At 40.9% G+C, this 114,629-nt stretch overlaps 6 protein-coding genes, 1 long non-coding RNA gene and 1 other non-coding gene across 23 annotated transcripts in view; 6 read left to right on the top strand and 2 right to left on the bottom strand.

Moving 5' to 3' along the window:
• styxl2 (serine/threonine/tyrosine interacting like 2) overlaps positions 1-7,045 on the top strand; it is a 7,832-nt gene extending 787 nt beyond the window's left edge. The window contains exons 3-5 of the mRNA XM_078243820.1: positions 1,931-2,162; positions 2,989-3,206; positions 4,024-7,045. Coding sequence (XP_078099946.1) covers positions 1,931-2,162; positions 2,989-3,206; positions 4,024-6,803 — 3,230 coding nt within the window. The 3' untranslated portion in view covers positions 6,804-7,045. The remainder of the gene's footprint in view (positions 1-1,930; positions 2,163-2,988; positions 3,207-4,023) is intronic.
• Positions 7,046-17,772: 10,727 nt separating this feature from the next.
• On the top strand, positions 17,773-25,606 carry LOC144512609 (zinc finger protein 513-like). 2 transcript variants are annotated; one of them, XM_078243420.1, is made up of 7 exons: positions 17,773-17,818; positions 18,184-18,435; positions 21,021-21,143; positions 22,092-22,226; positions 22,461-22,958; positions 24,085-24,278; positions 24,945-25,606. In XM_078243420.1, the coding sequence occupies exons 2-7, from the start codon at positions 18,396-18,398 to the stop codon at positions 25,557-25,559; spliced, it is 1,605 nt and encodes a 534-aa protein (XP_078099546.1). In that variant the 5' UTR covers positions 17,773-17,818; positions 18,184-18,395; the 3' UTR covers positions 25,560-25,606. The 2 variants fall into 2 exon arrangements, with proteins under 2 accessions (XP_078099546.1, XP_078099545.1); XM_078243419.1 differs by having other exon boundaries at positions 17,781-17,906.
• Positions 25,607-27,617: 2,011 nt separating this feature from the next.
• On the top strand, positions 27,618-31,173 carry plaat1l (phospholipase A and acyltransferase 1-like). Its single transcript, XM_078243418.1, has 5 exons — positions 27,618-27,977; positions 28,779-28,908; positions 29,544-29,632; positions 29,722-29,886; positions 30,764-31,173. Exons 1-5 carry the CDS (start codon positions 27,969-27,971, stop codon positions 30,827-30,829), a joined length of 459 nt encoding a protein of 152 aa, XP_078099544.1. The 5' UTR covers positions 27,618-27,968; the 3' UTR covers positions 30,830-31,173.
• A 9-nt stretch (positions 31,174-31,182) lies between these two features.
• LOC144512608 (uncharacterized) lies at positions 31,183-33,556 on the top strand. Its single transcript, XR_013501022.1, has 2 exons — positions 31,183-32,275; positions 32,633-33,556. It is a non-coding gene; the product is annotated as an uncharacterized LOC144512608 (long non-coding RNA).
• A 2,951-nt stretch (positions 33,557-36,507) lies between these two features.
• On the top strand, positions 36,508-47,277 carry clcn4 (chloride channel, voltage-sensitive 4). Its single transcript, XM_078243555.1, has 12 exons — positions 36,508-36,688; positions 37,810-37,964; positions 38,816-38,915; positions 39,528-39,715; positions 40,229-40,351; positions 41,805-42,011; positions 42,686-42,766; positions 43,353-43,898; positions 44,585-44,771; positions 45,096-45,494; positions 45,872-46,088; positions 46,289-47,277. The coding sequence occupies exons 1-12, from the start codon at positions 36,673-36,675 to the stop codon at positions 46,377-46,379; spliced, it is 2,310 nt and encodes a 769-aa protein (XP_078099681.1). The 5' UTR covers positions 36,508-36,672; the 3' UTR covers positions 46,380-47,277.
• Positions 47,278-50,161: 2,884 nt separating this feature from the next.
• LOC144513072 (high affinity cGMP-specific 3',5'-cyclic phosphodiesterase 9A-like) lies at positions 50,162-56,355 on the bottom strand. The gene is made up of 14 exons (XM_078244144.1): positions 56,268-56,355; positions 55,578-55,727; positions 55,133-55,172; positions 54,950-55,052; positions 54,674-54,816; positions 54,421-54,480; positions 54,137-54,314; positions 53,171-53,293; positions 52,988-53,080; positions 52,043-52,110; positions 51,856-51,958; positions 51,322-51,426; positions 50,846-50,992; positions 50,162-50,254 (listed from the first exon to the last, which is right to left on the bottom strand). Exons 1-14 carry the CDS (start codon positions 56,353-56,355, stop codon positions 50,162-50,164), a joined length of 1,494 nt encoding a protein of 497 aa, XP_078100270.1.
• Positions 56,356-57,109: 754 nt separating this feature from the next.
• LOC144512534 (CLIP-associating protein 1-B-like) lies at positions 57,110-102,429 on the top strand. 15 transcript variants are annotated; one of them, XM_078243266.1, is made up of 40 exons: positions 57,110-57,335; positions 57,969-58,393; positions 62,416-62,494; positions 63,181-63,284; positions 63,398-63,489; positions 64,348-64,423; positions 65,455-65,552; positions 66,346-66,416; positions 76,237-76,368; positions 76,846-76,922; positions 77,044-77,136; positions 77,231-77,376; positions 77,643-77,778; positions 77,864-77,934; positions 78,580-78,639; positions 79,477-79,554; positions 79,697-79,864; positions 81,495-81,541; positions 81,900-82,100; positions 83,413-83,508; positions 84,151-84,339; positions 85,253-85,357; positions 86,051-86,107; positions 86,898-86,995; positions 87,828-87,851; positions 88,634-88,881; positions 89,623-89,686; positions 90,390-90,553; positions 91,309-91,531; positions 91,697-91,792; positions 92,913-93,065; positions 93,302-93,408; positions 96,173-96,320; positions 97,697-97,922; positions 98,029-98,082; positions 98,421-98,623; positions 98,703-98,831; positions 99,560-99,766; positions 99,855-99,971; positions 100,793-102,429. In XM_078243266.1, the coding sequence occupies exons 2-40, from the start codon at positions 58,193-58,195 to the stop codon at positions 100,874-100,876; spliced, it is 4,722 nt and encodes a 1,573-aa protein (XP_078099392.1). In that variant the 5' UTR covers positions 57,110-57,335; positions 57,969-58,192; the 3' UTR covers positions 100,877-102,429. The 15 variants fall into 15 exon arrangements, with proteins under 15 accessions (XP_078099392.1, XP_078099393.1, XP_078099395.1 ...); XM_078243267.1 differs by having other exon boundaries at positions 57,110-57,396; XM_078243269.1 differs by lacking the exon at positions 86,051-86,107.
• Positions 61,254-61,382, bottom strand: LOC144513090 (U4atac minor spliceosomal RNA). The gene has a single exon (XR_013501082.1). It is a non-coding gene; the product is annotated as a U4atac minor spliceosomal RNA (small nuclear RNA).
• Positions 102,430-114,629: the final 12,200 nt, after the last annotated feature.

The raw sequence follows: 114,629 nt of genomic DNA, 5'->3' as shown, positions 1-114,629 counted from the left end.
GAGACTGAATTCTGGAGTGCATTTATTTAGTTTATTAGTTTTCATTCATCAGTTGTGAAGTCTATAAAATGTAGTTTATATCCTTCGTTCCACTTCTGGGATTGCTCCAGTGCTGCAGGAAATTCCACCGGATGCATATATTTTCCGTTTCCTTCCGCTTTCTTTGTGTTGGAATTTTAAATCCGGTGGATTTGTGAGGACTATGGTTAACTGCTCCTCAGATCTCTGCAGGGTAAATCCAGACAGCTAGCTAGACTATCTGTCCAATCTGAGTTTTCTCTCGCACGACTATTTTGCAGCGGCTCTGTGCAGAGTTTAGCACCGCCCATGGCGATTCTGATTGGTTTAAAGAAATGCCATTAAGTGGCCGGGTTAGCTCAGTTGGTAGAGCAGGCGCACATATATAGAGGTGTATGCCTCGACACAGAAGGTCCAGGGTTCGACTGCGACCTGTGACAATTTCATGCATGTCTTCCCTCTTTCTCCCCTTTCACATCTAGCTGTCCTTTCCATTAAAGGCTGAAATGCCCAAAACAAATCTTTAAAAAAAAAGAAAAAAAATGCCATTAAACCAGAGCACGTTTTCCTCCCATACCCGAATGATATGTGGAGTAGCCAGACCCTCCTTCAGCGCGCTTTGGAGGAGGGTCTGGCAAAGTGAGATTAATAAAGTATTACATGATGTCTTAAGACTGCTGATCTACAGTCAACGTTTGATTAGTTTATAAGTCACTAGACTCACAGAATAATGCTAATTTAATTGATTATTTGAACTGAAGTATCAAATAACTAGGGCTTCTTTTCATTGTCGATTAATCTTTAAAATGAAAATTATTTTCTGGATGAATCAATTTGTTGTGTGGTCTCTAAAAAGTCAGAAAATGAAAAATGTGGATCAGTGTTTCCCAAAGCCCAAGATGACATCCTCAAATGTCTCGTTTGGGCCACAAGCTATTCAGTTTACTGTCACAGAGGAGAGAAGGAACTCGCAGGTCCTGCAATATAACTTTATGTTATGGCCCTGTTTTATAGAGCTTCACTGTCTCAAAATCTAATTCAAAGACTTTTTATTTCAGTTTGTTTTGTGCTCATGTGTTTTTATCTTTCTACATGAAGCGGTTTAAATCACACATACAGGTCTTTGTGTGAGAAAATGTGCAGGAGAGGGGAGGCATTCATGATTTCTGAGTCCACATTCAACGACTCTAATTTGGTCAAGCACTCTTCAATTACAGTGAATCCACTTTACATCCCCTCTACTCATTACCGAGAAGGAGGAGCGGGAGTCGCTCTGATTGAGGAAATTAGCTCATATGACACATCTCAGAGCAGCTGCGTTACTGTAGTGGCGGCTTTAATGGAGGATGCATGTTTCATCTGCAGGGAGGATGCTGATGCTTTAATGAGGATTTTGTTTTTCTGTGTAGCTTTACAGCATTCAGAGAGATCATATCATATATAGACCATATCCTATGTCCTGTAGGATGACAGTGAGAGTGCAGCACATGATGGGGTTCTTTCCCCGGCCACAGGGAGCTGAACGTCAACATCTTTATAAAGTATTCACGCATAGGGAACAGAAACATGTTTCAGTTCAGTTAATAGCTCGGTGCATGGTTGCTATGAGGGGTGTCTCTCCCTCAGCAGGAGTTTACTCAGTTGTTTCCAGTTTTCTGAGCAGGTTTAAGAGGGTTTTGTCATTAAAAAAACACAAAAGTGAAGTTCTAAAGCTGCTCAGAAAAGTGTCAATCAACTGTTTTCATGTTTAAGAATTTGCAAGTGAATATTAAGTCTTCTAGGGCTCAACAATCAGTTGAGCACCTGGTTCTTATTGTATTTTTATTCCTGCATTTTAACCCTTTATTTATTTGATACCATAGCAACACATACATTCTTCACCGTTGATCTTGTGCGTGTCTTTCCTCCTCAGAGTTGCCGCCTCGCAGCGTGCGGGCCGAGTCCGTCTCAGAGTCCATGCTGGAATCCGCTGAGCAGCTGATGGTGGAAGACCTCTACAACCGGGTAAAGGACATGATAGACGACCGCAGCCCCTACAACACCCCATGTGTGCTGGACATCCAGAGGGCCATGGTGCAGGACCGCCTGGAGGCCGCCAGCAACCCCGTGGACGAGGTGTGGCCCAACATCTTCATAGCCGAGAAGTGAGTCCAACAGATGTTCAGACGAAGCAAACAGCATCATCCTTATAACAACTAAATGTCCACTTACTGGCTTGTTCTGCAGCTTTCAGCCATCAGGGGTGTCAAACTCAACTTCACTAAGGGCCACACTGGAAAATAAGAATCACATCAAGGGCCAGAAATATCTTTGACTGTCTTATTGCATGTGTCATATAGTCTTCTCACTTACAGTTAGACCGACATAAAGTCATAAAGAAGTCAGGAAAAAGTTCCTCACCCATCATAGAAAAAAGCGAAACGTCGGAAAAAGTGACAAAAACGTCGGAAAAAGTGGCCAAAACGTTGGAAAATGTTACAAATCGTCAAAAGAAATGACGTGTGACAAAAACTATGCGGGCCAAAATGTATTGTGAACGTAAATTGATATGCATTTGGCCCGTGGGCCTTGAGTTTGACACATGTGCATCAGTGGATGGGGTTTGCTCACTTGTTTTGCTCTCTTGAAAGACGTAAAATGGAAAGTTTGGACGTCTACACTTCCACACAACGCAGCAAACTCTATTAGCTGATGAAGACCATGTTTTTGGTTTGAAAGCTTCAGAACAAGCTAGTTAAGTGGACCTCAACTACTGTGTGCATGCTCAAAAAGGAACATCCATGCTTTTTCACATTTGATTCCTTCTAATATCATTTTTATGCAGGAAAAACATCAACAAGAGCCAGAGCAACATGGTCTTAACATTTTTGATTGTAATTTAATTCTGTGAAGTTGTTTTTTATTCATTCATTATTACGTTTTGATGTGTAATTCATATCTAATAAGACAGGACTGGATTGTTTTTTTCAGATCCGTTGCGGTCAACAAGGCTCGTCTGAAGCGACTGGGCATCACCCACATCCTCAACGCGGCCCACGGCACGGGGGTCTACACGGGCGAGACTTTCTACGCCGGCATGAACATCCAGTACATGGGCATCGAGGTGGACGACTTCCCCGACGCCGACATCTCGCTGCACTTCAGGCCCACCGCCGAGTTCTTGGACGATGCTCTGCTGACACACAAGGGTGAGACAAAAATTTCTACTAAGAAATGTCTTCGTCTCCAGATTTCAGGTTGTTGTTGACTTCAGAATAGGGTGCAGAATAAAGAAGACTCTGTTGACTTCACTGCTGTGGAGTTTCTGCGGGGCAGTTCACATGGGTTTTTATTCATTGATTTATTTTACTGTATCTCAACAGGGTCAAAACACAACACATTCCTTTCAGCAGATAGAGCCAAAAGCAAATTTCTTAAAAGATCCCTAACAGATAATCCGGAACGTCTTGACAGCATCAGTGTTTCTGAGAAGAGTTTTCAGGAGCACACAGAGAACATCTGTGACTCTGTGAAGGGGATCATGTAACAGTCACAGTGTTGAATGTCTGTTATTCATGGCCGCTGCAGCTCATTCAGCAAGTGTTGCCTGAAGACGTTTCCCTGTGGAATGAAATTCTTTGAACACGCCACAACTTTGACTTTTACAGAAGATCCTCATATTTAATTCATTCCTACATGTATGCACTGACGATATGATCAAATTTAAATCATATATTATATTTTCAACTTCTGTTGAGTTTTGCTTTTCACAATAAGAGTCTGAATAAATCCGTATTTAAGCCTATTTTAGTGTAGTTTCTATTTTAGTTAGTATAAGTTATGTTTAAACATTTAATACATGTTATGCTAAAGTTCTTTGTTATAAGCACACTTTTGTTGTTTAAAAAAAACTCTATTAATAACTGTGTGCTCTGACTTCTTCGTGCTAAATATCTGCGTATGTGTTCATTTAAAACTCAAATATAAATTTGTCAGGTTGTAATCAACAGTTTTGTGTTCTTGCAGGAAAGGTTCTGGTGGTCTCCATGATGGGCGTTAGCCGCGCCGCTGTCCTGGTGGCGTCATACCTGATGATCTTCCAGCACATGACCATAATGGAGGCGCTGACATCCATGAGGAAGAAGCGCGCCATCAACCCCAACGAAGGCTTCCTGAAGCAGCTGAGAAATCTCAACGAGAACCTGATGGAGGAGCGCGACGATGACGACGAAACGCTCAGCCAGTGCTCCGTCATTGATGCACACGCACGCGCTCGCATCTTCGGCGAGGACGCGTGCGGCGAGGATGACGATACTGATACAGAGGAAGAGCAGAGTATGATCGAGGTGAAAGCGCACTCCATCATGATGGAGGAGGAGGAGGACGGAGAAAGCGTGATGAGCAGCGTCGCCTCCTCTGCAGCGGCTGCGGCACTCCGGAGCGGATTGACGGGAGTGCAGAATGGGCCAGACAGCCAGGGACCGAGCCGCATTCAGGAAGAGATTGTACTACCTGAGCAGGAGGGCAGAGAGGACAGCGAGGAAGAGGACGGCCTCGACAGCATGATCCGCGAGTGGCAGAGGAGGAACGAGAAATACCAAAACGACGACTGGTGGGAGGCGCAGCTGAACAGTGACGGCGAGGATGAGGAATCTCTTGCAGAGGGCCGAGCAAAGCAGACCAAGGAAGGTGTAGACGCAGACGTGGAGAGCGTCACCAGCGAGGACGTACGAGCTGTGAAAGAGCGGTTGAAGCGTCGAATCAGACGTCCACAGTCAGACGCAATGTCCACCTCCAGCTGCACAAGTTACTCCGATCTCTGGAAGCAGCGGCTGAGGGAAATCGAGGAACAAGCCGCCGCTCGCTACCGCAAGAAGGACGACGACGTAGGCAGCGAGAGCACTGCCACCGAAGGCGGGAAGAAGAAGATCGATGACGAGGTGGAGAGCATCCTCTCCGACACCAGCTCCATGTACAACTTCTGCCAGAAGAACAAGGAGAAGATGACAGCTCTGGAGCGCTGGCGCGTCAAGAGGATCCACTTTGGCTGGAACAAGAAAGATCGAGAGGATGGTGAGAAGAGTTCCGTAGGAGATGGAGATAAAGGGGACGGCGAGGGAGAAGCCAAGACGCCGTCCTTCCAAGATGTCAACCTGACAGCGTACCAGGCGTGGAAGCTGAGGCAGCAGAAGCGCCTCGGCGAGGAGAACACAGATGAAATCTTGGAGATGAGTCGGGGTGAGGACTCTGCGACGGTCAAGAGGAGGCAAAGACGCGAGGAGATCCTGGAGCGCTCGAAGAAGAACTTAGAAGAGAGTCAGTCCATATGTGGCTGGGAGAACGAGAGCTGCGTCAGTGGTGGTACGATCCCTCTCTCTGCCTTCTGGGCTGGCGCCGGCGTCACAGGCCCGCCAAGTGTCGCCAATGATGACAACATGTCCATGCTGAGCGGCAGGTCGTCTGTTATATCCTCAGTTTCTCAGGCTCGCAGCTTGAGATCAGCACAGTGTGTGAATCCCATGACACTGGTTCCTCCGATCCTCCCAGTTCCTCCTGTGCAAGGCCCCGGAGGTGAACCCATGGTCAATCTGGCCAGCATTCAAAACTGGATCGCTAATGTCGTCTCTGAAACCATCAAGCAGAAGCAAAGCGAGATGAGCCTGCCTCCTCCATCACGCGCTGGATCGGAGCTTAGCTTTGGCGGTGCGACGAGCCTGGTGTCAGGCCGAGGCCTGGACGATGACAAAGCGTCCTTGTTGAGCGGTGCTTCCTATTCCAGCGCTCTGTCACAGGGGCGAGGCAGGGCAGCGTCAGTCCTCTCAGCTGGCAGGTCGAGCAGCGCCTCTGGTCTCACTGGAAGAAGCTCTGCTCTGGGATCCACGCTCAGCTCCACTCTGGGCTCCAAGAAAAACAAGATCACCACCACCAGCGTGCCTCTGTTCAGCCTCTTCCAGGACCAGGTGGACATGGGAAAACTGGACGCCATGGACAAGGAGATGAAGTCCGAGATGAGGGGCAAGATGGCCTCCTACGAAAAGAAGAAGATCCTGGAGGACAACAAGCGCAGCACACTCTACAAGAAAAAGAAACCAAAGGAGGACGAAGACGAGGAGGAGGAGAGGAAGAAGAAGGAGGAGGAGTTTCTTGAGGAAACAAAGAAAAAGCCGAAACCTGCGAGGACTTTCGGCCTCTCTGGGTGCCTGAATCTCAACCCTGCGCTGGAGAAAGATAAGAACACCAGCATCGACGACTGGCTGACAAGCGTCCGGCCTCCCCCGAGGAAGCCGGCCTCGGCAGCCGACGCCGGCCCATCGGAGGATCCTTACGACGACCTCGATGCCTCCGCTTCCGAATTTGACTTCTCGAGCCGCAGGGCGTCCTATGCTGTCGATGACGAAGAGGAGGAAACTTATGGCGTCGCCTCCAGATACAGGTCAAGGTTACACGAGGATGTGTCAAGTGACGACACATGCAACGGTTTCCCGCAATCTCACAGCTACAGCCGGGCGGGGCAGGCGTACGGCGCTTCCGCAGAGAGCGCTGAGGGGACGGAGAGCTACCACGACCTCAACACAAAGAGGAAGTTCGCTCACCGCTCGCGATATGAAAGCAGCGAGACGGAAGTGACGAGGAGTAGGAGGGAGGAAGCCAACAACGAGGAGGAGGAGGACGACATCGCCACCTTCATCGCCCAGACCAGGCAGAGGGCCAGAGCTCGGGCCGCCGCCGAGGCTGAAGACGACGAGGTGCTCGCCGCTTGGAGGGTGCAGCAGGAAGCCAAATCACAGAGCAGAGGTGAACCTTAGAGGAAACTACTGATGCAGTTTTAGGAAATAAGAGTTAAGTGTGCTGCTAGTTCAAACTCATCGTGGACTTTAAATCTGAAGAATTTAGGTTGAAACATTTATCTTGCAAAACACCTCAAATCTATTGAAAACAAGTGCACTACTGTTCTAGAGAAAATGAGCACTTTTGCTTTCTCATCATGCATCAACACTTTATAAGGATGAATATTTAGAGCCTAATAAAACTAGTTAACTCCAGAATTAAGGTTTTGGTTGCACCACCGTTGAATGTAAAACTGATATTTTCATTGAAGATGATGTGAAACTCCTGAAAAACAAATCAAATCCTGTTTGTACTGTTATGTTATTTTATTATTGCAATAAATGTTTAGACAAATGATGACTCGTGATTTTTATACATTTGATTTATTAGGATCCACATTACCAAACAACTCACCGTGATAACACTAAATCACAGCGTACAAAAACTAAAAAAACTGAGGATGATATCTATATTAGATGGTAGGATAAGGACGTAGATGAAATGCTGCTTATGGAGAAAGTTTAGATATTTTTCATTGTTTTCTGCAGCAAATGTACTAGTGGTATTCTTACTTTTTAATAAACTGTAAAATATTTCTACATTCAACAAACGGCTCTGTAGGGAAGACTTTTATATTTGTGTCCTTTTTGGACAATTTGACTCAAATTGCTTGGTTTCTTTTTCTTTCTTTCTTTCTTTCTTTCTTTCTTTCTTTCTTTCTTGCCTTCTTTCTTTCTTGCATTCTTTCTTTCTTTATTTTCTGCCTTCTTTCTTTCCTGCCTTCTTTTTTCTTGCCTTCCTTCTTTCTTTCTTGCCTTCTTGCTTAAAAAAAACAGGTGGATCATTTGCTGGAAAGATGACTCCTAATTCTGCTAACTTTTGGTTATTATGAAAGATATTTGTGGGCCTGCTGAACATGACTCTGCATGGTGCTGAAATCTAATCTACGAGCTGTAATAAATGTTAGACCACCATCTACGGGACTTTTGGGGAAGTGCTTTTAATATCTTAAGGTGATTGACTGATATTTATTAACTAAATAACGCTTTATCATTTAGAGGAATATTCAAATGATTAAGGTTTTTGTAAACCTTTTCTTTTTCTTTTCTTTTTCTTTCTGGAAAATGTGTTTATATGAGAATGTAACACTCATTACAGATTATTGTGAAGCTTTACATGCCACAGTCGGATAAATCACTGGGAATGTTGATCTTTTATTCTTTTCTTTTTATATACCTGTACTTTTGCTCAAATTCAAATGCAGGACTTTCAGTTGCAACTGAGTACTTAACATTGTGATGTTGGTGCTTTTACTTTAAATAAGTATTTCTTCCACCAGTACAATATGAAATGTTTGCATGGTGGTTATTTTAAGAAGTAAAGCAGCAAGAGAGCGAGAGATCATACCTTAAAGATTAAAGTATTACAAACCTAATACGTGGCCTTCACGTCACCAGATTGAGAAATTATGGGTTTCTGCCATTCAGCATTAATGAAATCCTTTGTGAGTGTAAATGCTTTCATAACAAGTGCTGTGGGACAAATGCAGGTTTATTTCTCTCACTCTGTTTCCTCAAACTGAGCAGCTGGTTTCCCTGCTGTCCTGCATCATGGGGAGCTGGTGGACGTCTGCAGACAGTCTGGACCTGGAGGAAAACTCATTAGTGTCTCGGCTCATTCAGGCAGTCGGCCTGTTTGGAGATATTCTGTCTTTGGAGGACACGATGCTGTCTGAAGACAACAGAGAGGAGGACAACACTGACGGGACTGCTTCAGGAGAGGAGGAGGGTGCTCGACAAGTTGGAGACAGAAAGGTAGAGGATGAAGTGACGATGGAGGAAGACAAAGAGGAGAAGGTGAAGGATGGAGGAGAGCAACAGGTTGAAGACCGGAGAGATACAAATGAGAGCAAAGAGGAAGATTTTCAACAAGGAGAAAAAGAGAAAGAAGGTGCCAAAGATGATGGAAATGTTGAAGTAAAGAAAGAAAAGCAGGTAGAAGTAAGAGAAGAGGAGGATGAAGGGATAGAAAAGGTGGAGGAGGAAGTGGGGGAAGTAAAAGAGGTACTTGGAGGAGGTGTAGAGCAAGATATTGAGACTGAAAAGAAGAAAGGAGAGGTTTGTGAGAGAGAAAACGAAGATGAAATGACGGAGAAAGGAAAGGAGGTAGAGGACGAGAAAGGGGAGGAAAATGTAGAGAAGCAAGAAGAAAAGATAGATGGAAGAGGGGAAGAGCATGTGTTACAAAAAGAGATAGAGGATGAGCAAGAAGAGGCAAAGATAGAAAATGTGGAGGAAAAGGATGAAGCAAAGACTCAAAGAGAGCAAGAGGAAGAAAGAAGGGAGGAGGAGGAGGATAAAGAGACAGAAAGACAGGATGAAGAAGAGGATAAAAATGTAGTGGGAGAAGAAGAAAATGAGCTTATAAAAGAAGGAGAAGAGAAAGAAAAGGAGGAAGAAGAGGTAGACGAAGAAAGACAAGAACAAGAAGAAGAGGAGGAAGCAAAAGAAAAAGAAGATAAGAAGGTTAGAGAGGAGGGAAGAGAGGATGAACGAGCAGAGAAAGAAGAGATAGAGGATAAAAGAAAAGAACAAAGGGATATAAAGGTAGAAGAGGAGTATGGGGAAGCAAAAGATGGAGAGAAAGAGTTAAAGATGAAGGAAGAAGAAAAATTGGTTATGAAGGATGGAAGTAGGGATGGAAGAGCAGAAAAAGAGAGGGATGAAGACGTGGTTGAAGAACAGAGGGAAGAAGAGATGGAGGGAAAAGAAGTAAAGGAGGTTACAGAGGAGGGAAGAGAGGATGACCGAGCAGAGAAAGAGAGGGAGAAAGAAGAGGTAGAGAAAGAAAGAAAAGAACAAGACAGCGTGACAGAGATAAAAGGACATGAAGAACAAGATGCCGAAAAAGAAGAAGAGATGGAGGATACAGGAGAAAAGGAGGAAGAGAAAGTAGAAGAGATGGAGGATACAGGAGAAAAGGAGGAAGAGAAAGTAGAAGAGATGGAGGATACAGGAGAAAAGGAGGGAGAGAAAGAAGAAGAGATGGAGGTTACAGGAGAAAAGGAGGAGAGAGAAACGTAGAAGAGATGGAGGATACAGGAGAAAAGGAGGGAGAGAAAGAAGAAGAGAAGGAGGATACAGGAGAAAAAGGAGGAAGAGAAAGTAGAAGAGATGGAGGATACAGGAGAAAAGGAGGAAGAGAAAGTAGAAGAGATGGAGGATACAGGAGAAAAGGAGGAAGAGAAAGTAGAAGAGATGGAGGATACAGGAGAAAAGGAGGAAGAGAAAGTAGAAGAGATGGAGGATACAGGAGAAAAGGAGGGAGAGAAAGAAGAAGAGATGGTTGATGGAAAAAAAGAGGAGATGGAGGAAAAAGAAGAGAGAGAACAGATTGTTGGAAAAGAAGAAAAGATAGAGGAAAACGGAGAGAGAGAAGTAGAGAAAGTAGAAAAAGAACAACTGATTATTGGAAAAGAAAAAGAGATGGAGGGAGAAGGCGAGAATGAGGTAGAGCCAGCCAACCAGCTCGATGGATCAGATTCCTATAAACCATTTACTCCATTTACTCCATCAGCTCCATCAGCTCCATCAGCTCCATTTACTCCATCAGCTCCATCAGCTCCATCAGCTCCATCAGCTCCATCAGCTCTATCAGCTCCATTTACTCCATCAGCTCCATCAGCTCCATTTACTCCATCAGCTCTATCAGCTCCATCAGCTGCATTAGCTCCATTTACTCTATCAGCTCCATCATCTCCAACAGCTCTATCAGCTCCATTTACTCCATCAGCTCCATCATCTCCATCAAGCTCCATCATCTCCATCAGCGCTATCAGCTCCATTTATTCCATCAGCTCTATCAGCTCCATCAGCTCCATCATCTCCATCAGCTCTATCAGCTCCATTTACTCCATCAGCTCCATCAGCTCCATCAGCTCCATCAGCTCCATCAGCTCTATCAGCTCCATTTACTCCATCAGCTCCATCATCTCCATCAGCTCTATCAGCTCCATTTACTCCATCAGCTCTATCAGCTCCATCAGCTCCATTTACTCCATCAGCTCCATCATCTCCATCAGCTCCATTTACTCCATCAGCTCCATTTACTCCATCGGCTCATCATCGCATCAAAACTCCATCGTCTATCCGCTCCATTGCTCATCAACTCGCGTCAACTCCATCAGCTCGATCGCTCCAGTTTTGCTCCGTCGGCTCCATCACTCGTCGACTCGTCGGCTCTGTCGGCTCCGTTTTGCTCCGTCGACTCTAGTCGGCCGTCAGTCAGCTCTGATCAGCTCCATATTTACATCGAATAAACATCCATCATCTCCATCCGCTCCATCGCGGCTCTATCAGCTCCATCTACTCCATCAGCATCCGTAGCTCCGTTTTACTCCGTCAGCTCGTCGAGCTCCCATACTCCAGTCAGCTGTCAGTCGGAATCACAATCAGCTCCATTGCTACAAACAGCTGCATCATCGTCGAATATCAGCGTCGTCAGAACTCTCGTCAGCGTCAGCTCGTACAGTGCATCATGCTCCATACAGCTCGCATAAAACTGCATCCAGCTCCATCAGCTCCATGTACTCCATCAGCTCAGTCACAGCTCGGATCGCTCCGTCGACTCCAGTCGGACCCGTCGTCGTCGGTCTGTCGAATCAGTTTACTCGTCAGAACCGTCGAGTCTCGTCGACAAATAGAATGTCCGATCGAAATAAAGAAATCGGCTCTGTCGACCGTCAGACTACAAATCGGCTCCGTCGTGCGAATCGGCTCTGTCGAGCTCGTTTGTCGTCGACAAAGTCAGAATAAGTCGTGTCGACCGTGTTTGAACGTCGATCTGTCGACAACGTCAGAATAAGTTTCAATAAGTCGAATAATCGAATAAGTCAGAACGTTGAATAGTTTTATCCGTCACGATCGTCGAATAAAGTCATTGTGTTTTGTCGTCGATCTGTCGATCAAGTCGAATAAAGTCGAACTCCGTTTATCGTCGAATAAAATGCGTATCGACGAACTCTGTCGAACCGTTTGTCGTGATCTGTCGAATAAAATAGAATAAAAATAGAGTCTTAATCGAGTCGTTTTATCCGTCGATCATATCGATAAAGTCGAATAAAATCCGATCCGTTTATCGTCGAGCATCGATAAAATCGAACTCGTTTTATCGTCGATCTGTCGTGGGCTCCGTTTTATCGTGACCGAATCGTCTCCGTCGGCTCTGTCGAGAATAAATCGTCTCATCCGGGTGGCTATCGAGCTCCGTTTGTTCCATCCGGCTCTATCGATAAATCGATAAAATCAGTCTGTCGACCGTTTATCCGTCAGCTCCGTCGTCTCCATCAGCTCTATCAGCTCCATTTACTCCATCAGCTCCATCAGCTCCATCAGCTCCATCCACTCCATCATCTCCAGTCCATCGTCTATCAGCTCCATTTTGCTCCATCAGCTCTATCAGCTCCATCAGCTCCATCAGCTCCATTTACTCCATCAGCTCCATCATCTCCATCAGCTTCATCATCTCTATCAGCTCCATTTACTCCATCAGCTCCATCAGCTCCATCAGCTCCATCAGCTCCATCAGCTCTATCAGCTCCATTTACTCCATCAGCTCCATCAGCTCCATCAGCTCTATCAGCTTCATTTACTCCATCAGCTCCATCAGCTCCATCAGCTCCATTTACTCCATCAGCTCCATCAGCTCCATCTTCTCCATCAGCTCTATCAGCTCCATTTACTCCATCAGCTCCATCAGCTCCATCAGCTCCATTTACTCCATCAGCTCCATCAGCTCCATCAGCTCCATTTACTCCATCAGCTCCATCAGCTCCATCAGCTCCACCAGCTCCATCTTCAGCTCCATCAGCTCCATCAGCTCCATCAGCTCCATTTACTCCATCAGCTCCATCAGCTCCATCATCGCCATCAGCTCCATCAGCTCCATCAGCTCCATCATCTCCATCAGCTCATCAGCTCCATCAGCTCCATCAGTCTATCAGCTCCATCAGCTCCATCAGCTCCATCAGCTCCATCAGCTCAATCAACTCCATCAGCTCCATCAGCTCCATCAGCTCTATCAGCTCCATTATACTCCATCAGCTCTATCAGCTCCATCAGTTCTATCAGCTCTAATCAGCTCCATCAGCTCCATCAGCTCCATCAGCTCCATCAGCTCCATCAGCTCCATCATCTCCATCAGCTCTATCAGCTCCATTTACTCCATCAGCTCCATCAGCTCCATCAGCTCTATCATCTCCATCAGCTCTATCAGCTCCATCATCTCCATCATCTCCATCAGCTCCATCTACTCCATCAGCTCCATCAGCTCCATCAGCTCCATCAGCTCCATCATCTCCATCAGCTCTATCAGCTCAATTTACTCCATCAGTTCCATCATCTCCATCAGCTCCATCAGCTCCATCAGCTCTATCAGCTCCATTTACTCCATCAGCGTCATCATCTCCATCAGCTCCATCAGCTACATCAGCTCCATTTACTCCATCAGCTCCATCATCTCAATCAGCTCCATCATCTCCATCAGCTCTATCAGCTCCATCATCTCCATCAGCTCCATTTACTCCATCAGCTCCATCATCTCCATCAGCTCCATCTGCTCCATTTACTCAATTTACTCCATCAGCTCCATCAGCTCCATTTACTCCATCAGCTCCATCAGCTCCATCATCTCCATCAGCTCTATCAGCTCCATCATCTCCATCAGCTCCATCATCTCCATCAGCTCTATCAGCTCCATTTACTCCATCAGCTCCATCATCTCCATCAGCTCCATCAGCTCCATCAGCTCCATCAGCTCCATTTACTCCATCAGCGCCATCATCTCCATCAGCTCCATCAACTCCATTTCCTCCATCAGCTCCATCATCTCCATCAGCTCCATCAGGTCTATCAGCTCCATTTACTCCATCAGCGCCATCATCTCCATCAGCTCCATTTACTCCATTTACTCCATCAGCTCCATCATCTCCATCATCTCCATCAGCTCCATTTATGCCATCAGCTCCATCATCTCCATCAGCTCTATCAGCTCCATTTACTCCATCAGCTCCATCATCTCCATCAGCTCCATCAGCTCCATCAGCTCCATCATCTCCACCTTCTCCATCAGCTCCATTTACTCCATTTACTCCATCAGCTCCATCAGCTCTATCAGCTCTATCAGCTCCATCAGCTCCATCAACTCCATTTACTATCAGCTCTATCAGCTCCATCAGCTCCATCAACTCCATTTACTCCATCAGCTCTATCAGCTCTATCAGCTCCATCATCTCCATCAGCTCCATCATCTCCATCATCACTATCAGCTCTATCAGCTCCATCAGCTCCATCAGCTCCATTTACTCCATCAGCTCTATCAGCTCCATCAGCTCCATCAGCTCTATCAACTCCATCAGCTCCATCAGCTACATCATCTCCATCAGCTCTATCAGCTCCATCAGCTCCATCAGCTCCATCAGCTCTACAATGTGCTGAAACGCTGAGTCGTGCTGGTGCAGAAACAGGAAATGAAGCTCCCAGAGACCTGACAGAAGAAGAGAAAGGCTCGGGCGCTGCCAACAAACACAACTGGGACATTTATCCCACATGGCCGAGCCACGACAAAGAGGTGGAGACGGAGGCTGCTTCTCTGACACAAACTGCTCCTGTGACAGACTCGATTCTGCACACTTGTTTCGACGCTCATCTGAATCTGAGCAAGTTGGAAATACAGAGTTTGGAGGTGCAAGAGCGACTTGAAACGCCGTCGCTGACATCCTCTTCTGGAGGACATCGAGCTGAAACAGCAGCTGACGACGACAGCCGAGATATTACACCTGAACTACGGACAGGTAATCTAGACTCTCAGAGTAGTGATCCGTAAGACTTGGATGGAGTTTGGTTTCATAAAAATCTTAGCTTAGGGTTTTAGTTTTAAATTGTTTCAACAGGCTGCCTTAATATTTTGATTAAGCTTAACTTATGAATATAAATGAGAGAAAATTAAGTTGATCTGAATTGAAACTGACAAACTATTTAAATTGAGTTATTGAGAAAGATGAGTTGATTCAAATACATTTAAATGATCTGTGAAAAATATCATTTTTAGATCAGTTTTTTTGGTTGAAAAGTACAAGATGAAACCAAATTAAGTGTATAAAAGGCAACGCAAATAGGCAGAATAGCCAACAAAAGTAATTTAAATGCACAAGAGCAATAACACTATTTCCCCCTCTGCTTTCACTTGTTTTTAACTCCTAAACGTTAAGTAATTAGTGGCTGTAAGTGTTTAAATATCTAGCTGAAAAGTTTTGAATTTTGAGTTAGAGTTTGCGGTATACAAAGAGTCTTACATAACTGCAGCTATGATTGGCTGGAAACACAATTATTCACAGTGGAGATTCAGGTCAGACAGTTAATTCATTCATTAAAATCCAATTAAAATTCCACAAAGATGACACTCACTCTATTGCCAAAAGCAAATGATAATGAAAAAAGCTCCACAGAGCCAATTAAATCACTTCATATCATGCGTTAACCTTTAGAGTATTTTAATTAAACAAAATAGACAGATAATATTTTCCACTGTATCAGGTTGCAGGTTGGAGCAGAAAGAAATGTCGTTGATGGATGCAGCTGCTGAGTCATCGTCAACAGCTGGACGAAAAAGCAAAGAGCTCAGTCCGACCCCAAACTCATCCAGCACAGGAAGCCCTGCGATGGACGTGAAGGAGGACAAAGGAGACAAAGAGGAAGAAGGTAAAAACAATGTGAACGGCGAGGCGGACGCAGCGGACGACAAGAAGAACGGTAGCCGCAAGACATTGTACAAAACTGTGTCCTACAGAAGGATCCGTAGAGGAAACACCCGGCAGAGGATTGATGAGTTTGAGGCCATGATGGACTCATGATCAAACCAACCCTAAATATTGTCAAAGGGTTTAGTTCTGATGGCTTTTTGTGTTCTTGTGCTTGAGGATGACGACACCTAGTGGTAACCAACGCGTTCTCATGAACTATTGTATATTGTATGAAAAGTTATGTACAAGACTTCACGTGACGACCAGTCACAGTAAGGTTAAGTTCAGCAGGCGGTCTTCACAGTTACATTTAGCCGAGAAAAGGTTACTGGGAGCCAGGTATCGTTTCAGGACCCGATGCAGTTGAGTTTAGTTGACAAGAAGTGACTTTAAGCCGGGTAGAGAGCACCATGAGCTGTTGGTCATTACAGGGCCGTGGCAGTTGAGTTTAGCCCACAAAAAGTGAGCATTATGCAGCGACGACAGTTAAGTTTAGGAAAAAGATTGTGTTTAGTAGTAATCCTGGGACATGCACACGTGTTTCATGGGTGAAAGTGTTTTCTGCAGGACATGTCCGCTCCCCGGGTTGTTTTATTACCCACCCATCCTCCCCAACATCCTCACTCACTCACAAGTCACTGTGGTGCTGACGGCAATAAAAATGTGGAATACATAGGAATTACAGTGCATTACCTTTTGGTAGCGATATGTACGAATGGTTCATGAGAACAGCTTGTGGTAACACAAAGAGAAAAGTAGTGGGCTCAGGATAGAGCCGTGTGGCACGCCATATTGAAATGTAACTTTTCCAATTTTGTGAGAGAAAGGCGCTAAATACATCTTATTTGTTTTGTAGCACCTAAAGGCCACAGGTTTGAGCTCTCAGTTAACGAAAATGTGTGTCATCAAAGTGTCGTCCAGCAGAATTAAATCACTTCTATTTTTGTAGCTGTAGCTTGTTCACAGCACACCACATTTTGGGTACATCATTTTCCAGAGCAAGTGGCATTTTTACAGAGGTAAGTCTACCAGGCAGACCATATTTGAGGATGTGATACCGGGCAATAACATTTTTTAAAACTGATCTCAAATCAATTTTATGTTTTATTATTTTTCACTGGTGGTATTTCATTAACAGACATCGAACCAGACACATCTGATGATACGTAGATGATATGATTCTGTATACATTTAGAAAGAATCATAACAGAGATCATTTAATTAAAGAGGAAAAATATTAAAACTTCATATATCTGTTAAGTCCTAGAAAATGAACAAAGTGATACTCTTAGGAACATATTTTGGGGAAGAAACTGATAAATGTATAGTTGACTGATCTGTTTTATAGTTAATGTAAACTTCACAGTGTAATAATCACTATTGTATTATATTTATTATGGATTTTAATGATATTAAATGAATTTAATCCTCATACAGATTTTGGTTTTGTGTATATTTTGCACACTAATACGAGTTAAAAGATGTTGGTCTGTGTTCATGACGAGATGTTTAGAGAAAGATATTAAGATTGAAAAGAAGAAGGAAGAAGAGGTTTGTGAGAGAGAAAATGAAGATTAAGGTAGTAATTAATTAGGAGGATTAGGGCAGAAATGACGGAGAAAGGAAAGGAGGTAAAGGACGAGAAAGTGAAGGGAAATGTAGAGAAGTTAAGAGAAAAGATGATAGAAGAGGGGAAGAGCAGGTGTTAGAAAAAGAGGTCGATAAAAAGCAAGAAAAGAGGCAAAGATAGAAAAAGAAAATGTGGAGGAAAAGGATGAAGCAAAGACTCAAAGAGAGCAAGAGGAAGAAGGAGGTAGAGGGGAAAGTGGTGAAAGGTAGTGTTTTCTTTTCATGCCACCTCTACTCCACTACATTTATCTGACATCTTTAGTTACTTTACAAATTAAGATTTTTGCACACAAAACATACGAAGAGTTTATCAAATGTAATGTTTTGTTATAAATTAAAATCCCCAACAGTTTATACACATACAGTGACATTCATTATACGCATTTTACATTAAATAAACAAAGCTGATTGCAAAAGGTATTTTTACTCAAATCGCTCCAGAAGCAGTATAGGCCATGTCTTGTTATTGACAAGAGACTCAATTTAAGGACTACAAAACCCACAATCCTCTGCTCCTTTCGCTGACGTCACCTGGAGCCCGGACCCGGCGTATGTCAGCAGTGGCGTGTGCGTTTGTTTGGCAACAAAAGACACATTTTTTTAACCAGTTAGCGACATTTTGTCGACGACAGTATATTTGCGGACTTTATCACAGGTGTGTTTATCAGCGCAGTGATATTTACAAGTGTAATTTGTATTCTAAGTTTGTAGTTTAAACGGTTTTATTTTTAATAGCTAGCTAGGTGGCTAACAAAATGGCTCCGTCTATTTACTGCACAACAATAACAAATACTGACTCACAATGTTAGGTTTGAAGTGACAGACTTGTGTTTAATGTTACTTTAGCATTACATTACAGCAGGGAATACATGTATTTTGAAATGTATTGGATTTAAGAAGCCGTTTTCTAATCGGTGCTGGTGTCGTTTCAGGCAGTAACGTTAGTTGGTAGTGATGACACCGCCGCTGCTAACGTTACTGTCCGTTGGAGGAAGAGGAAGAGGAAGGAGGTGATGATGATGATGATGACATGCAGTTAGTTAGTTAGCTGGCTGCTTGGCTGGCGGACGGACGGACTTGAGCCCACTGTGTGTGTGGTGTCGCCCCACAACCAGAGCAGGATCCGGGACAACAAGAGGCGAAGATGCCGCGGAGAAAACAATCCAACCCCCAGCCGGTGAAGTGTGAGTTTTAACTGCTGTCCTCCAGCTGTTTGAGTCTCCTGTCTAATGAGCTGCCTTTCTCTATATAACCAACCACATTTTAAGGAAGTGGTTCTTTGGTGTTCTTTGTCCATGTAAAATCAGCTTTTATACACCTATGTTTTTTGTTCTTCAAAGTTTAGAGTCAAAGTGTAGCCCAGGAAAGCGTAAACGTTACCTAACTGGTGATTGACAGAGAGGAAGACTGTTAAAAAGATGTCCTTTTATTCTATATATTTTTTATCTATTCAATTTTCTTTCAACATCATTAAAGTGGCATAAAAAACATGCATTTATAATTATTTGGCAGATTCTATACACATCTATGGTGAGGTAGCTGTAAAGCAAGGATCAGGGTCGGAAACGAGCACAAACCAAGAGATCACAACCAAAGAGAGAGAAATAAGAACAAATAGGGCTGCTTGATTATGATGAAAGTCATAATCACAATTATTTTGGTCAGTATTGAAATCACGATTATTTAACACGATCACCCATGACTTTTGGAAAGATGTTGCATTTATTGAACTTAAGAAACAGTGAAACAGTTGAACAAATCAACAATGAAAACACCTTGAACTGTGAAAATCCCCTTAATACTTTTCCCCTTAAAATCAATAACACAAAATATATATTCAAATGTTCGCTGAGTGAGTTTAGCATTCGGGAGGGGCGAAAGTGCACATGTCTTTACTTTGAGTTTACTTTTAAATGTGAAGAATATTTTTTTTTCGATTACATTGTTTTTGTGATCGTTTGGAGCTGAAATCACGATCAAAATACAATCCTGCGTTCTTGACTCAAAGCTTCTCCAGGTGGGAGGATCTCCCACAGCTCAAGCCCAAGTGTTTTTGCCAGTACGGTATATACGGTGGTGGACTCCAGATGCCCACAAGAGGGTCCGGCTCCCATTTGTCCTTTTTTTGAGTAGATGTGTTTGTGTGTGTTATCTCATCCTGAATGTTTTGGCTCAGTTGGACTTCCTCTCTTCCTCCTCTCTGCTTCCTGTCTCCACTTCCTCTTCGCAGGCTCGTACCTGACCTCTCTGTTCTCCCTCCTCTCCCTTTCTTTCTTTCTTTCTTTCTTTCTTTCTTTCAGCACTTCCTGTTTGACTTCTCTCTATCATTCCCTTCTTTTTTTACATGTGCACCCCCACATCACCTGGTTGCTACTCTGGCTGGGATAATCTTGTTTTTCTCTTTGAATTTGGTCTCCATTGTCTGAGCTCAGGGTTTGATGTCATGGTGTCTCAGCAACGCCTTTCCCATAAATCACCTGTGTGTTAACATGCACTTAACTAACCAGCTCAGGCAGAGCATATGTTAGAACACATCAGGTATATGAAAATCAGAGATGAGGATTAGAGAAACTTGCTTTCCTCAGTTATTTTTTACTTGACCATGTATACGTCTAACCAGGCTTGTAAATAAAAAAGACTTCAGACAGTGACAGTAGTTTTATTCAAAGTCTGGCTAAAACTAATACTAAGTAGCGTTGTCAGGATACGTAAAGTTTTCACAGTTAAACACTGGACTATATCAATAGTTTGGACACAAAACAACAGTTGAAATGAGTAAATGTTGGCCTTGAAACAAACAAAACAAAGTATTATTTTTCACTGCCATCATGGAGAAGAGGGAGACATAATGAATCATATAAATGGGGATAACAATGCAGTCTTTTTTCAAACGCAGTCGTGGTGTTGCAAGAGTTTATACATGCAGAAAGTGACAGAAGTAGTTGTGCACAGAATGGAAAACGAGCGCATGAGAGAGAGATGACATTTGCCCCTCTAAACACCTGACCAATCACTCCATAAAGTGGGCATGATGGACTTCAGAAAGTTACAAACTTTGTCAGATGCAGCCCCAAGGTTGGAGGGTTTTTTAGACCCCTGCTTTAGCCATGTTTGTTGTTGATGTTTTCATCACTACAATATCACTAGATATCAACAAAACTAATTGGCAAAAAGTGTCTAAACCATGAACTGTATACAATATTTAAGTGTATGAAAACGCCATGGATCATCATTGCTTTGTTCTGTCTCTTATCCCTTCTTCCTCTTCCTTTTCCTGGCTCCCTCTGCCTCATTCCTCACCCTCCAACTCTTCCTCCTCAGCATTTATCTCATCCTCACTGATTTCCTCTACTTGTCTGTTGTTTTCTCCCCACTTTACTCTCTCGCTTCCTCTCTCTCTTCTACTCTTGTCCATCTTCTTCTTTTCACATCTTTTCACATTTTTTCTTTTTTTTTTTTTTCTAACCCTAACCCTAGCCCTCCTTCCCTTTCCCTAAGTGGCTATGCCACTTGTCAGGCCATCATTGTAAAAAAGAACCTTAATTTAATGACTTGCCTGTAAGAATAAAGGTGAAATAAAAATTTATCCGGTGCTAATATAAACAATTTCAACAAAAACTGTGATTAAATATGTTTTAGGGCGTTAAATGGTAAAGCAGACACCAAAACCTCTCAACCTGCTTGATGTTTGTATTTACTGCTTAGTTAAAGTGTTAGGAAGTATGTTTTAAACGAGTAATCATGAGAATTATTTGTGTTTTGTGTTCAGTGGAGTCAGAGGACGGGGCGGTGGTGTGTGAGCCAGGCTGCCTGGTTCTGGAGAGCGACTTCCTGCTGAGCGGAGAGCTGGAGTTTGGAGACTCCGAGATCATGGGGCTGGATAGAGAGTCCGGTCAGTCACACACACATTGGATCATACATTAGGTAGCAGATCTCCTCCAAAGAGCACTGGAGGAGGGTCTGGCTAGTCCACACAGCATTCAGGGATGGGAGGAAAACGTACTTATTGGCATTTCTTTAAACCAATCACAATCGTCTTGGGTGGGGCTAAGCGCCGGACGGAGCCACGGTGCCTCTGCTAAATAGCCTCGAGAAGGAACTTGTTTTGGTGGAACATGTGCACGTTCAAAAGTAGTTTTAGTCGTGCAACAGAAAACTGAGATTGGACAGATAGTCTAGCTAGCTGTCTGGATTTACCCTGCAGAGATCTGAGGAGCAGTTAACCATAGTCCTCACAAATCCACCGGCGTTTAAAATGCCAACACAAAGAAAGCCCAAGGCAAGGGATATCCGGCCTAAATGACTGAAATCCAACGATTTTCCGGCGACAGTGGAGCAATTCTGAAAGTGGAACGTCAAGGATATAGACTAGGTAGATAACAAATACTGGAACGTTTTGAGACATTTTGGCAGTGTTTGCCTGCTGGAAATGTCAATATAAAAGCTTGGTGTAATGGGTTGAAAGATACTTTTCTGTATGGCTGTAAGACTTAACTAAAATCACCTGACTTTAAAAGAATAGTTAGATAACAATGTTCCTCCAAGTCATTGTGAATTCCAGCTGTAGGCGTGAGCAAACTGTAGAGAGTCTTGCCAAAGCTGACATGTCTTGTTAAACAAATAAAGAGGAGCAAACTGTTCATATCCCTCCCAGGCTTCTGTCAGACCTGCTCTATAAGAGTTTTATTTGAAATGTTAACCATGTTTGTCTTCAATTTTCATACGTCTACATTAGCAATATGTTTTGTCAGTTTTGATGAGAAAAATCGCTGAATCTGTGTCAGCAAAGCGCCTTTATTTCCATATATGAACAACGTTTTTTATTTCTTGTGTTCTTCAGGTATGACGGTCTTCTCTCTGAGTGTGGAGGACGACCCTTCAGCACCAACAGACTCCACCTTCCCAGCTTTCCTCTCCTGTAAAGGATGTGGTCAACTTCTGGGAGACTCTCCTCTGGGAGCAGGTTTAGATCTAGGTAACTCACTTTGTTTTTCTTTAGAAAATATATATCAAAGAAAACCACCAAGACAAAAATGTAGAGGGGGAAGTTTTGTCAAAATGTCCTCAGAAATCTCGGCCTCTATGTCATGTCAAAATTAGTTTTATTCAATGTTAATTTTGAGATCTCTACAAAGATTTAACATTATCTGCAATTGAACAATGTAGGAGATACATCTGTCTTCCTCTCTGTGATTTATTTTTGTTCCAGGTGTGGGCCTGGACCTGGGGGCGGAGCTGTATTGTCTGACCTGTGAGGAAGGCCTCCAGCATGAAGCATCAATCAACTCCTCTCAGGTGGAGGAGGCCGACGGAACCGTCAGCGGTGACACCGACAGGAAGAGGAGAAGCGCAGGTAAGACAGAGGGGGCAGGAGACATCCCTTCTAAACTGTTCTCGTGCTCGCTGTGCCCCTTCACCTCGCGCTACTCCAACCACCTGAAGCGCCACATGAGAACCCACGACGGCGAGAAGCCGTACCGCTGCCCCGTCTGCCCCTACGCCTCGGCCCAGCTGGTTAACCTGCAGCGTCACGCCCGCACCCACACCGGGGAGAAGCCGTACCGCTGCCACCAGTGCAGCTACGCCTGCAGCTCCCTCGGCAACCTGCGGAGGCACCAGCGCATGCACACGCAGGAGAGACCACAGAGGAGGGAGAAGGAGAAACGACGAGGGAGGAGGAAAAAGGCAAACAATGAAACTGAAGAAGGTAACAAACACGAAAATATTCACATTACCAAGCTGCAATCACAGTTTTACTTGTTTTTTATATAAAAAATTATTCAAACGGATTAATTGGTTATTGAAATAGTTGACAACCAATCGATTAATCTTTGCAGCTGTATTATATATTTATAATGATACAGAGACAGAGAAAAGCAGCAAACACTCAACAGTAGAGAAGCTGCAACCAGAGAATATTTCACATTTTTGCTTCATAAATGATCTAAATAATTAATTAGTCATCACATTGTTGATTAAGTAATTGCCACAGCAAAAAAGCCTTTTTGAGGTCATTATTAAATTAAATGTCTCGTTGGTTGTGGGAAGCTATGGATGATTTTACTGATTAACGGCAGTAAAGTTATTGACTTTTGCTCACCAAGGTTTTGTTTTATTTTAAAAATGTTTGCCACAAAAGAATTGCTTTCAGGCAAGTTTGGGCAGATTATAAAGATATGAAGACTCATAAGGGGACAGAAACTGTCCTGAACTGTGGTATGTAAATGTTGGGTGTCCCTGCACTCACTTTAGGTTCTCTGCGCCTACAGGGGAATATTTTCATTTTGGAAGCACTGAGCATAAAAGAGGAACCAACAAGTCAAAACTGAAAGAGTTTAAAAAATGAGGAAGAGAAGTTCTCCCTGGTTGAGTGCTTATCAACCTCTGCTGAATTCAGCTGCATCAGAGACCATTTCTTACACTTAATATTTACAGTTTAGCTGATAATTATCCAGAGAAACAGTACTTTAGAGTGTCAGTAAAGAAGTCAAACCATCACAGGAATTGAGAACCAGAAGGGATTTTTATATATATATATATATATATATATATATATATATATATATATATATATATATATATATATATATATATATATATATATATATATATATATTTAAAGATGAGTATATATGTCGAAGTAAAATGAGGAAGCTTGAGATGGAGGATAAGTTTATAATCAGTAAAAACCTCAGGGTTATTCTTAGTGAGGTTTTCTAATGTTCTTCGTGGTTAAAAGAAAGAGTATGCAAAGTAGAATTTGAGAGTAAGATCAGACCAGACCCGTTGATTTTTTTAAAGTAAATAAATGTTTTTCTCTCTTCTCCATGCAGTAGTGTCAGACCTTACCCTGCGAGTGTCCCAGGACTCAGGATACCTCCAGACGTTGGGGGGCCTCGGCTCTCCCTCCGCCCCGCTCCCCGTCCTCCTCTTCCCCCTGTGCTGCCGGATGTGTGGCCTCACGCTGGAGGAGGCCGACCTGGAGGGGGACAAGGCCGAGGGGGAGGTGGAGGGCGACGGAGGACAGGTACGATTGCTAAAACTTTGATTTGTTGTCTCTGTTTTTTCTCATCGCTTGTAGAAAAAGGATTTCTTCATGTGAAAAAAAAATAGTGTTTGTTTGTTTCCATAGCGACAAGCAAACCGAAACTCAGACCACCACAAACTTCCACATTACAGCCAACATGTTTCCAATTTATGATAATCACAATGCAAGTTTGTCAACGTCTATTTGACTGATTTTGTTGTGTGAAACCGCCGTCTGCCCTCAGAGTGTGAAGCTTCTCGCTCTGAACGCACAGTAAGAAATGAACTCTTCTCTCTGCTCTGAAAGGACAGTAACAGGATTTCAAAAACTGGAACACGCGTTCATATGTCCCCAGTAGGGCTGTCAAAGAATTGTATATGTTAAAATAAATATTCGTATTGGGGGGAAAAAAACAACCACAACCTTCAATTATGAAAATTGATCTATCTATCTATCTATCTATCTATATATATATATATATATATATATATATATATATATATATATATATATATATATATATATATATATATATATATATATCTATATAATACAAACCTTTTGTTTTTTATTTACAAGGATTATTCGAACGTCATTATGGGCCAATTTTGACAATCCTCAGCAGAAATGACACATTTGACCGTGTGCTCTGTATTTATTTTTTAGGTGTGTCGTCGTTGCTCGTTGGACTTGCTGTCCAAAGATGGATCCGGATCTCCCTGCAGCCCGGCCGTGTCTCGGGGACCCCGGCGGGGTCAGCATGGTACCAAGCTGTACCGCTGCCCTCACTGCCCCTTCCTGTCCCACTACCCAAACCACCTGGCCCGCCACGCCCACACCCACTCTGAGGAGAAACCACACCGCTGCCCGCACTGCCCCTACACCTCCTCGCACCTCGACAACCTCAAACGCCACCTGCGAGTGCACACGGGTGAGAAGCCCTACCAGTGTCCGTCGTGCAGCTACGCCTGCGGAAACCTTGCCAACTTGCGGCGACACGAGCGCATCCACTCGGGCGCCAAGCCGTTCCACTGTGGCGTCTGCGGCTACTCCTGCAACCAGAGCATGAACCTGAAGAGGCACATGCTGCGGCACACGGGAGAGAAGCCGTACGCCTGCGCCGAGTGCGACTACACCACAGGCCACTGGGACAACTACAAACGCCACCAGAGGAAACACGGGCACAACACTGACAGCTGGGACAAACACGCACCCATCAACGGCCTCAGCTGGGGCAAAGACACTCAGGAGAGTCAGGGACAGGAACAGGAACAATGTTAGATCGTGTGTGTGTGTGTGTGTGTGGGGGGGGGGAATTGAGAGAGTGTGTGTGTGTGGGGGGGGGGATTGAGAGAGAGTGTGTGTGTGTGTGTGGGGGGGATTGAGAGTGTGAGTTGTATACACTGGTGAACCTCCAGCTCAGGTTGGAGCTTAACTCAGGTGCCTTGGACAGACTGTATAGCTGCACTGACTTTATAAAGGGGTGTGTGCGTGCGTGCTGCATATATAAATATATATACACACACACACACACACACACACACACACACACACACACACACAGTACAGTAAATGCAGTCCACAGACTTCTGATCCGTCAGAATGTGACTTTTTCTAATGTGTGTGTCATGAAGCCAATCTCATTCTGCTGAATTGAAATGTTTATTTTTTTTCCTCTACAGATAATCTATATTTTGTAAATGTGGGTGGATTGTTTTTTTTCATAATAGCAGGGTATCTTACGAACTTGAGTAAATCTGGTGTGCGTTTTATTTAATTTTTTTAAATCCAGGAAAGATTGGACTTTCAGTGGGGTTCCTGTGCAGCTTTAGCTTGTTTCCAGACCTCTGAATCATCGTGATTGTTTTACTACATAGCTAACTAGCTACCTAGCTTTATTTATGAAAGATTATGATCAAAAATGGTAGCAAGAAAGAAAAAAGAATCTAAAATCGACACATTTCATGACAACTTCTAGCAACCGCTACCACAACTTCTGTGTTGACTAAAAACAATGTTGACCGGACGGATACGTCGCTCATTGAAGATGTTTTATACCAAAACAAAACTAAATAATCCCCCCCTTGCCGTCAATAAATCATAAACATAAACGTGATGACAGACAGTAACAGAATGAAAACATGATAATTGAGTCTGATTATCAAGCAAGTGCCGCTTTGAAGTTTAAAAAAAGGGATTGAAAGAGGGTTAATTGGAATTGTTGGAAAATGCACTCTTGAGTTGCTAACTCCTGTTGGAATTGAGATGGTTTTTTAGGGCCACAAGTCTGCTATATTGAGAGAAAATATTTTAACCTTCTTTGTCTTAGAAATTATGATTTTATTCTCATAACAACATTAGGACATTTCTCAACATTACTCAACAAGTACCTCGTCATTCAAACCAGAATTAACGTTTTCAAAGTGAAACAAAACTTGGTGAATATGCCATTAAATCATATTATTTAAAGACATTTCAGTGTGGACGATGAGAGATTTTAAATTGGGAATGCACAGGAGGCCTGCTGTCTGAATGAGGAGAGTTTAAACCAACAGGTGCTGTTGTATTTAAATCTAGATCCTGAAATATCCTCGCCGTTCTCTTTAGAAACTATTGCTCGTTTCAGCCCAGGTTTAGTTCAAATCAGCCTCTCAGACATCAACACTTCAGGGAAGAATAGAAAGAATGATGTCATGAAGCTCTCAACTTCATCAAACATTAAAAAACCTGGTATTTATTTCATTTGATCGGTAAATTTGAGTTAAAGTCAAATCACAATGTTAAAACTGTGAATTTATCACAAATATAATGGGATAAACAAAGCTGGCTGGTGAATATGTGAACGTTAACTGCTTAGATACTTAACTAGTTAATGATGGTTGGTGCTCAAAAAGTAATCGCCTTGAAAATTGATGAATTATGGCACTTCTGTGCAAAAGATTTCAGCACAAAATATGAATGCTAAAGACCCCACAGGAACAGAAACACTTAGACATTTTTGGAAATGGGCTAATTTGCTTTCTTTCCCAAAAGTTAGAAGAGAGTCTGAAGTCAGGACTAGCCTAGCTTAGCAAGCAGAGGGAAACGGCGGGCCTGACTGTCCAAAGTTTAAATAAAATGCAGCACTGCCAACACCTCTGAAGCTCTCTAATGAGCACGTTTGGTTTGTTTGTTCGACCTGCACACAAACCGGTATGAAAATGTCTTGTCTTCACTGTAGGGTTGCCAGGTTTGTTGTTCACAGTGCCTTCATATCTCTTAATAAAACAAGTGTGATTGAAGCTGCTTCCTCTTTTCGTGCTCTCTGTTTAGGAAACACCTGCTTCACACGCCCAGGGGTGGAAGAACGAGGACGCTGAGGGACTCATGGGGCTCCCTGACGAAACCTCTCAAATACAAATAACGCAGAAATGCCCCCCAAAAATCACCCAGACCCACAAAAAGACGCTGAAATGAAGCTAAGACACACTATGACACATCTACCACAAATGAGTTGTTGTTGATGTGTAGGTGGGATTAATAGAGATAGGAGCGAGGTCAGTCTACTGTGACTGTGACAGACCGATAAAATATCAGTACAGCCTGTATGTAAAGCAGATGGGGTTCCTGTGTGTGTGTGTGTATGTGTGTGTGTGTTGTGGATTTAATTTCAGAAGTGACTAAAGAAGGCGGCAGTAAATACCTGAACCCATGGGCCTGGTGAGTACAGCTTATAGTTTTTAAGTTATTTCATCTTTTATTTGAATGTTAATCTGCATTTTTGTCACCGACATTAGTGCAGAAATCTTTCTTTGAATTTTAAATATCCATGTTTTTGTACCACTTTGTAGTTACAATGACTGATTAATTTTAACGCTCAACAAGATTTCAGAATCTGGTTTATTGCTAAGTAGGTTTTCACATACAAGGAATTTGCTTTGGTGTTGATAAAAAATAAAATCAATGATTGCAAAAGTCAAGAAACATTAATAGAATAAAAAATGCTCTAAGAAACTACATTTTATCTGTTTTAAAATGAAAGAGCTGAACAGCTTTATGGGTAGTTTTGTGCAGAAGTTCACATTATGAAGTCTAAATACAGTATGTGCAAATTATAAAATATTTGGGTGCTGAACTCGAAGGAGACATTTAAAAGAAACTTCCTGTGCCCTCTCAAGGCTTTCACAGTTTGAAGTTGAAGATCTTGTATCTCACAAAATCAAAGACATTTAATAGCTTTTACGTCACACTTTTTCTCATTTTGTGGCTTCCGGCTCAGCTGACTTCTGGTTTTCTAGGTTAAATAAATAAAAAACATAAAATATTGACATTGAGGTCATGAACTTGATAGTTTAGAGGTTTCAGCAGCCTGGTTCCCCTTGGTGGGAAAATGTCCAGTATGTCAGATCTCCTATAATCAGAGACTATCATCAAAAGGTCATTTTGTCACTGTTATGAACTTAGCAATGTAACAAGTTTTACATCAATTTGTGCTGTAGTTGACGAGGTTTTTCTCTGCAGAAATATTCCCACCCCCAGTTGTTCCCGGGGGACATCGTGGAGTATCCCAGGAACAAATACTTCTCTCATTTCGCGGTGTACTACGGAGAGAGAGACGGAGTTCCCTACGTTGCTCACCTGACATGTCGAGGTCGGTGTTTCCCTGCTGTACTTACTTTGTATTAGTCTTATTTCCTTTAAAACACACATCACATCGGTGTCCTGAAGTATATATGTTCTCTTTAAAAGTTTCTTTTGTTGTATCTTCTTTGTTTTGATGTATATTTCTCTTGACTTATGCTATTCATTAATGTTATAATAGGTCAGGAGAAGGAGATGAAGTTAACTCGGGTAGAACTTTTCTAACTTTCTAACCATGACGATCCTGTTTATTGATAATAAAGATAATGTGGAAATAAGGCAGGATGCTGCTCTTTAATCAAGACAATAAAACTTATTTCCAGGTAATTCAGTACCTGGAAAAGTGACAAAATCTGCCCTTACAGTAAAACATTTCATATTTTTGTTAATATCTGTTATACTCGGGTTTATTTTCTTTATAGTAATGCAGCAACCTGCTCTAATCTTGCTTGTTTCCAGATACAGACACTCATTTCATTTCTAGAAAATACACGCTGATATGCAGATGGACATTTTTGTCTTGTTCTCCACATCTGATCCCACTCAGGGTGGTTTGGTAAATTTCAAACATGTTAGACTCTTCCAAGACTTTGTATTATTATAATACCAGATTTCTAAAACCCTTGTAATGTGTTTGTTTGTCAGATTCAGACTCCAAGCTGCCGCTCTTTGGCCGAGCTCTGAGGTCAGAGGTCAAACTGGATCCACTGGAGCTGCTGGGGAAAAAATACAAGGTGACTCTCATAGAAAACATAGTAATCTAATATATCATGAATCATCGTAACAGACAATAATAAGGACAATGTTTTTGTGTATTTGGCAGGTCAACAACATGTTGGACGACTCGTTCTCGGCCAGAGACTTCCACAGCGTGGTGAAGCCGGCCATCGATGACCTGATGGGGCGCGAAGTGACGTTCGACATCCTGTTTCATAACAGCGAGCACCAGGCGACGCTCTTCAGATACGGAGTCAAGAAATCTGAACAGGTCAGTGGACGCCCAAGGATGTTTAATTTACTCATAATGTCTACTATCTGGTCTGGGCTACAAGAGACAGTTTAGGGTGTTTCACTGTGAAATATGGACAACAATCTTTAATAGAATAACAGTTTTTTGACTCCAGTTGTCACATCTGATGTGTGTGTGAAGATGTTTTCACCAGGGGGTAAGTCAGGTAGGCAGATTTAGAGTAACACTTTTATGAGCCAAATCATTCAGTTAACTTTGATTTTCTCCAAACACGTTGCATGTTTTTAATGGGTGAGCAACTAGCTCTCTGATGTACGGCATGTAAGAGCGTTTGCTTTCATGCTGCAAACCGATCGGCAAGCTAATGGTCGGAAAAAATGAACATGAAGAACGTACTTTCAGTCTACAGCAGCAACATAAAAAACTCATCAGAAGTTTAATTTAAAGTGGAACGAATAGTGAATTCAACAGATATGAGAAGTAAATATCTCTCTATTATGTCTTATTTCCATCTCTGCTTTAAGGAGAGAGCAAAAGCCAAATGAGCTGCAGTTAGTCTCATCAAAGCCTGTTTATCTTTTCATGCTGCAGGCAGTTTGAAGTTACAATTATTCAGTTATTGTGAACAAAAGCCTCTTAAAATGATCTTTAATAGTGTAATAAAAGTTATGATTAGGAAGCTGATTAGATGTTATTGCTGTCATCTTCTTAAGAAAGTAAATATGTTGTTTTCTTAATCGTTTAATTCAACTGAAATAATGATGAATGAATGAGGAAGCTTCTGAAGCCTCAGTGTGTCTGTGGAGAACAAGGATCTCGAGTCTTTAACTTCTGTTTCAAAGTGTTGGACCACGTGCCGTTATATAGAACTGATGTTTGTGTTTGTGTGTTACAGATAGAGAGGATTTATGAACACATCATGCCCGCCTGGAAGAAGCTGTTTGCTGAGAAAAAACTGTGAAGACAGCTTCACGTTCAGTTCTCATCTCGGCCACCGGAGGGTCACGTCGGTCCTTGATTTCAAGAAGAAGGTTATGTGGAAAAGAAACATTTTAAAATAAGATATCACGATTTAAATCGTAGTTTTCAGAGACAAAAAGTTGTTTTGGATTGGGTAGATTAGCCGTCAGGTAATGTTGTTGTAATGGTTAATTGTTACATTTATTTTAGAGGAAAGAAATAGAATTAATTAAAAACAAATATGGGATTTTAAGTTCCAATATTTTGAGAAAGAAATTGGAAATTTAAAAGTCATATTTTTGAGAATTACAAGAAATATTTGATAACATTAAATTTACAAGAAAAGACGTTTTCGGATAAAATTATAATTTTACAAGATAATCTGTCGTATTGATATTATGGCTTCTGGCTTTGTTTTTGTTTTTTTCCAACTTTGTTTTATTCAAAATATTGAGACTTTATTCCCGAAATGGCTGGAAGAAATATCCAAATCTCTGTCTTTTTTTAGGATTTGATATGACATATTATGTAATTTTTGCATGTATGCTGCGGCATCCGCAATCAAAATGTTTAAATGCTACAAATAACTAAAAAATAAGCTTGTACAGAAGCATGAAGTCTACTTGGTGCTACAGTTTCTTTCATTTCATTCTCACGGTTTTCCTATTGTTATTTTATTGTTTTGTTGTTGCTTTTTCTTTTTGTAACGTTCACTTCTCTCACATTTACAGGCCAACCAAACATCTTTAACATTAAAGAGAACGTTCTGCTTTTATCAACATGAGCCTTATTCTCATATTATTATTTTCTACTTCTGTCCCGCTGCTGTTTAGTAAAGTCTACACGCGATCTGTAATGCTCTGCCTCTAGCGTCTCTCAACCAAACCAAGAACAGAAGACACAGTTTGGTGACGTGGGATCATGGGAGTTGTAGTCTTCATTGCAGTCAGCTTCTCTCGGTTAGGATTCCTTCAGTGGTCATCGTTCAGGAGGTTTTTATCCGCAGAAGTCTCCTCCTTTTCCAAAACAACGCTTCACGTTAAAACTGTGTATTTTGTCAACGCTGTCTAGCGACGAAAATCATTAATCTGGGGGCGACCTCTAGCTCACCCAGTAGAGCGTGCGCCCCATGTAGGCTGAGTCCTCTGCAGCGGCCCGGGTTTGAATCCGACCTTTGGCTCTTTGCTGCGTGCATCCCCTCTCTTTCTCTCCCCCTTTCCTGTCTATCCACTGTCACTGTCGAATAAAGGGAAAACACCTTAATCTAAAAGGTGTGGGTCAAAATGTGTCTGGATAAAAAGTCAGTGTATGACATCTTTTGGCAGACAACATGCACAAAGGGGATATGATGTCATCAGCAGGCGACCAAAATGTAACGGCGCGTTTACCTTGAGTAAAAGGACCGATTTCTGTGGGTTTGAACATTGTTGGAATCATTTGGGATAATGTAAGTACACAACTAAATATATTATAAAAGTCGTCATTTGAATGAGAAAATGTTACATAAATATCTTTAAAGTTTCATCCATTCTTCTTTCTTATTTTTTATTAATTACCCTGCAGTTAGATAACTGACTTACTGACTGTTTAGTCTAAACAATGTTAGAAAATAGTGAACATTATACCTTCTAATTCCCCAAAGCTAAAGGTGAAATCATCCAGTGTGTTATTGATCTGAATTTAACACAGTTAAACCTAACATTTAAAATTCAATTGACTCACTAGAGCACCCGATGTAGAATCATGTAAAACAGAATAATTGTTGTGATTCACATGTTATTGAGCCTTGTGTTTTGTTTTCCAGATCATTGAAGTTGGGTCTGTGTGCAGAATATACAGAAGTAAGACCACATGGCTTCTACAACACAGTCTGCCTCAGATTACGTCAAGAATCAAAGAGCCCGCCTTGTGGGAAGATTAAAGAATCTGTCAGTGATTCTGGAGAACTTGAGTCAGAAAAACTCGGATAAGAAAAACGGAGGTCTGTGAAATAGAAGCAGAGAAAACTGACTATGATAAAACCAGAAGAATACTGGACAAGGTCATAAAAAAGGGGGAAGCAGCCTGCTGCCGGTACTAATACTGTGTTTGACGTGCGTTTCTGTGAAGGCCGAGAGCAGCCGGCAGTGTTTGATAATAATAATCTGGAGATCAGGATGTATCTCTTTTATTTATGATGACACCCTGAGATTGTTCTGTTGGGATCATCTTTATAATGACTGTTTTTGTATTTTGTGATAACACATCAGGATCTCAGGAGAATTATGTTAAAATATGAATATGAGTATTATTTTAGTTTTGGTTTTAAAGAGACTGACTTTGTGTCAGCAACAGACCTCGTTCTGAGACTCAGGTTCATATTTTCTGGAAATGCAATAACTATTCTAAACTCTTGTGAAATGTACAGCTCTAAATATATTTAATAAATACTTGATATGAAAGGGTCAAACGCCTGCAGCCACATTAAATGTAATGCTGTATTTTGACATATGTTTGATTTACAGTTCTTACAATCATGTTAGAGAGTATTCATCTTTTATAACAGAAACCTACTGGTTTATATTTGAAGCATTTCAGTAACAAAGTTCAAAGGTCTTTACAAAAGTAGTTTTTGGAAATAATCTGATTTATGCAGCATTTAGAAGTCTGTATCTGTTGAGAATGAAGCGTTTAAAGTGAACAACTGAGTTTGAACTTCAATAAAATGGGTCTTTCCTCTTCTTGTCCACATCTGACCTGTAAGCAAATGTACGGAGCTCTCTTTAGGACCGGTTCCTCTGGGAACATGGAGGAGCACACTTTAGTTCCTCCACAGTTTTTAGGACCAGGACCTTGGCGAGCGGAGCTGGTAAAGTGTGAATGAAATGCTGCTGAACCCTTCAGAGATCAGCCTGCCAAGATGTTCTGCAGCAGCAGCCCCCTCAGCACTGCTGACTCATGAGGAATACACAAGTAGGGAGGATTTGAGGCAAACTTCTGTAGAGACAAACATTTCCAAATCAGTTTAAAGCCCTGATGGTTCTGTTGGACCACTGAAACCAGCAGGTGGAGAGTTTAACACGAGCTCAGCTTACTGTAAGGGAACAAACCCCTGGTCTTTATTTGGGGAAATAAAATGAATAAACGGTCTAAAAGCTCTGCTGGTGTCTGTGTTCTTTGTCTCATTGTTACATGTTAGTCTGTGCTGGTTTTGTTTTTAGGAGCTCCACCTTAATGTCTTAAAGCTTCAGTTCACTTCAATAACTTTATACATCTCACTAATAAAACTGGAGATGAACTCAACAGCTAGTAACTGGATATTATTCCACAGATCTCACAACTGACTGATAGTCATTTTCTATTGGACTGTTCATTGAAAAAACCTTTACATCATTTTAACATTTTATTTGATCAATTATTACATTTTGTCCTTCACTACATCTCAGAGAGGAATATTATACTTTTACTACTACATTAGGTTTAATATCTTTAAATTGATCGATTATATGCAACAAATAAAATTAGAGGAAAAAACTGGAAAGATGTCTGCAGCTCTGCTTGTAGTTCCTGCTGATGACAGTTTAATTATGTTAATATATCGATATAATCGATCAATTTAAAGATGTTGAATCGAATAAAGTAGTAAAAGTATAATATTACTCTCTGAAATGTTAAGGGCAAAATCTTTAAATAATTAATTAACTAAAAACCTTTGAAGGTTCAGTGAGTGAGCTGTCAGCTGCTGGTGTCTGGTGTAATGGCGCCCTCTGGTGGACATCAGCAGGAACTACAAGCAGAGCTACACACGTTTTCCAGTTTTTTCATCTAATTTTATTATTTATTTTGCCTACAATCGATCAATTTAAAGATATTAAATCTAATAAAGTAGTAAACGTTTAATATTACCCTTTTGAGATGTTGTTATGGGCAAAATGTTTAAAATAATTCACAAAATAAAACGTTAAAAACCTTTGAAGGTTCAGTGAGTGAGTTCCAGCTGCTGGTGTCTGGTGTAATGGCGCCCTCTGGTGGACATCAGCAGGAACTACAAGCAGAGCTACACACACGCAAATAGACACTAAAACATGTTTATTCCTCTAATTTTATTGTTTTAATTTGAATGTATTTATCTTATACATTAACCCACCTCATTTGTTTAATTAATTTAAATTTCAAGACTTTTACATGAACTATCCCTTTTTTTAAATCATTTTTCTAATAATTATTCTGTGCACTTTTATTTCATTTTCTTACCCTGTAATCGATTAATTTAAAGAAATTGGATCTATTGTAGTAGTAAAAGAATATTATTCCTCTCTGAGATGTTTTAAGGGCAAAATGTTTTAATAATTCAAAAAATCATAAGGTTAAAACGCTTTAAAGCTGGTGTCTGGTGTAATGGCGCCCTCTGGTGGAGATCAGCAGGAACTACAACCAGAACTGAACACAACACACATTAGAATATGTTTACAGTTTATTCTGACTTAATTTGTTCAATAAAGATTTTGTCATCAACATCTCAAAAGGGGAATATTATACTTGTACTACTATATTAGATTTAACATATTTAAATTTATCGATTATAGGCTAAATAAAAAAGGAGAAACGTGTCTGCAGCTCTGCTTGTAGTTCCTGCTGATGTCCACCAGAGGGCGCCATTACACCAGACACCAGCAGCTGACAGCTGGAACTCACTCAGTGAACTTTTAAAGGTTTTATTTTGTGAATTATTTAAACATTTTGCCCTTCACAACATTTCAGAGATGAATATAATACTGTAACTACTATATTAGATTTAATATCTTTGAATTGATCGATTTTATAAATAAATAAAAATAAAAAAAATAGAGGAAAAACCTTCTGCTTGTAGTTTCTGCTGATGTCCACCAGAGGGCGCCATCACACCAGACACCAGCAGCTGACAGGTTTTTAACGTTTTTTCACATTTTGTCGTTCACTACATTTCAGAGGGGAATATTATACTGTAACTACTATATTAGATTTAATATCTTTGAATTGATCGATTTTAGACAAAATAAATAAAATAAAAAGATAGACTACCACACTACTAGCAGAAAAACCTTCTGCTTGTAGTTCCTGCTGATGTCCACCAGAGGGCGCCATCACACCAGACACCAGCAGCTGACAGCTGGAACTCACTCAGTGAAAAAAAGATTTTTTACGTTTTGACATCTCAGAGAGGAATATTATACGTTTACTACATTTAGACACGAAAATAAAATAAAAAATATCTTAATTTACTGTCTTTATGCAAATAAATAAAATAAAGAGAGTAGGTATTTAAAATAACACATTTAAACAATCTAATAAAAATGATTACATCATATTAAATTAAAGTTAAACTTTAAGAGTGAGTTAGTGTATAAGATACATACATTCAAATTAAAGAAATTGGAGGAATAAACTGGAAAGATATTTTGTGCATTTAAAAATGCTTATTTTTTCAAATTTTTGAAACATTTAAAAATGTGGTTTGACATATTTATACGTTTAAAAGATTACAAACAATTATTTTTCACATATTTTATACAGTTAAGATGTATTTACATGTTTCCTTAACATTTAAAAAGATTTCTTTACGTATTTTTCATACTTTTTATAGCTTTTAAAGTTGGTATTTTGTTTTTTCCGGTTCATCTTTCCAATAGACGATCTTTGTGTGAGTGAGTCTGAACAGGTGCATTGTGGGAGGCAGTCTCTGACGCGGTCCTGTTTATTTCTTGACATCTAAACGCCACTTTTCTCTCTATAACGAAGCTAAAATGCAGAACAAAGTCGACATTATATAAGGTATTAATTTAAAAGAAACATTTAACACCCGCAGTCGCCAGGACGGACTGTAACATGGAGGCCGGTGAAGGTAAAAGACGACTTTATCGAGCTACCTTAGCTAACGTTAGAGGAGAGGATGCTAGTGCTAGCTTTAAATGCTAACACATTAAGCAAAGCACTTATACTGATTTCAGAAAACTTGTAATACAAAAACAAACTGTCTTGATGCAAATAATCAACTGGTAAAGTTTCATGGTGATATATGCATTAATTAAAATATTATTCCTATTCAGCTGTACTGTCTGCCCTAATGTAACTAACAGCCTTCTGTTTATTCATTGTTATGCTTGTAATAAATAAATGTCAGTTAGCACAAAGGGATTTTGCTAATTAAAGACTGTAGCAGAATATTTATCAACTTGTGCACCCTTGAAAGGTGAGATAGTGAGAGATGCCAGCCCAAAACTGTTCTCTTCATGATTGATATCATATTCAGGAGTTGTGCACTGATGGTTGCATCTTCTGTTTATATGTCTTTGATATTTTATAGACCGATTAAGATAATATAGTTATTTATCTCGAGGGAAATTGCTGGGCAGCAGCAGCAGCAGTTGCGATAAAAATTGGGTAGAGTGCAAATCCCCAAAAAATGTATAATGCCAAAATGAGCTAGCTGCAGGGCCAACAAGATTAGGTCATACTTAAAGAAGGAGAAGGAGGGGGTGTGTGTGTGTGTGTGTGTGTGTGTGTGTGTGTCTGTCTGTCTGTCTGTCTGTCTGTCTGTCTGTCTGTCTGTCTGTCTGTCTGTCTGTCTGTGTGTCTGTGTGTCTGTGTGTCTCCCTTGACATATAATACAATAAAATAAATCATTATATGGACCAGGTTACAGAGTTTGAATGAAAAAATAGTAATAATAAAAATAGTATAGGGAGGGTAGTACTAATTCAGCTGCAGTCCTTAGTTATTTATTCGTCATTTGTTCTGAAATTATCAGAATTATCAGAACAGTTTCTGCAGAATATAGTTTTTTAAAACAACCATGCACTGTTTCATGTGTATCAAACTGAGGCTGCTGGGAAATGCAGTTTTCATGCAGAGAATCAAACATTAAGACTACTTTTTGTGTGAGAAAGAGGCTGACTGTGGCCGTCTCCTCCCCAGTCAGTCACTACTGGTGTTGAATATTGACGGTCTGTTCTCCTCCGCCAGGTGTCAGCAGTGCCACGCCCACGGAGGAGATGAACGGAGCTGGAAACTTGATGGATTTTCTGGACGAGCCTTTTCCTGATGTGGGCACGTATGAAGACTTCCACACCATCGACTGGCTGAGGGAGAAATCCAGAGACACGGACCGACACCGCAAGGTTTGACCAGGTTTTCTATTAACACACATGTAACTATATATATTTGTTGTTTCTTATTTGGCAGTTGTTGTTTCCTAAGTAAGTCTCTCTACCTGACGAAAAAGTTATTATTGTGTTTTAAACCTGACGAGAACATAAAAAACACATAGTTTATTCCTGTTTTAGACAGAGGAGCATAGTCTGGTATATCGGATGTACAGGCTGCTGGGATGTCAGGCCTTCTCCTTCCTCTCCGCGATCTATTTAGCAAGGACACCGTTGCTGCGTCCGGAGTTCAGCGCCGCTCAAAATGGTTGTGATTGGTTTAAAGAAATAAAAAGAAGCAGGAGCATTTATCCAATAGGTGCTTTAGCGAGACTACTAGGAGAATAGCAAATGGGGGAGGGGTAAAGAGATGAGTTGTTATCACAGTGAAAACTGAGGCAGAAACACTGATACTGATTCATAGGTTTCTTGTGGTTTCACCTTCTGCTCTGTGACGGAAAAAATGCAGCGATGGCCTGCCGACCAGAATACTACTAGTGCCAATCTTCCTTTGAAACACACGGAGAACAAAAGCTTTCCTGCTGAGTAACGTATATCTCTGTGAACCAGATTCATTCAGCCGGTCCCAGTCTATTCACCCAACTGTTTAAAGTTGGAAGATCTGAGTAGGATGTGCTCGTTGTTGTTGAATTTCACGTTCGTCCAGTGGAGCTGCTGTTTCTGAAGAGTAGAAACTGCTTCAGTATGTTTGAAAAGCCTCTGTCTTGTCCCTGAATTTGGCCTGTGATTCTTACATCTTTTTAATCATCAGCTAGTTAATGCAAACTCTGTATAACATGCATTTCTGCTTTTTGTTTGTCTCCCAGATCACCAGTAAGAGTAAGGAGTCCTTCTGGGAGCTGATCAAGAGCCTGCTGGACGCCTGGTCAGGATGGGTGGTGATGCTGCTCATCGGACTCCTCTCAGGTCAGTCACAAGGGAAGACGGTACTCTTCACTACAGTATGACAGAGAAGCCGTGTAAACTATTGATACTGATGGTTGTTTAGTTATTAGGGCTGCAACTAACGATTATTTTTTATTGTGCATTCATGGATTATTTTCTGGATGAATGGAGGAGTTGGTTGGTCTCTAAATGTCAGAAAATGGTGAAAAATGTTTCCCAAAAGGCCAAGATGACATCATCAAATATCTTGTTTTGTCCACAACTCAAAGATATTCAGTTTACTGTCACAGAGGAGAGAAGAAACCAGAACAGATTCACATTTAACAAAGCTGACATCAGACATCATTTTTAGGAGCTGGAATGAGATTGGGTGGTGGTGGTACAAGAGAAGAATATGTTTAGATCTTGGTTGAAGTGAAATTAAAGGTCAATCAATATCACAAAAAAGGTTTTCATGTTGTTATTACTGTCAACAAGTTCATAGCACACATACATTTAGATCCTTTTCTATCATCACAGGTGATTGAACATGCATGTGCAGCTTGAAACCTCTGCTGGAAGAGCATGAAACATTGTTGTACCAAGACTATCATCACTCATAGTAAGGCTTGAGACGTGTCCTGTTTTCTGCAGGGACGCTGGCCGGAGTGATCGACCTGGCAGTGGACTGGATGACAGATCTGAAGGAAGGTGTGTGTCTGTCGGCCTTCTGGTACAGCCACGAGCAGTGCTGCTGGACGTCCAACGAGACGACCTTCGACGACCGGGACAAGTGTCCTCAGTGGCAGAAGTGGGCCGAGCTGATGACGGGCCACGCTGAGGTAAGACCTGGCTCCCGCCAAAATAAAACATAATTGTAAAAGTTACTGAGCACGAGTAGGAGTTCAACCCACATCTGCACAACTATCCATCATTAATAATCATTCGGTTTCTGTCTTATCAGGGTCAGGTTGCAGCCAAGTCAGTTTATTTATAACATATTTTAAATCTTTAGGTGTAACAGACAAAATAATGGCAATCACGTAGTCTTGTAAATAATTGTTGAGACTCGAAAGTAGTCATAAAAAGATGAGTTATAAGTGTGAAAAGATGGGGACAAGCTGACAGTGCTTCCCAGTTTAGGAAATGTTTGATCACCAGTGGAAGCTGTCATTAATGGTGAATTATCAAAAAGTATCTGCTATAATTTAATAAAAGCAGTTTTATTGAGGAATCCTTTAGTTTAATCAGGAAATAATAAAAATATGGTCTTCTATGCACACTTTTGGCCCTAATCATGTGTCCAGAAGCTGTTCTGTTTACTGTTTATAATATAATGCCTTTTTGTCTCTCAGGGAGCGGGAGCGTACGTGTTGAACTACTTCCTGTACGTTCTGTGGGCTCTGCTGTTTTCCTTCCTGGCGGTATCACTGGTGCGAGTGTTCGCTCCGTATGCCTGCGGGTCAGGAATCCCAGAGGTGAGACCGAGGTTTCCGTGATCCATGAGATTTCAATGTCCCAGACAAATGGGAGGAATTTCAGCCAAATATTATCTGTGTTTATTGAGATTAAAAACAATTGATCAAGGCACATGGATTCATAATGTTTTGTATTTAAAAGCTACTTTAGCTTATATTCCAATTAAAATAAGTCCTGTCAATAGACTCGTCTCCATAATAACGCTGTTTTAAATATAAACAAATATTACACAGTGTTGACACGGCAAAAAAAGTCACACATACAAAGCATGGAAATAAGACGGGTTCTCTGTTTAAAGGCGGGTGGGGTGACGCCTGACGAAAAAAAAACATCCGTACCTTATACGTATTACTGTCATCTCTGTTTTTGGATCGAATCATAACAAGAGTTATCTCGAGACACTTTACAGATAGAGTAGGTCTAGACCACACTCTATAGTTTACAAAGCCCCAACAATTCTAGTAATTCCCCCAACAAGCATTTAGAGCGACAGTGGCGAGGGAAAACTCCCTTTTAGGAAGAAACCTCGGCAGACCCAGGCTCTTGGTAGGTGGTGTCTGACGGTGCCGGTTGGGGGTGTGATGAACAGTGGCAATAATAGTCATAATAAAGAAGATGGAACAGTGACTAGAAATAGTAGTCGTAGTAGTTCATGTCATAGCAGGGCACTGCCGGGCGTTACAGGATGTAGCGTGGCACAGCAGAGCATAGCTGGACATAGAAGGACGCAGCAGGACACAGCAGAGCGTAGCAGGACACAGCAGAGCGTAGCAGGACACAGCAGAGCGTAGCAGGACACTGCAGAGCGTAGCAGGACACAGCAGAGCGTAGCAGGACACTGCAGAGCGTAGCAGGGAGTGCAGCAGATTGAGCTCTCAATCTACCGGTCAGTTTTTGTTCCTACCCTCACCTATGGTCATGACCGAAAGAACAAGATCCAGGGTACAAGCAGCCGAAATGGGTTTCCTCAGGAGGGTAGCTGGCGTCTCCCTTAGAGATAGGGTGAGAAGCTCATTTATCCGTGAGAAGCTCGGAGTAGAGCCGCTGCTCCTTCGCGTCAAAAGGAGCCAGTTGAGGTGGTTCGGGCATCTGGTAAGGATGCCCCCTGGGCGCCTCCCTAGGGAGGTGTTCCAGGCACGTCCAGCTGGGAGGAGGCCTCGGGGGAGACCCAGGACTAGGTGGAGGGATTATATCTCCACCCTGGCCTGGGAACGCCTCGGGATCCCCCAGTCGGAGCTGGTTAATGTGGCTCAGGAAAGGGAAGTTTGGGGTCCCCTGCTGGAGTTGCTGCCCCCACAACCTGACCCCGGATAAGTGGACGAAGATGGATGGATGGATGGATGGTTTAAATATTGTTTTAACTGTTTAACTTATCAAAGTTCTTAATCTTGGTTAACGATTAATCGTCAACATCCCTTATTCACAGATACTAATATTTGTGTTTTTGTGCAGATCAAGACAATCCTGAGCGGCTTCATCATCCGGGGCTACCTGGGGAAATGGACCCTGCTGATCAAGACGGTCACCCTGGTTCTGGCGGTGTCATCGGGTCTCAGCCTGGGGAAGGAGGGCCCTTTGGTCCACGTGGCCTGCTGCTGTGGAAACCTCTTCTGCAGCCTCTTCTCCAAGTACAGCAAGAACGAGGGCAAGCGCCGAGAGGTACGCCGCTTGTAAAACACCTGAACACCAAGCAGCAACTTTTGAGCTCATCAGATTTCTGAAATACACACATTAGAGGTTTATTTGTCAGCACATAATCAAGTGTGTCATGCTCACATTTAGCAGAACAATACGCTTCAATGAACACTTAATAATATCCTTTGGTTATGAGTTTCAACGTCACAGCTCAAACAAGATAAATAAGTTTTACAGAGACTTTATGTAGCATTCAAATATGCAGTTTCCATCTTTTTGAGATATGTTTGGCCTGAAAAAGTTTTAATTGGTATTAAGGACTCCTTTTAATGGGATAATGTAGATTTAAATCCAGAAATATAATCACATTTTATGTTTTAAAAGATTTTATTGTGAGGCATCATTCCAAAGATAACAAAACATGGTATTGTCATGCTTCTTTTCCACATAAACCAACATAATGTCAAAAAGACAAGAAGAACACACTTCAAATAAAAATAATTAAATAAAAAATACATACATGAATGAAAACAATAACAATTATAATATTTAATTGAAAAAACATAATAATATTAATAATAAAAAACACAATCATACTATAACTTGTAGAACATCACCTGCAAACTGTTCTTCTAATCACATTTTAAATGACTGAAATAGAGACGTTGTGATTGTGTATCTGACCTCTGACCTCTCAGGTGTTATCGGCCGCAGCAGCAGCTGGAGTGTCGGTGGCCTTCGGTGCACCGATCGGAGGAGTTCTGTTCAGCCTGGAAGAGGTTTGTTAAAAATCACACGTTCTCCCGCTGCATTAAGCTGTATGAAGCTGCTGACCTGTGAGACAGCGCTGAAGTCAGACAGTGTCATGTTTTTGTTTACTTTGCGGTCAGCCTGTTCATCACGGCCGGCTACTTTTGGGGGATATACCTCGATATAGGGCTGTTCGATTATGGGGGAAAAAATCTTAATCACGTTTATTTTAGTCAGTATTGAAATCATGATTATTTAACACGATTATTCTTGGCTTTTGGAAAGATGTTGCTTTTATTGAAGTTATAAAACAGTGAAACTGTTAAACAAATCAACAGTGAATAAGAGTTTACCTGCAAAACGTAATGTGCAAAATAATCGTTTTTCTTTAGGAGCCGAAATCGTAATCCTGATTATTATTTGGTTAATTGAGCAGCCCTACTTCGATACGTAATCCTGATTATTATTTGGTTAATTGAGCAGCCCTACTTCGATACGTAATCCTGATTATTATTTGGTTAATTGAGCAGCCCTACTTCGATACGTACAATACAGCTGTCTTTTGTTCAATGCTTTTCTCTAAAAACAATCAGCCGTCCTTCGTCTCTCCCGCAGGTCAGTTACTACTTCCCTCTGAAGACTCTGTGGCGTTCGTTCTTCGCTGCCCTGGTCGCCGCCTTCACGCTGCGCTCCATCAACCCGTTCGGCAACAGCCGCCTGGTGCTCTTCTACGTGGAGTACCACACGCCGTGGTACATGGCCGAGCTGGTGCCGTTCATCCTGCTGGGCGTGTTTGGCGGCCTCTGGGGGACCCTCTTCATCCGGGCCAACATCGCCTGGTGCCGTCGAAGGAAGACCACCCAGCTGGGGAAGTACCCGGTCCTGGAGGTCATCGCCGTGACGGGTATCACCGCCGTGCTGGCGTTTCCAAACCCGTATACCCGTCGCAGCACCAGCGAGCTCATCTCTGAGCTTTTCAATGACTGCGGCGCGCTGGAGTCGTCACAGCTGTGCGATTATATCAATAACCCCAACATGAGTCGGCCAGTGGACGACATCCCGGACCGACCGGCGGGGCCCGGGGTCTACAACGCCCTCTGGCAGCTCGCCCTCGCTCTCGTCTTTAAAATTGTCATCACCATTTTCACCTTTGGCATGAAGGTCAGTAAGAGAAAGAGGATGGGGAATACATTTGGTTTGTCAAAAAAAAACTGCTCCCCTTTTAAAGGCCTTTACAGACGGGTGGCGTGACAAATAAATTACACAAAAATGAGTTCAAATTGAGATTCCTTTTAGTGAAATACTCTTGAGTGAGTTTCTTTCCCTCTGGTAAACAGTGTAGCATACAGTATGTCTAGGGCTATTACTGTGAAAGGTAAAAACTTGTGTCTCTGGTAAACGCTGTCTTTGTCAAGTTTGAAAGGACTTCAGAAGTTTGCCTTCTGTACAATCCAAGGAGAGCAGCCTCCTTGTTGTTGTATTATGATTGTCATAAATAAAACAACACAACGTGATTGGTTGATGTCTTTTTTCGCAGTGCGAAAGCTCAGAAAAATCGACCTCATTCTGAACAAAATGACGTTGCTTTATCGCAGCGTAATATTCACGTTCCGTGTGAAAATACTTATGACAAAAACAACAGTTCGAAAAAAATATATTGACGTGTGAATAAATCACGTGTAAAGGCTTTTAGGGTGCATTATTAATTAGAAAACTAATCTTCTTTACTAAACCTTCTTTTCATACTTCTGATTAGAGTTACTGTACATACTCTCTATGCTTCAACAAGATAATAATGTTACAAATAGTGTTTGGAGACCCAAAAAAAGCTTCTGTTTCCTGTCCAGATCCCGTCAGGTCTCTTCATTCCCAGCATGGCTGTTGGAGCTATCGCAGGACGGATCGTCGGGATCGCCGTAGAGCAGATGGCGTACCACCACCACGACTGGATCATCTTCAAGAACTGGTGCCGGCCCGGCGCTGACTGTGTCACACCGGGACTCTACGCCATGGTGGGAGCCGCCGCCTGTCTGGGTGAGGAGAAGCAGTTCTGTAAACTTCATCTCTGTTTGTGAGAGTTTACGTGGGTGAAGATTAGTGGGCACATCTGATGTCTTTAACTGAGTAGGTGGGTGGTGATGGTTCAGTGGATATGACACATGCCTTTGGTGTGGGAGACCTGGGTTTGATTCCCACTGCGCTACATCAACCAATGTGTCCCTAAGCAAGACACTTAACACTGGATAAAAGTGTCAGCTAAATGACATGTAATGTAATGAGTAAATCTAGAAATTCAAAGCATTTAAACTCTTCAGCCTTGCATCCTGTAATGAATGAGCTGTGATTGCGTCCTTTCAGGCGGGGTGACCAGGATGACCGTCTCTCTGGTAGTCATCATGTTTGAGCTCACAGGCGGTTTGGAGTACATCGTCCCCCTGATGGCCGCCGCTGTCACCAGCAAGTGGGTGGCGGACGCCTTTGGGAAGGAGGGCATCTACGAGTCTCACATCCAGCTCAACGGCTACCCCTACCTGGACGTCAGGGACGAGTTCACCCACCGCACGTTGGCCACCGACGTGATGCGGCCCCGCAGGAACGACCCCCCTCTGGCCGTCCTCACCCAGGACACCACCACAGTGGAGGACGTGGAGGCGCTGATCAAAGACACCGATTATAACGGCTTCCCTGTGGTCGTTTCCAGAGAGTCGGAGAGGCTCATCGGCTTCGTTCAGCGCCGGGATCTCACCCTGGCCATCAGTAAGTTGGTTAAACTAGTTCAGGTCTTTATTGAGTACACTTTTATCATGACCACTGATATTCTCTGGTGAGTCACGTAGGATGTGTACTAGGGCTGCCTCCTCTCTTATCGCTCATTTTGGTTTTAGTCGACTACGATTTCTTTAGACGATAAGTCATTTTCTATGCTTTTTTTCATGCTGAATGACTTATTTCTAAGAATCTTCTGAGCACATCTTTGGTAGACGCAAGATTTAAAGTGGTGCTTTTTGGAGAAACTCAATTTGAGTGCATTTGTACTGACTGACTGTCATCAGGAAACAAGGCCCAGATTAGTTTTCATTTTCCACCCAGGCCTGAAGATGTTTGAACAGACTTCTCCCCCTTTTTGTCTACAGAAACCGCCCGTCAGAAGCAGGACGGCGTGGTGAGCAGCTCGGTGGTCTACTTCACCGAGGACGCGCCCCAGCTGCCAGCCAGCAACCCGCAGCCACTGAAGCTGCGGCGCATCCTGAACCTCAGCCCGTTCACCGTCACCGACCACACGCCCATGGAGACGGTCGTGGACATCTTCCGCAAGCTTGGCCTCCGCCAGTGTCTTGTCACCAGGAGCGGGTAAGAACATGACTTGACGCCTAAATACAAACCACAAATAAAAAGCTTTTCTAGTTGTAAAAAAGACAATTTCACTACAGCAAAGAATGGATGTTTTTTAACCCATTCATAAAGGTCATTTATTTTCTTCTGCTGTTTTGTATATGAGTGTTGAGTGGATAGACATGACGTGACCTCTGACCTTGTTTATTTCTGTTCAGGCGTCTCCTGGGCATCATCACCAAGAAGGATGTCCTGCGACACATGGCTCAAATGATGAACCAGGATCCAGAGTCCATCATGTTCAATTAGCAAAAGAGAGAGGAGCTTTACTCCGCTGACGTTGTAAATAGGTGAGACCAGTGCGACGCTACTGTAACTGCAACCTGTGAAGAATTCCTCCCACCTCATGACAGGCAAGTCCTAACCGTAGTAACCACATCATCTCTGCTCCACGTGTTTTCAATGTAACTGCGTTGGAATATTTAGCCAGAGGCAGAAAGCTTTTACTTCCGCTTAACAATTTCAACCCCTAAGAAGATCAGTTGTTTGCAGAGTGAAAGAACTGAAGAGCTGATCTTTTTCTTTACTATGATCTGGAAACACACGTTTAGCATGTTTAATGTTCAGAGTGCCAAACTCTGGGTCTTCAGTTTCAACAGTGTCAAGATCAACACTCCCACGGTCATCCACTTAATCAGTAAATAAATGACTGTGGGAGTGAAGCATTAAACTTTATTGCTTCAAGTTCAAGGAAAACGTTTAGAAAGCCTCGCTGAAGGGAAAACTGGTGACGGAAAGCAGTATTTGCAACTTGGAAACAAAGTGGTCAAGTGTAAGGATGTGTTCACAGGGTTGCTGCACAGACCTGAAAAGTCTGGCACGTTGTAGAAAATGAATTTGATACTAATAATCTTTAGTAATCTTACAATGGTGATCATAAAGTCTGAAAAAACTATGTATGAAATATCATCTCACTCAAAAAGGGTGTATTTGAAGATAGTGTTTAACTAAATCCTCACATTTGAGTACCATCTGGTGGTTGTAGCACCTCCAAGAACAAGTGATTGGTCGGAAATTCTCTCTCCCTCTCCCTCAATCTCTACCTCTCTCTCTCTCTCTCTCAATCTCTACCTCTCTCTCTCTCTCCCTCAATCTCTACCTCTCTCTCTCTCTCTCTCTCTCTCTCTCTCTCTCTCTCTCTCTCTCTCTCTCTCTCTCAATCTCTCCCTCTCTCTCTCTCTCTCTCTCTCTCTCTCTCCCTCTCCCTCAATCTCTACCTCTCTCTCCCTCAATCTCTACCTCTCTCTCTCTCTCTCTCTCTGTCTGTCTGTCTCTGTCTCTCTCTCTCTCTCTCTCTCTCTCTCTCTCTCTCTCTCTCTCTCTCTCTCTCTCTCTCTCTCTCTCTCTCAATCTCTACCTCTCTCTCTCTCTCCCTCAATCTCTACCTCTCTCCCTCTCTCTCTCTCTCCCTCAATCTCTACCTCTCTCTCTCTCTCTCTCTCTCTCCCTTAATCTCTACCTCTCTCTCTCTCTCTCTCTCTCTCTCCCTTAATCTCTACCTCTCTCTCTCTCTCTCTCCCTCAATATCTACCTCTCTCTCTCTCTCCCTCAATCTCTACCTCTCTCTCTGTCTCTCTCTCTCTCTGTCTCTCTCTCTGTGTCTCTCTCACTGTCTCTCTCTCTGTCTCTCTCTCTCTCTCCCTCTCTCTCGCTCTCTCCCCCTCTCCCTCTCTCTCTCTCTTTGTCTCTCTCTCGGCCGTTTCCTGGTACAAACTTAAATGTACAAGATCACAAACTCTAATTGAAGCACACCTTTTTGAATGATATCATATTCTGTAAAAGTGCACGGGACAATGATTGATATTAATATTGGCCTTAGACAAATCAAAAGTGTCTCTTAAGATAAAAATCTGTGAAAAGTACAGAATTTAGTTTGAATCCTGATATCTGGGTGTGGGTTTTCCTTGTGATAAAATGTTACTCTGCATCATGTATGATTTTAAAAAGGGACCAGTTGTGAGATGTAACAGACTGTAGCACCACTGATTTTATTTAAAGGTGGAGAGTTTGTGACTGCTGCACTTTGGGTTTAAGTTAACCGTTTTGTTTTGTTATGTGTTGCTGCCATATTTATATTAATACTGCCTGTATTCATGTTCATATTTACGCATCAGATGCACCAATTAACTTGTTTCTTTTCCTTTGATCTGAAGGCACAAACTGAGTTCAGTTAAGTTGGCTTTTTGGTATATCTTAATGTTAATTTAATTGTGTCAAAAGATTTCAAAAGAGCCTTAAAATGAGTGCGATAAACGGCGAATTTACAGGTTCATAGCACGTCAAACTGTGCGAGATTCCTCTATTTAATTTATAATCCATTGATACGTTATGCTGGCTGCTAATCATTGTTGGCCAGATGTGACAAGTCTGTTTGTTTGTTACTATCATCATATATCTGTTATGTAAATGTTTCTTCTGTAAGTTAATAATTAATTTAGTAGTGGAAGACCGCTACACCATCTCTGATTTAAGTTAAAATGACACTAATGAACAGGATTTTTAATCTGGGGAAAAAATCGGTAATGCATTATGAGAGAGAGTAAGTCGGATCAGTGCATCCCTATTTATACTTGTTTTCTCATAATCAAAGTACAACACGTTGGGTATCTCAAGTCAACTGGCATGAACATCCAGAACTTTTTGCAGGTGCATAACAATATTAGCAGTGTGCTGGTGCTTTGTATCCTTTTGTTTTGGCTGTCTTGTTATCTAGATGTCTAGATGAAAACTGTCTTTGGACGTGTCTCGATACAGTACAACAGGACTGTCTCTTTGGATTGACCTGAAAGATTTCACCACATTTCATATGAGGCAGCACAAAAACCCACCGTGAGGTTTTAGAAAGATTACGAGAAGAAGTTACAAAACATAAGGTATCTGTTACCCATTTAACATGTTTAAGCTAAGTAAAAGATGGTACTATAAGCTCTCATTACATGAACTGACAGTAAAACTGAAACCTTGATTTAAGGAGGCCGCTACAATCAGCTGCAGAAGGATCAGAAATGAAGGGAAATAACTAAGGACACATGTTTCGGCGCAGGTCTGGAAACACTTAAGAAAATCAAGGTTGCACAAAAAAACCAAAAAATGTTGCGTCCTACTCACCGAATGCACGTTCAGTGTTCTTATCCCCTCCGTCATTTCCTGTGTCGTGGTATTTGTTGTCGTGGAAAATCACCTGGATTGGTCAGAGCTCCCAGCTGCTAACGGTTTATAAAAACTGGAAACTTTGAGGGAATTAAGTTTTTGGAAAACACACTCCATGTTGAAACAAATTGTCTTTTTGTTTTGAAATGCCAACAGAATGTATTGAAAAAAATAACTGTTGTATATATTGTCAAGATTTATTGTGAGCATTTATTTAATTTTGTCTGAAACACACTAACGTTGAGCCCTGGTCATTGTTTATTTTTAACTCAATATTTAGATGCATTACTCGTACAGGAAACACATATTTGCACTTTTTTTTCTTTTTTCAATTTGTAAATGAAGTGATTGAAAAATAAACCTTCAGATGGTGAATAAACACAGTTTGGTTTGCTTCTTTTTTAGTGTGACATTGTGTGTTTTTCACATTGATGCTTTTTATTTAGTAGACACTAATAAAAAGAAGCTCACTTCCATCATCTCAAATATACTCTTATTTAATACCAAGCAGAAATACAGATCTTCACGCAGTATTAACAGCGTTTAGCGTTTAAAAGTAATAGTTAAGTTCAATTTCAAGGTGTCTTTATGTTCATGTTTAAGAGTTAAAAAGAGCATGTCAAATGAGAAACGAAGAAAACATCTTTAGTTCTCATCACTGTCAGAAACCTCATCTAAAAATATCAACAAACAGTTAAGTTACAGCCATATTACTATACTATACTATACTACTCCAAAAATATAACATGTACATTATATTCAGGAGAATTAAACTAATTATAAAAGTCTGACAGTCCTCTACGCAATTTCAAATGATTCATAACGTCCTCTAACACTGCTAGTATTGGATCTCCTCCTCCTCCTCCTCCTCCTCCTCCTCCTCATGCTTTGGCTGTCCGCTCCTCCTCCTTGCTGGCTCTCTCCAGGTCAGAGTAATACTCCAGCGCCCGTCGCACCGGCTCCAGAATATGTTGCTGCACGTCAACATTACAGCAGCTTCAAAAATCTGACTTGTTCAGCGTATTGCAAAGATTATTTCATGAAAAATGAGAGATACATTTTGCCTGTGTTCCCTCAACAGGCAATGTCATTCAGTGTAGTTCAGAAATATCTCAAGAACTATTGGATGGATTGCTCTGACATTTGGTTCAGATATTCACGGCACAGTTGTTTAAAACGTTTAATCTGGATCACAGTGATTGGATCAGGATCAGCTAATCCATCTGACTTTGAAGAGAATGTGCCGGTTTTTCAAAGCAACATTGGACTGGATCACCTTGATCCAGATACAACAATCGGGATAACCGTGCTCTAAATGGGACTACATTATATACATGCACACGGTTCCTACTGACGGACCAAGGTGAGCCCACTTTAAGAGAAACATTTGTGAAATGTTTGCCATGTCTTGTTACATATTGTCCTTATTAAGTTAAACACTTTATTTATACTGTATGTTTTTTCTTTTTGCGCTTTTCAGAAAGACATTTTAGTATAAAAACCTGAATGTATTCTTTAATTATCAACCATTTAATAATGATCTTTCTAAGGATATGATATGTTACCTCCAGACAGGGGAACAGCTTGGTGAGCTCACTGAAGAGCGGCAGAAGGACAAATCGGATGAAGTTGGTCTGAGAGGACGGTTTGGACACTTTGTCTCGGTCCATGAAAGGAGTCACTGGGAGCCCTTTGAGTTTCTCTGTGTCGCTCTGCACAACAGGAACAAAAAGAACAACGGTTTTAATTTACATTTAAGTTGTGGGTGCAGATTTTATTCCTGTGTACTTGAGTTGACTTGTGGCTTTTGCTTCATAATAACTGTTCTCTTTAAAAAAAAAAAAAAAGTAAGGAACCAAAGTTTTCTATTTTTGTGATGTGTAACTACAGTTTTCCCTCTCTCTTCTCTTCCTTTGACTCCATGATATTCAGTATAACCGTGAAGTTAACTTCCTCTCTCAGTCTCTGGTCGCAGCGTTAGGAACAGCTGTTTCCAGTCACTTCCAGTGTTTTGATCAGCTGAGAAACTGAGAGTGAAAACCTGGTTGAAGAACTCCTGCAGCAGACAGTCCAGCCAGGGCTCGGCCACGGCCATCGGCCTCGCCTCGTTGGAGATGTCGCTCACCTTCACCATGATGTTCATCAGCTGGAAACATGCACAACAACAACTGGTAAGACCGAGCTGCTCTGATTTATTTTCACACATCTGATCAATCTTACCTAACTATCTTATTTTGTTGTTGGGCTTCTAATTGTCTGATTTTACTTGTCGCATTTGTTTAATCTTGATTTAACTATATAAAGCACCCTTTGTTTTGAGTGGTGCTGTATCAGTTGAATATATTGAAACACTGAAATATATATGAAAATATTGTAGGTATATTTTCTCAGAGTAGAGTATCAGTAGTTTGTAGACTGTAGGAAAAGGAAGAGGTTTGGTAGTTTTAATGTGATGGGAGAAGGGAAAAGGTGACTTAAATAGACCTGAAAGCTTAAAATAAATAATGTCAGAAAGCCTTAAAGTAACTAAAAACACTGAGAAGTGAAAAGAAAACGGTTTCAGGTCTATCTTTACCACTTCCTTGTGCTCCTTGTTAGTGAAGTTGAACACCGGCCGCATCGTTTTGAACTTGTTGAGAATTTCGTTGTGTCTCGCCATGTCGGTGGCCAGAATACATCTGAAAAATATATATTTCTGTTTCAAAAGCTGAACAAGCGACACAACATCAACGTGGAGGAAGTGAATGAGGCTGAAGTCGTACTTGATCATTCCTCCTCGGATGTATTTGTACTGCTCGCAGGTCAGGTTTTTTAGGATGTTACACTCTTGCTGCAAAGACAAAGTCATTTTTACAACATTTGAATGTTTTCAACAGTTAAGGAATGTCTAATTTTGTGTTTTACAACCATTTTAATATTGTAATTGATTAAAACATACACACACATACAAAATATAGAAACAAGCATATTAAACGAGTAAAATGATCAAACCAGCAGCTAACAGTAGATTAAATGTGATGTTATTATTATTATTATTATTATAGGGCGAAGGCTATTCTAAAGAGATGGGTTTTAAGAAGTGATTTGAATGCGTCCAGGTAAGTAGGGATGTAATGGTGCATCGTGAATGGCTTCAAATCTAAATGAATGTGTAAAGATTACAACCGTTGAGATAAAAAATAAAGGGCCTAGGGCGTAATCTACTTTACATTTCACTTGTTTGACTTCAGACATCTTCTTCGTCTTCTTAGTTTATTTATTTGGAGAGAGAGAGAGAGAGAGAGATCTCTTTCTCTCCCCCCTCTCCTGTCTATCCACTGTCACTGTCACATAAAGGGAAAAGCCCCTAAAAATAATCTTAAAAAAAGAAAAGAAAAATATAATCATTAATTGTGTATTTAATTTTAATTATTTAAGATAAAATACAATTTTAGTTGCACTTTTGATAAGAGGGCCAAAAGCAGAAGTTAAAGTCAATAATTTTCCAGCCTTTAATTAAAAAATAACTCATGATATTCATTAATTAATTAATTTAGGAGTAAGACAACTAAATCAATCGGGTTTATCAATAATGTTTCATTGCAAATGTTTCATAATTTAGTTTACCAATACCTCACACATTATATACAGTATAATCTCCAATCTTCCAATCATACTACCAAACATACTCCAGCAGAATATTTTGGAGTGAATCCTGTTCTTCGTACCTTGGACATGATGCCGAAGGCGACGGCACAGTGGTGGTTTTCCAGGGGGGAAATGTCGTTGTAGCGAAGAGCTAAGTCGGTCTGAGCATTGATCTGTGTGACATTTAAAAAACAAAGCAACATATAGATTAGAAATGAGCAAACCCCTTGATGGTGAGACGAAGAGATCGGCAGTGAGGTGACCTGGTAGACGTTGTTGTAGCCGGGGTGGTCGAGGTCGTGGCACAGAGCCGAGGTCAACATGATCAGCAGGTCGATTCTTGCTATTTTACTCTGGAGGTCTGTCAGCCAGATCAGCCCGTACATCTGCACAACAACACACCGGTAACAACTCAAACACAAACTAAACCTCCAGTACTTCACTGGGAGGTTATGGCTCTTCATACATAGAAAAACAGCACCTGTATGTTGGCAAATATGCAAAAAACAAGTTGCAGATCATAAATGTTTTATAGGCTGCAATGTGTTTTGTATATTAAATATATTTGAAAGATCATTTATGTAACTAAAAGTAGAAACACGACAAATAAAAGTAACACAAAAGTACTCATTGGAAGTGTTATTAAGTAGTATTACTCTATACCACTGGATCATTATTATTATGTTGTTAACATGTACTTTCATGTTGTTGTCAAGGTGACGCTCATTTTAACTGCTTTATAGACTTTGGGGAAGTTAAATCACATTTTACAAATTGATCAAATATTTTGGATGTAAAAGTTGAATCTGTAACTTCAGCAAGTAAATGTACTTGAACAATTATATAAATCAAATTAAACCTTAATATATTTTTGTTTTATTTGTGTTTCTATTCTGAAGTTCCAGTCATTTTTACAGCTTAAAATGTTTCCCTTTTTTTGGGCTTTTTTTCTTTCAAATATTTGGATTTACTCAAGAATCTCAATATTGTTATCCGCCTCAGAAATCAAGAATCGGTGAGTTTCTGTAAATCACAGATAAAGTGTTTAAAATCAAATATTTTTCATGTTTTTTTGGGATCCCTGTGGTGACGACGGACTTCACAGCAGCAGTTCACTTCTCTCATCTCACATATAAAACATTTATGTCTTATTTCCTGGACATCATCATTGTCCCTCTCGCTGTCCTCCAGCTGATAGAGATGATTGATGTTTCTCCTCCGGTCCGTACCATCTGAGTGACGCAGAAGCAGTGCCTGAAGTTGTGGAAGGGGATGCTGTTGTAGTGGCAGTAGACCTTAAACAGGAAGTTCTGCAGGACGTCCAGCTCAATGTGGAACGCCGTCAGGAACTCCAGGTCGGTGAACATCACCTGGAGGAGCACCAGCATCTCCGCATCCTCCCACTGCCTGTTAGCAACACACACACACACACACACACACACACACACCTCTTACACCTGTGTGTGTGTGTGTGTGTGTGTGTGTGTGTGTGTGTTTGTGTGTTTGTTCTCACCAGTTGTCAAAAATGGGAGTTTTCAGATGCTCTCTCACTTCTTCTGTCACCTGCAGCCCGCTACGATGAAACAAGACAGACAAGAGTTAAAGTGCTCCACGCTCTTCCATGCTACTCTTTCGACAACATAATAAAATCATAAAAATACGGATCATTTAGCATCTCTTTGTGAGTCAGGACACCTGACCCGTTGGGCCCCTGGGCCTGTGCCTGTGCCTGGTAGGCCCATTGAATTATTTATCCAAGGAGTTACCTCATGTTGAGGAACTCCCTGCGGACTTGTTGGCGTTCCTCGTGCATGCTTAGCTGAGAGGTTTTGGGTTTTGGGGACAACTTGGAGAGCTGATGGTCGCTGTCCTCCTTGAATAGACCCATCCAGCTCAGGTGCTCGACACTCTGACAAAAAGGAACATTACATTTTATTATTACTGATAAACCTGTAATATTCAGATCATGGAGTAAGTCAGACCCAAGTGAAGCCATAAATGTTTCTTCCTAAAGTTCAGTTATGTTTGTGTGATTAATGAACCTCCAGCTTCCTCTTAAAAGACTCCACTTGGCTCTTCAGATCAGAGATGATAGTCGGAGTCTTCCCCAAGTCTTCATTGACTTTACTCTCCAGATAATGCAGCCTGAAGATGGAGACGGGAAACAACAGTAAGTTTTTGTCACCCAGACGCTTCAATGAATCACCTTTACAGGATGCACTCACCTGTATTCCATGGTGTCCAGCTCTTTTGGCATCCCCACACCTGTACATGGACAAAAAGAAACACACAAAAAACTTAACCTAACATCAGAAAGATTTTAAACCAAAATAAAGTCAGATTTTGATCCTACAACAGTGGTTCCCGAAAAACCTTTTGGCTTGTGGCAATTTAAAATGTAAGGTTTCTCCAAAAGAGAAAATATCCAGAAAAACACACATATAAAATATGTTGAATCTAGATAATATTGTTAAATCAATTGTTAATTTCCTGAGAAACAATACTGAGGACAGGACCTCAATGGTAACTAAGGCCTTGTTCCAAAAATATTTTAAAAATACCATCTTTTAGAGACTTTGGGTCTCCAAAACATCAAAATATCTGTTTTAGTATAAAGATTTCTCATTCCAAAATGGACATCTTAGAGTTGCTGCAGCCAGTTGAGCTCACTCTTTAGATTTGACGCCACCACCTCCAGTCGGTAGTACGAGTCCTCGCTGTTGGCTTCCAGCAGGGGAGAGATGTTCACCACACTGCCGTTTGTGTTGTACATCTTCAGGATGTGTTGAGGCCCTGCCTCCGCAGCCGCCCGGAACAGATCTGTCAGACGGAGAGGTCAGGATTTTGGATTTGTAAAAAGAGAGACAGACTATTCTTTCTTTTTTTATCAATGTTTTTATTGATTTTTCATTAGTACATGTTTTGCCTTAATTAGAGTGATGACAGGAAATAAGAAAAGACAGAATGATGGGGAGTGACACAGTTCAAAACACACTGTAGTACTGTACATCTTTTTAAGTTGTATATAAATAACGTATATAAAACTGTTTATTTAACCTTTATGCTTATTATTGCTATCTTTAACAGTCAAGGGCCCAGTTGGTTTATTAATCTCTGTCTCAAGATGATAAGAGAGGACAAAGAGGACCTGTCAAAGCCACATGGAGGTCAGGTCCTTACACAGAAGCCAGAGGGACATTCAGATTATTAGAAACCTCTCTTATACATGCCCCGCTCATATAGGTCTTTTTGTTTAACATCTTTACATGTGATTAAATTGCATGTGTAAATAAAGCTGTCACACTGATTTACAGTATTATGCCTCTAAAACCAGCAGCTGCAGCAAACTGTTTCTCTTACCTTTGACATCTGCAGCAGAGCAGTCGGCTCCAAACTCTGCTTGCTCCAGCCTCCCATTAACCATGAAGTGAATGATTTTTGTTGTCATCCCAGACCCAGGAAGGACGTGAACTGCTCCAGAAATGAAAAAGGGGACCCTTGACTCTGACATGAACACCGTCTGTGAAGGGTCACCTGTAGCTGACAGAGAGCCCACCCACTCATGGCGGGATTACTTAACTGGCCTACTGGGGAGGGGCCCAGAGTGTCAGTCAAGTCCCCCAGGCCTTCACCTGCAAAATGTCACACCAGGAAGAGATGCCGAATTACCACAAGGAGACACAAAACAGCTACAAAGGGAGACAAAGAGACTCAAAATGACTATGAAAAGGGGCAAAACAACCACAAAGAAACATAAATCGACTACAAAGAGGCACAAAAAGACTACAGCGAGACACAAAACATCTGAAAAGATACACAAATAGACTCACAATGACATGAAAAGCTTAAAAACAACCACAGAGAAATAAAAAATGACTATACAGAGACACAAAAACAACTATAGAGACACAAAATGACAACAAAGACACACAAATAACCACAGAGTGACACAAAACAACTACAAAGAGACACAAAATGACCATTAAGAAACACAAAATGACCACAAAGAAACACAAAATGTTTAGAAGAGGTGGTGGGGCATGTTGCATGTCTGTGTCTAGTTTATTACAGTCTATGGTCAGTCTGGGACCCATTGTCCTGTAAACTTACTGCAGGAGGTGTTGTTGCGCGGCCCTGCCGGCAGGGGTCGCCGTTTCTGCGGCTTCCTTCACTGCAGCCTCTACGGCGTCTGCTATGGGACATGCTATGATTTACTATGGCAAGTAATGATTTTGTCATCTTTTAATTACAGTGAATGACTTGTGAACAGCCAGCTGAGGGGTTTATACACCGAAATGGCTTGAGGATTAAGTTGTGTGAAGTAATGCATGAAAGTGAGTTGTTGCTGGGCTGTAATGTAAAGTAACGGTAGTTTGTGGCCGCAGGCAGCGTCGGACTTTTTTTTCTTGGAACAATTCAGTCCATCCGGTGAGTGAATGTCTAACCGGTCCCTGAATCAATAACTTATTAATTAACAAACAAGAAACAGGTGAGTGACAGTGTAGCTAACGGTGGTCCTCCGTAGCCGCTGCTAACTTAACTTAGCCAGCTTAGCTAACACTAGCTTGGCCGTATTTGGGATAAAAGCTTGCTAGTAGCGAGCTAGTGTGCTAGCAGGAGAAGCTAACTGCTACATAAACTGTGTTGACATATAACGTCTATCTGCATAGTAAGTCACTTAGCTAAACCTAAAGTAGCATTGCTATCTTTAACTCTTAGCTTCACGTTTTAAATGTATATTTATGTCAAATATATGCCAATAAGAGACACTACAAGAAAAAGCATCCTTCCATAACATGTATTATTTCAGATTAGAGGAAAGAAAACATGTACAAAACACGTTATTTCTGCACTTTGTCTATTTGTGTGCATATGACGTTATTTCCGCTAAATTCATCAAAACTTAGCATTAGATAATGCGTCATTTGCACATTTAAACATAACATTTCAGAAAACTTGAAGACTTGTCTTAATGTAACGTTATGTAATCAACTGGGGAATCATTTCTCAACTGTAAACTTCGCCTAATTGTCTCCCTTTTCTTGCTGTCTTTTGTTACAGGAGAATGAAGTGCAATATCAAGAGCAGCCCTCCACTGCAGGATGTTATGGTGCTCATTCACCAACGTTAGCATGCTCTTAAAGAGAATTACTGGCGTATAAACGGGGCCAAGTATCCTGCAGCAGGTCCTGGAAACTGTAAGGACTTTGGAGAACAAAACGTGAGGAGAAAAGGCTCGCTGGAAGTCTGCTTGTGCCTTGAATTTTCTGTCCCAGGCAGCAGCCATGGAGGAGGAGGTGAGCATGGAGTTTTTGCTGGAGCAGGTGATGCAGAAGGACCTGGGGAAGAGGCTCCAGGTGGGCCAGGAGATCATGGAGCTCATCCTGGACGAGGAGAAGTGCCCCGACATGGAGCAGGACCAGACCGTGCTGGACAGGATGGTGGACACAGTGGCCAGCTCCTGGGTCAACTCCAGCAACTTCAAGGTGAGGACAGTTTGTTCATTAAAGAAGATGACTTTGGCTGGGTGAAATGGAAAAAAATGAACACACTCCATCTCTCTCAACAGCTTTTTAAAAATAGCTGTAGTGGTGCTCTTGAACAAGACACTTCACTCTCAGCTAGACAGGTGTTAGCATATGAAACTAGGCCCTAAAATATATTAGAAATTAACCTAAAATTAGAGCCTTAGAAGTTAAAACGTATTTTTTGTCACCATGACAGGTTGTTTTGCACAGTGTGTGTGCTCTATTGGTTTAATAATTGATGTTTTAGTCACTTGTTTATATGTATGCGTTCATACTTAGGGTTACAGTTCGGCTTGAGTCTATCCAAGCATGTACTGATGACAGAACTTCATACTATTAAAGTATTTTTTGCTTTTTTCATCATCTCCAAACATCACTCATGTAACATGTTAACCTAAAATTGGAGCCCTTTAAGTTCAAAACATGTCACAAATACAGAGGTTTTTCTAACCTTAAGTATGTACTCCATTGGTTTAATAGTTTGTTTTAGTTATTTGTTTATGTGTTCATACTTAGGGTTACAGTTTGGCTGTTCCAGCATGTGCTTAACAGGATAATAACAGAACTTCATACCCTTAAAGTATTTCTTTGCTGTTGTCATCTTCTCCAAACGTACTGTTTCACACAAGTAGTAATATAATAATAATAATAATTGTAATATGTTACATGGTACCAAACATTTTTACATTGTATAAAACTGAGTAACACTTTATTTTACACATATGTAATTATTTTCTTTTCTATCTAAACTGGTTGTAATCTTTACACATTTATATCCATTTTCCTCTCCATCCATCCTGTTCACGATGCATCGTTACATCCCTACCACCGGGTGTGGAGGGCTTCAGTAGCTGTCAATCCACCAGTCAGGATGATAGGATTCACTGCAGGAGGGGCTTAAAGCAAACCAGTTGATACTGATTCCTTCGGGTGGGAGCACTTCATTCACAGAGAGGTCGTTTTTTTCCCTCACTGTTGGCAGGGTGGCTGATAGACAAACCTATACCTTCCTGTGTACTGTAGGATCCCCTCACTCTTGTAACCATGGTGCAGGATTTGCATGCCGTCCATGAACATGCAGATATGAGGCTGCTGATACATCAATACAAGCGCACAGTAACGTAGAGCTGCTGCAGTTTAGCAGTCAGGCTGGATGATCTCACTTTATATGCTCTTTAATGTAGTGCTTCCATGCTAATATATACAGTGAGGAGGAATCAAACCCTGATATATGCAGTTTTTTCTCATCTCATCTGGCTTCATCTGATTTTTTTTTTTTTTTTTTATTTTTTTTTAAATAAGCATTCTGGCTTTCCTGTTAATGGATTTATTTGTAGCTTTATCTGAGTCTTGTAAAATGTCAATGTTCCTATTTTACATCTTGTAGTCTCCATTTCTGTTTTTCTATTAAGATTTCTTCAACAATTAAGAGTCAATTAGTCTAGGGTTGGGGTTGTGGGTTAGGATTGGAGGTAGACTGACTGTTTTGTCAACTACTAAACTTACTTACTTAATCTCGAATATTTAATTGGGAAAAGATTTGAAGTTGTGACACTAAAATGCCAAATTTATCAATGGAGTTTGGTGTCAGGTACCTTTTTTTCTATACAAACAATGAGGCAGATGAGACTGAGTGGAGCTGACTGTATAATCAAAACTACACACTGACTTCAGACACGTATCGACGCAACCAATCATATCGCTGCTTAATGTGCTGTTGATATCTGCGGCAGGTCTGTAATGGGGACGAGGCTCCCAGGCGATCATGTGTCAGCGATGGTGGCTGTGAGCTTAATTTACCAGCACCATTAGCCCAGTTTCCTTCCCTCTATAAGCGAGCCAGCAGAGTTTCAGTGTGTGGAGAGCAGCTTCCTGCCTTCCTGTGCTTTAATGTGGTAGTAAAACTCTTCAGATGTGTGTGGGTGAAAGAGAGAGCGCTGCTTCATGTGCTGTTAGTCTAATGGCTCTTGTTAATTGATTGGATGGCAGTGAGCAGACGAGTCAGGGCTAAATATATCAGCTATTGATAAATGCAGACAGCTTAATGGCAAAGGCTCATAGTAAAAGTCTGCAGTTACATGCTGAACTATCTAAAAAATAAATAAACCTTGTTTATTCACCTTTCAGGATGATATCAATGTCCATATCATACTAAGGAGGGCTACAACATATATGTATTATAATCATTGATTCATCTGAATATTTTAAATGTATTAATTCAATTTTAAATATTTATTTATTTTCCCCTTTTGCATTTCAAGCAGAAACCTGAAACAATGACTCTTTTTTAGCAAGTTTGGTCATTAAGCTTTTTGAATGTTATGTATTTATTATCTGCTTTGGCTTTTCCAACATTTAAGACGATGATAATGGTCCAAAATGATGTGAAATTGCATCTTTTTTTTATTGAAAAACGTAACATTTTCTTTAGGGAGGACCCGTGAACCCTCTGCCTAATACATGCCAACCCTAGAAATGTCCAGTATCAGAATGACATCATAAGAGTCCTGTCTCGTAAATCTTAAAGTCTTGGTAGTAGAATCTCCTAGCCTGACATCTTCCCGACCTCGAATGTTGTGGGTGGGGCTAAGTTCAGCTGACATCAACTCACTGACATAATAACAGATTGTCTTTAGATGTGAGATGTTGTCACACTTCAGTCTTTTCAAAATCAGAGCTCTAGCAGCAGGCATAAGTCTTACACAAACGCTGATGTAGTAGCTGATTTGATGTAATGCTGTTTAGTGTCCAGCAGATGGCGCTACAGCAAATCGGTCTATCGTTTTCTTACGTTACGTTTCTCTCACAATTTAAGTGAGTTTCCAAAAATTGCATCAGAGCCTGAGCATGAAGCTCAGGTGATGCATATGTGTTGATATGGTGTTAGCAGGGGGACTCTCACTATACGTTCATTGAGCCACCCATACCACCCCATGACAAGGAAAGGTATTCAGCCTTTGACTGGAAGCTCTTTGTGAAATGTCAACACTATCTTCACTCATGGTTATGTTTGAGTTCAGTGTTTTACTTCATAGAATGAAAGCTTAGATGATTATATTTGGTTTTATTGAACAAAACCCATTTATTTTGATTACCTTTGTGTGTTTTTTTAATGAAAACTCTTGCTTTGGTCAAATTACCCATAATGCTTTGCAGCCCACATTCGAATCTCCATTGCTGTTGTGCTGATCTGATGTTGTAGTTGTTGTGAATCTTTTTCTATGTTGGGTTTTGAGAGATTGTAGTGCATTTTAATTTATAGTACATATAAAATTAAAACTTTATTTTATTGTCACACTCAATATTGTCACACTAACGCTGCATACAATTCAGATAATTTAAAAAATAAGAAATGTGTCAGGCTTATACAACAGACTTCCCCTCAAACAAACTGTAACAAAATAAAAACTAAGTTAACATAATTTAGAAAAATATAACAAAAAACTAAGACAACAATCAGTGCGCAAATTATTATTTTTTTTTTATATATATTTTTTATTTTATTTTGATATTTCATGTCTTTTGATATTTACTATTCACGTTTTTTCTTTAACGGAGCCTCCCAGCGAAACTATTTCACACGATTGTACTTGTACAACCATTACAGGAGTGTGAACAATCAAATATAAACAAAGAAATGCATGAAAAACAATACAGGGAATAAGAAGAAGACAAAACATACAGTATATGTACACTTCAGAATAATTAGACCTCATGAATTAATTAGTAGAACAAGCTTCTTCTTTTTTTAAGATTATTTTTTGGCCTTTACTGCTAGGACAGCTTAGACATGAAAGGGGAGAGAGAGGGGGAATGACATGCAGCAAAGGGCCGCAGGTCGGAGTCAAACCCTGGCCCAATGCGTCGAGGACTGAGCCTCCGTACATGTGCGCACGCTCTACCAGGTGAGCTACACAGGCACCCAGGAGAACAAGCTTTTATCAGTGTGTTTGCTTCATGTGTGTTGTTTTGTGTCTCAGGTGGTTTTATTTGGGATGGACATCCTGTCTGCTCTGGTCACCCGACTGCAGGAGAGATTCAGGACGCAGGTTGGAACAGGTGAGCTGCTTTCCTTTTTATTTTAATTATTTCTACTAGAGCTGCATAATAGATCGTTTCTTTAACGTCCCTGAGATATCAACCTTCACAATAAACACATTGTGATAGACACTCAGAGATTTTTGGAGTTTTTGAGTCAGTTGAAAGACAGTATCAGTAGAAAACAAAAAATGTAACTGTCATTGTTTCTTTAGTGGTTTTTTATGTTCAGTTCGATTTTCAATTAGTTTAGTTTAGTAAATTAGAGCAGTGAATATAACAGTTCTACATTTTACGCTATAAGTTAATAAGCTTTCAGCCAACAATTCTGTTTCATTGATGAGATTATTACCTAAATGTGTAAAGATATGTACAAGTTGTCTATCAAGTCATTTTTTCGATGCACCCATACATTTAATATTTTAATGTTTTTATGGTTGCTTGGTTTTTCATGTGTGCTCACTGTTGTGTACTCGTTAGTACACAGTCTGATAAGCAAGTGTGCATGTAAAGACAGTTAAGAATTAGGTCTGAGTAGTGTTTATATTGAACTTGTTTGTCCTCATTCAGTTTTTTTTTTTATGCAGTCGCCCTGTTTTCTCTTCATAATGTTCAGGGATGAGATGCTTTCTTCGTTGTAATATTGTAAACTCAGGACGTGTCCAGCCTGTCAGTCACTTCTGTTTCTGTCCTCTGTGTCCGCTCAGTTCTACCGAGCCTCATCGATCGGTTAGGAGATGCCAAGGACCAAGTTCGAGACCAGGACCAAGCGCTGCTGCTGAAGATTATGGACCAGGCTGCTAACCCACAGGTGCACAGCAGCACACGTGTTCATTCAAACCTTTAAAAAACACACGCAGACACACTTTTTACAGACTAACTGGAAATATATAAGCTGTTCTTTGTGTGTGTACGTCTTTTCAGTATGTGTGGGAGCGAATGATGGGAGGCTTCAAGCATAAGAACAACAGGACCAGAGAAGGACTCTGCCTCTGTCTCATCTCAACCCTAAATGTGTAAGTTACACATATAATGACATTTTACATCATTAAATTATATTCCTACAGTATAAGTAAAGGTTAAACTGATTTTGAAAATATAACAACTACAGAAATGAGGTTTATGTCAAGTTAAATTAGCTTATTATTGATCATCTTTATTGTTTATATTTTGCACCGTTATAACAGTTTCCTTCAGGATAAATAGTTTTTATCTTATCTCACTAAGATTAGGTTGGTCACTAACGATCATTTTCATTATTAATGTATGTTAGTCGTTGTTTGGCCTATAAAATATTCCAGAAGAATGAAAAATGTTTAGTTTCCGAGATCACTTGCTTGGTTTTGTTTTTTTTAAGATTATTTTTTGGGCTATTCCGCCTTTATTTGATAGGACAGCTAGGTGAGAGAGGGGGAAGACATGCAGGAAACCGTCACAGGTCGGATTCGAACCCTGGACCTCTGCGTCGAGGCATAAACCTCTCAGTATATGTGCGCCTGCTCTACCCACTGAACCAACCCGGCTACAAATCACTTGCTTGTTTTATACGAACAAAATACCCCAAAAATATTCCATTTACTGACATTTAGACCATAAAAAGGATAAAATCTTCAGCTTTAAAAAAGCTGGAACCAATGAATTCTTGTAATGTCTGCTTAAAAATGATTGAAATTGTTAAATGAATAATGGTTTTAGCACTAAATAAATCTTTATCAATAATGTGGGTGATTGTTTTTAAATAAAATAGTTTGTGCAGAAAGCAGCCATAGTAGAAGTAACCGCTGAGATATCTCAACTTTAAAATCTAAGAATGTGTTTTTATGTAATGCTATTTTGCACAAAGGTTCATGTTCATGTTGTGTTTTATTTCCCAGGTTTGGATCTCAGAGTCTGACGCTCAGTAAAATCGTTCCTCACATCTGTAACCTCCTCGGAGATCCCACAAGTCAGGTAAGTCCTGCTGCCTCTGGTCTGGACTTCAGTGTGTTGACGGGTGGAACAGCATGAAGCATTACTGATCTTTGGCTGCCCTCTGCTGCTCAAATACAAACATTACAGCTTAGCAGACCATGGACCAGGATCTCTGAGTTTTCTTATCCAAATCTTCCTTTTGCACATTTGTGAGTTGATATATTTTGGTAAAAAAAACGTTTGCAGGTATCAAAACCTATGACCTTGCAGCCGTGGGGTCTCCTCTCTAACCACTAGACCCCCTTGTGTCTCTCCCTCCCCGCTGTGCTCTGCATTTTGAGTGTTGTCTCCTGATAGGCTGCAGAGCTCTATCATCACCGGAATCACACTTCCTCTTGAGGACAGGAAGCCGTGCCCACGATCTTCCTTTCCTGAAGCCAAACACTCTCCGAAGCACATGTCTTCTAGTGCATTACGAACCATCTCCACCAAAATGATCAGTGCAGGAACTATTTTAATATTTGTATCTGCCCTTTTGGTTGTTAGAGGAAAGAAGAGGCTAGCTGGAAACAGCCTATGTGGTTACTGTCTGGAGGCAATTTTCCAGTTTTATTGTAAGTTCCTGCACTCAGAATTCAGTTTTATTTGGATTTTCTTTATTATGCAAAAACAGCATAAAACAAATAACATTGTGACAGGTTAAAAAGCTGTAGGCTCATACAGCAGACCTCCAGCAGTTTATTTATTATATTATACACACAAATACAAATGAAATGAGGGAAACTGGAGGCACACAAAATACAGCAATAAGGCAGAGTGATTTGTATAAGAAATATAAAAAAGCAAAATAAGGAAAAGAGCAAAATAATTGGAGACTTGGAAAAAAAAAACTTACTTTACAGTGAATTTCTGAAGATTTTAACAAAAGTATTAGTTTATTGAAACTTACAGCAAGGAAACAAAGTGATAAAATGGGATGTTAAAGGAAAATAAAAGTACCTTAGTGACCTAATGATTTGAGTACCAGTTTGTGTTCATGTGTTTTTTTTGTCTTTATTGTCGACCTGTAGGTGCGTGACGGAGCCATGAACTGCCTCGTAGAGATATACCGCCACGTCGGAGAACGAGTGAGAATGGACCTGGGAAAGAAGGGTCTGCCTCAGTCACGGTGCGTTCAAATGCTCTCTGTTAAAATGTATGACTGACTAACTTATTATTATAATAGTTAACTTATTGTGTTAAGATTACTTCCTCTCTTAGCCCCATTTTTAACAAACTATTTGAAAATGTCTGAAAACAGTGAAAACTGCCCATCACAAGTTCCCAGATGTTTAGTTTACAGTAATATAAAACAGAGAAAAACAACAAATCCTCAACGTTTAAGAAGCTGTAACCAGACACTGAATGCTTCACTCAAATGATTACTTTCTCAGCATTAGTTTGGAATTATTTATTTTATGGTTCTGTGCTGAATATTGTCCCATCAAATCTTTTTCAGCCTTTGTGGCTTAATGAAAACATGGCTTTATATTTAGTTTGTATACTACCACAGACACACATTTAAGGGTGGACACATTTTAATTCTCACTACTTTAAATTGACACCAATGCTTCACTCACAACATTTAAAAAAAATAGCAGCATCCCTCCCTGAAATGAAGGTTGTCTTCTCCCAAAGAGTCAATAAATGTCACCCGTGGCTGCTGTTACGAAGACATTGTGATTATTAGTGTTTGTACTATTAATATTACCCAGCAGGCGTCACAGCCATCGCCATTGCCTGTGTATTTTGGGATGCACAGACTGTGGGCGACAATGTTACTGTGGCCTATTTAACTGCTCCCTGGAGAGTCTGAAATGAGCCAGTTTTCAGTTCGTCAGAGGCCTGAAGGTAGCAGGGCTGTTTATTTCTGCTGTGAATGTGGCGCTAATTCTCTGCCCCCCCTCCCCCCTCCTGTCCAGGCTAAATGTCATCTTCAGTAAATTTGACGAAGTTCAGAGGTCAGGGAACATGGTCCTTTCACCTGTGTCAGGTAAGATCACTTCTCCTGCTCTACGTGCAGAGCGCTGCGAGTTTGGTCATGGTTGTGTTTACCGCACCAGCACTGTTTTATCTAATTCATTTAATTTATCTACTACCATGACGAAAGACTTGCATGTTTTCTTAAATCTGGCCGATGAACCTCTCATTTTACACCTAATTCGTTCCAGTTTGCAAATACATTGTATATACATTCTATTACCTGCATGTGACGTAGTTGCTCTTGTTTGTTTATGGCTTTTGGTCTTCTGGGTTTGAGATAAAGGCTGTAAATCTAAAACTGAAAGAATGTGAAGTACAATAAGTTACAAGGACTGAGAGAATATCTCCGCCCATCAGTCACAATGAGCATGTTATGGGAAGCCCTAGTCTTGGTTTCCACTGGTCTCAGTGGGGTGTGTTTGCCGTCTTTCAGTCAGAATGTAACCTGAGCCGGTTTCTTTGTGCTTGGTGAAGCGAGGAGCTTTCACCCACCTCACTGCAGGAAAAGTGACCCTGCTGATTGGGACAGCAAGGTCTGAAGGAGCTGGATTTCTGCAGAGAATACCACACCCATATTAGCAGCTGACTGTGTACAAATTGAAGTTGAACCTCTTTGGTTCAGCACTAAAACCCAGACTGAGTGACATCAGATTGATCTTTTTAGTCCCTTGAATTTATTGCCTCCCAGGCCGGACAGAGCTGACAGGCCTCATCGCTGTGGTCACGAGGCTCAGTTTCATCTCAGGGGGCCCGTCTGATTAAAAAAAGAAAAAGACCTTCCTTTGGGGAAACAACATGAATTTTTCACTGAGATAATCTGACATGAAGGGAGGAGCTTTACCCATTTACAGTTAATCTCTCTGATCACAAATCTAATAATCACGTCCTTTTTTCGGGGCAAATGTTATGTTCCCATACCTTTTTCTATTTTCAAGTAAAGCATTCGGGTAGTTTACGTGTTAAAAACTTTTAATGTGAAGTAGCCGCAGGAAGTGTTCATTTTGCATTTATAGTAGCATTAAATCAGTGGACAGCGAATGAGTGCTTGCAAGTCTTGCGGCCTGATTGTTGATGGGGATTGGTCGGCCTACTAATTTCTATGGAAGGAAAAGCATATCATCTAAGAAAGCTAATTTAATTTTCCTCACTATGTTTATCACATTAGATTTAGTGCATTAAAGCTCCTCACAGGCTCAGATTGTGTGTCTGCACCCTGGTTAAAAACGAAAGAAAGAAACACACGGCTTTCACTTCAAAGAGATGTGGACGTCAGCACACTGACAACTTACAGAGCTCTGACCTGAGCAGGCGAGGGAGAAGCATCAACTCAGACCTGGAAAACAGGGGTATGAGAAAGAGAAAACTAATGATCGTTCAGAGAAGAACATAAGAACATATAGGGTTGGTTTCAGGGGAGAACGCAGGGTACATGTCCACGGCCACTGTAAGAGAAAAAAAACTGCAGAAAAAAATAGGCTCAGATTTAAAAAAAATTAAGTCATAATAAAATGTTATTTCGTGCATGTATAAGCATTTCCTGAAAGTCAATACGCTACTGTAGCCTCCAGTTATTTTCAACAAAAGGTTTGGACTGCAGTGTGGCGTCTTTCCTCTGACCCGTAGCTCAGTGATGCCTCGTAATATTATTATTGGACTTTATTCTCCAAATGCAATGAGTCGATTCTAGTAATATTGAAATATTATGACTTCATTTTCATTGAACAATGACTTTATTCACAGAATATTACAACTTTTAAAAGTTCAGACTTTTTTTCCTAATATTGTGACTTTGTTTTCGTAATATTGTTATAATAATATAATATAATATCTTTTTTCCTGAAATATTATGATTTTATTTTCATTAAATTACTACTTTATTAACTTATTACGACACTAAGACACCGAAACTACATAAAGATACAGAGAGAGAATGAAAAACTAACACAGGAAGAAAAAGGAACCACTGCAAAAACATTAAAAATAAACTATATATATGAGAATGGAGGAGAGAGATTGAGAAAGCCAAGAGGAAAAACGGACTAAGACTCGGCAGCCCAGGGCTCTTATTTTGTAGGAGTGGTGTTAGCTGTCGTTACAGTCACAAGACCAGGTTGGAGGGGAAGGGAGGAGGCAGGCAGCAGTGCATCAGCTCTGGGTCCGTGTCGGTAGCTCCACAGGAAGGTATCGTCTCACAAAGTCAAGCTGCGTCCCTGCAGGTAAATTTATCACATACAAGAAGTAGATCATTTTTTAATTCAAAGTTTAAGACCTATTGTAAATTCCTGCAAGTTTCATGTAGATATTATTTATCTGTCTGTCTGTGTTATTGACGTAGAAACCTGTTATCACCCGACTCTCTCTGTGCTCCTAAGCCTTGATAATTGCACTGGGATCATAATTGGGACCTGAATGCCACAAGTAACTGAAGCTCAGTGATGCGTATAATCCCGCTCTGCTCTTCTCTGCTGTACAATCTGAAACATTTTGATTACTCAAGTTATTTTGGTTAAAATGGTTGTTATGATTTAAGGAACATAGTTTGAGGAACACAAGCTATCTTTGCCACCTACATTGTTGTCAGTTTTGCAGGTGTTCTGTGTTGTTTACTGTCATGATGGGTGATAGGTTGTGCAGCAGTACAGTCTAATCTAAGTTACCATTAATGATAATGACAACTTTATTTGTATGACACTTAACTTGACATAGAGACAAAAGTATAAAGTCAACTGGAAAACCAGATAAATGAGTTTAAAAAGCAGAAGAAAATACAGAAGCAGCTCTTGTAGCTCAGAGAGTAGCTTGGAACCAGTCCTTTAAATGACCTTATAACATAATATTACAATTGATTTAAACTGCATTATTGGAAGCCAGTGAAGGGCTGCTATAATCATTCCAGTTATAATCCTTGCAGCTGCATTTTGCACTAATATTTAGTTTGTTTACTGAGTGCAGAATGTAGTTAAAATAATCCAGATATAATTAAATTAGGGCATACATTACTTTCTGCAACTGCAAACAGATGATTTTATTTTAGAGATCATCTGATTAGCTATTCATGAAATGTAGCTTTCAAGTCGGTTCCTCCCCAGCAGTCCTTTTAATAAATACAACCAGCCTGAAGGTTTTTGAACAATACTTCCACTATTTGGAAGCTGTTATGTCACTTGTACAAACCAGGGCAGCAACTAACATTTATGTTTAATATCAATTAGTTTTCTATTAATTGTTTGGTAAATAAAATGTCTGAAAGTTTCTTAGACACATTTTTACATTTGAGAAACTGAAACCGACTCTATTTCTCTCTTTGCTTTAGTGCAAATTAAGCAGTATAATTCATATGATATTTATTATTATTATTTTTTTGCTATATAAAAAACCCTGGGATCAGTGAGGTATTTAAAAGTTGTATGTACATGACTTGGAGTCAGAGCATATAAGCAAACAGGAGGATTTTTGATGGAGTTCAGAGTGGATTTTTTAAATGTTGGAGCTTCGCTGCTCTAATTTCGCTCTGTTAGCCACCAGTGCTCTGGGCACGAAGGGAGTGTTTATCTCATTAATACAACGCAGCTTTTTTTCTTCTTTTGAAACGAGAGATGAGCGATTTGAGTAGAGCGTGGTGAATCTGAGTTGATCGAGGAGCGATATTAAGGAGAGCAGCCGGTAGCGAAGGAAACAAACAACTCCATCAGCGCTCAAATGCTCTGATGACTTGTACCTTAATATTCAGCACTTACAATGCAAAGAAAATTTGCAGGGCTCAAACAGGACTGACCTTTAGCTCAGCTATCTGGTCCAATATAAATATATATATGTTAATGTATGCGGTTGAAGGGCTAGTAACTACTATTCCCAAGTTAAGAATGAACTCTAAGCCTCAAACTACGTCATCTTTTGATGTTGGTGGCTCTGACTCCAACTCTGTGGGTTTTGATAGACCAGGACCCGGTTGTGTGCGTCACACAGCATCAGGAGGTCCTGCAGGGAAGGCGTTGAGAGACGAGGCCAGATACTCGCTGCCAGCAGGACTTAGGTTGCACAGTTGGAAACCTCCTGAATAATGAACACTGTGCAGGGACAGAAAGACAGGGCACCATACACCAGTGAGTCTCTCACAGATGTTTAGAAACACAAGGTTGAAGGAGTGCTTAAAGGGTATTTAGTGCTGGTAAATTTCATATGATGTTTCCATCTAATACATCTCCATGTATATATAAATTGAAGATATACCTAATGAACTAAGTGTGCAAGTCCTGCTGGCCTCCGACACACCTGTCACACATGTAGGCGTGTAGAGATACAGTTGTCTGAAACCTTCCTGCCACAACTGCTCAATACTGACACTCCTCTCTGCACGGATGCACGCAACACAACAGGAAAGCTCCTCTCGACGTAAACTGAAGGATACCGAACAGGAAAAGGTTTTACTCCAAACAGGAATAGAGACTGATTGACCCTAAAAACCTAACAAAAACAAAAACATAAAAGTTAGGTACATTTCAGTTACAATATCAATTTAGTTTGCATATAAACAAGATTCTCAGAGAACTTCTGCTGTAACTTGTACGAGCAATTAGCAACCCTCAAATATTTTTATATTGCACCAGGATAATGTTTAGATTAAGATCTAGTTTTTCCCAATTGACCTTTTTTTTTTTTTACTGTTTTCTGATCGTTTTATGAACCAAACAAGTAATAGATTGACCAAAAAAGTACTCAACAGATAATTGTTAGTTACAGTCCTGCATGAAACGATCTCAACAAACTTTGTGTAAGTTTATTAAATGATTAAGTGCGGGATTCTTTGACACAGATCAACTACTGATGTGTTTCTAAAAGTATTTTCTTTGAGGTGTCCCTGGGCTCTGTACTTCTTGTTGATCTAAAGAAGGTAAACTCAGCAATACTCGACTTCTTTTTCATAAAAAAACCTCACCCACTGTATCTCCAGACTCTTGCTTGGTATGATCGTGCGAGTGAAGGCTGATAGTTCTGTGGGAACGTCACTCCCTCTGTTGTTCCAGCTGGTTGTGATGTGCAGGAGAATGGCGGGGGTGTTTCTCACTCCGTTCATTCAGCAATGAAAAGGCTTGCGTGCACAGGTTGAAGCTCACCTTTGAGCTGCAGCTGCATTATGATTTAATGTGATTGTTAGTGTCAAAAGTAAATAGAGCTGCAAAAATTAATCGATCAGTCGACAAGTTGTTGACTTTTAAATGAATCGACAACTATTGTGATAATCGCTTGATCGACTTGATTCATTTTGTGAAAGAAAAAAGGTAAAACTCCTCTTGATTCCAGCTTGTGCTTTGGGGAACACTGACATTTTTTTTTACTATTTTCTGACATTTTATAGATCAAAACAACTAATCGAATAATCGAGAAAATAATCGACAATGAAAGTAATCGTTAGTTGCAGGCCTAAAAGGCTGCAACGATTCTTAGCTTATTGTAATGAGAGGGCAGGGATTAAATGATCGAGCTGCAGGTAGAGAAAGACTTGATTAAACTCCTTATCTGCTGTGAGCTGCTCTCCAATGCGCCCTTGTTTCTTCCTCTCTTCTGTGACGCAACCCTGCACTTTCTCACCACCTCGCCTCACCTCTCCTCTCGGTCATTTTGTGAATTTGCATCGGGGAGATCAGCTGTCAGACTCCATCAGGCTCCCAAGACTTTGAGGCGCTGCCAGGAGTAAAACTTGTGACCTGGCAGCCAGAGAATAATTATTCACAGTCACTTTGTTTGATTCACTTTTTGATCGTGTTCATCAGTATTAGTCTTTTTGATTTCATCCCCAGCCCCCGTCACAAAGTTGTGAAAGTTAAATTTCACATGTCAAACACATTTTATGGTCATGGTTGGTGCTGCTCAACACTTGTATAGTTCTGAGACTCTGGAGGAGGGTCATCACGTAGATATGAGCATTAACAAAGCTATCCAGGTGCATTATGGGAAATGACAGATCCAGTAGATATATATATATATATATATATATATATATTTTTTTTTCAACATTTTAATTGCTGTGCTTATAAAATATTAGAAAACTGAAAAAATTGTCCATCAAAGGAAAATCTTCAAAGATTTTGTTTTGTTCAACAGTCCAAAACCCAAAAATATTTAGTTTATAATTAAACAGAAAAGCAGAAAGATCCTCTCACATTTGAGAAGATGGAACCAATCAGAAAATGATTGATTATCAGTATATATTGTTGAAGTTATGGATTAATCAACCTATTTTTTTGCCTCTAACAGACACATTCTCGGATATAAGAGTTCCTTTTCTCCACCTAAAATATAGACATTTATGGAGTTAAAATCATATCTGCCAAGAACAATCTCTCCTCTGACAAGCCATTGACTTTCTGAAAGAATGACAATACGCACAGCTGGTTTTATTTCAGTATCCGTCAGTTCAGGGTCAGATCTTTCCAGATTAACCTTTTGAGATTGTAACTTTAGTTTTCCTCTCAGTCATTGCATTGTTGTTATTCAGCCTTTAGTGTGTCCTCCTGTCTGTCTGTCTTTGTTCTCCACCTGTACTCCATCAGAAAATGATGAAGAGAAAACATCAGTGTAGCCCTGTGACATGGCTGTGAGGATTAACACGTGTGTGTTAACATCGCCATCATGTGGACAGATGTTTTCTTTCAGCTTCACGGGTATAAAATACAAGAATAAAAGAAATTAATAATTTAATTTAGTTTGATTTAATTAAAGGCAGCAACAAACAGAAACAAACTGAGAGTTAAAACGGACCCAAAACTGTCAGTTATACACACATTCAACCCTATAACAAATAAATACCTCTGCAAATGGAAACCTGAATGTCACGCTGAAGAGTTATTCATCATCTCACATGTGGAGCAGCTGTGACCTTGCTGTGATAAAAACTCTGATGGATGAACTCGGGGGGAGGCTCGGCAGCTGGCAGTGGACCAGCTTCCTCTGCATCCCTCCCTCCTCCCTCTCTCCTGAGTCATGATGACACTGTGGCTGTCCCTCATCTCTGACTCCACCCATCAGCTCCACCTCCAGAGCGACCCCTCCCTTCTCCTCTCATTGGTCGTCCTCCTCTTTTCCTTTCCTTCTTTTCCTTTCCTTCCTCACTTCTCTCCATCCCCTCCCTTCCACTTCCTCCATCCTGCTCCTGACTAGAGGACGGAGACGGAAAGAAGGATCATATTGAAGCACATGCTCCCAGACAGGGGAGGGGGGAGGCCAGCTTTCTCCCCTCTTCTCTCTCCTCAGCTGGAGGGAAAAAGATGTGAGGACTACAGAGGACTGGAGGACCGTCTGTCTGTGTGCCTGTCTGCCTCTCTGCCGGCATGCTGAGGAAACTGGTCTGCAGGCGAATCTGCTCTTGTAAGCTGCTGCTCTTCCTCTGGATACAGGGAAGGTTTAAACAGAGAGAGGAACGGAAAAAAATGAATGGCAAGGGAAGGAAGGAGAAGGAGAAGGGGATGCCTGGTGTGTCGGCAGCTGTAAATCCAGGAGGAATGCGTCTGCGGTGTCTCGAGTGTAAACACAGCAGGATGATTTGTTGGCCTGCACGCAGCTGGATTGTTGTGAGGACAATGCACAGGGCGTCGCTGCCTCTGAGCAAAGTTAAGGGTCTGTCTGCTGTGGAGTTTTGGGAGAAACTGATAATTAGTTTTCTATTGAGTGAAAGAACCTGTTGTGGCTTTCGAGGTTACATTTAACTGAATAGTTAGATTTTGTGTTTGGTTCTGGCTTAGTTGATTTATTTTCAGACAGTTCTGTTAGTAAGTAAGTTATGTTTCTGATGCATGTTGACATCTGTGCTGAAGGGGACATACTATACATATATATGATTGTTGCAGGGATGACTTATTTTTGTAAGCCAACCTGGAAGATAGCATCGCCCTGGTTTCCTTGACAAAAAGCTAATCGGATTATTGCCGAAAACAATCTCTGTGGAAGACAAATGTTTATGATCCTTACACGTTTTGTTCAGCAAGATAATCTTCACAAATGTACCCCAGTTTGATGATTTTTTTTTAGTGTAGATGCAATCGCCAGAAGTAAATAGCTAACGTTAGGCCATAAACTAACTATACCTCGGTCGCATGACTTGACCATCACCACTAATAAGCTTCCAACTTATAATTTGATTTTGCACGCTACCTATAAATTGATCACTCTATAAGTTGTAAAGTTTGAGTTTGCAAGAGCGTGAGTACCAACACAACAAGGCTGTTAAGGCTGTCTAGTGAGAGGCGATATGAGTTTGGGTGTTTGACGTGATGAGGTTTAATGTTCCCAGCATCCTCTGTAGTCTCATTTAGCCGTCTTGATAGCAACCGCCTTTATTAAGACACATGAAAGTTCACAAGTGCAGTATTTACTGACATATTTTATGTGGTAGAACAAAACGTGAAAATCTTTTGAGCCTGCGTTAACTGCAGACCTTATTTTAGACATCTAACCAAAAACCCCATTCAAATTGTGGTGAAGACTTCGACTCCCATGATCCCACACTACTCCACGACATCACCAAAACTACGTCTTTTGTTATCACTTTAATCAAGAGACCCCTAGGATTTCCCTTTCCCTTCTCTCCTTCTGTCGTGTTGTTTAGATGCTAATATGTTGAACCTCAGGTGTGTTTTTCCCTTTCTCTCTCTCACTCTCTCACACACAGTCACTCACTCTCACACACAGTCACTCACTCTCACACACAGTCACCTTGTGTTGGTATTGAAAGGTGTTGCACCAAGCTTCCTTTCTGATCCTTCAAGGAGGAAAAAACTGCAACCTGATGACTGATGTGTTGGCTGTGTGTGTGTGTGTGTGTGTGTGTGTGTGTGTGTGTGTGTGTGTGTGTGTGTGTGTGTGTGTGTGTGTGTGTGTGTGTGTGTGTGTGTCTGTGTGTGCGTGCATTTATATGTGTGCGTGTGCGTGTGTGTGTGTTTTGAATAATGAAAGAGGATCAATTGCTAGCCGGGCAGATTCCTGCGCTCACGTGGCACTTGATTGTCCCCCACAGGAGATATTCACACAGCGCTGTGCCTCTTTGATTGTTATTGTTATGTATTTATTCACTGAGCAATTAAAAGTCAGGACAGGACCTTTTTTTGTCCACATTACAGAAGAATTGTTTACATCCAACAAATTCAACCAGAAATGGTGGGCTGCAAGTTATTTAGGGGTAACAATCCTGAAAATGTCTGTTCTGGAGAGTTGTGAAGATTTGTTGCTTTTCTTGGTTTTATTGTTGTGTGAGAGTAAACTGAACATCTTTAATGTTTTGAACTGGCGGCCGGACGTAACAATAAATCTGAAAATATCAGCCCAACTTAAGAAAACATTCTTCACTAGTTTGTGACATTTGTAGGCCAAAAGTTTAATTGATGAAGAAGATTTTTAGAAACAAACAGAAAAAACTTTGTTTATCAACTAAAGCACAATTTGCAATAAACTTCATACTAAAACTTTTCTTTTGAGAGTCTCTTGGAGAATTTAATCTAGACCTATAACCTGTACACAAAGTCAGAATTATAGCACAAACCTTTATTCTTCTGTGGTCACTCTGGGCTTCTTACTGGGAACACTGGACTAATTGTTCAGTTTGCAGTGGTGGCATTGTGTCTCTGACCTCCTCGCCATCGTTAGCCTGTTAGGTTGGTGATCTAGGAATGTGAGTTATGCCCTCTGGATCAACTAAACGTCAGCTAAAAGTTAAAAATGCAGGAACGTCGGAGTCCGCCTGCCTGCTTTGCATTGCTGTGATGCTCAGTGGTGGAGTTTACTGAAGAGTCATTGTGACCAGAGCCCTCTGTCTGTCTTCTCTGCTCTTCCTCCTCCAGACAAAAACTTTGAGGATGATGACTCGGGGGACGGCGGCCGCTCCTCGTCCTCTTCCAAAGGAGCCTCGCTATCTGGGAAGAAGACGGTGAGCATGGGTTCATTTCGACGCCCCGCCTCCAGCAAGTCTGCAGGTCAGAGTCCACACGGCCGTCTCACACGTCACTATGCACCTCTATAGAAACAGCATTTTTCCAAGTGGCCACGAGTGTTACCAACATTGAAAAAATATGGGGGCTCCCTATGCTATACAAATTGAACTGTTTACATTTTTACAGATTAAACGACCGTCTGTTTCATCCATGAATTAATTTGACATTAAGTTATGAAATGATGTTGAAGATTTCCCCTTCTCTGAATTGTATCTTGTATATAAAAGTACATATGTTTAGGGAAACAAAACATCCAAAATTGTAATAAGTGAAAGCTTCTGATGGGATTTAACCAACAACTAAAAAGAGTAGAGCGGTTTCAAAGTGTCCTTGAGCAGGTTAGGTAGCTTTTCATCGGGGGTGTGGGTGTGTGATAAAGAGTGTATGTGAATTGGTGAATAAAAGGCAAATTGTAAAGCATTCATTTAAGAAATTGTGTGACCCTGGTGTTGTCTGTAGGGAGGGATGGGTCTGGTGCTGGAGCTGTGGACGAAGAGGACTTCATCCAGGCCTTTGAGGACGTCCCCACAGTACAGGTATTCCAGATGTTTAATAAAAAGTTGCATTTTCAGCCTCGTGCAGTGTTTTTTATGCTTCTCTTCTTGGCTTCCTCTCATCTATCCTCCCCTCCTTCATTCCTTTCCTGCTCTCCACCAGATCTACTCCAACAGGGAGGTAGAGGAGGCCATGACGAAGATCCGAGACGTGCTGTCAGACGATAAGAGGGACTGGGAGCTCAGAGTGGCAGCTGTAAGACTTCTCAGTCAGCTCACTTTAAGGTGATCAGTTAGGTGAAAATGTCTTGTTGTTGATCGCTGTTTCTTCTCTTTTCGTGTTCCTCCAGCTAAAGAAGGTGCGTTCGCTGCTCCTGGCTGGTGCAGTGGAGTTTGATGGGTTTCCGCAGCAGCTGCGGCTCATGGAGGCAGCGTTCAAACTATCCGCCAAGGACCTCCGCTCTCAGGTGGTCAGAGAGGCATGCCTCACTCTGAGGTAAGACGGTTTCCCTTTAAATCTGTTGCAACACATACAGTAGGCTGAATACAAAGCGTTGCGAACCAATCTTCATAAAAACATGTTTTTTACAAGCAAAAAGAGTGATTGCTTTAACTTGGAGAAGAATGGGTAAACCAAGTAACGCATGTTTAAGGTTTAAGGAACCATCTTTGTTCCTTTGCTTGTCGTTGTTCTGTACAACACAGTGTGCTTGTTGCTCATGTAGTTTAACCTGAGTGTCTGCTCTGCTCTGCTCTCACCAGCCACCTGTCGTTGGTGCTGGGTAGTCGGTTCGACCACGCGGCAGAGGCCATCATGCCAACCCTCCTCAACCTGGTCCCCAACAGTGCCAAAGTCATGGCTACCTCCGGCATTGCCACTATCCGCCTCATCCTCCGAGTACGTGGCAGCTTTACTGAGATGATGTGGTAGATGGAGACTTTTTTTACAACAGGTTTTGACACCAGGTTCTTTTGTTTTGCAGCACACACACTACCCACGTCTCATCCCCATCATCACCAGCAACTGTACCTCCAAATCTGTGGCTGTCAGAAGGTAAGAGACACAGTAGTTCATTTTATTTTATTCAGATATTTCTATTTTTGCTGTTTATTTAATTTTAAGATTTATTTAAATGTTCTATTATGTTTGTATGTCATTTATTTTATTATATGTTATATATTATTGGATTTATATACTCTATTTTATTTTTTTATTTTAAGAATATGTATTTATTAATAATGTTCTATTTTGTATACACTATTTACATTTTTAGCATTTTTATTTAGGTATTTTATTAGTATTTTATTGTATTTATTTATTTGCATTTTGAATTTTATGTTTTATAAATATGTATTGTTTTATTTATATATTTTCAGTTTATCTAATTTTAAATTTACTTTTTTATTTAATATTTTTTATTTAATATTTTGTATTTTTGTAATTATTTTGTTTTATTTTAATATTTTTTTATTTATGCATTTTTATTTATTTATTTTATTTCGACATATCTATTTTAATTTTATGTTTACATGCCTTAATTTGATTATTTAGTTTTTGTGGTTGGTTCTCTGATGTTATTTCTTTTTCAAGGTCTTGAAAAGTCAGGGAAAGTTCTGAATTTAAATAAAATGTATAATGTAATGCATGTCATGCTCCTGTGTGGTCAGATCCCACTTTAACAGTTCTTCTGTGTTGCAGGCGCTGCTTCGAGTTCTTGGACCTGCTGCTGCAGGAGTGGCAGACGAGCTCTCTGGAGAGGTGAGAAAAGATTACACTGTACGTTATCTGACAAGATTCGTTTTCAGTTCTGTCATCAACATTTCTCCATCAGTAATAATAACTCTATATAGCAGATATTTGTACAATAAGTATAAAATGGTGACTTGTGAATGGCTTAAAGTACCGCACGCTGCCTTGTCGGGAAATGTGACACCAGCCAGGTTGTGGTCAATCTCAGCACTTTCCATGGTGATGCCAGGGGGGGATCTCTGTCTGCCTTCAAAAAGCCCCATTGTATTTCTGCATGGCTGCTTCCTGCTGCTGCCTTTGCCGCCAGGGAGAAACCCGAGCTGAACCCCCCACCCCAACAGTACCAGGGGAGCTCTCTGGTTCTCATCGATCAATCTGTGTGTCTGTGTGTCTGTGTGTGTGTGTGTGTGTGTGTGTGTGTGTGTGTGTGTGTGTGTGTGTGTGTGTGTCTATGTGTGTAAATATGGCCCAAGTACAAATCCAGACTCTTATTTTATAAAGAAAAGACAAATCAGCCAACAGGAAACTACCCAGAAAAAAATAAAGAAATAGAAGCACTGTTACAGAAATACAATACAAAGAATTAGGGCTGGGTATTGAACTACAATACCTTTACGGCCTTTGGTGTAATGTTTTTGTCCAAAAACTGTCAGACTTGTAATCTTGTTTATTAATTGTTAGATCTGATATTTTCCTGATTTATATAAAAATATTCTCAATTATTTAAAAACGTTATTTTTCATCTGCTTGTCTCAGGTTTTTTAATGACATGCTTTTCATTATAAACCTTTGATGTTTTATTATTGTTTTAGCTCAGATTTTCCTCTTTTTTCTCCCCATTTGTAGACATGGAGCAGTGTTGATGGAGACGATAAAGAAAGGTATCCATGATGCAGATGCAGAGGCTCGCTCTGTGGCAAGAAAGTAAGTTGCACATTTGTTTTCTTACCAATGTAAATTTACTCTTATCACAGTTTGTTGTAGCTGCAGCTTGAGAGTTGAGAAACAATTACTGAGAGAAGCATAATATTAAGATGTTCTTTGGTCATCCGGTTTGCTGTTGCAGGTGCTACTGGAGTTTTCACAGTCATTTCAGGCGGGAGGCGGAGCAGCTGTTCCAGGGCCTGGAGGCGTCCTATCAGAAAGCTCTGCAGGCTCACTTGAGGAGCGGAGACAGCCTGGTGTCGCTGCCCGCCTCAGATCGCTCCTCCTCCTCTTCCCAGGAGAGCCTCAAGTGAGACGCTTCCTCTTCTCTGATCCATCGATTAATTGATTAACTGGGAAACAAAAGAAGGATGTGATTCCTCGCTTCCATCACTCCTGCGTGTTTCTTAGATCCTCCCAAAGAAGGGTTAAAAGAGAGGAAGAGATGTGAGAACGGAGGAACAGTTTGGTGAAACTGTCCTGTTTTATTGTATAGAAATAACTGACACCTAAGGCACTTTGATTATGTCTGCTGTATATACGTAGATTAATCGCTGGCATGGACTGTGACTGTAAAGAAATGACACCGTTTGGCAATTAAAGGGCCGATTTCACCCGTCTTTTATGGCACGTACAGCGGCAGAGGGAATGTTCACGGCATTCACGTGAGTTTGATCGCAGGATCATTTGTGTTTAATCGCGTTACCGTCTGGTGTAAAGCTGTAGGCACCAACAAGGTTACTTTCTGTCATCAATATGGCCGAAATAACCACTATTGCTGCTTTGTACCAGTCATGGAAGTCCCAGGTACATAACGATATATGTTGTGATTTAATTGCATTAAACCAATTAAAGTATCCCGAAATAACAACATCATGATGACAATTTGTAAAAAGTCTGAATTCATACTTTATCAGGTCTGTCCGTAGGATTATAAGCAAACAACTTTTAAAATGCTTGTTCTCTGAATGCAGTTTGGATCTATCAGGGCAATGGGTTAGGGTTAGGGCAATGCTAACATTGTAGCGGCTCCATCAACACAACAACATATATAAATACAATTTCAGAACGCACCAGGCAACTTCCCCGCTTACTATTCCCAAATAAAGCTTCTTTTTTGTCCGGTTTCTGTAAATAATGGCGTGCTACAGAGCTCTGGGTGCCCACAGATATCTACATTATGAGTCCTCCAACTTTATGGAAGTGCAGAATTGAATTACTGATGTTCTGCTTTAATATGTATTACTGAAAGAGCAGAACAGACATGAGGCAGCAATATTCAATGATAAATACTCCCAGTTATAGCTATAATTGGTTTGTGAAGGAATAACTTGTACAGCAAGGCAGCAATGATGTAAAAACATCGTACAGCAATGCTGTTTCCACAGCTGCCCAGAGGAGCGAGGATAGGAAGATATTTAGCTGAATGCAAAGCTTCTTTAGTAGATTATGATGTTTGACTTTTTTTGTGCAATTAATTAATAACAAATATCTAAAAAATATAATTCTTGCCAAGTAGTTTTTGTCCAGTCTGTCGACCATTATCATCGTGTTATCAACACACACACCAATAATATTCAATGAGTTTCCTGTTTCGCTCCGTCTCATCTCGTTGTGTCGGTGTTAATATATTCTCTGTCTGGGCTCGGATTTGATCTTTGTGCCGTTTATGTCACATTAAGAAGCTCTGCATTGATGATTTTGTACTACGTTATTCTGTAAGTGACACAGATGATGAACAATATGTTAATATTTTGTTACAAGCTGTTCTATTTTTATTCACAGTAGAAGAGAATATGCTTCCCTCCATATCTTTTTCTATTAGTGGAGGATATCACGTTATATTTTTTCATTAAAAAGAAAATTTTGTTTTCTTTTTTTGTTACTTGAACAAAGGTTGGTTTAACTATATTTATCTCTTTTGCTTTTTGTTTCCTCAGTCGACCGCTGTCTGTAAAAAACGCCTTTGGAAGCGGGACAACAAGATGTGAGTCATTTTGTTCTTTTAATTCATTCACAGCATCAGGTAATCGGGGAAGTTAACATCCAGTTGTCAGCTAAAGACTTTTAAGGTGGAAAAAGTTGACCTCAAGTGCAAAATAAGAAAACCGATATGCATCTCATCCTGCCTCCAGTGGCAGCACCTCTCTCTGGTGGAATACATGATCCATTTATCATTAATCAAGGCGAGGAACACACAGTTGTATCTCTTCTTTGCTACATATTTAAAAGTGAGTTCAGTGTGAGATTAAAATCTAGCCCCATTCAGGTTAAGTGCACTTCATAACAGGAAGAAACTGAGTCGTTAAGCTGCTGTAACGTTGGATTATTTCAATATCCTCCAGCCAAAGCTTCCCACACCAGGACGCCTGCTGCAGCCTCTTCTCCAGGCTCCCTCCAGCGCTCTCGCAGCGACGTGGACGTCAACGCAGCGGCCACTGCCACTGCCCGCACCAGGATGCCCGCTGTGTCCTCTGCCATGCAGTCGTCGGCTTCACCCTTCAGCTCGGCCTCGGCCCTCCCCCCTGGATCCTACGCTTCACTGGGTAAGACACGTTGCATTTTAAACATCGATGTCTTTGAAATCATGCAAGGCGATTTAACAACATCAAAACTACATTTTATTTATGCTTCATGCTACAAACAATATTGATAGCTGTTGCTAATATTGTGGAGCTGTTAGTATGTGCAGTGTTAGCAGGCACATTTAGCTTAAAGATACAAGTATGCATAAAGAAACAAAGTCTCTACACAATCAATACTGTTTAATTCCTCGTGTTGCCTTAAATTCACATTCAAATGTTGGACACAGAAGGACTTCTTTCTCTGAACACAGACTATTTGTCAAGCATATCTAAAGCTTAACCTCTTGACCCTGACCCTTGTTGTGTCTATCCCTGGCTCCACCTGTCAGACGGCTCGTGGTCTGTTAACGCAGACGGTAAGCTGTGTGCTGTGTGTCTCCATATGTGGACAGGGGAATGATGCTCCTCCATGCCTCCTTGGTGTGTTGTTTTGCTCCCCATCAGTCCTGTAATGGTGGTCGTCTGTGATGGAACTGTCAATGCATGGACTGTCTATGCATGGTGTACTGTTTCTCCTACACTTGGATTAATCTACAGTATGCAATAGAGAGGAGAAGTCCCTCCCCTTCCGGTGGACCACCATGGGACCTTATTTTGGAAAAAATATGTACGGTAGTAAACGGGGAGAGGATAATAATTATTTGATCCCGTTTGAATTGAGCCATGAAATACACATATGATGTTGATAATTTTCATTAGAAAGACTCCTTAGCTCATAGTCTCTATGTGACGTCTCTCTGACGCTAGCTAGGTTTGTTATGAAGCAAAACTTTCGGCCACTGCGGGACTTTCCTTCCACCTAACATGATGTATTTCTAAACAAAAAAATAAATAAATTATAGTTAATGCAGCCCTCTGAATAAAATAAAACAGTCCTCTTCTGATATGGAAACAAACCGAGAGATATTGAGTCAGGATTTCAACTTTGATGTGTTTTTGGTTAATTATGTGTCCTTTGGCTCTGGATAGTGGATTCCATGTTGAATTTTTTCCAGGGTCAGAGAAAAAGAAGCACAGCTTGTTTTTTTCTGAATCTTTTTTTGATTCAAAATGAGTCCTAGGATCAAATGACTTGTTTTTCATTTTTCATGAAAACCACTACTCCCTGTCTCGTATCTTCTGTCACGTTTCCCTCCTTATGATCTCAAATGTAATTTCACTCTGCATGACAGAAGTGTAGAAAACTTCCAAACCGAAGCAGTCGTCATATTGAGAGATGTTTTAACTTTGATGTGAGTATAAAGTTTTTGTTTCCTTTTTTCTGCGTCTCCAGGTCGAGTACGAACCAGAAGAACGAGTTCAGGAAACGGTCCGTCTGTGACAGACAGCCGGGGAAGAAGCCGAGGGAAAGTCGTCTCGCAGTCTCAACGTGAGCAGCTTCTCGTGTCTTCTGATTGTGATGGGATGGGTGGGTAGGTGGGTGGGTGGATGGATGGATGGGTGGGTGGGTGGATGGATGGATGAGGGTGGATGGGTGGATGGATGGATGGATGGATGAGGGTGGATGGATGAGGGTGGGTGGATTGGTGGATGGATGGATGAGGGTGGATGGATGGGTGGATGGATGGATGGGTGGGTGGGTTAGCTAGCAAAAGGCTTGGTACGAGGAGAGATGAGTTGTTTCAGAAAGAGGCAGATTGAGCGGGAGCAGTGGTTTTATTGCATGGTACAAGTGACGTGACTCGTGGAGTTTTTATTGGTTTGATTGGTTCACGGAATTTATTGCGTACTTTTCGTAATAAATGTCTGAGCATAACCACGCCCAGTTCAAACCCGATACCAGGAAAGTTAACAAAAAATGTAAATGACAATATTTCTATTTTGGATTGAATACTTTTTAGATACTTACTATAATGAACATAACATCCAAAATTACTATTATTACTATTATTAGTTAGAAGGCTATTGTGGTTTTGGGTTTCCAGTGGCTTTAACATCAAACTAAACCGCAACACTTTGACGTTTCCGGATTGGATGATGATGAACAAAATTTTCACTAAAATACTTTCAGCCGGCAGCAGGTCAGGTTCTCCCGGCCGCCTGCTAAGCTCCACCTACGGCAGGATCCCGAGGCCGACCATGGGCACCGCCCTCGCCACCACCAACAGCACTTCTACCGGCCTGAGCGACAAGAGCCGGCCCCGAGGTCACCGCAGCCAGGGCTGCAGCCGAGAGACCAGCCCCACCAGATCAGGAACGGGTAAGGAGGGAGTTCAACCACAGAGCTGGAAAAATACATTTCATAATATTAGTAAAAGATTCAGATTTAAGCAAAGATCTGTAATACTGGAAACGACAAAAGGTTTGAAAGAAGACTGCAGTAGAAACATTTGAACCAAAGTCTGTAAAATGTTGGAAGCCTTGTTGATGTTGAAGCACCTGAAGGAATTAAAGCTGCAGTTTAAGGCATTTAAAATCTGAAAGCCAAAGTAGTACTATAAAATATCTTCAGTTTTGACTATTGTATGCCAAAATATAACATATTTAGTATTTCCCCTAATTCTTGTGTGGGTGAACAAGCCCGTAAAACAGCATTAAGACCGTAACTGTACACTAAACGTCAATTTAAAACCAGAATATTGACATTTTGTTGGGCTTGTTATTATATTTACTCTACACAGTATAGACCTAAGGTTGGTAGGTTATTTTTTATATTGACCATTTTTTGATTAATCCCCAAATGTAGTCATGAAATTGAATTTTGAACAAAGATTTTGAGATCAGAAACTTCATATGGATGGTAGCATTGCTGTAAATACAATCTGATGAAGAGCTTGTAAAGGTGAACTAAGAGTTGCAGGTTAAAGGGAATCTTTGGATCAAAATACCTCAGAAGTGAGATGTATGTTTGATTGTTCTGAGGTCGACGTGCACAGATTTGCATGCTCACCCCACAAGACAACAAGACTCCTGTTCCTTCTCCTCACACTAACACTTTACCTGCAGCATCCCTAAGTTTTCTTCTCCCTTCTCTCCTGCCCGACTAACTTTCTCTGCAGAGCTTCAGGTGTGTCAGTGTCTGGCTGTTTGTGCTACAAGCTAAACTCTCCCCTTGCGCTGCTGTCTGTCTGTTTGTCTGTCTGTTTGTCTGTCTCTCTACCGTGCTCCTCTAGCCCGGAGCCGAATCCCCCGACCAAGCATGAGTCAGGGCTGCAGCCGCGAAACCAGTCGCGAGAGCAGCCGTGACACCAGCCCCGCCAGGGGTTTCTCCCCCCTGGGTGAGTACTGAAAACCCCCCAAAACCTCAACAACCATGCTCATACAGGGAAGTCGAAAACTACTCCTGTAAAGTTTGGGAAGTGCACAGAATGGCTCAAAAGAAGACAGGAGTAGTGTTAGCTTTCTGTTTGACAGCTTAGTAAAAAATAAGCCAAAGAACCCTCACTTCCCTTCTCACTCTGCACATCTGTCTGTCTAGATAACTGTTTTTCCTGCCTGAGTCTTTGCATGCTCTGTATTTAAATGTCCAGATTCTTCTCTCTTAATTAGGGCCGTAATTTACGATTATTTTCATTGGACTAATCTGTGGATTCTTTTTTGGATTAATGGATTAGTTGTCAGAAAATGGTGAAAAATGTGGATCAGTGTTTCCCAAAGCCCAAGATGACGTCTTCAAATGTCTTGCTTTGTTCACAATTGAAAGATATTCAGTTTACTGTCACAGAGGAGTGAAGAAACTAGAAATAAGTCACATTTAAGAAGCTGCAATCAGAGAAGTTTTACTTTTCTTTTCATAAAAAAATACTCAAACTTTGCAGCTCTACTCTTAATCTTCTGATTAAGTATGTGCAAACATGTAAAGAGCTCATGTAGATATATTTGTTATTTCTGAGGTTGTCTTTTACTTTGTCAGGTGTCTGTTCATCTGTGTTTCTGTAACAATAGTCGTCTCCTCTAACTTCCTCCTCCAGTGACTCGACGTCACTCCCGTTCAACCAGCGCCCTGTCCTCTGCAGAGTGCTACTCAGGTGACCAGTGAGGTCCTCTCAGGAAGCAGATTGACTCAGTCAGCCAGATAAAATAAAGACATATTTTCCGCAAAGATTTCTGTAGCTGTATTTACATCCTTCTATTCTGTATTCGTTTATCTGGCTGACTGAGTCGTCCTGCTTAGTGACGCCTCTCCTTGCATGGCCGAAGCTCACCTTTTGCTTCAGTCTCTAGTGGACGGAGAGTGTGAAATAATCATCAGCCAAATGCAGAAGTTTTTATTTTGCAGCTTCATTTTAAAGCAATATGACAGAGTTTTGACATTTTCATTAAGCAATGCTGATTCACTCTTTTTGTGCATTCATGGTATGTTTTGCATTTTGTATTTATTTTTTGTTGCTGGTTGCTTAGATATGTTGCATTGTTATTACCCAAACCTTTTTTGCAGCTTCCTTTGCTATTAGCTTTGAATTGGGTCTGGTACAAGTTCTGTTGCCTTCTCCTAAAATTAATGAGACATTTGAACTTTGACACCTGAGCAATTTTCCAAATCTTATTGTTACAAATCCCAACATAAACAATGAAGTTAGTAAATCCATTTTACGCAACTGAACATCCCAGAATCCACAAAGCACAGGACCGAGACACTCCTCACTCCTGGGTCTGGTTTTCTGGTTTTCTTTCATCTGACATTTATACAATGGATACAAGGAGATACTTTTATTTGAAAGTGAGGAGTGAATTGTAGTCCCTTATTATTTTTCTAAGTGTCTGTTGCCAAACAAACACTCCTCCTGACCTGCTGATGTTTGATCTTTTCTTTTTCAGACCGGCTGTCTCATCAGGCTCGGATCTCGGCATCCGTCAACGCCATGAAAATCCTCAACACCGGCACCGATGTCGAGGCTGCCGTCGCTGACGCTCTGGTAAGAACGCCAGTGGGAAAATATATGTTTTATAGCCTTTATGCAAATAAAGCTATACACCTACCATATCTTTATAGGACATAATCTTCTAGCGCTCTCCTCGATTTAAAAAAACAAACAAACTCTTAGTCAACTAACACTCAAACGATTTAATCGACAGATCTGTAAAACTAAGTTCCTCCCTAAAGGAAATAAGCCATTCAGTATGAAAAATGACTTCTCAACTAAAGAAATCTCAGTCGACTAAGACCAAAACGACCAATTAGTCGGTTAATCGAGAAGGAGGGGGCATCCCCATAACCTTTACATTCAACTTAAAATAAATGAACAAACTTTAAAGGTTTAGGGCTGCAACTAACGATTATTTTTTATTGTCAATTAATCTGGGGATTATTTTCTGGATTAACTGATTAGTTGTTTAGTTTCTGAAATGTCAGAAAATGGTGAAAAATGTGGATCAGTGTTTCCCAAAAAGCCCAAGATGACGTCCTCAAATGTCTTGTTTTGTCCACAACTCAAAGATATTCAGTTTACTGTCATAGAGGAGAGAAGAAACTAGAACATATTCACATTTAACAAGCTGGGATCACACAAGTTTGACTTTTTATATAATAAAAAAGTGACTCAAACCGATTATTCGATTATCAAAATAGTTGTTGATTAATTTAATAGTTGACAACTAATCTTTGCAGCTCTAATACAATTATATTTTGTGTAAAACTAACAAAGTAGCTTGAAGATAAATGAATGACGTGTTGATGTTGTTACGAGTTTGTACAATCCTGCAGTAATTCCCTCTCTCCTCTTTCTTCTTGGACTTTGTAAATTCCAGCTCTTAGGAGACTCGAGGAGTAAGGTACACATACATCTTGTCTGACAGTGTTGAACCTTTCTGTCACTGCATGCAGAATATGAGCATTAAACACAGACTTTTACATTCTGAACATGGAAAAGAGAGCAGGCTGGGATGCAGTGCTCTGTGACCCAAAGATATCAGCTGTTGCAGAATTCCATCCATTGATTTTCCTTTTCTGTCTAATCACAACAACTGCTTGTTTTTTTTATAACATTAACTCTGAAGTGAGAGGTGAAGAAAGTCCAACCAGCATGAAATAACCTTGCCTGTAGGGCTGGGCAATATATCGATGTTATATCGATATCGTAATATGAGACTAGATATCGTCTTTGGATATCGTAAAATTGTAATATGGTAAGTGTTGTCCTGGTTTTAAAAGCTGCGTTAGAGTAAGGTGATGTACTTTTCTGAACTTAGCAGACTGTTGTAGCTGTTCTATTATTTGCCTTTTTCCCACTTAGTCATTAAATTGACATGTCTGATGATAATTTATCAAAAATCTCATTGTATAAATAACATTTTGTTAAAGCACCAATTGTCAACCCTGGAATATCGTCGAAATATCGACATCGAGGTATTTGGTCAAGAATATCGTGATATTTGATTTTCTGCATATCGCCCAGCCCTACTTGCCTGTCTCACATCATCAGAAACCTGCATGTCTCTGTCTCTGTAGCTGCATGGTCCTGTAGATCTAGATCTAAAGGCAGATAGAGAGAGCACGCTGCCGTTACCTTTCAGTTCTGTTTGTAAACCCCAACGTCTTCTCTTCTTCCACTCAGCGGAGGCCGGTGAGGCGGCGCTTCGAGTCACCGGGAATGTACTCGGACGACGACGCCAACAGCGACGCCTCCAGTGCTTGCTCCGAGCGCTCGTACAGCTCCCGCAACGGCGGCGCGGCACCGCACTACCTGCGTCAGACGGAGGACGTGGCCGAGGTGCTGAACCACTGCGCCAGCGCCAACTGGTCTGAGAGGAAGGAGGGCCTGCTGGGACTGCAGAACCTGCTCAAGAGCCAGAGGATGCTCAGGTGGGTGTCAGGAGCTGGCTGTTTATTGCTCTCTGTTTTGTGCTTGTTGCATATGATTATTTTGGGGTGTTGGAAGTTTGATTCTCTTCAAGCATTGTTTGAGAACTTCATGAGTTGTGTTTTGTGTTGCTTGTGACCAAAACTAAGAACTTAAAAACAGATTTCAGAGTCTGTTTTGGTAACATGTACGATATTTGCTCCACATTTCTTAACTTTCACTGTCCTGCATCCCAGTTTTCCTTTATTCGATTCTATAAAATGTGTCCTATTGTATTTGTAATGTTGAAAGTAGTTAAAAAGTAGCTGATGGGAGGCTTTTAGTTAAAGTATATTAGTAAGTTAGTTTTGTTAGTCTTAAAACATATTTTGGAGGTGTAAATGTGAAGAAATTACTGTGTATGAATACTTTTTCCTAAACTCTATAGGTATTTTAAATGTTTAAGTTTATACCTCACAACCATGACTTTGATAAATAGTTTAGACTCCACTTAGAAAGCAGCTGATCCACTTTTTAATCATGAGGAGAAGACGAAAATAAGGTTCAAACTAAGACAGAAAACCCTTAGAATATCTTTGTGTCATGAAAATGGTATTTTCTTAAGAATGCTAATTGTAGCTGATACAGAAATATGTTTGACCCTTCAGTTTGTAACTTAGAAGTGTGTCAAAAAGATCTTCAACTGGTGTCCAAACTAAAATTGATTGACATAAAATTATAAATGTGCTGTTATTTTCTCTCAGTCGCGTGGAGCTGAAGAGGCTTTGTGAGATCTTCACCAGGATGTTTGCAGATCCTCACAGCAAGGTGAGAGCCAGCTGGACTTCTGTAACACACAGCATGTTTCTCACAGCACTGCACTGTACTGCACCACCAGCACCACCAGGCTGCTTTGTAGTCATTTTGCATCTTTTTTTAGTGGTTTTATGTCTCTTTGAAGTCATTTTGAGTGTCTTTGTAGTTTTTTGAGTCTAGTAATTATTGCGTGTCATTGTAGTCATTTTGCGTCTCTTTGTGGTCTATTAGGTCTCATTGTAGTCATTTTAAGTCTCTTTAGCAATTTTTGCGGGTCATTTATCGTCTTTTTCTAGTTTTTTTGCATCCCATCCTGGTTTGTATGTGTCTCTTTAAGTGACATTTTGCGTTTTGAAGGCCAGGGGGCCCCTGGCACTCCAGGGCCTTGGGCCGGTGCCCGTTCGTCCCATTAAGTAATCCATTTATGCCTACAGAGCTGGTGGTCAAAGTAAAATGCCGGCTTGATTTATTTGACTGAAATCACTGCTCACATGTCAGAACTAACTGCAGGACAAACTAACACAGTGTGTTTTTTTGTTGCATGCCTCCTCGCTGCTGTGGACTCTAACAAACAACAGAGAGTAAGTGTTTACTCACCTTACTCACCACAGCCAACTGTCCTGTCAGATTTCAGCAGCACTGTGTGTTTACTCACCTGACTCAATCAATCACTGCGAAGAATCTGACTTCCTTCCTCTTCTTCGTCCTTTCTCAGGTCTTTAGTATGTTCCTGGAGACTCTGGTGGACTTCATCACGCTGCACAGGGACGACCTGCAGGACTGGCTCTTTGTCCTGCTCACTCAGCTGCTGAAGAAGATGGGGGCCGACCTGCTGGGCTCCGTCCAGGCCAAAGTCCAGAAGGCCCTGGACGTCACCAGGTTGGCAGCTGGGCTTCAATCTTTGCTTCCAAAAAATATTTATAATTTCAAAATTAACATTTGCACACTTCTAAAGTTATACTGTTCTTTGTGCTTTATTTCCAAATAATAAAAAATCATGAATATTTCTTATAAAAGTACAGAAAGGTTAGAATACCACAAAGAATAACATCGAAACCGTTGTCAAACTTTAAGATGGGAAACAGTTCTTTAGTTTGAAAGAAGACGTTTTTAATACCTCCTAAAACACTGACGTGGCAGACGTGAAACATCTGGTCTACATGAATACTAAAACGTCTGATAACGTCTATGGTTTTAATATCGAAGGAATTTTAGGAAGGCAGGCTGTTATGGCTTCGAACAAGTTAAACCCAGTAGTAGGACGCCTTAAATTCCTTTTCAACTCGCTGTCTTGTTAGCTGACTCCAGGTACCGGCTTTATGGGGTTGATTAAAGGACCGTGGCTTGATATCAGAGGCTGCAAGAAAGATAAAAGAGAGACTGAGAACAACTTTAGTGTGTCAAAAATGTTGCATGTTCTGAAACTTACAAAATACCAATCATAGGTTGAAAAGTCTTCAGTAAGCAAAATGAAGCCCAGATAACAAAAACTAGAACTATAATATCATTTTTTCCTCTCCATGTCCTCCCAATAATGTTTAAATTTAGCTCCTGGCAGGGTTGGATGAGTTATTAAAAAAATAAAGCTGATGCAGTGGACGTTTTCAATGCTGCATTTCCTTGTTTCTCTGCAGAGATTCTTTCTCATACGAGCAGCAGTTCAACATCCTGATGCGTTTCATCGTGGATCAGACGCAGACGCCCAACCTGAAGGTGAAGGTGGCCATCCTGCGCTACATCGAGGCACTCGCCCGTCAGATGGACCCGGGCGACTTCGTCAACTCCAGCGAGACACGCCTCGCTGTATCTCGCATTATCACCTGGACGACCGAGCCCAAGAGCTCCGACGTCCGCAAGGTAGGGGGGCGGGGCGGTGTGGAGTCTCATTGCCACCTCCATCTTCTCTCACAACTTTCAATTTTTTTCTTTATTTGTCCGTTTCTTTATTTAATTTTTTTTTCTTTTCACGTCTTGATTTTATTTTTTTTTCCAATTGCCATTTCTCATCCACCGCACCCCCAGACCCTTCATAGCTGGGCAGGGGAGGATTTCTCAGGCCGACCCAGCACCGTGGCCTCTCTGCCTGGAGAGGGCAACCTGGAGGAGAGGTGCAAGCAGGTAGACTCTCCATCAAACCGCATGAGCAGAGGGAATAACCTCCTCTAACTCTCAGAAACACCCGGGGAGCAGCTGGATGTCTCACTCATGTTCTCACTGAGTGGTGCGAGGCTTTTCAACACTAACTGCTCTTAAATCAAGTTTCAGAATCATGTGATGGTTCTGTTTCATGGCTGGTAAAATGGGTCGTAGATGTTTCAGCGGACTTCAAAATGTATCTTCAGTATGTGCATGAGCTGCTGGTGGGGTCTGGTCTGTGCAGTCAGTGACCAACTGAACTAAACATAACAAACTATGTTTCCAGCAAGTTGTGCATGGATTTGTGCAGTTTGCTTTTAACCTTGATACATGAGTTATCTTGAAGAAGACTTGAAGAGGAAACCATTCTTTTCAGGCTTTTGCTTAACTGTCTTGATTTGAACCGACATGCTGCACGCTCACTGCAACAAATGTGCTTCTTAACATTTAACTTAACATGTGATTTACTATAATGTTTACTTGGTCTTGTTTTCATTCATTTTTATAAAAATGTGTCAATACTTTAAAACAGTTTCTCTCAGGAAGGTTTTACTGTCATTGGACAACCTCGCTGGCATTTTTATCTAATCTAAGATAAGTAATCTAACATAAGAAAATAGATATATAATTATATAATATAATTAAAATAGATAAAATAGAGTAATTGAATGTAAAATATTAATAAATATATATTTAAAAAATCTATATCAGTACATTATATATATATATATATATATATACAGAAATAAATGAACAATTAAATGCGAAAATACATTTGAAAAGTATTTTATAATGTGCTATTTTTCTTTATATTCCCACATTTATTTATTCTTTTATTTATTTCTCTTTATATTTCTACATTTTCTTATTCTTTTACAGATATATTCTTTTTAATGGCACACCTATGACTCCATAGTGTGTATTTGTCATGCTTCAGTGGCAAAAACTGCAATAAACTTTTAACTAACACCGCCGCCAGGGAGAAACTCGAGCTGAACCCCCCACCTCAACAGTTCCAGGGGCGCTCTCTGGTTCTCATCGATCTGTGTGTGTGTGTGTGTGTGTGTGTGTGTGTGTGTGTGTGTGTGTGTGTGTGTCGTAGGCGGCCCAGGTGGTGCTAATTGCCCTGTTTGAGCTGAACACGCCGGAGTTCACCATGCTGCTCGGTGCTTTGCCCAAAACCTTCCAGGACGGGACCACCAAACTGCTGCACAACCACCTGAGGAATGCCAGCGCCAACAGTGGCATCAGCATGGTAACACACACACAAAATATAGTGAACTATAAAGATGTGAATCTGAAAATCTAAAGTTTTAGTTCAGTCACCAACCAAACTGTATTTAAGATAATCTCTAAATTTTACATTTTATTTATCAATTTAGCTGATCAAATATATTTTCTGTACTTTTTACCTTCTAGTCTGACAAAATGATCTTAACTCTTACAGATGTTTTTTGGCGGTGTTTCTAAAGCCAGTTGTGTGATTTGCAGGCGTCTCCCAGTAACTCGGCAGGCCGGACGCCTCCGCGGCCGCCCAGCAGCCGCAGCAGCCCGCTGACCTCGCCCACCAACTGCTCCCATGGGGGTCTTTCTCCCAGGTACGTCACAGAAGCACTCCCACTGCACAACTGCACCTCAAACCCACAGTCACACTCCTCACCACTGGTGATTGAAGATGTTCAAATACATTTAATTCTCCATATCAGAGCTTACCCTCATTACAGTCATTTCTTCTGCATCAGAAATATAGTTTGCACCTGTTTTATATTGATATCAGATGATTAGAAGGTCATTCAGTTACAAAATATCAGATTTATCAGAGTCAGCTGGAGTAGAGCTGAACCAAAGTGAAGATGTGATCAAATTTAACTTAATATTTACTTAAATTTAGCTAAATAATTCAACATTTTAATGAGATATTTTGAATTATTTTGCTCCAAATGTTTTACAGCTTTCTCATCACTGTTCCTGACTCAGCACTGATTAGATTATATGTCAGATTTGTTGTATTTTTATTCTTGAAGTTACATATCAATATCTGAGATCAGTCAGCACTTCATGCTTTTATTTCAAATGATATCAGGCGGTGGCCAGGTTAGCTCAGTTGGTAGATCAGGCACACATATAGAGGTGTATGCCTCGACAAAGAAGGTCCAGGGTTCGAGTCCGACCTGTGACAATTTCCTGCATGCCTTTTCCCTCTCTCTTCCCCTTCATGTCTAGCTGTCCTATCCATTAAAGGCGGAAATGCCCCCCAAAAAATAAAAAAAATTAATATCAGGCGTGAAAAATCAGTGAATCATCTTTAGTCAGGATCAAACCATTTTGATAGGACATTTTGGTGGGAGATAGGACATTTTGGTGGGAGAAACAAAAGCACATTTCTCTATCTTTAGAAACTCATAACATATGTAGACTTGCTCCAGACTCAAGCATGTGATGCTTCACCCTTAAATGATTTCCTGCTAATAACATTTTTGTAGTTACAATGCATCAAAGGTTGAGCAGCATGATACTGGTGCCAGTTCTCAACATGTACTGAGAACAGAGCTTCTCCTTATTTTCTCACATCTCTATCTTTTCCCTGGGCTGCTCTCCTCCTCCTCCTCCTCTTCCTCCTCCACCCTCTCCCTCTTCTGCTCTTCCTCCCCGGCTGGTTGCAGTCGGCTGTGGGGCTGGAGCGCAGACGGGCTCTCCAAGCTCCCTCCTCCACCCTTCCCCTCCCCTCTTCCTCCACCCACTGCCCACTCCTCCGTCAAGGCAGTGCGGCGAGCTTACTCACCCAGGTAACCCCCACCCCCTCTTTTTCTCCTCCCTGTTATGGGGTTTCACAGTAGAGCTGCGTGACCTAAAATACAGTTAAATATATTTTCTATCGCTGTAATGATCAATCTTTTTAATCTAAAGATTAAATCTTTTTAAATATACTTTCACAAAGTGCACAAAGTTCTCTTTCCCCTATTGACTCTTTTCAAATAACTTCAAAAGCGGCTCTACAATTAGGAAAGAAACAAATCCATATCATTTCTTTGTCCTCTTGATGCTTTCTTGCACTGTGAAACCTCTAAAAACTCACAGACAGTCTCATCTGTCGTCACCTCTGCAGCAATTTGTGCCTCCATCTGCTCAAATTGTCCTTCACTGTCCATTTGTTTGTTTCTCGTTTATAACTAAAGGTTCCCAGGTGAGAAAATGTGCAATCAGTGTCTCTGTGCACGACTCACCCTGTTTGTCTCTACCTGCGTCAGTTTGTCAACATGCACGGCTATGCACGTGCACTGCACTGAGATACATCATGGTGCACAGAAAAAGTGCTGCTTGTTTCCTAGTCATGGACACAATGTGTTGTGGTGCATGAAAATACCTTTGAAGCACTTCTGCTTTGTTCTTGCACTCTTGAAAGTTTGGAAAGTTGGGACCAAGAAGTTAAAGTTGAGACAAGAAATTAAAAATAATGAAATGTACACCAGAATATCTGTAACCCCTTTTCGACCAAGGCATTTCGAGGGCCGGTTCGGAGCTGGTGCCTAATCTCGAACCAGTTCTTTGTGTTTTTGTGTTTCTTGGCCACAGAAAACACAAAAACACAAAGAGCTGGTTCTTGGCCAGGGAAACTGGTTCCAGAGTGGCATCAACCCTTAGCTGATCTTGAACCAAATACTGCTGACATCAGGGGCTGGGGGCGGGATTATCATGACCAACAAGACCAACGAAAACATTGTGACCGCCATTTTTAAAAACACAGAGCTTCATTATGGACGCAAAATCAAAGCCATGGACTGTGGAGGAGAAAGAAACTAGTCTCCTAGCAGTATGTTCCTCAACAGAAGTTCAAAACAAACTTGAGGGAGCTTGGCGAACAAAGCTGAGCCGATACAGCGGGAGATGGCTGCCACAGGGTACAACAGAACCGTCGTGCAGAAAGTGAAAAAGGAGTACAGGGACCAAAAAAAGGATTAAAACCAGCTGCGAATCAGCAACAGCCCAGCACTAGAACTATGTTTGCCTTGGTTGAAAAGGGGTAAGGATTCAGTTTTGTCCATGTCTAGGTAAGTGTCCTCGTTCCTTATTCACAAGCTTTAACCAAAAGCCGTGCTTTTCCACGACTATCGAAGGACTGAACCTTTTAGCTCAGGTAGTCTTGAATCACTACATTAAAGCATCTGTTCGTCATGTCAGGCTTGTTAGGTTAAGTCCTTGGGAGAACTCCAGCTTTCTCAAATCTCCTAAATAGTTTTTTTTCCAAAATAATCTTTTCAAGCATCAAAGTCACACATAATCACATCCTGAAACCTATTGTAGCAGAACCAGCTCTCATGTGATAGTTTTCTTTCTAACAAGCCCGTCTCTCCCACGCTGCAGCATGCTGGAGTACGACAGTGAAAACCTGAATTCAGAGGAGATCTACAGCTCTCTCCGCGGCGTCACCGAGGCCATCCAGAACTTCAGCTTCCGCAGCCAAGAGGACCTGATGGAGCCACTGAGGCGAGACGGCAAGAGGGACGGCATGGTGAGGAGAAAGATGTCGCTTAGTTTATGAACATAAATGAACACAAACAACTGTAAGATACTTCTATAATTAGCTGAGGGCTCCAACCGATGTTTATTTTCACGGACAATTTATTTCCTTGACTTATTAATTACTTGTTTAGTCTACAAAATGTCAGAAAATGGTTTAATCTGTAAAGTTTCCCACCATTCAGTGTCTGTTCTGTGCAACCAAACACATAAAGAACTGAGGCTATAAGTTGATTTATACACATTTATATATTTTATGATTTACCAGTCCTGCTTATTCATACTGTCAGAGTTTCTGAGGTAAAACGGCCACATAAGTTGTCTATTCAAGCAGCATTTACGACTCATACTTACGTTTGTAGTGACGCCGCCCTCTAGTGGCTGTGGTAGTTATGACGGGAGCAAAGCAGGAAGTAAGGTGACGAAGTATAAAGGCCATTTTACAGTCGCCGCAGCCGAGCTTGCACGTGCCAATGTGACGTCAAAATGACATAGATCTTGCTGGCGCGCCAGGATTTTGAGTGAGTGTCGCACCACTCTATTTTTTTTAGCGACACGCGACAAAGCAGAAACAGGAAGCCTGAACGAGCTCGAGGGAAACTGGATGCCAGAACTCTCAGAGTGACTGCAAGTCTCTCTTGTAAACTTACTGGGTTAAGATTAGTTATTTTATAGCGAATGAAAGGCTCTATCCGACAAAGTAGGTCATTGAATCAAATCGAAGCATTGACGTCAATGCTGCTGCTAGTTCTGCCGTTGTTTAACCTTTTCTTCTTCTTTTAGTCCGTAGAAATAGCAAAGTTGGTAGCCTTTCCTCATTAGCGCCCCCTCTGTTCAGGAGAAGACTGCAGTATAAACAGTTACGGCGATTCCATGACGTCACACTGGCGCTCGACAGGTCAGATGCGGCTAGTATACTGCACGTTTAAGAGTGCCAAATTTCTGACGTTGGACATTGGGGTGGTGGATGGGTCAAACTAGAGGGTACTTTCACCCAGGAGACCGAGGTTTGATTCCCAGTTGAAAATAAAAGTAAACAGCAAGTTTAGCGTCATGTGCATAACCTTCAGGAGGGGACGTAACATCTGATTTTAACCCAAACCTCCATCTTTTTCTAAACTTAACTCAGTAGTTTTGGCGTCTAAACCAAACTGCGTCCGTTTCACAAGGTTAACGACACGTTTAAAACCGCAACCGTTACCTTCTCTGGTTTAGATAGAAGATTGTATTTCCTGCCACCACTAGGGGCGCTATGAAACACTTGCATGGGTCGTTTTAGAGTGTAGCAATACATTTACTACATGGGTCGTATGTTTTTGGAGGACTTGTTGCAAGTGAACTTTGTGTTGTGATGATGTCGTTATTCAGTCCGGAGTCGGGGCGTCCTCAGAGCTCGGCGGTGAGGTGGTGGGGGGAGGACGCACAGCCCTAGACAACAAGACGTCTCTGCTGAATACGCCTTCGCCTCGCTCCTTTGCCGGCCCGCGCTTCAGAGACTACAACCCGTACAACTACACGGACAGCATCAGCACACTGGACAAAGCTTCCCTGAAGGAGGCGCTGTTTGAGGACGCCGTGGAGCAGCTGCGAGATGGTGAGACCACAGTCACATCTGGTCAGAAAGTAGCTGAAAAGTTTCTGATTTCGTTGGTGTTTAGTTTGTCATGTTGTGTCTTCAAACAGAAATGTTTTCTTTGCAGGCAGCAGACAAGAATGTGTGGAAAACAAGATCGTGAACCCCAAAAGCTTCCCTGGTAAAGACATGTTGCATTACTGAGTCCTTTTCTACAACATGCTCAGAAAAAACATATTAACATTAAACATATTAGAGTCAGAGAAATTCTCCTCTTGTCCCGTAGACTGACGAAAGATAAACAAGTACAGGTTTATAAAGCTTCTCGAGGAGTTTTGAAATACCAAAAAGTCCACACAGCAAATTAACGACTTCATTTCTACGTCTGTTTATCTTTTAGTTGATTTAAATCTGAGCTTCAGACGTTTACCAGCATCACACACACTCACTGAAGCACTTGATACATGTTTTTGTTAAATTATGACCAAAATAACACACTTTTCAATTCTCCGCCTGCAGCTGTCCCTGCTGAGCAGCTGCAGCTGGTCGGGGAGCTGCTGAAGGAGCTCTCCCAGGGCCAGGCAGGGGAGCGGGGCCCCGAGGACCGACGGGGGACTCTGCTGGAGCTGTTGAAAGTGGCCCGAGAGGACAGCCTGGTGGTGTGGGAGGAACACTTTAAGACGATGCTGCTGCTACTGCTCGAGACGCTCGGGGACAAAGATGTAAGGACTATCCTCTGTAAAATACTTTGTGACCTTCACACTTTCTGTAAGTCACTTTGAACTGACTCTTGTCTCTCAGCACACGATCCGGGCACTGGCCCTGCGGGTCCTGAAGGAGATCCTGAGGAATCAGCCAGCCCGCTTTAAGAACTACGCTGAGCTTACCATCATGAAGACGCTGGAGGCTCATAAAGACTCCCACAAAGAGGTGAGGAGCCTTTTTTAGGTCTGGTTAAGCGAGTCATAGTTTTAAAAGGATGCTGGGATTTAGGGTTCACTTAGTCTCGCATTGTCAGACCTTACTCCACAGCGCTGTGGAGTAAGGTCTGGCTACACCACAAATGCATTCTGGGATAGGAGAAATAAACACTCTGGTTAGTTTGCATTTCTTTAAACCAATCACAATCGTCTTGGGCGGCGCTAAGCTCCAGCCGCAGCGACGGTAGCTCTACAGAATAGTCTTGGGAAGGAACTTGTTTTGGTGGAACATTTGCACCCCATAAACCCCACATGCAATATTAAAAGAAGTTAACTGTTGACACAATATTGTAACGTGAGATATTTAAATTAGCTGATTCATGGTTAAACCTCATTGGCTCTTACAGTGTATCTCCGTTTGTACTTCGTCCACAGCAATCCCACCAATCAGTCCCAAAACGTCCCAGTTAGAGAGGAAATGCCCTAAACATATTCTTCTTACAAAAACATCTTTACAATAATTCCCCGAAAGAACCAAGCAGTCCTGCCTTGTTGCACGATCCAAACTTTCTTCAAAATTTGACATTTTCAGCGTGTAGCTTATTAGCTCTAAGTTTTCGAAGGGATTTTGGGTACGGCAAAACAGAGTGGAAGGTGAGAGCCGGATGTCAGGCTTTATCATGGAAATGTACTTCTGTTGCTCCAGACTAGGGTTCACTTATGCCCTACATTATGCAGGTGGTGCGTGCGGCAGAGGAGGCGGCCTCCACGCTGGCGGCCTCCATCCACCCGGAGCAGTGCATCAAGGTCCTCTGTCCTATCGTGCAGACTGCAGACTACCCCATCAACTTGGCGGCCATCAAGATGCAAACGAGGGCCATTGAACGCATCGCCAAGGAGCCGCTGCATCAGCTGCTGTCTGACATCATACCTGGACTCCTGCAGGTGAGATGCACGACTTGAGACTTTTCACTTTGAAGTCCATTTAGGAGTCGTCTACAGGTGTTTTACTCACCGTCCTCTGTTGTTACAGGGCTACGACAACACAGAGAGCAGCGTGAGGAAGGCCAGCGTCTTCTGCCTCGTGGCCATCTACTCTGTGATCGGAGAGGAGCTGAAGCCTTACCTCGCTCAGCTGACCGGCAGCAAGGTACACTCATGTCCTGTCTTTCAAGCTGTCAGTCTGACACGCTTTCAGCGAGCGTTAACATTTTCTTCACAGTCCTGAACCGGTGTCTGCGAGTTTTTATCAGCATAGTTTCAACATCCAGCTGAAGACAGGAAAAAGTGTTGCAGCTGGAGTCAGTGTCAGCGAGAGAGTTTATTTTTTGGCAAACGTGACTTTTCTGGTGACCTTGTTTTGACATGAGAATCCAATTTAACATTATTTATTTAGGAAGTATCATTGAAGAACAACAAGACAAATCCCCCCCAATACTAGTTTTAGCCCCGTATAGGTGAAAGCGTAGGTAAGAAATTAAAAAATACTGTTGGAAAACACTTCAGATAAAGCATAAATCTCAACTGTTCTTTAAGATTAGTTTTTTGTATGAGGCATTGTTGCTCCTTGTGGCTGTAAAAGAACCCTGTTTTCATTTAAAGCGTTTACGAGCAATATTTTTCAAAGAGAAAAGGACTTATTGTTTGATTTGGCAAATGCACGTTTAGTGAATCGCCTCCGTTAAAGTCTCCCATGCAGAGACGGCAACCGCCCCAAACAAGCCAGTTATTAACAAGGAGTTCTTGAAGTTCGGGCATATACAAGTATAAATACATATTATGACTGGACAATAATACAGTGATAAGCATCTACAGTAAAAAAGCAAAACATTAGGATGACCGTGTTAAATATTACACCGATTCCAGCACCTTAATCTCTGGATGGAGCAGGGAGTTTGAGTGTTTCAGAGGTGGAGAGAGAGAGTCTCGGAGGTGGAGTCCTCTAACACTCCTGCTGTTTCCCTCCTACAGATGAAGCTGCTCAACCTGTACATCAAGAGGGCCCAGACCTCCACCAGCAACAGCAGCAGCTCCTCCGACATCTCGTCCTACTAACACTAACATCACCTTCGTTTCAATTTTCATTCCAACAGCCAATACAAACAGGATCATGATTATCTAGATTTTCATCATCTTCTCATCCAACTTTTCCAAATTCTTCCCATTTTATTCCTTCAGCCGTTGATGAAGCTGAAGTCGTCTTCGTGGCTCCAGTTTCTGGACCATCTTCTTGAAAGCGTAGCCAGTTTTTGGGAGACAAGTTGGCAGCTTTGATAAAGAACCAGGCCCTCCTTTCTCTTTCACACTAACGCTAGAGTCATGAGCCTTAAAACGTTATCTTCCTTCGATGTACGGTGGAACCAAGGTGATCGTAGAAACCATTCTTTCCTCTCCTCATTTCACCATCTTCTTTGTCAATCGGATCTGAAGTGATCCTGAGAAATATTTAATGTTACTTTAGCACCGAGACCATCTCCTCTAACTTATAAGAGGTGAAATCGTGAAAGAGTTTTTGTTTTTGCCTCCTCTTACTGCAGGAGGAAACCTGTGGCTATCAGTATTTCTATTCATTTTTAGTACCTTTAATCCACTTCTTTGAACTATTTTTTTGCTTTGACACATCAAACCTTATTGTATATTGAATGTAAAGAGCTTTGAATGGATCTTACCTGTATATCTCCTTCCTGAACTACTGCCTCATTGTACCCAGTGGATCAATCTTAAAAGGTGTTGGGATGTTTTCCAATTTGACAAGTGCAAATAAAGTGTTAAAAAATGGCACTATAGTCTTTAAAAGGCTAAATTCAAGAAGAAGATTAATATGTCAAAAATAATGAGCTTTGATTTAGAAATTCGACACCTTTTGATGAGTAAAACGGTAGGAGAACGTAACTTTCCTGCTGTGGCACTTATTAATAGAATAGCAATATGTGTTAGCGTTAAATAAAAATGTTAGTTTACATTAAATGATCATTTGGCTGGCCAATGATTTTAAGCACTACAATGATTTTATTATTTTGGGCCCAACTACCAGCAGAAGTAGATAGATCAGTGTTATTTAAAGGAAAACAAATCTTAACAAGGACTTAATTTATTCTGTGTGACACTTATCAGTTAAATTCCCTTTTAAAAATCTATAATAGATATAATACACTTTATAATGTTTTAATAAAACTACTAGATGTTTTACACAGGGTTTAACACTACGTGTGAACAGGGTAAACAGTTTTAACTAACATATCACCATGAAACTTCCCCAGCTGATTACTGACTACTGCTTTAAATTAGTACCTTTAGGAGAAATCTACGGACACAAATAGACAAAGTGTGGTAAAATAAATGTTTTTCATTCCACTAGTCTGATTGAAGACATTGAAGACATCGTTATGGATGATAAAGAGCACAAAATTCCTAGATTTTTATGTCCTACCTCTCGCCCGAAGCGTTTATCATACTGTACACTTTTTGCAAATATTTGTAAACAGAAAGCAGAATAAATGATTTGATAAATGTTAATATCTGAAGAAAAGAGTCAGCTTCAATCTTCTGAAGAAGTGAAATCATGTTATGGGAGCAAAATAGTTGCCTTGCCTTAAAAAACTATAATAGATATAATACACTTTTACTAATTAGTATTTCATAAATCTACCTAGATTGAACAATGTACTTGATGTTTTTGCACAGACTTTATGTAATATATATTTACAAATTATTCCTCCGATCTCCTGTATATTGCCTTTGACAACAGCTGAAAGATGAATAATCAAAACAAGCTGTAGGAGAGGAACGTTTTAGTTAGCAACTGTCGTTGGACACACACATTGTCCAGAACTATTAGTTTATAATATGAATATTATATTAAGTAATGTTAAGTTTATTGCTAATGAAATATCTTAATTAAAGTGGGTCTATTTATTTATTTTTTTGAACAGCAAACATCTGATTCTATTCATGAACAAATGAGATGAATGTGTGGTTATTCTTCATACACACATCACTTTTTTTAATTATGTATGTAGTCCACAAATACAAGTCTCATTTATTAGAGTTATTACACTTTAAATCGCAAATATTTGTCAGAAAAATGACTCTTACGTATTTTCCTCAAATGTTTGCCTTTCCGTTTACCCTGAGATTTAAAAAGCTGACTTTTATCTGCGTTGTGACATCATTTGAACTCATAAAATTGGAAATAGTTAAATAAAACATTCTAGTTATCATGCAAAGTGTTACTGATAAGATAGTTCTTGTCTTAAAATGGGACCAAACACATTCACACAATCTCTCATCAACAAATAGGTTGTAAAACAGCTGTTTTCATGTAAAGAAAAGTAGTTTTTAAATGAGTTGAATCAGCAAAAAGAAATCCAGTAGTTGGCTATTGGACAACAGTTTTAATTTACATTTAATTGATTGATTGAAAAGGATTATTTAACCGTTAAGTGTCACATGGAACTACTTTGTCATCTATACTGTATATATTTAAAATAATACGGTGAATTCGTAGTCACTCAGCTGAGAAATAACAATTAAGGATTATTAGAAAAATGAAGTAAAACCACTAAAAGACAGCGGTGATGTTTTTTCTCTGCCGTCTGTGACGCTAAAGGCCCAGTTGGGTCTAAACTGGGAGTTTATTGGTTTAGATGTCTGCTGTCTTACAGGCTACACTACTGTGATTTGAGTTTCATTCCAAAATACTGTAATATATATGTATGTTATATATTACTCTTAAAAAGGTCAAGATCAAAGTTTCAAAAATAGTATAACTGTTTACAATGTATTCTTGTTTTAAAGAGATGGTTTAGCAGTTTGAGGAAGACACTCCTCTGTATCAGTTGTTCCTAAATTGAATGTAAGTCACTTGGACCTTTTCAAAATGTGAAATATTTTACCTAAATCTGACCGAGAGACTGACAATCTGAATGATTAGATGCTACTAAAAGCTAATTGATGAATTGTGAAAAGTGCCAGCGTTACGAGAAAAAGAAACGAGAATGAAAGAGATCTTTGGACATTAGCAATAAACTCTGAGATTTTCACGTCGAAGCACTGTAAATTTACATTTATGTGTTCCTCCTTTGAGACGTTCTCGCTGGTCAATGTACAGAAGTGTCTTTTTTTATTTTAAAGTGCACCTATGATGAAATGTTACCGCTGCTTATTATAACACTAACAAACGCGCCTAATAACTCCAGTGTGTGTACTGTATCTCAGCAGGAAGGTGCAGTTACGATGATGGAGAACGAAACTTACTGACTGAACACTGAAATCTTTAAAATCCTCTGACCGGTTGAACCTTTCCTGGTGCTAAACTCCGCCAGTCTGGCGCACAAGGGAAGTTAAAACAAACGCTACAGAGGTAGTTTAAGGAATACTTTGGGAAAGACGATATAAGATTAGAAGATTGAAACCATTCGTCGTGTTTGTACGGTAAATATAAAGCTGCCGCCTGTTAGCTTAGCATAGCATAAAGACTGAACACAGACAGCCTGGTTCCAGATAATTTGATTAATCACAAAATTGTTAGTTATTTGCACCACTAAAGTACATTTGTCTTGTAGAATCTCGTTAACAACCTTAACGTTATGAAACTACTTCAATTCTGTGAACACACACTGTGAATACACAGAAAACCTACTGTGTGTATACTCTGTAACGCTGCAACAAATGATTGTTTGCATTATCAACAGGTGTAGGAATTATTTTCTTTATTTATCTAGTGGTTGTAATTTTAGAAAATAATGAAAAAGGAACTTCATATTCAGATTTGTCTGACCAACAAAAAAACCAAACATGGAAAACTCTGAAAACTAGCAAATATTAACATTTGTGAAGCTGGTTCCAACTTCAAAATGACGTTTAGCCAGTCTAAACTGGCTAAAAGTGGGCGCCCGGATAGCTGAGTTAGTAGAGCGAGCGCCCAGTTTGAGGTTTTCTCCTCGACGCAGCGGGGCCGGGTTCGACTCCAACCTGTGGCCCTTTGCTGCATGTCATTCCCCCCCTTTCATTTTTCAGCTGTCCTGTCGATAAAGGCCTAAAAATGCTCAAAAAAATATCATCTTTTATCTCTAAAAGTCATTTTCTGTCAACTAATCAATTACGTTTCTGTGTGCCTGGGATTTATTTTCAAATTCAGTATAGAAATACTGAGAACCATTTCAAGTACTACTACTAAGTAATACATTTAAAAGTCCAGTCTTTATGCTAAGCTAAGCTACGTGGCTTGTAGCGTCAGATTTACCGTACAGACACACGAGCGGTATCAATCAGCAAAAAAGCAAATAAACATAGATCCCAAAATGTGGAAACTAGTCTTTAATGAGACATGTAGACCCTGAGAGTGAAGAATGATGTTACTGAAGATTTCCAGGCCTTATTTTATCTCTTCAAACTCAATACTCGGACTGTTAAATGTACTGTACCAGTGCCCGTTGTCAGTTGTTCTCAGCGCGTGAGAATTTGGCAAAAAGAGCTTTAAACTCTGCACTGAATGTTGAAGTCCTCCGCAGCATGTCGTCCAGTGATCCAGTGTTAGCCTGCTGCAGTTTAGGCCTCTGAAAGTCATTTCCCTTTACTCTTTCGTACAGTGTGATTTACGGAAGCTGCCAAAAGCCAAAATAATAATAAGTAAATAAATGACTTGAAAAATAAATAAATATTCTACTAAATATAACAAAAACAATATTAAAAATAGATGTAGGCATAATTAATCGATTCAAAATAAATAAAAGCAAAAAAACTAAAATGCATTTAAAAATTCATATTAAAAAAAATGGAAACTTAAATATAAAAGTAAATAAATTATTATTGTTATAAAAACTTAAATAAATAAATAATAAAGCCAATTAAAACAGAAAAATCTATTTGTCACATTTGACCAATTAATTAATTTATGTTTTTTATATTATTTCTGGTACATTTAATGACATATTTATTCATTTATCGAGTCATTTATCTATTTGTTTTATTTTGGCAGCTTCTGTCCTACGTACTTAACTACGTCCGCATGCGTACTTTAAAGGAGTCTTTGTCAGATGTAGACAAAAAGCAACCGAGCAAACCACCAAACTTAAACCCATACGTTTGATTTCCTGGATGTGTGCCTTTGGGTACACATCTCTAACACACGTACTAACACGCTGCTTCTTAAGAACGGTGGACTTCATACACTAATGTAAGAAGAGATGCAGTGCTGTAAATAAGCTTTGTGGTGAAATGGCAATATTTTCCACAATGCATGGCTCCCGTTTTATTTCATGCTACACAATATATATTTATGTTTTATTTCCCTGTGTATATATTTACATGTTTGGTTCTCTTTCACCTGTGATAGACTTTGCAGAACTTGAAATAAACTAATCAGACTTGTTGTCTTTGTCATTTCTTTTATACAACTTTATCCACTTCTTTTCCTGTCCTCTGTCTTTTATTTAGTTTATCTTTTCCCACAGTGGACAACAGGTTTTTTAGTGAAGTGCATCTGCATAAAACATTTTAATATTAATATTAATTACTTATGATTCGTTCCTTATATTTCCTTCCCTTCCGGTGTGTTTATTTCCATAATTTTTTGCGATGTGTGTCAGTGATGGAAAGTAACTAAATATATTTAAGAACTGTACCTGAGTGCAATTTGGAGGGTATTTGTACTTTTCATTTCTAGTATTTCTCAAATTGACAGTCTTAGGTACTAGTTATCTTTCAGTTACAAACAAAACATTAAAGATTGAACATCTAGTTAGTTATTTTTGGTCTGACTTTATGGCTTAAAAAGAGTATCAGTATCAGACCTTAGTTTCGTCTTCGTCTTCTCTCCCATTATCATCTGATGGTCCTTCAAAATGTATCTGGTGACCCTTTGGATGGGCCCGACCCCTAGGTTGGGAATCACTGGACTAAACTAACTATCTAATGTAGTTACAAGTAGTTGTAGTCAGCTACAGTAAAATGCTGCTCTAACATTAATGCATCCTAATAAAATATCCACCCCTGTATGTTGTATCTGTGGAGCTTCTTTTGTATCTGGAGTTTGCAAACTACACATTTGAAACAGCATTTCCCAGGTGTCCATGCGTTAAAAAGCACAGGTGTTCTTTATTTGGTGTAATTAACACAGGGACAGTCTTTTGTTTTCCTGGCTGAAGGTTTAGTGACTTAAATCCTTAAATACAGTCTCCTGTTCTCCAAAGATGCTGGGCTGGAAGGTAAATTGGGGATTTCCTTCAATATTTGAATCTCATATGTAGTTTAAATGTAGTTATTTCACATGTTGTCAACTTGTGAATGTCAGAATTGTATTTTCAGCAACCGTGTGGGTGAAATCTTTGATTGAAATAAGTGTAGAAAGTAAAATCATGGTCGTGGAGAATTGATGGAAGATGAAAGGATGGAAACCACCACCAGATGGCACTCCTAACATTGTCTTTCTCTACTGCTGTGAAATCACTGCTTTATTTCCATTTATTGATGAATTATTAAACTGATCACTTCTGTTTAAATATGTCACTTTGAGGTATTTATTACAGGTTCACTAGAAGATTTAGAATATTAGTTTAATAGTTTAATTTGACATTTTAATCTCTGGTCTTGATGTTTTTTTTTAGCACAAAGCTCTTAAATTAAATGCTGGTATACGTGTAGTTTAGTGTCCCAAATTCCCCATACAATTATGAACCTGAAATGCTTCCTTTGCTCGAAGACACTTTGCTGCTGTGGAGATCGAACCTGTGACTCTCTTCTGTTACAGGACGAGTACGTCCTGAAGTCCTTTTGTGAGTTTCCCCCCCAACGAACCACAGACAGGGACAGCTCAGCTCAGGGTTTCAGGGTCTTTTCAGCTCAGGAGGTCGACTGCTGGCAGGTAAAGATAATCATAAACCTCAGAATGCTGTTATTTTCCCTCTTCAAGACATTTCATTTAATTAATTAATAGGAAATAGCTCAGGTTCTCTAGATGTTCTGTAACAACAAAAGGGTGTTTTTGCTCAAAGATCCAAACAAGAAGTAGTTCCATACTAGAAATATTATTTGATTTCGAGCCATTGAGGTAAGGTGTCGTAAATCACACTTGGGCAGCTCTAAAGCACGCTTTAATTGAAATTATTCACATATTTAAAAAGGTAGCGCGGCTGTCGCACTGCAGCCTCTATCAATGGGTAACACAATCTAAAATATATAAATCTACATCTCTACTTACAGCCTGGAATATTTAACCTAAACTGCCTTCGTCTGGAAGATAATTCATGCTCTTACAAAATGTTATTTCAATTAAATATCTTCAGAACAAATTAACCTTTTTACAAGTTATATTTTTGCTATTAACTGAAACTCAGTTGACAGTTTATTTTAGCTAATAAACCTACATTAAAACTAGTCCTACAATAAATCCTGCTTCATGAAGCTTAGAATGTTCATTTTGTAGGATGTGCTGCTGTAGATCTGCAGGCCCACACTGTTTGTTTTACGAGCTCCCCTCCAACATTGTATAAATCTTTAAACACATCCCTTGGATCACTAGCTTCTAATGGGGTGTTTCATTTGTTGATCAAAGTGGGGCGTGTGGATGAGTTTTCCCCGTCGTCAGTCCTTGAAATGGCTTTGCTACCGTCTCTCTGCGGTGGCCCTGTGTTGTTGCAGAGGCCTGCCTGTTTAATCTGTATGCACACGCTGTTGAAAATTAATTTCATTAAAGGCCTTCTATTTGCACACACACACCCCCTCTCTCCACCTCTACCTCCACCCGCGCAGCTCCTCCTGTTTAAAGGCCCTCATAGTGTGTGATTAGCGCGTGTTTCCCCAACCTGGCTGGGAGTGGCGGTTAGGTCGGGAGGTCGCGCAAATGAAAGAGAACAACTTCATTGTGAGATGACTGGCCCATAAATCATCGGCCGTTTTCTATAAATCACGGCAGATGGCAGGGAGCGAGCCGAGGCTCATGGGAGCTCGTTCCGGCCCCTGTGCATGATGGGAAGGGCTGGGCTTAGCTGTGGCGGAGGCTGGCAGAAGCGCAGGGTCACTTCCAGTTTGCGGATGCGGAAGACGTGAGGTGTGGTGGAGGCCTGGCCGACGCGCTCCCCTCCCCCAATCCCTGCAGCTCTGCCCGGCCTCACCTGATGAGATTCAGACCCCGGAGGTCCGCGTGCAGAACCTCTCCATGCTGCCCTCCATTTAACAGGTCTAATCTGCCTGCTTAATATGGAGACAACTTCATCCCCCCCTCGTCCCCGGGCTGCGCTGAGACCTGTCAGGTTGACACTAAGTGTCCGCCCAGGAGGGGAGATCTGCCAGGCCCACTCACACACCTTCATTATTCATCATGATTATTTAACAGAACAGGACTCTCCCGCACTGCAGTCCGGCTCTGCTGCAACACATTGAGTCTCTTCAATGTGTTATCTCTACCTTTTTATATGTGACTTAGTTTCTTCTGCTACTATAACTCGAGGAGGAATTAATATCATTTGTTTTTTTAAAGCAGCCAGTACAGTTTAAGATGCAGAATAAATGCAAAGTTAAAGCTCTAAATGAATGTGAAGTGATTAGAGAGCCTGTCCTAATGTGAAAACAACTTATTTCAACCTCTTAGTTTCCAGGATAGAGAGAGATCTATTTCCATCTTGGGTTTGAATATTTCACTTTACTGTAAACATCCATTATCTTCAAAGAAGAGCTCGAACAAGACAATAAACAACACACATGATACCGTCAAACAATGTGGAATAAGATGATTTTAACAGCCTATAAGCAGTGTACCAATTGCATCTCATAAATGCATAATTAAATGGCAAAAATGGTGCCACACTAAGCACAGAAGTATAACCAGAACAATAATCCTGTATACTCTTGTATATACTTGTAGTACTTGTAAAATGACTGATAGGATGCATATCAACATGCAGCTTTTTAACAGACGTATTACTCTTTCTCAGAGGACAGTTTTATATCAGAAAAAATGTGACGTAGAAATAAACGCTGAAAATGTGTAGAAGAAAAATGCTACAATTTAAAACGTTGGAAAAAGCAAAAACAAACTGTGAAAAAAACGTCGAAAAAAGGTTGACGGGAAGACAACACAAGTGTGTATTCCTGTGTCGGTTATCAGAGTTTTTCTTCTTGGTGGCAGTAGAGGGAGCTTCAGAGCTGCTGTAGCCCTGACAGCAACAGTGAGACAAAACTACCTCCTTCTACCTGTTAAAGTGTTACTTTACAGGCCTTTTTAAAGCCGGTCACTGGTTGTTTGTTGTTGTTGAACTGGTCTTATCAACGATCTCTAAAACACAGATTCAGGCAGCCAGGGTTTCCAACCTCTAGGGTGGGGCTTTCCATATCATTAGCATAATGCTACGTTTCAACGAGAGGTATCAGAGGCAAAGCCAGGTGTAGCTACAAATTGGTATTTTGCAAGCTAAGTTCACTATTTTTAAATGGATGGAAGAGATGTGTTTATATACAGTGTGTGTATATCCATTCCACATATATATATATATATATAGAATGGAAAAGGATTTGCTGTAAAGCTTTCGCCTCCTCTCTGAACCGAACCTGGCGAGAGACTCAAACATGTATGGCTGAACCTCTCCAATGTTTTTCATTTTCTCAATGAGGGAGAAAGAGTAGATGTGCTTCCAGCCCCTCTTTTATGTAGGAAAACCATGTTAAACAAAGTATTTTTTAGTTTAAAACTTGTCAAGAGGAGGAAAAACATTTTTCTTTGTAGATAATATAAACAATTGTTGACCTTAAGTTCCACTTACTTGCTTATTCTGGAGCTTTTGACCACACTCAATCTTCATCAGAAGCTGAAGTTTGCTCAGTTGCTCAGTCAGTAAAAAATGTTTTAGCATATGTGTGCTTAAAAGTTGAGCTTGCTGGCTCGTTTCCAGTCAAGGGCGGCTGGCTTGTTTGTTGTGGGGCTTTCGACTATATCACAAAGACTTTCAACACACATGGACTTGAACCGTCAAGCTCAACATTTAAGCCAAAGTGCTCAGAATGATGACAACAGATGCAGGACAGTTGACAAAACACAATCTGTCAATTAAGACCTTGATTGAAGACTGTTTTATCCGCTCAGTTATGGACATTTGCATTAAAATGTCACTTCAACAGCATGATGTTGATCCAGTTTAAAATTCAGTAATGTCAACATGCTACACAGCTACCCAGATGTGTGTCTCAGCACAGGAAGCATTAGGCCAATCATTGTCTTATTTATTTAAGGGGGAATAAAAGATTGCTTCCCTCAAGAAATATTGGATTTATGGGGTTTTCTTGTCTGCGACCTACATGACCTCGGGGTCATCAGAGACCTCTCTCTGTCCTGATTGGTCGGTGTACACACACATTCAGATTAAATCCCACTTACACCATGATATTTGAGAGTAAAACATTTGCACCTTTTCATTAATATTCTAGATGACTTTTGGATCATTTTGCACTTTCGTTTTGTAAACTTTGGAATCTCCACTAACCACTTCTTTACCTGTACCATGGCATGGATCCAGCCAGACTCTGTCACCAGTTAGTACATGTGTCCCCGTCTGAAGCCTCTCTGTGTTGTTTGGGTTTGAAGTTCTCAGAGAAACAGACACTCGGCTGCTCTGTTGTGAATCAGGGTTAACGGGGAATTCGTGTATTCCTCTGGTGCGCTGCACTTAAAAGCAGCAGAGCCCCATTAGCCGCTGCTGCCCTCTTTTTACTCTGTGCTCTTTATTTTCTTTTCCCCACTGTGCTGGATCTTTTTTTTTTACGTCCAGCTGGCTTCTCAACCAGAAGCTCCCAGTCCCTGCGAGACCCGTTCAAACATAAAAAAAAAAAGATGGAGGCAAAAGTCCTCGGCTAATGAACATCACTCGGCTCTGATGGTTCAAGGGTCCATGTGGGCTCGATTGCAGGTCTGAGAGGGCTTTTCTTTTACAGACGAGCAGCCTCTTCATTCAGGTTTTCCGCAGCTGTTTGAATCCAGAGTGATATACAGTCTGTGGTTTAGTCATTACAAACTCACGCTGTGAAGCCAAATATTGTTTAAACTACAAGTACAGCTTAAACCATTCCTCAATTAGTCGACTGACAGAAAACTAAATTACATCATGAAAATAATCATTAGTTCAAAATGAGCTCCAGCTCAACTAACAACAGTAAAATCCTGCTTTTACTTTAATACGTGAGTAATAATAATCTAATGATCGAATATATAATGATATATTTAACTGAACATTTTCAATGCATTGCAATTCAGCTTTTTCAATGTCGCTTGTTAAATGTTTTTGACGTTTTTTTCGACGTATTTGACAGTATGGTATTAGTACTTTTACTGGACTAAAGGATCTAAAGACTTCCTCCACTGCTGTAGGAAACAAGGATGCAACAAAATGTAGACATCAGAGTATTTTTTTAGTGGCTCTTGTCCTGAACTGTCTGTCTCCTCTGTCATCATGTCTGCGGGGGGCCAAGGGCACAGGCAGCTTTTCAAGGTGGACGCTCCCTCTAACAAGCGGACGCCGGGCCTCTGTCAAACCCCCACCCCGACATCTCTGCAGCCCAAACACAGGCATTAATGCAAATTATGGTCTGATAATTTAATAAGTTTGCCGGCTTGATCTGTCCTTTTTATTACAATTATCATCAGGCAGGGGGTTGCGTTCCATCATCGGGAAATAAACACCATCGATCATCCTTGTAATGATTAGCCGCTGACAGGCCAAGCTACGCTTTGCATAAATGGACTGTAATGCAGAGCAGAAGAGGAGAGCTGGGGCGTTAGATGTTTTCTGTAAACTTTGGCTTCACGTTGGGGTTATTAACTGTGCTGATAATCACAGCAAGGCTCCCTTTATGCTCTGGAGAGGCGGCGTGGTTCGCAGCCAGCAGAGGAGAGACATTTCTTAAAGGATTACGTCAGGGGAGGCTGACTCAAGCTCAAAACTCAGAGCCAAGACATGCAGCCAGGGCCTGTTAAGTCTTTCCAGAAAAAAGGCTGGAAGGTGCCAGAGCCATACACAGAGCTGGCACCGGGCGCTGCCTCAGCATCAGGGCCTAATTGCAGTGGAAAATGATGCTGCATTTCCTGCCTGTTGAACCAGCTTGTAAAGACCCCCCCTCTACCCCTCCTCGTCCGGAGAGAAAAGGTTGATTTATAAACTGAGTTTTAAATATGTCTGTCTGTGTTCTCTTTGTGTACTCAAAGCCCTCCAGCACAAAAAGATGACTTTCTGAAGAACGTGTATCAACTTTCTTCACTCTGATTACTCCTCTGACGTGTCTTAGAGGAGAGAATCATGCATTTATGAATTCAAATGTTCATATCTCTGATTTCACAGGCTATGAAATAATAGTGCTCGCTCCCTGCTAACGCCTTGTCTTTGCCAATGATACAGAAGAGCTGCTTTGTTCGTTTTTTCTTTTGAGCTTTGAAACGGCGAGCAGAGATGAACTCCCCTCCAGGAGAACGTGTTTTCTTTGCCTGACCACAACGGGATACCATCCTCAAAACCACCACTTGTCAAGATCTTTTTCTGAAAAAATCTTTTTCACACAGCGTCGTAACTGTCGACCTTTTGTGCCAGATCAAAGATGGCTGCTCCTTAGGTTCAGGTGTACCTGAGTGAGTGTTAACACGGGAGTTGTGGAGGTTGTTGTTGGAGGAAAACCCACATCTCACCTTCCCACTGGACCTCTTACTGCCTCTTGTGTGCAACGTCAATATTTGATGCCTCAGTTGGAAGCTGTGGGGTGTTTGAAATCACCAAAATATGTGAAGCAGACAAGTTGACATCTTAATCGCATTATTAAAGTTTGAGTCAGTACTCTCAAACTAACTCTCCATTAAAGCTGCAATGTTTACTGTGACTTTCTGAAAGTATTGAGGATAACTAAGTACATTTACATTTAAGGTATTTTCTTCTACCCCATACTGTACTATACTCCACTACCTTCATCTGAAAGCTGCAGTTACTTTGCAGATTCAGATTAATATACAAAACTACCCAAATAAATGTTTCTTTACTGAAACTAACTCCTCGTTTGTTTAATTCAGAAACCAAAGAAGAGACTACTGCAGTTTCAACAGAAGAAGTTATTGATATGATTCATGTTCGGTCAGTTATTAAGACGAGAACAGCTTCAGATAACAAACTGTGACTAGAAATGGATCTTTCTAATCAGAATCCGCCAGCCGTCAGCAGACACCTGCTGCATGACACCGGGACTGTCCCAGCATACGTTTAGTGGCGCGAATCCTCCGAGAAGGTGGACCGGGTGAGGAGGAGGAGGAGAGGGCAGAGCGATGGGGGGGTTTTAATGAGGACCTCCATCCTCAAACCTCTAGAGAGCGCAGACCTGGAGGACCCAGCGAGCAGCGAGGTGGCAGCGCTGACCTCCCTCAGCTGAAACCCTCACTCCTCCTTCTCCCCTTCAAGCATTTATACTTCAGTTTGATAGTCCAGAGCTCAACTTCCTGTTGAGTATCTACAAAGGTGACACAACTCTTTGATCTTCTTTTGTCACTTTTACCAAACATCTGTCCAGTGGAAAATGACTAATATCAAGAAGAAGAAAAAACAATATACTTTTGTTAAAGCACCTGAAAATAAGTTATAGTAAATAGTAAAATAAAAACATCTTTAGACATACATTTAAGAGTTTAATTTGAAAGCAGAGACACAATTCTTTTAGCATTTCTGTTTACTCGGCCTGTGTTTGCAGGGTGTTTGACGAGAGCCTAATCTATTATGACATACAGTATATTACATGTTCATTATGTAACTTTTTTAATCTAACACATGTCATGTTTTATAGTACTAGCAGT

Source organism: Sander vitreus, chromosome 24 (assembly GCF_031162955.1).
Source record: "Sander vitreus isolate 19-12246 chromosome 24, sanVit1, whole genome shotgun sequence".
Classification (NCBI taxonomy): Eukaryota; Metazoa; Chordata; class Actinopteri; order Perciformes; family Percidae; genus Sander; species Sander vitreus.
Note: the sequence above shows the minus strand (reverse complement) of the source record. Positions and strands in the feature narration are given on the sequence as shown.

Coding starts and splice junctions, on each gene's coding strand:
- clcn4 (XM_078243555.1), top strand. Junction 37,965..38,815: donor ACACGGACCGACACCGCAAG/GTTTGACCAGGT, acceptor TTTGTCTCCCAG/ATCACCAGTAAGAGTAAGGA. Junction 40,352..41,804: donor GCGGGTCAGGAATCCCAGAG/GTGAGACCGAGG, acceptor GTTTTTGTGCAG/ATCAAGACAATCCTGAGCGG.
- plaat1l (XM_078243418.1), top strand. Junction 28,909..29,543: donor TGCTCACCTGACATGTCGAG/GTCGGTGTTTCC, acceptor TTTGTTTGTCAG/ATTCAGACTCCAAGCTGCCG. Junction 29,887..30,763: donor GAGTCAAGAAATCTGAACAG/GTCAGTGGACGC, acceptor TGTGTGTTACAG/ATAGAGAGGATTTATGAACA.
- LOC144513072 (XM_078244144.1), bottom strand. CDS start 56,355: ATGACAACAAAAATCATTCACTTCATGGTTAATGGGAGGCTGGAGCAA. Junction 55,173..55,577: donor GGTGGCGTCAAATCTAAAGA/GTGAGCTCAACT, acceptor GTCCATGTACAG/GTGTGGGGATGCCAAAAGAG. Junction 54,481..54,673: donor AGGGAGTTCCTCAACATGAG/GTAACTCCTTGG, acceptor GTTTCATCGTAG/CGGGCTGCAGGTGACAGAAG.
- LOC144512534 (XM_078243266.1), top strand. CDS start 58,193: ATGGAGGAGGAGGTGAGCATGGAGTTTTTGCTGGAGCAGGTGATGCAG. Junction 79,555..79,696: donor GCTCGCTCTGTGGCAAGAAA/GTAAGTTGCACA, acceptor TTGCTGTTGCAG/GTGCTACTGGAGTTTTCACA. Junction 85,358..86,050: donor CAGGGGTTTCTCCCCCCTGG/GTGAGTACTGAA, acceptor TTCCTCCTCCAG/TGACTCGACGTCACTCCCGT.
- LOC144512609 (XM_078243420.1), top strand. CDS start 18,396: ATGCCGCGGAGAAAACAATCCAACCCCCAGCCGGTGAAGT. Junction 21,144..22,091: donor GGGGCTGGATAGAGAGTCCG/GTCAGTCACACA, acceptor TGTGTTCTTCAG/GTATGACGGTCTTCTCTCTG. Junction 22,959..24,084: donor AAACAATGAAACTGAAGAAG/GTAACAAACACG, acceptor TTCTCCATGCAG/TAGTGTCAGACCTTACCCTG.